This window comes from Rhineura floridana, chromosome 2 (genome assembly GCF_030035675.1).
Source record: "Rhineura floridana isolate rRhiFlo1 chromosome 2, rRhiFlo1.hap2, whole genome shotgun sequence".
In the NCBI taxonomy this organism is placed as follows: domain Eukaryota; kingdom Metazoa; phylum Chordata; class Lepidosauria; order Squamata; family Rhineuridae; genus Rhineura; species Rhineura floridana.
In genome coordinates this window covers 35844623-35988801 of record NC_084481.1, presented here as the reverse complement: position 1 = coordinate 35988801, position 144179 = coordinate 35844623, and the positions used below count along the sequence as shown (strand labels likewise).

The 144179-nt window shown below is 41.1% G+C and overlaps 2 protein-coding genes across 7 annotated transcripts in view; both read right to left on the bottom strand.

Moving 5' to 3' along the window:
- The window catches only part of FRZB (frizzled related protein), a 62698-nt gene extending 20173 nt beyond the window's left edge, over nucleotides 1–42525 (bottom strand). Inside the window, exons 1-3 of one of the 2 annotated variants that reach the window (XM_061608278.1) lie at nucleotides 41662–42524; nucleotides 16130–16177; nucleotides 77–142 (exon numbers count right to left, since the gene is read on the bottom strand). In XM_061608278.1, coding sequence (XP_061464262.1) covers nucleotides 77–142; nucleotides 16130–16177; nucleotides 41662–42142 — 595 coding nt within the window. In that variant the 5' untranslated portion in view covers nucleotides 42143–42524. Of the gene's footprint in view, nucleotides 1–76; nucleotides 143–16129; nucleotides 16178–41661 lie in introns of both variants that reach the window. The other variant, XM_061608279.1, reaches the window with a different exon arrangement.
- A 13846-nt stretch (nucleotides 42526–56371) lies between these two features.
- On the bottom strand, nucleotides 56372–125529 carry NCKAP1 (NCK associated protein 1). 5 transcript variants are annotated; one of them, XM_061608272.1, is made up of 32 exons: nucleotides 125065–125529; nucleotides 108500–108610; nucleotides 97340–97432; nucleotides 96460–96516; nucleotides 95690–95719; nucleotides 94448–94590; nucleotides 94267–94357; nucleotides 90642–90779; nucleotides 85545–85593; nucleotides 83464–83620; nucleotides 82291–82347; nucleotides 80951–81047; nucleotides 80685–80791; nucleotides 79258–79390; nucleotides 77638–77719; nucleotides 76903–76961; nucleotides 73466–73611; nucleotides 72575–72707; nucleotides 70320–70439; nucleotides 69673–69812; nucleotides 68919–69050; nucleotides 66609–66827; nucleotides 66026–66156; nucleotides 65091–65188; nucleotides 62869–62962; nucleotides 61151–61233; nucleotides 60505–60585; nucleotides 59685–59778; nucleotides 58957–59073; nucleotides 58082–58191; nucleotides 57564–57653; nucleotides 56372–57291 (listed from the first exon to the last, which is right to left on the bottom strand). In XM_061608272.1, the coding sequence occupies exons 1-32, from the start codon at nucleotides 125170–125172 to the stop codon at nucleotides 57175–57177; spliced, it is 3417 nt and encodes a 1138-aa protein (XP_061464256.1). In that variant the 5' UTR covers nucleotides 125173–125529; the 3' UTR covers nucleotides 56372–57174. The 5 variants fall into 5 exon arrangements, with proteins under 5 accessions (XP_061464256.1, XP_061464257.1, XP_061464261.1 ...); XM_061608273.1 differs by having other exon boundaries at nucleotides 97340–97426; XM_061608277.1 differs by lacking the exon at nucleotides 125065–125529 and adding an exon at nucleotides 124519–124606.
- Between the last annotated feature and the right edge of the window lie 18650 nt (nucleotides 125530–144179).

The following is a 144179-nucleotide window of genomic DNA, read 5'->3' as shown; positions in this document are numbered from 1 at the left end:
GTCAGCTGTTTCCTGCCTCCACTTAACCTTCGGCTCTCCTTCAAAGGCAGTTACTTTCCCGAGAAGCCGTGCTTACCGTAATTGTAATTGTTCCGAAGATAAGTCTTCTGGGTTGCTTTTATTGGCTTGCATTTGCAGCGCTCTGGAAAAGAAACCAGACATTCCTTGCATCAGAGGAAAGAAACAATCAGGGATTGCATGCCAAACTGAAAGCCTAGGGTCTGTTTGGTTGTGTGACTGCAAGCAACAACTGTTGAAATTCCCTCTTCAACACAACTATTAAAGGTGCAGAATCCCTGACCTGCTTTGCACCTGGCTTCCCTAAGTGCCTTCCACAAAAGAACAAACAAAAACCCAATTTATTACTGAGGTTCTGAAGTTAACTAAAAGTGTCAGGCATCTATCTAATGTTCCAGATGTTTTATATCAGTCTACCTTTTCTTTCTGGAGCACTTTACCAGTGCAGGTGAGAGAGGTGTCTTCAGACAGCTGGCAGATTAGGAAAGGGACAGGGAATGTCAGGCATAGGGCCAAAGGTGGCTCTCCAGGGTTTTCTATCTGGCCCTCAGGACTCCCCTCAGGCCACGTGCCTCAGTGGCCCTTCTATACACACACTCACCCTTGAATGTTTTAGCCTGGGTGGAATGTGTCCTTGAACTCTGATAATGCTTCTTGCTTGCCTGGATGGAGGATAGAGGGGCTGACAGCCTTCTGTACAAAGGTAGAATTTTCATTCATTCCTGTGCTTCGTTTTGCCTCAGGCCCTGCTCGCATGTCCTCCGAAAGGTTGTCCAGAAGATATTATGGTCTTCAGGCTGAAAAACGTTCCCCAACCCTAGGCTATGCTAAGGAAACAGGCTTTTGAGGGATGGGGACTTGAATTGCTCACCAAATACACCTCCTCCTCACAAATATCTACAGTGGGGGGGGGAAATCACAGCAAAGGTTTGACTATGACTGCAACTTCAGCAGCCAGCAGAGCAATTACCTCTCTCTAGCAGCACCTATCTGCACGATTAGAAACCTTCACAAGTGGATGCTGTGCTGGTATTTCACAAGACCGCCTAGAGGCAAATCTCTCTACCTCAGCCAACTGGTGGCTGTATGTACAGCCTAGACCAGGAGGAAAGGAGGCAGGAGTCTGAGGAAGGAGAGAATGGACGGAGGCAAGGAAGTCAAGGGAAGGAGGAGGTCTAGCAGGAAAGAAAGGATGGACTGTGGAGTAAGCAGAGACAGCAACCATTGGATTGCTGAGTGGGGGGAGGAAGATGCAAGAGGCAGGGGAAGGTGGTTTAGGTGGGAGAGCAGTACATGGAGTCAAGAGGTCAAAGGATGGGTTGGAGGAAACTGTGGTCCTCAGAAAAACGAACTGGAGGCAGCATGGGATGAAGGAGGGTTGACCCTCCAGATGTTGTTGAACTCCAATTCCCCATCAGCCCAAGCCAGCATGGCCAGTAGTCAGGGATGATGCGGGTTGAGGTTCAGCCACATCTTAAAGGGCCACAGGTTTGCCATCCTTGGGATAAGGGGAAGGAAATCAGAGCACAATTGCCTGCAAACAGCAAAATTGAGGCAAATCTTCTCCCACCCAGACAACTATAGCCAATTTTTATAGCCTTGTCTCTACAAAAGTCCCCACCATATGGTGGGCATCTTGCTAGTATTATCTTAATAAGGGAAAAACTTTCCACAAAACACACATTTTCAAACAAGGGCTCCTTCTGTTTTGCTAAAAAAGGCACAACTTTATTATGGGTTTCTGGGCTTTGTCACTTTCTGTAGCTTGAATTTCTGCTCATTTCTGAGTACACCCTAGTGGTAGAAAAGGTAGGACAGAAATAATTCTTTTCTTGGTATCAGGAGTAATAAACCAGTCACCTCCATCTGCTCTCGCCTCATTGCATGATTTGAATACTGCTCACTCAAGAAGTTGCCTAGCAACCAAACGACATCCCACCTCAAGTCTGATCTGCTTGGGCCTCAAGTCTGAGTCTTGTGGGCCTTATACATCAGTTCTTTAATGGTCAGTAAACTCCTTGCCCCTCCCTTTATTTGTAAGGGAAAGTACACCCCGAAAACATGCAGGAAACACATGATTAAGCAAATTGTAAGCACTGACACTTGGGTTTATGAGAGTGAACAAAAAGCAAATGCGAGGTATGTGGCGGATGCTGTGAGGGACCTGAAAAGGCGTATGTGTGGTGTGGTGTATGTGGCTGCTTTCCACCCTTTAGGGCTGCCCTTGCCTTTGACCAGTTAAGGGCAGTATTCTACTAGCTCATCCTGTCAGTGCTAGTGCAATGGGAATTCCCCCCCTTCTCCTGTGTGCGCCCGCATCCTCTCTAAATCTGCTCCAGACGGTTGTGGGTACCCTTAGAACTGGTTTAGGAGGGTGCGAGGGAGGAGGAGAGAAGTCCCATTGTGCTAGAGGTAATCCTTGTGCTGGTGGGACCCTGACATATCGCTCCACTGGATACAACCCCAAGCCTAAACTTCACCGAAAATATGGGTGTTGTGTTTAAATTGAAACCCCAGTGTTAATAAAACTATAATTCACTGGTCTTACCTAAACCAGCTTAGGCTTCATGAGAAATAGAACCAAAGTGGCATTTATCTGACTTTCGGTATAAAACGTAGATTTATTTCCTTGTGACCTGACCCTTACCGACGTTCCAGTGGCTCATATAATAAAAGCCGGATTACGCTGGAGACTCCCCTACTATGCATTTCATATCGTATATATGCTTATGGCTTTGCTTATTGCTGTCAAAATGTTTCACACAGAAATGTCTGTGTTTAAAGACTGCTTTATTGTCCCTCATAGCTCTCGAGTTGTATCCCTCCCTTTTGATATGCAAGACATAATGATACCATGTCTGTGTTTGAGTTAGAGGGCGCCCGGTTGCAACTGAACCTCCTCTTCCCATACGCCTTTGTCCGTTCCTGCATAGTGCTTATCTCAAGGACATGTGAAATATGTAGACAAGTTGACAGTGCAATGTTTCCACTTTGTTCTTCTCCTGTACCCCTTTTGTTTCTCACATATGTCCTAAAGCTATGGCAGTTAGCAATTGTTTCTTTATGTTTTATGACGTGAACATGATACTGTAAACTTCGGGGTAAGCCTATATAAACCCCCATCTATCAATAAACGCGGTTCCCATGCTCACCTGCTTTGGCTTGTAAGTATTGGGTCCCCTTTGCAAAGGCTTTGTTTTGTGTTGTTTGATCTCTGATAGTGGGTTCATTTATTACTCAGCTCCGCACTCTCCCGGGGTGTAATAAGTAAGCTGGGGTAACAGGACAGCTTGCGTGTTGGGTTTGGATCTAACAATTGGGGGCTCGTCCGGGATCCCTTGTGCGGACCCCCTTTTTGCCATTGCACCCCTTGAATTGATAACAGGCGCCACGAGGATTTCCTCGGTTATCAACACAAGTGGGCGGCTTTGACATTTTGGGGATAAAGCACAGTTGAGGAAAACCCGCTATCAGACGTCATGGGAAATAAAGGGAGTGTGCCGGTAAAGGACAGCCCTTTGGGAATAATGTGTATGCTGTGGCAAGAGGAGGACTTGCCTGTGCGTAAGAGAGGCCTGAAAAAGAGAAAGATGATTGAGCTCTGTGCGGTAGCAAGACCGCGGGTAACTGCAGTATTGGCACCGGGTGAACGGTAGCCAAAGAGCGGCTCCTTTAAACCCGTTCCTTTAAGAGGAGTAGGGGAGCGGATTGAGGTAAAACATTCAGATTAATTGCATTTCTGGCTCCTATGGCAGATGGGAGTGCAGAGATTGCAGGGTTTTTACAATGCTGAAAGACAGATCTTTGACCGGTGAGGCCCCCCCTCCAAGTTATTTTTCTAAGGATGACTCAGATAGAAGAATGATTTTAAGTCGTTCTATTATGCTTTCCGCGCCAGCGCCGCCTTCCAGCCCTGAAGGCGGGGCTCCTCGGCCGGCGCGGAAACAAGTCTCTTCCGATTCAAGTGCTGAGACGGAAGAGAAGGATCCAGGAGAGGGGCCCTCAGGGGGGAACGGTCACGCGCTTGCGAAAAGGAGAAAAAGAGAAAAAGAGAAACGGTTATTGACTAAGGAAACGCCATTGATTGTGCGAGACCAGCCGTACCTGGACGCCCAGGGACGGGTCAGACTCCTAGGTGTGTAAGGCTTGTGTTTTCCCGGGAAGTAAGAACGTAAGAATGGTAATAGGAAGGATTTGCATAAAAGAAATGTGTATGAGTTGGGTACCCAAGTGAGAGGTTGTATGCGGATAGCCTTTTTTTTTGAGTGTATGTATGAAAGTTTTTCTGTGGGTTTGCTTTCAAGGGAACTTTCCTTCCATTACTGTTGTTCATAAATCATGCTGATTTTACCTTTTCCTCTTTTAACTGCTTGGATCAGCTGCGCTGCCCACCTGTTCTCTTAGTAGTTCTTAGCATTTTTTTTTTATAGAAAGTATAGGATTTGAACTAAGCGATTCCTTTTAGAATGTCTGGGTTTCTTTCTCTTCTGTTCCTGTACTGGGTTAACTCCTTCTTCCCTACCTCCTTATTTGATATGAATTTAGATTATTAAGGGGGTTTTTTTGTGTGTGTGTGTGTGTGTGTTTGTCTGTCTTGCTTGCTACAGATTACTTGTGTGCATCTTCCTTCCTGATGTAATGTTTTATATCTTCCTTATCTCAGTCCTTGCCATTGAGGAACGTTTTATTTCTTTGGAGCTCCCTTCCTTTTCAAGCTTCTTAAAATTGTTTTCTCCAGTCTGCTTAAACAGTGGGATGATAGTTTTCTCTGCAGCAGTTTTATGCTTTAAGTCTAACGTGATCCCTATGGTTTACTATGTTTTATATAAAGACGGATTGGCTGTGTTTTCCTAATTATTGTGCTGTCTGTTATGTGATTGTAACTTATTAAATATAATTTCTTATTTCAGCCCTTGCCGTTTGACATTAATCCCAATAGCAGATGTTCACAGAGGGGGGGATATTTTTGTCTAGAATAAGTTTTGCTTTTCATTATTTGTCAGTTATTTCTTATCTTGTAAATGTTACGTTTCTTTTGATGTGGTTCTTTTTTTGTTTGTTTGTTTGTTTTGTTACTGCATGTTGAGCCAGAATCACAGAAAAGGGAAAGAGATTGGTTTCCCCCCCCTTTGTTAAGATACTAGAGTTCCTTTTGTTTAGATTAGACCTGAACCTTTGGCTGTTGCTTGTAGATAAAAGCCTGGCACAGTTAGTTTTTCTGTCAGTGGCCAAAGGGGCAAAAATAACAAAATTACTTTTGAAACTACTCTACCCATTTACCTGTATATAAAGGGAGGCAATTGTAAGTGCCAACTAAATTTGTATGTAGTGCCTTGTGGGTAGAATTCATCATTGTTGGTAGATTGTGGATTAGAACCTATACCTGTTGAAACTTTTGAACTTGAGTAAAATATATATATATATTTGGAAGTCAACAACAAAACTTCCTGAAGGGTCTTTCTTCCATAAGGAAAATAAAACCTCTTCTTGAGGTACTCGATCCCAGGTAATTGTTTTAAATTTGTCTGTGAAATGTATAATTTGCCCATTTCCTAGATAGGCAAAACTGAGGCCACCTTGCTGTTTAAACCTAATGAGATGCCCTCTTGTGACTAGGTAAATTCATTAGCAAAAGGGGACCAAAATGCAGAGCTTCCAGCCACAGTAATTGTCTACCTCATATTAGAATTCACATTGGGAATCAATATTACTTTGCTTCCAAAACAGAAACTCATCCCCAGTTGCTCTTTGACTGAAGATGGACCAGGACTTTCAACAGGAAAATGCATTGTCATACCTTGTGCATATAAATCACACTATTACTAATGAACTTTTTTCTTTTAAAATGATGTTCGCAATTATAACGCATGTTAGTGCATTTATTCCTTGACGGGCACTTAGAGCAACTGCTCTGCATACAGGATGAGCACCATTGGAACACCCTGCTGATTTGGAACAGAACTTAATCTATTTGTGCCACTAACATCTCTTTGTTTTGTATTCATAGCAAGAGGTATAAATCCTTTTTCTCTGCTTTCCGTGGCTGCTTTTCATGAGCAAGGCTCTACATAGCCAGAGGATGGGGAAACTCAGGAGTTTAGAATATGTTGTACTGTTGTGTGTTTTGTCTGTCTGTTGCAAAGACAATATTTTGGTTTTGTCCACTTTAATCAGAAGTCTCATCTGTGGCCATGGATGTTTTATTTTTATATTTTCCTTCCTGTACTGAAGTGTTTTCTCCCCAAGGAACATTTTCCTTTTGCGTGTGTATCATAGAAGATTTTTTATTTTGAGACATTTTGGACTCGATCTTTGAAGTGCTCCAGGACCATAACACGATATGCAACTGGCATGCTATTTTCCTGTATTGCTGCAATAACAGCATAGAGGCCTGCTTCATTCTACCTAACCACAGAACTATTTTCGGGCCTATATTGGCCAGCAACCTGAAACGGGCACCTTGTGCAAGTTTGCAATCTTTTCATACAGTCACTCGGGGGAAAAAGGGGGGGGGAAATGAAGATTCTTTCATTATTTCAGTTTCTCTGCCTAACATCAGCAAAAGACACACATGTTCAGTGGAAGCTGTAACTGAACATGAACAGGAACAGGATGAACTTTGTGCAAGCCATCCCACAGTGTGTTTATTTGTTTTATTTACTTGCTTTCTTTGTAATATTTCCATTGTAATATTGAATGTAACTGTTTATGCATTGTCCTTTAAGAATGTGTTGTTGTTATTGTTTTCCCTTCATAATTTATATGTTATGGCTGTTTTGTTCTTTAGATGTTTTTACTTTTCAAATCCTTCTGAGTGATTCTGTAATAGGGGTTTTACTGAATTTGGCTACTTCAGATGTAAGGTTCATCAATGTGAAGTTTTGACCCATTTGTTTATTTTCTCACTCTGTCATTACAATGGCTAGGAATAGGTAACAATTAATGTGAATGGATGTCAACACTTAAGAATCTAGGAAGATGATAGTTTGGAATTCCATCAAGATTGCTTTTCTCTCAAAATGATTAATGTATCTTATGGCTTTTTCATGCTAAGAAATGAATTAAGTTCAACTATTGTATATTCTGGACATGGGTGTATGAGCCTTAGAATATTTTGTGATTATGATGTTATTGATAAGTACTATATACAACCTATGCTAACATTTCAATAGATGCCTTTGTGGTATTAAGGTAGGATGTGACTTTCCATTTAAAGTCCATGTATGGATCATCCAGAGAATATTAGTTAATCCAGATTTGTTTCAACACCTCAAACCCATCACATTAGGTTATGACCTAGCTAATCTTCAGACACTACTTTCTCATCCTATGTACAGAAACAATTAGAAGCAGTTAAACAAATGGAGAAGCAAGTACACTCTAGATAGCACATGATTGCCATACAGTCATTTACATTATAGATAAGCACTCACAGATATAGTAACATGGATGTATTTGGAATTCCCTGTTTGGCTGGGATAAGGATGCCAAAGAAGGTTTAACACTTATAATGCACCCCATTGTGGTGATTTGAATTCTGATCTTTGTCTAATTAACCCTTGTAATGTGTATTCATCTCGTATGGCACAGTCACACCCTGGAAGTCAGTATTGGAGCCTATGTGAAAGGTCATCTGTGTACATCTGCCTTTCACATAAAAGGAGGGAGTGGTACGGCTTGGCTAACCCCGTTTTGGTTCAAGTGGAATCTAGGAGGTGCAAAAGCCAAGAGCTATAACTTCCACTCCAACTCACACATACCCCCACGGCTGGTAATGCGTTCCAGAGGTTTTGTGCATAGAAAAACAAGGGCAGAGTTAAACGCTGTCGCATAAATGTTATCTTAATCCTTGGCGGATACACCCCCATCCACAGGGAATCCCATTGCTCGTTAGAAATAGCATTAGTTTTCCTTTTTTCTTGACTAGAAACACACATATCAGAAAATATATACAGACATAGGGGGTCTTCTTATATTGAGACCCCCCCACTGGCCTGGATTTTACAGAAGACAGGGACAACCAAAACAAGGAACACACACTTCACCACATGGATAAGTGGGAGTTCCCTTTGTCACTTAAGGAGTACAGTCTCCTTTGCTTCCTGCTACAGCTTAAAGGAGGCAGAGGAGGGCTGGGTGATAAGCGGTTTAGTAAGAGGTGAGGTCTGTATGACCAATACATGTGATATACCCACTTGAAAATGGCAATTGGACTTTGAAGAATGGGACATAAAACAGTGGGTAAGGTAATATTACTGTTGAGATGGTAGCATTTGTTGCATTTCATTTTCCTCAGGTCACTGACTTGTTCTTTTCCTATGAGGCTTAACGGGTCGCCAAATGCCTGCTGGCCCTTGGTGGCTCTGTGAATTTTGGTCTAGCTGGCAGAAGATATTGTTTTATGTGATTATAGTAATAAGTTTTTTTTTTATTATTATTATTATTACTGGATGTTGTTACTTGCAATGTATTTCTAATGTTATTCAGTTAATCTCTATAGGTCTCTGAGTTTAGTTTTAGGGACCAAAACCAAGCAAACGGGCCATTCTAGTAGTATCAAAAGGCCCAGTCATACTTGACAGTTCCTTGGTCGATGTACTGAAAAGGAAGTTGAGCAGACTGACGCAAGATTGTGTTTTATGTTGTAATAGTTATAGTATTATTAATAGCTGTTTGTTGCTGTATACAATGCATCCCAAATTTAATCCAGCTTGCTTCCGCCTGCCTGCATAGGCTGATTTCTTCATTTTCCCGAAAGCCTCAATCTGCTATTCCAAATTTGATGCAATTGGCCTCAGTCTGTATAAACAAGCTCACACTGTCATTTTCCGAAAACCGCAACCAACTTACATGGAAATGGCTTTAAGGCCGATTTGGCAACCCAAGCAAGGTGATACAGCTACCTGAGAGACTAGCTAGTCTCTCAGGGCTGAAAGGGGGGATTGTTGTGTTTAAATTGAAACCCCAGTGTTAATAAAACTATAATTCACTGGTCTTACCTAAACCAGCTTAGGCTTCATGAGAAATAGAACCAAAGTGGCATTTATCTGACTTTCGGTATAAAACGTAGATTTATTTCCTTGTGACCTGACCCTTACCGACGTTCCAGTGGCTCATATAATAAAAGCCGGATTACGCTGGAGACTCCCCTACTATGCATTTCATATCGTATATATGCTTATGGCTTTGCTTATTGCTGTCAAAATGTTTCACACAGAAATGTCTGTGTTTAAAGACTGCTTTATTGTCCCTCATAGCTCTCGAGTTGTATCCCTCCCTTTTGATATGCAAGACATAATGATACCATGTCTGTGTTTGAGTTAGAGGGCGCCCGGTTGCAACTGAACCTCCTCTTCCCATACGCCTTTGTCCGTTCCTGCATAGTGCTTATCTCAAGGACATGTGAAATATGTAGACAAGTTGACAGTGCAATGTTTCCACTTTGTTCTTCTCCTGTACCCCTTTTGTTTCTCACATATGTCCTAAAGCTATGGCAGTTAGCAATTGTTTCTTTATGTTTTATGACGTGAACATGATACTGTAAACTTCGGGGTAAGCCTATATAAACCCCCATCTATCAATAAACGCGGTTCCCATGCTCACCTGCTTTGGCTTGTAAGTATTGGGTCCCCTTTGCAAAGGCTTTGTTTTGTGTTGTTTGATCTCTGATAGTGGGTTCATTTATTACTCAGCTCCGCACTCTCCCGGGGTGTAATAAGTAAGCTGGGGTAACAGGACAGCTTGCGTGTTGGGTTTGGATCTAACATGGGCTTTGAGCTAGGCACTGCGAGAAAAGAAAGGGGTGGCAAACATGTGGATGTATTGGAGGGGGTCCAGGGAGGAGTCATTTGAGAAAGTAGGGGACTTCTGGGTGCCAGAGTGGGAGGGGAAAAGGTCACTACAAATACATAGCAACCCTCAAGAATATGTGGGCTCTTTGGTTGTCATGCGTCACAAGTATTTACACAAGTAAAAATATAGCAAAAATATTACTTATAGAAAAGAAAGGAATCTGGAGAATCTTTTAAGCAATAACAAAATGCTTATGAAACAGACAAAAATGCAATTTCCTAGCCAAAGGAAGGAAATGGAAATGGACTGCCTTCAAGACAATCCCGACTTATGGCGACCCTATGAATAGGGTTTTCATGGTAAGCGGTATTCAGATTTGGTTTACCATTGCCTTCCTCTGAGGCTGAGAGGCAGTGACTGGCCTAAGGTCACCCAGTGAGCTTCATGGTTGTGTGGGGATTCGAACTCTGGTCTCCCAGGTCGTAGTCCAGCACTCTAACCACTACACCACACTGGCTCTCCCAAAGGAAGAGGGGTCATAATTTATACACAAGGTTTTGCCAGTTTACTTTGCCAGGGATGAGACTTGACTTGATTAGATTTTACACAGAGACATTGTTCACCAGCAAAAATAATACATCAAAGAGAATCTCCAATATTCTTTTGAAATGTTCAGTCTAAGGTCTTTTCTTTGAACAATATCCCATACTCCACATTGGAAAATGATGTTTAAAATGTGTAAATAATAACACTCAGGATTCCTACAGCACTGCCCAGAATATTTTTAAAGTGTTTCACATACATTTTTCTTTTCGTAATTCTTACGGCAAGGATGGGTTAACTGGTGCCCTCCAGATGTTGTTGGATGACAACTCCCATCGTTGCTGACCAGTGGCCATTCTGGCTGGGGCTGAAGGGAGCTGGAGTCCACACAAGATCTGGAGGGCGCTAGGTTCTCTAGCCCTGTCTTATACAACCCTGCAAAGTAGGTGAATGTGGTTATCTCTTTACTATATTGAAGATACAGGGCTGAGGCTGAGAGGCTTTCCAAAGGCTACCTTTTGAGCTCGGGAAAAAACAACATTCAAACCAGGGATTGTGTCAGTCATAGCTCAGTCTCATGCAGATGCCCATGGGAAGTCTGCAAGCAGGACCTGAGCGCAAGAGCCCTCTCCCCTTCCTTGGTTTCCAGCAACTGGTATTCAGAAGCATATTGCTTCCAACTGTGAAGGTAGAGCACAGCCCTCATGGGTTTTAGCCACTGATAGACTAATCCTCTGTGTCTAATCCTCTTTTAAAGCCATCCAAATTGGTGGCCATCACTGCCTCCTGTGGGAGCGAATTCCACAGCCCAGCTATGCTCTGAGTGAAGAAATACTTTCTTTTGTCTGTTTTGACTCTTTCAACATGCGGCTTCACTGAACGTCCATGAGTTCTAGTGTTATGAGAAAGGTAGGAAAACTGTTCTCTATCCACTTTTTCCATGCCATGCATAATTGTATACACTTCTGTCATGTCACCTTACTTGTGTTTAAAAAGCCGTAAATACTGCAACCTTTCCAGTGTGTTTCCTGTTAATTGTATCTTTCTTCAAGGTTTTAATGTGTTTCATGTTATTTGTATCTTATTAATTTGTAAGTCATTTTGGGATACTTTTTGTGTGAAAAGCTAGTGGGTTGAAATTATTTTGGGCAGAGGACCACACATTATATTAGCATAGGGCATCACAATATTTTGGATGGTATTCAAGTAGACTCACTGGAGTTACCAAAGTAGACCATTCATTTCGGTGGGTCTACTCTGAATAGGACTTAGCTGAATACAACCCTATGCTCTTCTTTGCCACACACATTGTTCTCTTGCATCTCTGAGGTATAGCCACACTGGCTCACATGTAACAAAATAAAAAGGGGGGGTGCAGGAAGGGGCTTTGTTCCCGCCAATAGTGTAAGGGCTTCTGACCAAGAACCACTCAGATGCAATGGAACAGGAAAGAGAAGATGAGGATTCGCTAGCAAGAAGTTGAGAGAAAACTCCAGGCGGCATAGGTGTGTCAGAAGGAATAGTTTTTAAAACTTGACACACTGGTGTTTCTGACAGCACGTCAAGAAGTATTTTGCGATAAAGCCAAATTTATTTATTTATTTATTTATTGCACTGGTATACCGCCCCATAGCCAAAGCTCTCTGGGCGGTTTACAGCAATCAAAAACATTAAAACAAATACACAATTTAAAAACATATTTTAAAAACAATTTAAAACACAATTTTAAAATTCAAAACAATATAAAAACAATTTAAAAACACATGCTAAAATGCCTGGGAGAAGAGGAAGACCATCGCTTGCTGACATTTCGATAAAGGGTGGGGTAAGTATCTAAATGCAAAGCAATCCTCCCCTTGCATACAGCAGCCCCAATCCTAATTGAGCAGGACCCAACTTGAATTGGTGCCTGCACCAAGCCTCCACTGTTTCCCTCCCTCCCTCCCTCCTCCAAGTCAAAAAGCATTACCTTAGAATAACAGAGGGGGAGGAAGGGTAATGGGCAGCAAAGGACTCCCTTAGCCATACAAGAGGACTCATAGGAGAGTCATATCATAATTCCTGACAAGGACTGATTCTCTTTGCATCAATTGGCATGCGTCCTCTCCTGTGCCCATTGGAGCCTTCTGCCATTTTTCAGCAACTATCAATGGCTACTAACCCTGATGGCTGTGTTCTATCTCCACTGTTGGAGGCAGCATACTTCTGAATACCAGTTACTGGAAACAGCAAGAGGGGTGAGTATTGTTACACTCAGGTCCTGCTTGCGGATTTCCTACCCAGGTATCTGGTTGGTCACTGCAAGAACAGGAAGTTGGAGTAGATTGTCTATTGGGTTGATGCAGCAGCTCTTCTCATGTTCTTACATTATGTTCTTATCTATTACACTCCATTTCTCCAAGGTAAAGCTTATTTGGCTTGAGTAGCAGAGAAGCTGGCAGGGAAAGGGAAGCAGCAGCAGCTAAAGTGTGCTGTTTAAGTCTTCAGACTGAATATTCAAAAATCCACTCGTCTTTTGGAATCGTGCAGTCTGAAAATTTGAAAAGTCTACTTTATAGGATGTTTGCCTACCTCTCATTTCACTGTCAAGCTATGAATGCAAACGTATTGCTTTTTGCTTAGCTAGCGTCCGCAGACCTGAATGACACCAGCATGATCTCTTCTTCAAACCACACACATATATTCACTGGTGAAGGTTCACTCTGGCCTGGTCTATTTTTGCAATCTAAGAGAAGGAGAAGAGCATAAGAAGAATAGCCTAGGTGCTGGATCAGGCCAATGGCCCATCTAATCCAGCATTCTCTTCCCACAGTGGCAATCAGATGCCTATGGGAAGCCCACAAGCAGAACCTGAGCGCAACAGCACTCTCATAGCCATTGTGGCTAAAAGCCATTGCTAGCCTTATCTTCCATGAATTTGTCCAATCCCCTTTTAAAGCCATCCAAGAAGAAGGAAGAGATTAACTTCAGTGATAACATCAGCAGTGTGTGCCCAAAGGCACGGCGCACTACTAGGCCACTGACCAACAACTGAGCCACCAAGGGGATAGGAACCAAGAAGGAAAGTTCTCTCGGGTATAACAGGCTAGTGACTGCGCCCTGCCCTCCTGCAGCTTGATTTGCTTCATTATTTTCTGCTTTTCCAACCATCACTGCACAAAGCACCAGCTTTCTTCTTGTGGGTAATATGCACTCATATGCATGCAGCCTGATGCGGGGATAGTTTGTTTGTTTAGTTTATTACGGTCAAAGACCCAAAAATGCGGGGATAGTCCTGCATTGTTGGAGGGGACAAAACGAATGGCCTTTTTTATTGTTTTCCCAGCCTCCCACAAATCCATGAACAGCAGTTCATTTAACTCCTATTAATGGTACTTTCCCATTGGGGAAGGATCATAGCTTTGTGGTAGAGAATGAGCGTTGCATGAAGAAGCTCCCAGGTTCAATCTCTGGCATCTCCAGGTAGGACTGGGAGCGACGGTGCCAGTCAGCGTACATATTGATCAAGACGGACCAATGGTCTGCCTCAGTATAAGGCAGCTTCCTATCCCAGCAGGAAAAGGTGATCAGGACGATGAAGAAATCCTGTTTATTTGAATTAAGCTTTAATGGGTATTACAATGTGTTCTACATTTGTATTGTACAATGTATTGGATGTGGAAAGTTTTCTGTATGGTCCAGTGAAAATCAGTTTAACTGTCATGGCTTTAACTGACAGCTGTGAGTCAGAATTCTCAGGATGCAAAAGGATAGAAGGTAAACATATGTTAATTGGTGGATCCAGGTTTAGAATGTTCAGTTAGACAGTGTGATTGGCTGCACCTCGATATAGAAGTCTATATATGGTGAGGCCCTGGACGGCAGAGTAGTTTGTTGGAATTGTTAGTTGTTGGTGTTTGTACAGTCAGAAGAAGAAGAAGAAGAGAGGCTAGGTGGCTGAGGATAGCTGAATCGCTTGGCTTAGGCAGCAGAGAAGAGGGGAGAATCTGTCTGCAGAGCTGAGTGGAAAAATGAGAAGCAGCCTTGAATGTTAGTCTCTGATGACTGGTAGGCGTACCAGAGAGAAAGTTTCCAGAATATTTACCGCAAGACAAACCTGTGCTTCACTAGTCAGTAAAGGGCTGGAAAAAGTGGCTTGCTGCACAATCCTCAGTTATAGTGTTGGTGAGGCTTAAATGAGATGGAGAGAATAAAAGGGCAATTTGGCTACAGGGTTTTAATATGATAACTAACTGCTTCTTTAAAGCTCTCTTAGAAAACATTGATAGTTGAATATAAGCTGTTGGTATTTAAAGTGACAGTAACAAGTTAACAAAGTGTATACTCATTTAAAGATACAGTACAATTTTAAAGTAACCAGACAAGTTTGTGCACTTGATAATCTAATAATAAATAAATAGAATCCCTTTGTTAAATATAATATCTGTATCTGATTAGCTTTATATCACTCCTATACACAGTTACTAGGCTATCGGTAAGTTAAGGGTTCAGAGGAAATAAGTGAGACTGAATACTGGCAGAGGCATGGATTTAGGAGAATCACTGGAGAGGGTGTTGGGTTTTTTTATTATAAAGTAAATAAATAATCCCCCTTCTCTCCACAAGGTCACACATGCCATTACAGGGGACAGGATCATGACACATATTCAGGCTCAGCTTAACAAATAGCCATTATTCGTTGCCACCACCACCTTCTCCTCTCTTTCAATGTCACACCTAGGCTAGTTCTCGCATTACACTAAAAACAGGTATAAGCTGTCTCTACACATGTAAAAGTGTTTGTGTGAAAGAGTATACACCTGCTGATTTGTACATCTCAACTACACAGTGTACACAGACTGTAGACTTTTTGAATGTTACATATGTATAACTGTACAGCTCAGCTATCTGTGTACAGTTAAGGTTCTACACTTGTTAAATGCAACATATGAACACCCCTGCTATGAATACAGGATATCTGCTTAGCTAGTTTCTGTAGGCCTGAATAACACTTTAAACACCATAGAACATTTTCACTGGTTTCACTCTGGCCTGGTCCATTTTTGCACTTCTGAACAGGGAAAGGGTATTTCCTTTGCTTTCGTTTCACCTTTTGCAGAAGATGGGAGTAGTTCCTAGCTGCAAAAGTGCAGTGCATATGAAGAAAAAGCAACCTTTCTGTTGCCCAAATTGCAAAGAACTCAGGAGAAGAAACAGCATGCTACTCTCCCTTCCAGCTGGCTTTTGCAGAAACAGTACTGCTTGGTCCTTCTATGAAAGCTCACCAGAAAAGCAGAGGTGCTGTTTCTTTCATTTTCCACATGCAAATACAGAAAAATAGCCCTCCCCCACCTGGCAGAGAGTGCTCTCCAGCTCATGGGGGAGTGGATCTTTGTGCTTGGGAGTGTGGGAGGGATGCTGATGTTAGCAATCTGGAAAGTGGATTTGGGGAACCCTGATAACACACATACAGGGTGCTCAAGAGCAATTCATAAACCTCCATTCGAAATAGGCTGGTGAGCAACCATATCTCATTGATTTATGAACTCTTTATATACATAAAGGGTAGATTTCATATCCATGCAGCACCTCTGAAGTTTTGCTGCTCTCTTGAACCTCAGGATGTCTTTCTTGTTGCTTATACCATTCTCTGGACAAAAATGATCAAACCACAAACGCACACACAAAACCCACAAAACCATCATGTCACTATAGTGTCACTTCCTGTATTGTTAAGAGCTGGTCAAAAGTCAATGATTAAAAAGAAAGAAAAAGTTATTAGATAAAATGTACTCACCAGTGCCGTTGTCTCTACAGCTGCCATTATTAGAATCCATAGGGAAATCTGGCATGAATTGTTAAATATGTAAAGAAATGTTAGTATTTTTTAATATTAGATTATGTCAACACAGCAACATTAAAATGCTCAAATTTTAATACATGAAATATTAGAGAATAACTAAGACTATATTAATGTGGGGGGGAGGAAGAGGCTGGAGGGGGCTCTCCACTCGTAGACGATGGTTTTAAATCAAGGACCACACCTATGATCCCAGGTCTCTCAAAAGCAAATACTGTTTGCTGCATGCTTGAGGTGCTTTTGGATGCCACTGCTGACAGCCAGAGAGCCCAGTTTGTGTGTATGACTGGACAGCAGCCATTCTTTTTAACACATTCCAGAACTGGGTACAGTGCCCCTTTTGGACAGAAATCACTTCGCCACTGTACTGTATGCTCTTGCAGCTTCCAGTTTGGATTATTGCAGTACACTCTGTGTGGGACTGCGCTTGAAGATGGCTTGGAAACTTCATTGGTCCAAAATGCAGAGGCCAGTTTAATGGCCAGGGTTCCATTTAGATCTCATATATTCCCTGCCTTGGTTTTATATGTAGACACTAATAGGCAAAAAAACCTTGCGATTTAAGAACATACCTATAGCACACAGATATTTCTATCAAACTTTAAAAAGCAGGGAAATTGGGGAGCTATAGTGAATGCACCAGGGAAACATGAGACCTGACCTCCTCTCTGAGATACTGTACTGCCCTACAAATTGGTCAAAATGCAAACACAATTTGGGTTGGTCTTTCACAGTCCAATCAACTTCCTGTGTAAATTAATTAATTAAATTAAATTAATTAAAACTCAGCCAGGCATTTTTTAAACTTTTAAACAGCAGAAGATGAAGGTCAGAATATGGGGCAAGGTCAGTAATAGGATTACAGGTGCTCTGTGAACATGGCTGATTTTTAATGAATTTCAACAGATTATGAGAAGTCTGACAGAAAAAAGTCCAAAAGGGCTCTGGTTTTTTCTTCTTCTCTTTTTAGACTTTGAACTCTCAATTCTCTCTGACTGTTTTGTGTATCGCCATGAAAATTTACAGGATGGTTAAGCAAGCGTTTCTGAGTTCAGGACTATACGTTTTATAAGGTTTTGTTTAGAAATGAGCTTATGGGAAGCATCAGAATGGCATGGTGGGTATTTTCAATTTAACATTGCAGAATGTGAAAAATCCATGCTGGCTACAGTATACAGCCACTCTTGTGGCTGTATAATCTGAAATAACTCCTGCATATAAGCAAGAGTTGCATTGGTCGTCAGTTTCTTTCCAGGCCTAATTCAAGCTTTAAAGTTTTAAACGTCTTAGGCCCCAAATATTTGACAGAATGCTTCCTTCCCTGCAAATCTGCTCAGGTGTTAAGATCAGCAGAAGGAACTCTGCTTTGCTACTGTCAGAAGCATGGAAGCGGTGGCCTGGAAGAGGGCATTCTCTGCAGCAGCACCTGGCAACTTCACTATACAGGTTTCGGCAAATGCTGAAGACACACCTCTTTACCCTGGCCTTCAACACCTGAGGTGTATTTTTTTAGGACCCAACTATTTTTGTGATTGCATGTTGCTTTAAATTTTTTTTAAGGTTGCATTATAGTGACCTATCCTGGGACGTCAGAGTGAAGGGCAGGTAATAAATTAAAATAATGATTATTGAAAATGATAATGACGGTGATATGCTGAAACAAATCTGTTCATTTTTATCACTTATCTACGAGGTGAGCAATCTGCAGCCCTTGGCTTAATTTCAAAAGTCCTCTGCAAACAATCAATTCAGACCTCTGGTGAGAGTGACCTGTCCCTCCTCTGTTAGCCCATGTGTGCGGATGAAGAGCAGGGGTAAGAGGGGGGTGTTCAAGAGGGGAGAAGAGAGTGAGAGAGAACTGTATTGCTCGGTGTGGTGGAGTGCAGATGCCTTGCTAACACTGATGTCACTGCTGCTTACCTGGACAGAGCTGGGGCTGGGTATGGCAGTGGTGAGATCAGGGCTAAGTGGGTGCACTGGCAAGAAAGAGTACTGAATTGGTCCCACTGGTGCGCCTGGGTGGCTCTGACCTCATCACTGCCTTGCCCTATCCAGGACAGCCCTGCCACACATGCCATTACTGAGAGAGAGAGAGAGAAAGAAGCCCTGCCCACTTTTATTCCTACCACCACCCACTGCTAGCTTCAGCCCTGCTCACTACTAGCATGATTACTTCCAGCACAATGTGGCCCTGAAGAGAAAAAAGGTTCTTCGCCACTAATTTATAAAATCCTCTATTCACCTTCACCCCTAGTAGTGGCATACCCTGCTGTGTCACAGCTGGGCAGACCAAGAGCCAAAACATTCCACTGTGTGGGGACTGCACATGCAGCAGAGCAGGAATGAGCATGTGGCTCACCCATTATCCCTCACCCTTAGCGATGTCAGGTCTCCGGCAAACAGCCGGAGACTCCGGCCCCGCCCCTGCTTTTCTCACCTCCGGCCAGAATTGCCCCCATGTTGTTTAATCTCCGGCTATTGTGGACTCCCAGGAGCGAGGAGCCAGTCATGCAGACGCCAATTTTCCCCTTGCTTCTTCTATCTGCTTTGCCTCCTCTCTCTCTCTCTCTCTCTCTCTCTCTCTCTCCTTTGCATGCAGGCGTGCACACCTCAGGGGAAGGACTCCATTTGCCTTCCCAAGCACCACCTCTCATTCTCATTGGCTGCCCCTGAGGCCCAATGAGAGCCGAACCCAGGCTTTGTGGCGTGGAGCAAATTGGAGCAAGTAGAAGGTGAGTTGGCTGGCTGGCAAATGCCCCGGCTTTGAGGGTTTTAGGGAGTTCTAGCTGCTCTAGAGCTGATGAGCAGCTGTGGCCGGGGAGCAGTGGCATTCCAAGTGCAGGCAATAAGAGGATGACACATCGGGCGCTGCCTCTTTTCCAGCTCCAGCTCACCCAGGATAGCGTCCCACCTTCCCCCCCCCTGCATTTAGAGGCATCCTCTCTCCCTGTCCTTGACTTCCCTCCCCTTTCTCCCCTCCCCCTTTGATTTCTTTGTCTGTTTATTTATTTATTTTTATTTTGCGTGAGAAACATTGGTATTTCTCTCCCTCCCCCTTCTCTATCCCCCCTTCCGCTTCTTTCCCTCACTGATCCCAGGGCTCCCTCACCTCTTCTCTTGCATGCTTGGGAGCCTTTTTCTCCCAAGCACCAGCAGCCTGTAGCAGACTCACTCTCTGCTCGGGGTGGAGATACATGGGCTGGTGAAACCAGAAATTGCTCTCCACCCTTTCTTTCTTTCTTTCTTTCTTTCTTTCTTTCTTTCTTTCTTTCTTTCTTTCTTTCTTTCTTTCTTTCTTTCTTTCTTTCTTTCTTTCTTTCTTTCTCTGTAAGTGTTCATTTACTCAGAAAAACTTGCTGCAGCCTTGTGCCCCCTTTGGGAACCTCCTATGATAGTTACTTCCAAGAAAGCATGTTCTTCCTCCAGGATGAAGACTGCAATCCTAAACACGCTTGGGTGGGAGAAAGCCCACTGAATTTCGTGAGGATTGCTTTGGAGTAACTAGGCTTGGGATGGGCTTTAGAGTCTTTTCCTCTAAAATGAATTGGGTCAACCAGAAGAAAGACTTCATCTTATTTTTCTGTTCTAAACATCTCAGGGCAGAGACCCGTCTTTTTTGCTTGCTATAAACTGCATTAATTATTATTTATAATAATCTGCAATCGCTAGGGGCATTATCAGGGGAGGTTGAGCCCTGGGTCTTTTCTGCTAGACCCAGATCTGCTACTCCCCACTTTTTAAAAACACATGTTTATTTTTATTTTGCTCATAGGGCAGCAAACTACAGTGCCAGTGAGATCCCAGGCTGCATACACACCGTACATTTAAAGTGCGGGGCTTCCCACAAAGAATTGTGGAAATGTAGTTTACCCCTCACAGCTAAAATTTCAAGCACCCTTAACAAACAACAGTTCCCAGGATTCTTTGGGGAAGGAGAAACATGCTTTAAATATATTGTGTGTACACACACTATTTTAATTTGCCCAGAAGCACTGTATACATTTATGCAGATTGTTGCCCAGAGTTTTTCAAGAACTTAGCAACAAGGGTGTAGTCGTCCAGGGTCTCGGGGAGTCTTAGATGCCTTACTTTTTTGGGAGCAGGGTCTCAGCAGAATCCCTGTGTTTCCAGCATTCTATGAGCCAATCAACATGACAGGGGAGTGTGTTAGCCACTTAGAAGAGTCTTCTAACATGCATCCTTGTCCTTTCCTGCTGATTGGAGCCAATCAGAGTAAAAGGAGGTAAGTCACTGAGCAGACTCTTCTCAGTAGCTAATACACTTCCCTTTCATGCCTATAGGCTCCTAGGGACCTCTGTTGTGGAAGAATGCATTAGCAAGGATCTCATTCTCAACCCAGCAGCAGAAGAGGGAAAGGTGGGAGGGGTGTGGCTGTGACTTTCATGAAGGGACCCTGCACTCCTGAATTTGCCACTGCATTGCTGCTAGCAACACCTTTGGCCATTATACAGCAGACGCAAGTAACAGTCTCCCAGCCCTTTTGGCTAAAGGGTGGGGTATAAATGCCTTAAATAAATAAACACAAAAAGCAGCTACTCAGAGGAAAATTCAGCAGAGGATTAAGGGTTGTTTTCACCACTGCCATCCAATATAATCATCCCCCACTTCTTACTACAAACTACATGTCTACTCAGAAGTAAGCTCCATTGGGTTCAATGGTACTTACTCCCAGGTAAGTGTGTATTGGATTGTAGCTTAGTTACAAGCTTTGAACTAACTTCAGCTATTTAATTGTTTACACATGATCAGGTGTGTAGGTGTATAAATTCCTTTAAAATGTTGTGGGTTTGGCTCTGGTAAGTTTACCACTGGCAACCTTATGTTCTTTTATTTCAATTTTTTTAAAAAAAGGGGGGGGTTTTGCTTGTTTTTTTTTTTAGGCCTTCTGGATGGCTCTGAATTGCAACTCCCCAGGACCAGTGGCATAACTGGAAGTCCTATGGTTCCCTATGCCTGGTGTATTCCTTCCATGTGTTAATTTTTATTTTTTTGTTTTGGTATTGGGGCCCTACTTGTTAGCTTCTATTTTTTTTTTTACAATAATTTTTATTCAAATTTTCATAAAACATAGAAAACAAAATCATAAAACATTCAAGGACAAAAAACAAAACAAAACAAAAATGATTAAACAACAAAAAAAAATGTTGACTTCCCATTTGTCACATATCAAATCAGTTATAGATCTACAATATATAACAATCCTGTCTCTTAAATCATATTATAAAATCACTTTCCTCCAGTAGTTATCTTAATTAATCATCAAATCTCATAAATATTACTTTATTCTTTCCACAAAAAGTCAAAGAGAGGTTTCAATTCTTTAAGAAATATATCTATCAATTTTTCTCCAAATAAACATGTCAATTAATCCATCTCGTTAATAATTATAATAATCTTATTGTCATAACCATAGTCCAAATAAACATTTCGATTAATCCATCTCATCAGAATCTGTTAGGTCCAATAATTTCAATAGCCATTATTCCATTATCCCTATTAGTTCCATCTTCCATCTTCAATAGTCCTGTTAAGTCCAGTAATTTCAGTGTCCAATCTTCCATTATCAGTATTCCATAATAATCTTGCTGTTGTAGCCATAGTCATATAATAAGAGTCTGATGGGAATTTCCTCTATCCCAAATATTTTCTTGCCATCCATTCTGAATAAGTTGCTGAAATACTGTTGTAAAGTCATATCTGTGTTCTTCTTTTTTACAAAATGCACTGGCTCATCTCTTAAGAGTTTTTCCATTGTCACATGGCTGCAGTTAATTCCATAGATTTTCTCTATATCAAGCTCCATCACATCATTCCAGTCCAGAAGATTATCCAAGCCATTAATAACTTTATCTCTAATATCTTCATTAATTTCTTCAGAGATAACGTTAAATTCCAAACAGTAGATTTTATTTCTAAAATCCATAAACTCCAGATCTTTTTCCAATTCCACATTTGTTCCAATCTCCAGGGCTTGTATCTTCCCTTTATTTTTTCTTTTCTCATCTCTGATCTCATTCTCCTCTCTCACAGGATCCCCTATTTCTTTAAGCTCCTGCGTCATTTTGCTCAGTTCAATTTTCAGCTCCTTACTACCCTGTCGCAGGGTTTGTTTCGTTATCTCAATCTCATCCATTATTTTCTGAAACATAGTTACTTCCAGATTCTCAGCCACTTTCTTGATTGCCATTTTTAAAACCACGAAAACAAAGCAAAACAAAAATAAAGAAGAACCACTTCTTATTTCAGCAACAATTGGGTTAATATTCCAGGCTTGATGACATCACAGTATAAACAGAGCAACCTGCCTTATCTCTCTATGTTCAAGAATGCAAAACAAATTTAGTTCCCAGCATCAAAACAGTTAGTGGCGTTGTGAAGAAGCAGATTCGTCAAAATAAAATAGACCAAAAAGAGAATAGTCCCAGACAATATAATATTCCTCGGAATAGAAATCAGGAATAGAAATCCCTCTTCTGTTTATTATCTTTAGAATGCACTTCCAGGACAGCTTTTTGCGACAGAAACAGAGATAAGCTGTTAATTTCGTGAATAACAGAGAAGAGCTATATCTCACCCAGAAGTTGTCCAAAGCCGATCAATCTGACAAATCTCCTTTTGCTGCAACAATTTAAACCAAGTAAAAAAAATAATACAAAGAAGGGTGCTTGCCTGTTAGTCCGTTCTCTCTTTAAAGAAAAGATAAACGTATCGCTTAAACAGATAGAGCTTGTTAGGAAGTCCGTCCGGCATTGTTGGCTGGACCTTATCTCATAAATTAATGAAATCCAGTCCTCCCAACAAAAACAGGCTTTTGAGGTTGATCTCTACGTTTCTCCCTGCCCGGGAGAAATTTCATCAGTCAAAAAAAAAATGTTCTGACTGATTTATATCTGAATAAGCAGGCACAAGCGAAGTCACCCTTCCCGGAAGTCGCCCTACTTGTTAGCTTCTAGAGGAAACTAAAGCAGCTCACAGCAAGAAATAATGCACATCCAACTCACATTTAAAGTGCATGACTTCCCCCAAAGAATCCTTGGAAGTGTAGTTTCCCCCTCGCAGTTAGAGTTCCCGCCACCCATGACAAACTACAGCATCCATCTGTGCTCCCATCTAACATCTCTGCAACACTAAGCTCCTTTCTTCCTATAATGGCCTGGCCTGAGGGCACGTAAACACTTCTTGCCAGAAGCAAGTAAGCTAGATTAAATGTTCCCTAAAAGTGTTGAACTATGACTTGACAGACCAGGGTTTGAATCCTCAGACAGCCATGAAGCTGACTGGGTGACCTTGGACCAGTCACTGCCTCTCAGCCTCAGAGGAAGGCAATAGTAAACCACCTCTGAATACCGCTTACCATGAAAACCCTATTCGGGACCGACGAAGGCAGTCCATTTCCATTTTGCATCCATGCTCCCTAAGCTTGTGAGAAGGAATGACCTTGTCACTTCAGCTGGACTTGGGAACACCCTCTTTTAGGTAAGATTTCTATTTTAATTTCCAATCAGAGAATTTTTTTTTTAATTGTATGCTCCAAGCAACTGTGGTTGATACTTAATGTATCATGCTTAATGACATAATTAGGGCCCACCCATGACATCACTAGGGCCCACCCCGTGATGTCACTAGAGCCCACCCCATGACATCACCAGGGCCCGCCCTGTGATGTCACTAGGGCCCACCCCGTGACATTACTAGGGCCCGCCCCCGTTTTCTCAGGTTTTTGGATGGTTCCGACCTGGCAACCCTACTCACCATACATAGGCATAAATGCCTACATAGGATAAAATCAATTCCAGGAGTCTGTCTACTCCTTTTTGGAAGCAGATGACCAGGGCCTGTTGATTTCAGAAATGACAGAGGTGAGCTTTTGCTCTCAACAGCAACAACAATTATTCATGAAACAGTACCAAATAAAAATAAAAAAATAGGGCTGTCAGCCCTAAAATGAATTAACCAAATGAAATTAATTAAAAATGAATTGATTGATCAACTTCCATTTAACTGATGAATTACCCAATCAATCAAATATAAATGAATTTGCGTATCACAAAAAACCAACACAAGTGCCTGTTTTCGTATACTGAAATGTAAGATGTCATTGGCTGCCCAATAAACAAAAGCTACCTCTCATTGTTAGAAGAAATTTTTTAATATTTTCGGTTTCCTTCCCTATGATAGGAGTACACCAGAACAAAAACACTCTTTAAAAAACCCTCTTAACTCACTGCCCTATTAATTAAAATTTGCCACAATTTTAAAATTAAAATTGTCCACCAATTAATCAAGTAAAGCTTTTTTTTATATCTATCTACTGGGAAACCAATTAAATCTTACATCTCAACCCAATAAAATCTTTAATATATTGTGGGTTTTCTTTCTTAACCAAGGATGATAAAAGGGCAGAAGACCAAAAGCCATATTTCAAATTTCTCCCAAAATATTTCCAGAAGTATTCTGTGCAGGATTAATATGCTTAATTAATGTATTCCACATTTCCAATAGAGCCATGACTGACAGTGTTTCAGGATGATAATATGATAAGGACACATGTCCTCATCTGGGCTACCACGGAGTTTTGCTTCCCTTTCCCACTCACTCTGATGCTATTACTCCTTTTCTTCCTGGCCATGAGAAAGATTCTGGAGGGGAATAGGAGTCTCCTAACAATTCTCAGCACCCATAACAAACTACAGGTTCCAAGATTTTTTGCAAAAAGACATGGCTGTTTAAGGTGGTATGGTACTGCTTTAAATGTACAGTGCAGATGGGGCCCAACAAAGTATAAAAAGTGGTAACTGACCATTTACTCAGTTGACAAGAACTCTAGCTATGAAGTGCTTTGAGTCCTTGGGGAAAGCACCACATAAGTACTACATATTTATTTATTTACTATTTATTTATAACATTTCTATCCAGCCTTTTCTCCAAGCAGCTCAAGTAGGCACTTTCCCTTCTCTCTCTCAATTTTAGGTAGGGCTAGGTGAAAAACAAAACCAGACTAGTCCAAGGTCACCCAATGAGCTTGATGGTCACTCATCTCCCCAGTCTAATAGTCCTGTACTCAAACCACTACACCACATGGCCAGTATCAATATTCTCACTCCCGCATGACAAGTTTCACCTGCAAAAATTCTGTCTGCTACTCTCTTTTAAAGGCACAAAGGCCCTCCCCTCTGAGTCCGCTGAGCCTCTATGAGGATATGACGTGAGGGACATTGACTGGCATCAGAGATTATATTGTATGCCTCTATGTAAAGCCGAGACCTGCAGATTTACCAAAATATTGTACTTTGTATAAAACTTGAAAAGAAATCAGCAGTTGGGGCAATAACTACAACATTAACTAATGCTGAGCATGCAAAAAGAAAAAAACAGACAGAAGAGCCACAGTTCCACCAAATTCAAAGTTCTCTAATCCCATTTGAGGAGATTCCTGGAGGGGATATGAGGTCACCAGCCAGGACCTGAAGCCAAAGGGAAACTGGAACGACCAGGAATATGTAGAATGGGCTGGCACATGGTTGTAGTAAAACTGTGGATTGTACTAAGTTCAAACTGCAAGTGGGTGTTTTTTTTTTTAATGTTTCCTTGCATATTACATACAACTCCCTGCATTCCCCAGAAGGTGCAGAACACAAAGAAGACTACATTAAACTTTAAATCTCTCTCTGATTTGTTGGTTTAATACATTCAGGATTTAATTGTTTTTTAACGTGCAATTACCTGCAGCCTGAAGTGGTACAATCCAGAATTCTACTGCTTCAGTCTACCACCTCATTCTGCAAAATGGAAAGAGTGTCAGGCAGGGCAAGCTGTACATAGTGGGGTATCAAGGGGGGAGCCACTTTCTGGCAACCAATAACAGTCCTGCAGAAGGCACACTAAGGACACAAACGAGAAAACCTTTTTTAATATGTGAATGTCTAAGCCTTCCACTTTTGGAATCTAAGGGTGCAATCCTAAGGTATGCCAGGGCACAGGGGTGTAGTCATCCAAGGTCTCAGAGGATCTTAAACCCCTTACTTTTTTAGGATTAGACTCTCAGCAGCCTCCCTATGCCTCCAGCATCCTACAAGCTAACCAGCATGAAAGGGGAGTGTGCCGGCCACTGAGAAGAGTTTTCTAATATGCTTTCTTGTCCTTTCCTGCTTATGTGAGCCAATCAGAGTGAAAGAAGGTGAGTCAGCCACTGAGAAGACTCTCCTCAGTGGCTAACACACTCCCCTTTCATGCTTATTGGCACCTAGAGACATCTGCTGTTGTGGGAGAAGGCATAAACAAAGACCTCATTCTCAACCCAGCAGCAAAAAAAGGGGGGGGAAGAACGGGAGGGTGCGTGACTGTGACTCTCATGAAGGGACCCTAACACTTCCGAATTTGCCACTACACTACTGCCAGGACAGCAAATAGCTAACTAGGAATATCTGCTAAATAGAACAGCAAACCATAAAAACACAGTAGGGACATCATGTAGGCAGTGATGATGGAGCAAATGTCCAGGACCAGTGGTGTGATGGAGGAGGAATGTGGGGGAGCACAACTCTGGTGTTTGCTTGATTGCTTCGCAGCAGGGCCAATGATATCATCTACTCAAGCAGTGTTTGCCAGTGGGGGAAATGGAATACAGGACATGCTGTATTCATTCATTTACCTGGCAAGAGCCATTTATAAGTGTATAAAGTGTGGGATATCTCTATTCTCATAATAGTTCAGTGAAATTGGCTAGGCTCCGATAGTGACTGGCCCAATTACACTCAATGAACTTCATGGCCGATTGGGAAGTTGAACCCTCACTGCCCAGCCCATCCAACGTCCAACATGCTAACTGCTCCACCACCCTTTGCCAGCTCACTATTCTATGACAGTCAGCTGATCCTAATAAATCAGATATTATGCTATATACGGATGCTCATATATATCTGTATCTATAGTCAACATAGCTGCCAGCAAATCAACATAGTAGCAAATCAACATAGTTGCAAATTAACATGAGGCTTGTCACTCAGAATTTATTTTGGCACTTCAAAATTTACCACTGCGCCACTTGTCCAGGACTGAATGCAAAGCAACACAACCCTAAGCATCAACCCTTGCCAACAATGGTAACAAAAAAGAAACCATATGTTTGCACAGATATTGCAACTAAAAATATTTTTGAACTGAGCTACTTTCTACCTTATGAATACCTGCCAGTTTCTTGTTCATGGCTGAGAAAAGGTGATCTGATTCAGCAAAATGCTCTATGGCTCTTTTCCCTGGCTTGCACACTACCTAGCTTTGTGGTTTCAGTAAATCTGTTTCAAGAACTAGCAGCTGCAGGGTTCCTGAGGTAAGTTTGTGAATCATGGGCCTTTAACTCTCTCTGCTCCCTTTCCTAACCCTTGAACCGATGATCAGGGAACAAGGAAGCTATAGCTGTTCCTATATTCTCAATAAGGCCCCAGCCAGACCCTTTCTCTTGAGGTTGTGCCTTCTTTCCAGTGGGCCGAAATTCACCCCTCCTGAGGATGCTTAGGAGTCAAATGAGAACAACATGTTGACTACACACCTACGGATCCACTTCTGGTCTGTCTACAAGTTCCAGCTATCGTACAGAAACATAAAAACATAGGAAGCTGCCTTATACCAAGGCAGGTCATTGGTTCATCTTGCTCACTACTGTCTATATCAGGGATAACCAACCTGGTGCCCTCCAGATGTTGTCAGACTCCAACTTCCATCCGCCAAAGGAAGCATAGCCAATGGTCAAGAATGATGGGGGTTATCATCCAGCAACACATTAGCTACCTGGGGTCTATATCAACTGGCAACAGCTCGCCAGGGTTTCAGGCAGGAGTCTTTTGCAGCCTTACCTGGAGATGCCAGGGACTGAACAAGGAACCATCCACAACCGCCCTCCTTAAAACCCTCTTTAACTAATTCTGTGGTAGTTCTTGCCACAATGTAAGCTGTCTGATGATTTTTTCCTCCACCCCTTTGCCTCATCATGTAGCAGTAGATGCCAACACCAGACAATGAGCCCTGAGGCTACAGCCCAGCTGACATCAGTCACTGCTTCCCCACAAATTCAGCCTGCACTGCATGACGCATCAGATGTACCCATCAGTTTGGCCAAGGCTTGTGGTCCAAAGCTCCAATGCACTGTGACCCTCCCCTCCCTTACTGCAAGTGTATCACCCAGCCCCTCTAGTTAGACTTGGCACACAGACAAAATGGTCAATTCCAGAAACTGTATGCAGTTTGCAAATTAGTAACTAGAATAGAAATGGTTTATTCTACTTTTAGAATGCGAAATGGTATTCCTTGGGGGGAAATGGGAGGGGTGGGGGAGAGAAATGGCTTCTACATAGTGGCTGGAGTGTTTAATTTTTTTATTTAAAAAACCCCCCAGAATTTAGAATGTCATCATGTTCCCATTCAATGAAAGAAAGAAAGTGTTCATGGATTTCATGCTGGAATCATTCAATGAAACTATTGTGCTGCTTGTGGTCCTCGGTAATAGGTAACTTTGGGGCAATCTGACAGAAAGGACTTCTCTTCGGTTTTGAAGGCGACTGCTTTTAAACGGCTACAGGCTTTGCCAAGCTTGGCTTCAGTGCAGATGTTTTTCAGGCACGCTGCAAAGCATCTCCACACGACGGGAGGAAGGACGTTTGCAAACACTTCAATGTGAGACATTCACAAACTCCCTCCTCCTTTGGGCACTTGAAACCACTCGCGCTGAAACCTTCCCAGCAGGTATCAGCCCAACGCAGCTGCAACAACAGTCTGTACTCTGTCTGCAGACAGACCCGGGGAGTTAGGTTTAGAACGGCTGGAGCTTGAACAGCAGATGTCAAAATACAAGGCAAAGAAAGAAGGAGAAGCAGGAATTAGCCCGAGGAGGGAGATGGGGACCAAACCGAGCTGCTCTAATGACCCGAAGGCAGAGAAATGATGACTGTTTCAACAGCGCATCAGTGACTGATGTTTTAAATGGATCAGAATCCAATACTGCAGGATATCATATAAGTGAGAGGAAGCCAATGTGGTAGCCCTCCAGATGTTCGTTTTTTTTAATCTACATCTTTAGGATATTGCATGTATTTTTGCAGAGATTGGGTGGTATTCGTCTAAGACATACTCAGAGGAGACCCCCTGAAATTAATGAGCCTAAGTTAGCCATGTCCATTAACTTTAATAGGTCTACTCTAAATAGGACCAGTATTGAATACCACCTATTTTAAGTATTAAATATTAAGTATTAATATGTAAAGACATAGTTTTCCCCAGGCTTTCCCTATTATTACCAGGAGTTGTATCCCATGAAGTTGTCCCATTAGCACAAGGACTCCCACCTGCGCAACAGGACTTTCTCTCCCTCTCCTTATGCCCCTTCCCCTAAATCTGCTCTGGAGGGTTGTGGGAACCCAAGAGCAGATTGGGGAGGTCATGGGAAGGCACCTGGTGAGGACAGGGAAAGGAAGGTCTGTTGCAGAGGCAGAAATCCTTACATTAACAGGAAAACTCTGTTGGATACAACCCTAGATTTCTGGCTTCATTGGTTTTTACTATAATGTTTAATAGGTTTTGTGTGATTGACTTACCTCATGTGTGCCCACTCGACCACTTCAATCTGCAGAACTGGCACTTTTACAGGTGCCAGATTATACTCATTCTGCACTTTGTAAGAAATTGTTCTGGTAGTGTGGCAGCACCTACTCTTTGGAATTCCCTGCCTATTATTTATTATTATTTATTTATTTATTTTCATTTCTAGACCGCCCATAGCTAATAGCTCTCTGGGCGGTGTACAAAACGAGATTAAAATACAATATAGAATAAAATCAGAAACAAAGGAGCACATTAAACATAAAGCATTAAACATTAAAATGCCTGGGAGTATAGCCAGGTCTTAACCTGGCGCCTGAAAGAAAGAACCGTAGGCGCCAGGCGTATTTCCTCCGGTAAGCTGTTCCATAATTCGGGGGCCACCACAGAAAAGGCTCTAGATCTAGTAACAGTCCTCCGGGCATCCTGGTGAGTTGGTACCCGGAGGAGGGCCTTAGATACTGAACGAAGAGAACGGGTAGGTTCATAGCGGGAGAGGCGTTCCACAAGGTATTGCGGTCCCACACCGTGTAAGGCTTTATAGGTCAACACCAGCACCTTGAATCTCAGGCAGGTGCCTTTGCTGTCTTCTTTTCAGGGGCCTGCTTAAAACATTTTTGTTCAGGCAAGCCTATCCAGACACATAGATATTGATGTGTTTTAGTCTCTTTTTAGTTTGCTGCTGATTTTAATTGTATTTTACATGTTTTAATTACATGTTTTTAAATTGTTTTATTGATAATTTTAAAATTATTGATAATTTTAAACTTTATAATTGTAAACTGCTTAGAGGCTTTGTTGCAATCAAGCTGTATATACATTTTATTAAATAAAGTTTAAAAAATAAAAATTATTTTTATGTTTGTATTCTGGTACACTAGCAGAAAATTTCAAATATGTAAAAATCTTTTTCTGAGTCCCTTTAGTCCTGGCTTTGTATTGGTAACACAGCCATGTTTTCCTTGAAGGTCTGAGACTATTTAAACTAGTTGTTTAAAGATTAAGGTTTCATTCATGTTTATGTATATGGATATTATGTATTTTGCTTTGTAAATTAATTTGATATGTTTTTTATTGTGCCTTGTGTATTCTATTGTAAACTGCTTTGAATTTTTTTAGACAGTAAGCAGTCTATAAATGGAAATAATAATTATGCACTGCTTAGAGATTTTAAATGTTAAATGTGTTAGAAATGCTTTTAAATAAACTAAAGAAACAAAATCATCCCTAACCATAGGCCATGAGTCCAAAAGCATCTGCAGGGCACCAAGTTAGTTATCCCTGATACAAACTATGCATTAACTAGCATGGAGCCAAGATTCATTTACACAGTGAAAGGACAGAGAATGAACTCTGATTATGAAGACATGTGAGGGTAGCTACAGAAGGACAAATGCAAACGTACCCTAACGCCAGTAGTGGCTGGGGGCCATTTGGACTGGTAGGGCAGAATTCAGGGAGGCCAACAGTAGATGGAGCCTACGGTTGTCCCCATGACAAAATTACCACTCTGCAAGTAGATTCCTCAATGGATTATTGTGCCTTCTTTTAACAAAGAATTGCCAAATGGAATTTCCAAAAGCACTGAGCCAGGGTAGCTAGTTCTGTACACTGGCATTTGCCATTCCATGACCATGATAACTTATTTTAAAAAGGCTACCACCAAGGTGGGTTCATATTTAGCTGGTTCCCAACTGCCCTTACAGTCCCCTAAGAGCCAGATCTGAATATCTGAAGTTGACCTCAAACTACCCAACAGCTACCCTTCTCTCCTAGGTATTAAAAAAGACCCCTTGTTCACGCTGTCAGCCCGATACACTGGACTGAACCAAATAGGTATTCATATTGCAACATTCAACAGTTTTATTAAAGCCATATTCACAGCGATGGTCATCATCATAAGTCTATGACCTCATTACAGCTTTGATGATACAAAGGCAATAATCTTTCCCCCACAATGAAACTTGGTCAAAGTAATGTGCATGTTTTCAACCCCATCAGCTTTTATTTGAATCATTTCCCACTTTTGTGATTTGACCGCCATGCTTTTTCTGGTGTCACCCTTCTGCCATCAGGGAGAACCTGCTCACTACAAGGGTCAGTGAAGTCCAAAGACACCATTGCAGCCACCACCAAAGACAAGGAGATCAAGGAAGGATGAAGACTTTCCACACCACTTTGTCATCCCTTGGTTAGAGAAGGGCATCTGCTTGAATTGCAGCTGATGGTTAGCTCTTACGATGCTGCTCTGTTGTGAGAGACCAGAGGCAAGTGAGAACTCTAATCTGTTTCCATCACTACTGTTCCTGCCATAGGAAAATGACCATTACGCCTGCTAAGTTTTTCTCTGATGGCATCAGCATCACAGCCACCAAGTGCAGGAGGTATTCTGACAAATTAGGCTGGATTGCATGAAGGAAGAGTCCCCTTCCTTTCACACAGTCCTGTCTCTGGGCCATAGCAGGGGTGCTTGCAATCCACAGGCCTCTGGTCAGAGCCACATAGCATCAGTAGGGAATAAAGGCATTGTCTTAAGTAACAGTTGTGGGAGGATGGAAATTATAACCTTTCCAGGTGATTTTCTCACCAAATAACTGGGCAGATACACTCTTGAGGTTAGCACTTGTTTTGTTACAGGGAAATTACAGGATTCCCCCAACACTCACGCATCATCAATGGGAAACCATATCCTTTCCCCAAGTTAGCACATCAACCGCAATATCCAAAATTATTTGACTTATGTGTTACAGTTATATCATGCAGTTCCTCCAAGGCACTACACATGTTTCCCTGCCCCTGCATTTTATCCTCACAACAACCCTGTGAGGTAGGTCAAGAGTGACTGGCCCAAGGACACCCTCGCTGAGCAGGGATTTGAACCTGGATCTCGCCAGTCTTAGTCAAACACTCTAACCATTACACCACACTGGGTCTATTATTATTATTATTATTTCAATATCCCCTGCAGTAAGGCTACCTTCCTCTTCCTCTTCCCCCCCCAATATATTACACAGGGATGGGGTTTTATGCTGATGGCAGTAATAAAGAAAAAATCCAGGATTTTTAAACCCTTAGCTCAAGGGCCAAATTAGATGCTACATGAAACTTGTGCAATTCACCTCCAGCCACCTTTTCTTTTTCTTTAAAAGCTGCTCTGGTTGGGGTGATATGAAGCAGGGAAGCAACAAGGGGGAGGGAAGAGTGCTTAGCCATTTGCCTGCATGCCCTCACCACATTTCTGTTTACATAATCCCCTTTCCAAACTGCTTTTTCCCCCTGGGAAGGGTGGAAAATGCCAATGGGGGAGTGTTAAATGCATTTGTATGTAACATCTAGTTCAGCCCGCTAAACAGTAGGTTAATAATTGGTTGTGAAAAGCCACCTTTGGATTCAACATACATTCTGTTTTGAGTCACAAATGCTTTCTAACTGTCTCTGAGCTTAGATCATCATTCACTAATAGGCAAAAAACCTTGCGTTTTAAGAACATACCTATAGCCCACAGCTATTCTATCAAACTTTAAAAAGCAGGGAAATTGGGCAGCTATAGTGAATGCACCAGGGGAGTAGGACACCTGAACTCCTCTCTGAGATATTGTACTGCCCTACAAATTGGTCAAAATGCAAACACCATTTGGGTTGGTCTTTCACAGTCCAATCCACTTCCTGTGTAGCTTGGAAGAATTTGGTAACATGTGCCTCTGAGCATATGGTGAATGGTGGCAACACTTGCCATCTCCAAAGATAGAGAATTATATTTTTGTATGTTTGCTGGTGTTCTTCTTACTTTGCTTCTTTCCTGTGTTATTAATGTTTCTACAGAGAATCTACACTAGAAACATTTATTTCCCTCATTATTCATCCCAGAAATCTGTGTCAAATGTATTTTTATTAATTTCAAAGCCTTTTTATTGGTCAGTGTCATATGATGGTGAAGACAGCCTTTTGTGTTTCAAATTGGAGGTTATGTTCCATTTCTATTTTGGGTGCATTAACAGTGGAATTTGGACCTGCAGTTTGATGAAAAATCAGACTGATTCCAATATGTTGCTACTTCAGCAATGACTAGCTGTTGGAAAAAAGAGGATGCATATTTTCAGCCTGCTATGTTTCAACTACTTCATTTAAGGAAATGTGGGCACAGTCAATTAAAAACATAGAGCACACCTAGCATTTTGCTAGAATATATTTCACCTCCCACTGTTTGATCTTGTGCAAATTGAGACACTCCTCATGTCCATTGGAAACTATTCTACAGAACAGTCAGTGCCATTATTCCACAATTGCTTTTGGAGCTATTTTTTAGTGTTGCAAAGTGTTGCTGTACTTCACATATTCACAGAAACAGAAGCAAAAGAGAATGTTTTACTATAGGAAACTTCACTAAAATTGCAAAGTAAATCAGACATATTTAAAGTGACCATCTGAACTACGGTATATCAACTGTCTTCATAATGTTGCTTCCTCCCTGCTAAAACAAGATCAGCACAGCACATGTCTTCTTTCTATCCCACATTACCAAATTCTTCCAAGCTACACAAGAAGTGGATTGGACTGTGAAAGACCAACCCAAATGGTGTTTGCATTTTGACCAATTTGTAGGGCAGTACAATATCTCAGAGAGGAGTTCAGGTGTCCTGCTCCCCTGGTGCATTCACTATAGCTGCCCAATTTCCCTGCTTTTTAAAGTTTGATAGAATAGCTGTGGGCTATAGGTATGTTCTTAAACCGCAAGGTTTTTTGCCTATTAGTGAATTTCCCTGCTTTTTAATCCGGGAGGTTAGAAATGGGATCCTGTCCAAGTTTGCTGAGAATGGATGGATCATTTGTATGCTTATTGAGTTCAATGGGATTTACTCCCCTGCAATCATGCTTAGGATAGGTGAAACTGACCACAGAGGATGGGGAAGGGAGGAGGAGGAGGAGAGGAAATGCAGAGGGGAGGACTGGGAGGGGAGCAGGCAGGATGGGGAGGGGAGGAGAAGGACAGGTTTGATCATTTGCATGTTTATTAAATTCAGTGCGATTTACTCCCGTGCAATCATGCTTAGGATAGGTAAAACTGACCGGGGGGGGGGGAAGGAGGAAGGGAGAGGAGAGGGGAAAAGCAGGTCTGATCATTTGCATGCTTATTTTCAATGGAATTTACTCCTATGCAATCTTGGTTAGGATAGGAAACACTGACCATGGGGGAGGAGGGTGGGAGTGGGAAGGAGCGTATTGGAGGGGGGCAAAGGAAGGTGGAGGGGAGGGCAGGTTTGATCATTTGCATGCTTATAAGTTCAATGGTATTTACTACCATGCAATCATGTTTAAGATAGGTAAAACTGACCATGGGGAGGAGGAAGGGGAGGAAGGGGAAGGGGAAAGAGGGGATTGGAAGGATTGGAAGGGGATGGGGAGTGAGGGGCAAAGGAAGGGGGAGGGAAGGGGCAAGAGGAGGGGATAGGAGGAAGAAGAAGGGAGGGTGGGTTTGATCATTTGCATATTTTTTTAGTTCAGTGGGATTTATTTCTATGCAATCATGTTTGAAAATGTAAATGGATAGCCTTCAAGTTAATCCCCATCTATTGCGACCCTTTGAATAGGGTTTTCATGGTAAACGGTATTCAGAGGTGATTTCACCATTGCCTCCTCTGAGGCTGAGAGGCAGTGACTGGCCCAAGGTCACCCAGTCAGCTTCATGGCTGTATGGGGATTCGAACCCTGGTCTCCCAGGTCATAGTCCAACACTGACCCAGGGAAGGGGCAGGGAGTGGGAGGGGAGGAGATTGGATGGGTGGGCACTGGGCAGAAGGGAAGCCCCTTTCCTTTCCAAAAGGAAAACATTGTAAACAGAATAATTCTTTTTCAAGCTTTCCCCCACCTTTTTATTCTACAGCAGACACATGTAGCCTCCCACCCAAATTTAAACCAAAGCTTTCCCTGGCCACATCCACACCAGGCCTTTATTTCACTTTGGACAGTCATGGCTTCTCTCAAAGAATCCTGGGAAGTGTAGTTAGTGAAGGGTGCTGAGAGTTGCTAGGAGACGCCCTGTTCCCCTCACAGACCTTCAATCAGAGTGGCTGACTGTTAAACCATTCTCTCAGGGGAATAGGAGCACCCTTCACAAACTGCACTTCCCAGGATTCTTTGAGGGAAGCCATGGCTGTCTCACATGAAATCAAAGTCTGGTGTGGGTGTGGCCCTCTGATTAGGCAAGCCCAGTAGCTGTGAGGCTTTTAGAACTCTGACAGTTGGTTCTTACTGAGCATGCTCCGCGTTATCATTGGGTCCCAGCCAAAATTTCTTAATTAAAAATCAGCCAGGCATTTTTTAAACTTTTAAACTGCAGCAGATGAAGGTCAGAGTATGGGGCAACGTCAGTATTAGGATTACAGGTACTCTGTGACCATGACTGATTTTTAATGAATTTCAACAGATTATGAGAACTCTCAGAGAAGAAGTCCAAAAGGGCTCTGAGGTTTTTCTCTCTCTTTTTACACTTTGAACTGTCTATTCTCTCTGATTGTTTTGTGTATCACCATGAAAATTGACAGGGTTGTTAAGCAAGCGTTTCTGAGTTCAGGACTATAAGTTATGTAAGGTTTTGTTTTGAAATGAGCTTATGGGAAGCATCAGAATGGCATGAGGGGTATTTTCAATTTAACATTCCGGAATGTGAAAAATCCCCGCTGGCTATAGTATACAGCCGCTCTCGTGGCTGTATAACTAGTTTCCTAACTTCCACTGAGTTTACAAAGGGATTTGAGGCTAGAGAAGTGACAGGAAAGTGCTAGCTGGGAACAGAAAATGTTAAATATGGAGGTGGTGTTATTTAGGAACTCATCTACATGTCTTGGACACAACAACTGTCTGCATTTATTTATTTGTTTAAAAACACTATATTAGAAGCTCAACTGGAGTGCATACCGCAGATCAGAAAAGGTACCGCCAGGGCCAAGAAGATGCCAGCATGGTTAACGAGCAAAGTCAAAGAAGCTCTTAGAGGTAAAAAGTCTTCCTTCAGAAAATGGAAGTCTTGTCCGAATGAAGAAAATAAAAAAGAACACAAACTCTGGCAAAAGAAATGCAAGAAGACAATAAGGGATGCTAAAAAAGAATTTGAGGAGCACATTGCTAAGAACATAAAAACCAACAACAAAAAATTCTATAAATACATTCAAAGCAGGAGACCATCTAGGGAGGCGATTGGACCCTTGGATGCTAAGGGAGTCAAAGGTGTACTAAAGAACGATAAGGAGATTGCAGAGAAGCTAAATGAATTCTTTGCATCTATCTTCACAGTGGAAGATATAGGGCAGATCCCTGAACCTGAACTAACATTTGCAGGAAGGGATTCTGAGGAACTGAGACAAATAGTGGTAACGAGAGAGGAAGTTCTAGGCTTAATGGACAATATAAAAACTGACAAATCACCGGGCCCGGATGCCATCCACCCGAGAGTTCTCAAAGAACTCAAAGGTGAAATTGCTGATCTGCTAACTAAAATATGTAACTTGTCCCTCAGGTCCTCCTCCGTGCCTGAGGACTGGAAAGTGGCAAATGTAACGCCAATATTCAAAAAGGGATCCAGAGGGGATCCCGGAAATTACAGGCCAGTTAGCTTAACTTCTGTCCCTGGAAAACTGGTAGAAAGTATTATTAAAGCTAGATTAACTAAGCACATAGAAGAACAAGCCTTGCTGAAGCAGAGCCAGCATGGCTTCTGCAAGGGAAAGGCCTGTCTCAGTAACCTATTAGAATTCTTTGAGAGTGTCAACAAGCATATAGATAGAGGTGATCCAGTGGACATAGTGTACTTAGACTTTCAAAAAGCGTTTGACAAGGTACCTCACCAAAGACTTCTGAGGAAGCTTAGCAGTCATGGAATAAGAGGAGAGGTCCTCTTGTGGATAAGGAATTGGTTAAGAAGCAGAAAGCAGAGAGTAGGAATAAACGGACAGTTCTCCCAATGGAGGGCTGTAGAAAGTGGAGTCCCTCAAGGATCGGTATTGGGACCTGTACTTTTCAACTTGTTCATTAATGACCTAGAATTAGGAGTGAGCAGTGAAGTAGCAAAGTTTGCTGACGACACTAAATTGTTCAGGGTTGTTAAAACAAAAAGGGATTGTGAAGAGCTCCAAAAAGATCTCTCCAAAGTGAGTGAATGGGTGGAAAAATGGCAAATGCAATTCAATATAAACAAGTGTAAAATTATGCATATTGGAGCAAAAAATCTGAATTTCACATATACGCTCATGGGGTCTGAACTGGCGGTGACCGACCAGGAGAGAGACCTCGGGGTTGTAGTGGACAGCACGATGAAAATGTCGACCCAGTGTGCGGCAGCTGTGAAAAAGGCAAATTCCATGCTAGCGATAATTAGGAAAGGTATTGAAAATAAAACAGCCGATATCATAATGCCGTTGTATAAATCTATGGTGCGGCCGCATTTGGAATACTGTGTACAGTTCTGGTCGCCTCATCTCAAAAAGGATATTATAGAGTTGGAAAAGGTTCAGAAGAGGGCAACCAGAATGATCAAGGGGATGGAGCGACTCCCTTACGAGGAAAGGTTGCAGCATTTGAGGCTTTTTAGTTTAGAGAAAAGGCGGGTCAGAGGAGACATGATAGAAGTGTATAAAATTATGCATGGCATTGAGAAAGTAGATAGAGAAAAGTTCTTCTCCCTCTCTCATAATACTAGAACTCGTGGACATTCAAAGAAGCTGAATGTTGGAAGATTCAGGACAGACAAAAGGAAGTACTTCTTTACTCAGCGCATAGTTAAACTATGGAATTTGCTCCCACAAGATGCAGTAATGGCCACCAGCTTGGACGGCTTTAAAAGAAGATTAGACAAATTCATGGAGGACAGGGCTATCAATGGCTACTAGCCATGATGGCTGTGCTCTGCCACCCTAGTCAGAGGCAGCATGCTTCTGAAAACCAGTTGCCGGAAGCCTCAGGAGGGGAGAGTGTTCTTGCACTCGGTTCCTGCTTGCAGGCTTCCCCCAGGCACCTGGTTGGCCACTGTGAGAACAGGATGCTGGACTAGATGGGCCACTGGCCTGATCCAGCAGGCTCTTCTTATGTTCTTATGTTCTTATGAGTAACAAGGGCAGAAATTAAGATACAAAACTAAAGCTACGGTATAAATGTTCTGCATAATTGTTATCTTGTTCTTTGGCAAATTTCCCTCACCCACAGTGAATCCCATTGTTTGTTAGGAGCCTTAGTTTTCAGGGTCAGTTAGAGATACACACACACATACACAACATCACCAGACTTTCATACCCTCCTCGGCAGGAGGGGGGAGAGTGGAAAAAGTATTTTAAAACTGAGGTTTGAAGGTAGAGAGGAGGAAAGAGGAAGGGGGGCTGAGGAACATCAGAGCTCCCACACACGTGTACGACGCTCTCAAGGAACGCATCAAGGACTGCAGGGCCAGAACCGGGGAGACTCTGGGTCTCGGTGCAAAACCTTGAGACCAAGAGATTCCTTCCTGGTTTTGGATCAGAGCTCTTCCACATAGCTTCAGCTGTATTCAACCGCCCACTCCGGGCATAGGATAGGTAATCTCTCCTACCTTTCACCTCTTATAGTAATAGGGTCCTTTGATTTCTTTAGTTTAAAGTTATGAATGGGTTAGGATATTAATGATTAATGCTGCCATGCACCCAAGTAATTCTGTAATGCTTTCCTACTCTTTCTCTCAATAAAATCAAGCTTTGGTTTATTTTGGTTTGGACCTGCATTTCTTGGGTTAAATATATACACCATTTAGGCACATTTCAGGGCAAAGCGCTTGTTTTATCGCTAGCAGAGGATCCCCTCCTCTCAAGGAGGTGTGTTTCATGGGACATGAGGGTGGCAAATTCACACACTCAGGTTCCCAAGAGCACATGTCGTAACAGTGCATACTTCCTTGCACAAGAAATCATTGGTTTATGGGATTTTCTGCAACAAGATTTGATGGTGGCCACAGGGTAGATGTCTTTACAAAGAGATTAGACAAAAATTATGGAAGATAATTTCAATAGAAATTAACCAAAATGGCCAAATGGAACCTCCAGGTTCAGAGGCAGTATTCCTCTGAATGCTGGCTTTTGGAAGCCAAACAGCAAGAGGGCTATTGCCTTCATGTCCTGCTTGGGGCTTCCCAGAAACATCCGGCTGACCACTGTTGGGAAGATGATACTGCTCTAGATGGCCCTGTGGTCAGATCCAGGAGAGCTCTTTCCATTATATATAATGGGAGCCCCCTCCTGAAAAGACTTCTGTCTGCCAGATTGGGCTTTGCAATCTGCTGGGGCGGCCCGCCATTGGTCTCCACAAGAAGGGAAACATGGTGACACATGGCAGGACCTTCTTGGTGATGCCACACCACCTGTGGAGTTCTCTCCCCATGGAGGTTTGGTTGTTACCCTCACTGTTCAGTTTCCAATGGTATCTTAAGGCACATTTCTTCACTCAGACCTTTCGGAGAGACTGGTGTGTTTTGGGAAGAAAGATACCATTCCCTTGTGCTGTAGTGATGTGATGGTTTGAATATTGTTTTTAAACAGCTTTAATGACTATATTGTTTTAACTGTGTTTTATAAGGCAATGGTAAACTACCTCTGAATACCACTTACCATGAAAACCCTATTCATAGGGTCGCCATAAGTCGGGATTGACTTGAAGGCAGTCCATTGGGATCTTAAGTAATGAAGGGTGGTAAAAAAGCTGAACAAATCACTCAATCAATAAAAGCAGCAAACCAACATTAAAAAAAGGTGACACTCATAAATAAGGTTTGTGTCTTGCTTGACAACCTTTGGTGATAAAACAGATTGAACAAACGAGCATGAGGAACTACTGGACGTTGGCAGGCTTCTCAGTGGCTTGGGACCAGAGAGGGCATGGTTATGGAATGGGTAAGAGCTGGGCCATCTCAGGTGATGAAGGCTAGGAGGCTTCAGGCATGTTGGGAGTTGTGGCTAGCCAAAATCAGATAAGGTAAGTGACAACTGCTTTAAGCAGGAGGTGAACATCATGCAACCATCTGCCAAGCCATCTAAGAATGAGAAATTTCACAGAAGCCTTGCGTGGGTCAGAGAAGATGAGGAATATTAGGGAGTGACCGGAGGGAGAGGGTGGGGAAAGATGTCTGATTCCACAGCCCTTATGGTTCCAGTTTGTTGGGATCAAATTGATTACGGGGGGGGGGTGATCAGAGGTGACGTGGCAAGGTTGGCAGGCCTCACAGATATTTTTGTTGTGTTGGGACTGCCTAACAAACAGTAGCTTCCTGTCTACATTTTGGGTGGTTGGTTGTGGAAACTGGAAGGGTTGGCAAGGCTTATTTTGAATTTAGAAAAGCAATTGCCATCTCCTGATCGTCGCTGTGGGGAGCGATAGAACAGGCTTCTTCTTGGACCCAGAGAGGATTCAGATTATTGATTATTTAGCAGAGTATTGCTAAGAGATCATACAGGGTAGGGGTGGGAACCTGTTTGCCCTCCAGATGTTGTTGGAACGCCGACTGCCATCCTCCTTGACGACTGGCCATGCTAGGTGGGGTTGATGGGAGCTGGAGTCCAACCGCTTCTAGAGGGCACCAAGTTCCCCGCCCCTGACGGAGGGGGAGCGTCAGGAGCAGCGCTTGGAAAAGTTACTTTTTTTGAACTACAACTCCCATCAGACCAATCCAGTGGCTATGCTGGCTGGGGATGATGGGAGTTGTAGTTTTAAAAAAGTAACTTTTCCAAGCTCTAGTCAGAAGGCTTAAGGTCAGTGCTCGATGAGTTTAGATGGGGTGGGGGTAGCGATCCTGGGGGTGGACTCAGACCAGTCGTTGGGGGGGGGAATGAAAAGCGACGGCCACTCACCGGATCCTTCGGCGCTGACGATTGCCTCTGGGGAGATGCAGACGCCTCGATCGTAGACGGGCAGCTCGTCGCAGGCCAGGTTCTCGGGCCAGACGCGGCCAAACTTTTGGAGGAGGGGGTCGCAGCCGGCCCGGGCCCTCTCGCAGACGGACTTGCAGGGCTTGATGGGCTCGTGCTGGAAGTCGATGGTGCAGATGGGCGCGTACATGGCGCACAGGAAGAAGAGCAGGTCCGGGCTGCAGTCGATGCGCAGCAGCGGCTCGAACTGCTCAATGGCCAGGATGGCGTTGGCCTGCGTGCTGTGGTGCAGGTGGTTGGGCATCTTGGTCATGTTCCAGGGCAGGGACTTGCAAAGCGGGATGCGCACCGGCTCGCACGCCGCGCCCTGCGCCAGCGGCGCCCAGCTTGCCAGCAGCCCGGCCAGGGCGACCAGGAAGGCGGGCGGCAGCATCGCCGTCGCGGAGCCGCAGCCCAGCGACATCCACGCCCCTTCGGGACAAGCGCTCGCGCCGCGTACGCTTCCTTCCTTGGCCCTTGTAACACGCGGGGACTCCTCAGAGTGCCTCCCCTTTCTTGCCAACTCCCCGCGAATCCTTCCTGCAAAAGTCCACTGTGGGGAGGGGGGGAGAGATAAGTGAAAACTGTCTGAGGGCCCCTGCCCTCTCAGATCCCCTGGTAGGTCAGATCACAACATCGGGCTTGCCGCGGAGGAAAGAAGGCAAACTTTTGTAGCGCCCACAGAGAGGATCGTGATGGCTTCAGCCCCTTTTCACTTCCCCACCTCCTGGCTGCCGAGTCCCGGCTCCTCCTCCTTTGAGTTGCAGCTCCGCTTATTCCACCCCTCTCCCGTTGCCGCCTCCTCCCTTTTCATTTGCGACGGAGGAAAGAAAAGGAGGGGAGGGGAGAGAGAAACTAGATAACCTGAGGCGTGCGTTAGCTCTCATCAGTTAGAAGTCACTATTTGTCCCCACCTACCCCAGGCCCTTCAGTTTATCCCTCGGGAAAGCTGCAGCCTCTCTTTCTTTATGGTTTCCGGATCGGCCGAACCCAAACCAAAAAATCAAATGAGGGTGATCATTGTAAAACAATTGGCACTCCAGCGTGGCGAACGGGACACTCAGGCCGTTAAATGAGTATAAATCTCAACAACAGGAAACAGAGAACCGGGTGAATTTATATTTATTTTTACTTTAAAAAAAGAAAGAAGCAACCTGTTTTCTCCTTTTTTTATAAATACCACTGATGGAAAAACGGGAGCTGATCCTCTCATCCCCATGCCTCTCCTTCTGGTCGCGTAAACAACCCCTTTTGAACTTTTCTTTATTCTTTCTCCAACAACAACAACAACAAAAGTTACCGTGATAGGGACTCTGTCTTAAGTCTGCCGCCGCTGCCCTCTGCAAGAAAAGAGGCTTTTCATTGTCCAGGCTATATTTCTCCCACCCACCCCGAAATATCTCTGGGGAAACTTGCACCACAGTGGCCAAAGGAAGCTCTTTTCACATGGATTAAAGAATCTAGGAGAGAAAATAGAAAACAGATCCTCGCTCACCACCAGCAAGCCACACAGCCCCCCCCCCTTCCCAGCTTCCAGCTAATCTCCTTTTCAGGGCAAGGCAGAGAATGAAGTGACTAATCAGAGGCGAGCGGCAGAACTCTCCGGGAGAGGCAACACAACAGGAAACCACCTTTGCTCTCCACCCTTGAAAAATGCCTTTGTTTTCTCCCAGTTCTTTTTCTCAGCTGATCAGGCCAAGGGAAAACTGATACCCTCTGCGCCTTTCCAAGCATATATAATAATACACAGCACTCATTGATTTGACTTGGAGGCGATAGATAGATAGACAGATAGACAGATAGACAGATAGATAGATAGATAGATAGATAGATAGACAGACAGACAGACAGACAGACAGACAGACAGACAGACAGACAGACAGACAGACAGATAGATAGATAGATAGATAGATAGATAGATAGATAGATAGATAGATGTGCTTCCCTTGAGATTTGCAGAAGAGTTTATAACTGCTGGTGGGAAAGATCAAAAACTGGCACTGGGTACTTTGATGATTTCCCTCCTGTGCTTTATCAGTGGCACTGGTTCAGGACCCATTCTAAACGTGCTGGTCGCAACTATTAAAGCCTTTAAGGCCTTGGGCCCAGGTTACCTGAAAGACTGCCGTCACCCATATCTAGCTACCTGAACCTTAAGATCCTCTGTGGAGGCCCTGCTCTGGGTGTCCCCACCAAATAAAGTGAGACACGCAACCACCGAAGAGAAGGACTTTTTGGTAGTAGAACTGGTGACTGTTCCATTGGTACATCGCTCTGATACTGCAATGACATTTTTTCCCTCTCCCCCCAAGCACCCCCATCTCTCTCTTGGTAGTACTGAGTATTCTCACCAGTTCCCTATGATCATATGTCAAAAGGTTTTATGACCTCATGCTCCTTTTTTAAAAAAAATTGGCCATGCTCACTTTTTCACTTCAGCCCCTGGAGGATTGACTATGGACGGTGGAGGCCGGGCCATTAGGGCAAGTGGGGTGCTGCCCCATCAACCCAGCCAACCTCCACCTATCTGCTTTCCCACTTACAGCCAGCCCAGGGGTGGCCCTGGCTTCCTCCTCCTTAGTCCCAGTTTTGCCCTTGTGGAATTCAGCAGGGAGGAAGTTGCGAACAAAACTAGAATGAGTTGGTGCTCCCTGTCATTGGCTCTGGCTACGCTTACGATGGGTCTCCCTGATTTCTCCCCCCCCCCAGTCCCAATAGGCACCAGCCACCACTGATCATGGATCAAGGTGACCCTTGGCCCCCAAAATAATAGCTACTTCTTTTTAAGACAATGCTGAGCTAGATAAACCATTGGCCTGACTTGCTCCGGCAGCTTCCTGTCTTCATAGGATTACAGCCTAAACACATTCCTTCACTGTGTATAATGTGACCCGGAGCAGACTGTTCCGATCCATAGGAACATAGGAAGCTGCCGTATACTGAGTCAGACCATTGATCCATCTAGTTCAATACTGTCTACACTGACTGGCAGCGGCTCTCCAGGGTTTCAGGCAGGAGTCTGTTCCAGCCCTACCTGGAGATGCTGGGGATTGAACCTGGGACCCTCTGCTCTACCACTGAGCTATGGCCCTTCCCCAAGGGGCTCTTCCAATGTGGAAGGCCCTTCGGTCCTCAGAACAACTTGGTACAATAGGTTAGGCTGAGAAATTAATGCTGTTCAGGCAGTCTGCTGATGCATTCTATCAATGTGTGAGTAGGATTATGCTGGCTAGCCCCACCCACAATGTCACACACTCCAATTAGCCCTCACTCCCTCAGGTCGCACGTACAGCAAAAACATCTGCAGGGCGGGAACCGTCATGCATACAGCTGTACAAAAAGGCTTCCTCCCTGCAGCTATACACATCGATGGTGGGGGGTGGGGTGGGCTAGGTGGAATGTGTGGTATTGAGGGCAGGGCTAGCCTGCACATCACTCACAAATCAATAGCACTGAACCTGGGACCTTTTCCATGTAAACCTGTTGCATGCTGTGCCCACTGAGCTCTGGTCAGTAAAGCCCTCTTGTAGTTTTCAATATAAGGCTATTTCCTCAGTGGCAGATTGTTCCTTGCCATGCCTAGTCTGCAAAAGCATTGTCTTCCGAGCCTGTTTGAATCTCCTTTGAACTTCCTTCAGAGGAGCCCTAGCCAATTTAGAGCAGAAGAGCATTTGTCTTCTGTATCAGTGTTTACTGTATTTTATTTAGTGTATTTATATCCTGTGTATTCTTCCATCATGGAATTCAAGGCAGTCTACATGGGGTCCCCAGGTGGTCTCCTATCCAGATACTGACCAGATCTAAACCTGCATAGCTTCAACAAGACAGCTGCATCATTTGCCCTTAAGCAACTTTTTTCACCCATGGGCACATTTGCAAACCAGAGAAACTGTAGTGGGCACCAACATACACACACACTGGTAGCTGGAATAGGCTGCTTCTTTTGAGCCTGATTACAGCAGGGGAAGGGGACAGGGACGGGACAATGTGGCCCATGTTGGCAACCCCTGCTTTAGACCATGCCCCAAGATCAAACTTTTTGTGTATTACCTTTTCCCCTGCTCCTGTACATATATATCTCTTTGCTTCTCTCTCAAGTTACATCTGGGTCTTTTTACTTTTTCTAGAGTTTCTGAAATAAATTCTGACTTGTGTCATATGAAAGTCTGATTGTTTTATGTTATCACCCCTGCCTCTAGGAACCAAGGAAAATATTCACTGACACTGCACACTGAGTCTAGACAGAAGCTGCCTTCCCGTTAATGGTTTTCCTTTGCATCAACACAACACGTCAACCCTGCTCTCATTTCCTTGTCATTGTGGAATAGTCTCAGATGCCTTAGTAATATATTGAAGTTAACAGACAGACTCAGATTAAAAAAAATATATTTTCAAATTATTTGAAACAAAAACAAAAGTTCTTTGAAACCAATAATACAGGCTTTCCCAACCAGTGTGCCTCCAGATGTCGTTGGACTACAACTCCCATCAGCCTCAGCCAGCATTGCTAATGGTCAGGAAAGATTGGAATTGTGGTCCAACAACATCTGGAGGCACACTGGTTGGGAAAGGCTGCAACAATACATTCCATTTTAATTACATAATTGAGACAGAGACCTTGAAAATAGAGCATATGCAGTTGCAGGTTACAAACTCAGAACAAAGTAACTCAATCCCCCTAACACTTAGCTTTACAACAGAACAGGATAATGTTTTCTTCGAATCCTAGCCCAAGCCTTGTTCCCGAGATGCTTGTTCCATGATAGATATGAAAGTTACAGTGAATAATGTCTGTGTGTATACAAATACACCAGTCTTACCCAACCTGGTACACTCCAATTACCAACAGCCCTAGCCAGAATGGTCAATGGTCAGGCATGATGGGAGTTGTAGTTCAACATGTGGAGAGCCAGAGTTTACCCACCCCTAAATTTATCAGCGGAGAATCTTTGCCATGTTATTGCAAAAGCACTTAGTTATCATCCATACCTTGTCCTTCCCTTCAAGAAGCTGAAGATGGCATACATGGGAGTTTTTTCTGTGAGATAAATTATGCTGAGTGTATGTGATGTCCCCAAGGTCACACAGTGCACGTCATGTCAAAGTGGCAATTTGAAGCCAAGTCTCTCTGGTCCAAATCGAATACTGTAAATGCTAGATCAGGAATGAGCAACCTTTGCCCCACTATATGTTGTTGGATTCCAGCTCCCATCAGCCCCAGTCAACATGGCCAACAGTCAAGGATTGCTCAGGGTTGTAGCCCAGCAACCTCTAGAGCAGCCTTTCCCAACCAGTGTGCCTCCAGATGTTGTTGGACCACAACTCCCATCAGCCTCAGCCAGCATTGCCAATGGTCAGGAAAGATGGGAGTTGTGGTCCAACAACATTTGGAGGCACACTGGTTGGGAAAGGCTGCTCTAGAGGATCACAGATTCCACACCCTAGACCATTCTCACTCTGGTAGCTAAACAGTACGAATCTAACATCTGGATACACAATTATTGTATTCTGCATACATTCAAGTAATAACATATGGAAATAAGGCTTTAATTTTATTTGCCTTTTTTTGGACAAATCCATACAGGCAGCTGCTTTCCATGTTTCACAAACTGAAACGCAGGAAAGATCCATCAATTGCAACACACACCCATTGTTACTAATTTGCAGCTATAGGGACATTGTTAAGCACTGGAAAGAATCTTTCTAGTTATGGTAAGAAATTTTTTGTAATCCCTCGATTTTGTCCTTTAATAACTGTAGTTATGGAAAAACTGACTTATCAAATGTTACTTTTAAGCTACACACACACTTTAATAGGAGTGTCACTGAACAATGCCAACTGATTTGAAATTATATATTTGGATTTGTTTTTTATATTTTGTAAAGTAGCAAGATTAATTTTCATTACTATTTTCTCTTTCCCTGGTTTTACATCTAGCATGTGATTATACTAGGCACGTGCCCTTTCCTTAGAATATGAATTCAAGAATACAAAGAAATGTGTATTAAAAAGTTAAGTTAAACCTAGTTGTGTAGACCTGTAACATAGACAGTATCAAACAAGTCATAAGCTTTCTCTCTTGTGCACATGAGCTGGGGATGGGGAAGAATTTGGTAACATGTGCCTCTGAGCATATGGTGAATGGTGGCAACACATACCATCTCCAGAAATGGAGAATTATATTTTGTATGTTTGTTGGTGTTCTTCTTACTTTGCTTCTTTCCTGTGTTACTAATGTTTCTACACAGAATCTAATCTAGAAAAGTTTATTTCCCTCATTATTCATCTTAGAAATCTGTGTCAAATGTATTTTTATTAATTTCAAAGCCTTTTTATTGGTCAATGTCATATGATGGTGAAGACAGCCTTTTGTGTTTCAAATTGAAGGTTATGTTCTTTTTTATTTTGGGTGCATTAACAGTGGAATCTGAAACTGCAGTTTAATGTAAAATCAGATTGATTCCAATATGTTGCTACTTCAGCAATGACTCTAGCTGTTGGAAAAAAGAGGATGCATATTTTCAGCCTGCTATGTTTCAACTACTTCATTTAAGGAAATGTGGGCACAGTCAATTAAAAACATAGAGCACACCTAGCATTTTGCTAGAATATATTTCACCTCCCACTGTTTGATCTTGTGCAAATTGAGACACTCCTCATGTCCATTGGAAACTATTCTACAGAACAGTCAGTGCCATTATTCCACAATTGCTTTTGGAGCTATTTTTTAGTGTTGCAAAGTGTTGCTGTACTTCACATATTCACAGAAACAGAAGCAAAAGAGAATGTTTTACTATAGGAAACTTCACTAAAATTGCAAAGTAAATCAGACATATTTAAACTGACCATCTGAACTATATCAACTGTCTTCAGAATGTTGCTTCCTCCCTGCTAAAACAAGATCAGCACAGCATATGTCTTCTTTCTATTATTTGGACTGATTGCAGGTGTTGCCACCACTCACCATATGCTCAGAGGCACATGTTACCAAATTCTTCCAAGCTACACAGGAAGTGGATTGGACTGTGAAAGAGGGAAAAGGGAGGTCTGATTATTTGCATGCTTATTCAGTTCAATGGGATTTACTCCTATGTAATCATGGTTAGGATAGGTAAAACTGACCATGGGGGGGGAGGAGGGGGAAGGGGAAAGAGAGGATTGGACAGGGGCAATGGAAGGGGGACGGCAGGTTTGATTATTTGCATGCTTATAGAGTTCAGTGGTATTTACTCCCGTGCAATCATGCTTAAGATAGGTAAAACTGAACATGGGGAGGAGGAAGGGGAGGGGGAGAAGGGGGAGAAGGGGATTGGAAGGGGAAGGGGATGGGGAGGGAGGGGCAAAGGAAGGGGAAGGGGCAAGAGGGAGGGTATAAGAGGGAGGAGAAGGGAGGGAGGGTTTGATCAGTTGCATACTTTTTGAGTTCAATGGTTTTTATTTCTATACATTCATATTTGAAAATGGAAATGGACTGCCTTCAAGTCGATCTCCACCTATCTCGACCCTTTGAATAGGGTTTTCATGGTAAACATTATTCAGAGGTAATAATAATAATAATAATAAAATTTTATTTGTGAGTCGCCTATCTGGCCGAATTAACGGCCACTCTAGGCGACGTACAATTTCACAGTAAAATACAATAAAAGCCAATGAGGACCAAACAATAATTAATAATACCAATATTAAAAGCTAACCCACCCCAGAGGTCCCCTAGGCCTGCCTGAATAGCCAGGTCTTTAAGGCCCGGCGGAAACCTATCAAGGAAGGGGCATGGCGAAGGTCAAAAGGAAGGGAGTTCCAGAGGGTGGGGGCCACAATCGAAAATGCCCTCTCTCTGGTCCGCACCAGCCTCGCTATCTTAACTGGTGGGACCGAGAGAAGGTCTTGTGTGGGTGATCTCGTTAGGCGGCATAATTGGTGATGGTTTCACCATTGCCTTCCTCTGAGGCTGAGAGGCAGTGACTGGCCCAAGGTCCCCCAGTGAGCTTCATGGCTGTGTGGGGATTTGAACCCTGGTCTCCCAGGTCACAGTCCAACACTGACCTGGGGGAGGGGCAGTGAGGGTAGAAGGAGGGAGAGGGGAGGGGAGGAGATTGGGTGGTCAGGTTCTGGGCAGAGGGGAAGCCCCTTTACTTTCCAAAAACACTGTAAACAGTATTGTTTTACAGTGTTTCGCCCAACTTTTTATTCTACAGAAGGCACACGTAGTCTCTCACCCAAAGGTAAACCAAAGCTGTCCCTAGCCACATCCACACCAGGCCTTTATTTTACTTTAGGCAGTCATGGCTTCTCCCAAAGAATCCTGGGAAGTATAGTTAGTGAAGGGTGCTGAGAGTTGTTAGGGGATACCTGTTCCCCTCACAAAGCTTCAGTCAGAGTGGCTGTCTTCTAAACCAGTCTGGCCACTGGACCTCTGTCAGGGGAACAGGAGTCTCCTCTCAGCACCCTTCATAAAATACTCTTCCCAGAATTCTCTGGGGGAAGCCATGACTGTCTCACATGAAATCAAGTCTGGTGTGGGTGTGGCCCCCTGATTAGCCAAGCCCACCAGCTGTGAGGCTTTTAGAACACTGATAGTTGGTTCTTACTGACCATGCCCAACATTATCATTCAGTTCAATGCAGAATTTCTTAATTAAAAATCAGCCAGGCATTTTTTAAACTTTTAAACTGCAGAAGATGAAGGTCAGAGTATGGGGCAAGGTCAGTAATAGGATTACAGGTACTCTGTGAACATGGCTGATTTTTAATGAATTTCAACAAATTATGAGAACTCTGACAGAAAAAAGTCCGAAAGGGCTCTGGGTTTTTCTTTCTTTCTTTTTAGACTTTGAACTCTCAATTCTCTCTGACTGTTTTGTGTATTGCTATGAAAATTTACAGGATTAAGCAAGCGTTTCTGAGTTCAGGACTGTAAGTTTTGTAAGGTTTTATTTTCAAATGATCTTATGGGAAGCGTCAGAATGGCATGGGGGTATTTTCAATTTAACATTGCGGAATGTGAAAAATCCACGCTGGCTATAGCAGCCTTTCCCAACCAGTGTGCCTGCAGATGTTGTTGGACTACAACTCCCATCTTCCTGACCATTGGCAATGCTAGCTGAGGCTGATGGGAGTTGTGGTCCAACAACATCTGGAGGCACACTGGTTGGGAAAGGCTGGGCTATAGTATACAGCCACTCTCCTGGCTGTATAATTTGTATGACATCAATTGGCATGAATACAATAGATGCCAAGGCAGTGATGGTAGATGTACCACATTTCGATGATGCCATACGACCATTTAGTCTGTTTTTTAGTTCTTCATTTTCAGGAAACCATCTGAAACATATTTCTGAGGTTTCAAGATAGGCTTGCATCCCCGTTAAGTGTTTCTTCATAACCATGAGATTTAGAAACTGCTTTTAGGAGGATTCCAGGAGTTAATCAAACATTATTTGGCCACTTAAAGCTACTGTGCTAGCCCACCCATATTTGGCTTAATGGAGACACAGAATATGAGGTATAAGAAACCAAATGCACATTAGGTTGCAACCACTCTCTTCTTGTTCCATCTGCCTAAAAACATTAGAAGAAGGGTTTATGGTACACTCAGTTAGTGAGATAGATATTCTTTTTAAAAAAACATGCATCTCAACAGTGGCTAAAATGTAGCATGTTCAATGAAAGCATAAATCTTAAAAATTTGATGACCCTCTGGGCCTAAATAGTATACAGCCACTCTCCTGGCTGTATAATTTGTATGACATCAATTGGCATGAATACAATAGATGCCAAGGCAGTGATGGTAGATGTACCACATTTCGATGATGCCATACGACCATTTAGTCTGTTTTTTAGTTCTTCATTTTCAGGAAACCATCTGAAACATATTTCTGAGGTTTCAAGATAGGCTTGCATCCCCGTTAAGTGTTTCTTCATAACCATGAGATTTAGAAACTGCTTTTAGGAGGATTCCAGGAGTTAATCAAACATTATTTGGCCACTTAAAGCTACTGTGCTAGCCCACCCATATTTGGCTTAATGGAGACACAGAATATGAGGTATAAGAAACCAAATGCACATTAGGTTGCAACCACTCTCTTCTTGTTCCATCTGCCTAAAAACATTAGAAGAAGGGTTTATGGTACACTCAGTTAGTGAGATAGATATTCTTTTTAAAAAAACATGCATCTCAACAGTGGCTAAAATGTAGCATGTTCAATGAAAGCATAAATCTTAAAAATTTGATGACCCTCTGGGCCTAAATATGACATGTTCTGAACAGATAATCTTTACTGGGTGGGAATATCCTTCGCACTTCTTAAAGTAAACAAATCTGTTACTCCTAGTCTCTATACTCATAAGAGCTTACAAAATACATTAGAACCTCCAATGTAACGTAACTCCTAGTATTCAACATACTACTATTTCAAGGACATTGGCAACATATATGCTGCATGAAATAAAAGGCAGTTTATGTATTGCCTAAATCACCATCAGGCAAAGTCTGAGATGGATGCCACTTGGGAGCACAGTCCTTTTATTTATTACTATAGCCAGAGCCAGTTCTACAGGAGCAGTTCCAATCCCTTTTTTTCATATCCTGCCATTTCACTATTAAGTTCAATTAATAAATATCTCAGCTGACATTACATTAAGTGAGTGGGTCATCCTGACCAGGCAGACATCTAGAAGTATTATTATTATTAGATTTATATCCCACCCTTTCTTCCAATAGGAGCCCAGGGTGACAAACAAAAGCACTAAAAATACTTTATCATAAAAACAGACTTTAAAACATATTAAAACACATTTAAAACATTTTTAAACAGCTTTAAAAACATCTATTTAAAAAAAAAAGGTTTAAAAAACATATTAAAAAGCAATTCCAACACAGACGCAGACTGGGATAAGGGCTCTAGCCTTGCCCTCATCCTCTGTGGTAGTTCACCACCTCCCCAAGCCATACCTCCCTCTACCCATGATTACTGAAATTGGGGTGGCATCACCCATATTCTTTCTTACTTAGACTCCTCCTAAATTATTATTATTATTTCTTAAACTTATATACCGCCCGACTAGCAATAGCTCTCTGGGCGGTTAACATAAAATACAATAAAATTACAGAATCTGATACAACAAGCATATAAAAACTACGCAATCTAAAACCAAGTTACAAACATTTAACTAAGATTAAAATGCCTCAGAGAAGAGAAAGGTTTTAACTTGGCGCCGAAAAGATGATAGTGTCGGCGCCAAGCATACCTCCTCGGGGAGACTGTTCCACAATTCAGGGGCCGCCACTGATATGGATCCAACAAGAGCCCACCAACAAAGACTACTTGAGCCAATTATCCCAGTAGGCCTCTGCAAAAATTGGGAACAGTCAGACCCACTTAATATCGTTTTCACAGGGCACATTTACTCCCCCGTCTCACACCCAGGGAGGGCCAGCCTTCTGCCAGTTACAGACGCTCACTCTGAAGGCATCTGGCAACTTTCTCCTATTGTTCAGGTCAGTGCACAGGCTCTAAACCTGCACAGGAACTACATGTGCCACGCACCCTCCCTGCTACCAATCTCTAGATTGGTTAAAAAAATAGAAGGGGGTAGTGCCCTTGCCCTCAGGACTCCCTAAGAGGCAAGTCCCTTTGCTGTCTTCTCTTCGGTGGCAAGCCCACCGGCAGCAGACTCACTGCCCAAGGGCAGCTGGGCTTTTATGCCCCCTGACCCAGCCAGGAGCTGATGCAAGAGGCTGCAAGACTGACTGCAGTCTCTGTCTGGAGTCAGGGTCAGGCAGGTGGTCCCAGGCCTTGCAGCACTTACCAGGGACTTCAGCTGTCTCGAAAGCAGGGCTGTGGAGTCGGTACGCCAAACCTTCGACTCCGACTCCTCTATTTTTCCACTGTCCGATACCTACTCCTCTATTTTTCTACTGTCCGACTCAGACTCCACCCAAAATTGCTTCTTGTCAATCAAAATTTATTTGGAAGTCAGAGTCGTTACATTTCTACCAACTCCAACTCCACCCAAAATTGCTCCCGACTCCGACTCCACCCAAAATTGCTTCCGACTCCAACTTCACAACCCTGCTCGAAAGGCAGCAACCAAGAGTGAGCAAGCAAGCACCTAGGTGTTCAGATAGTCCTAGGGCAGGTCTTCTCCAGTCCCCCAGTACTACAGCTGTTCCCAAGGACTGAAAAGGCAGCCAGGATTTTATGCCCTCTGACCCAGCCAGGAGCTGGTGCAAGAGGCTGCAAGATTGACTGCAGCCTCTCTCTGGAACAAGGGTCAGGCAGGGGGTCCCAGTCCTTGCAGTACTTACCAGAGACTTCAGCTGGCTCAAGGGACAGCAACCCAGAGGAGCGAACAAGCAAGCACCCAGATGCTGATACTCACTCCCAGGGCAGGTCTTCTCCAGTCCCCCAGTGCTGTAGCTGTACATTAGGGTCCAGCTTCGCTTCCCAGCATTCCACTAATGCGGCGGCTTTCGTTTTCCATTTTAAAGCTAATTTTTGCTCTTTTGCGATGCTTTCGAGTCATTTTCATGCGACGGCCCCATTATAGTCAATGGCATTCCGCTTTATGGCGATTTCCGCTTTACAGCGGGGGCCTGGTCCCTAACCCGCCGTATAAGCAGGGCCCTACTGTACTATAACATGAACTGGGACATGGAATGATATTTTTTGCAAACAGGAAGTTGCTTTCTATTATCTCTGCATTCTTCCCCTGGAAAATCTCAAACTATATCTTTCAGTACAATTTCTATTCTTATGATACTCCATTGCTCTTGACATCTGTACTTCCACATGGTCTAACATTTCCAGCTGCATCGCCAATATTTCTTCTTGGGTAAATCACTAATATAATAAATGCGGCGGCCAGACTGCTAACAAGAACAAAGCGATCTGACCATATAACACCTGTTTTGGCCCGCTTGCACTGGCTTCCAATACGCTTCCGGGCCAAATTCAAAGTGTTGGTATTAACCTATAAAGCCTTATACGGCGTGGGACCTCGATATCTGTCGGAACGCCTCTCCTGTTATGAACCGGCTCGTGCACTACGGTCTGCTACGAAGGCCCTCCTCCGGGTCCCGACCCATAGGGAGGCCTGGAGGGCGGTGACAAGATCAAGGGCCTTCTCAGTGGTGGCCCCCAAACTATGGAATAGTCTCCCCGAGGAGGTCCGCTTGGCACCGACACTATCATCCTTTCGGCGCCAAGTTAAAACCTTTCTCTTCTCCGAGGCATTTTAATTTTTTTAATGATTGTAATGTTTGTAATTTGATCTTAGCTTATGCAGTTTTTAGATTGTGAAATCTGATTTTAGATTGTGATTTTTTTGTACTATATTGTATTTTATTGTATTTATGTTCACCGCCCAGAGAGCTATTGCTAGTCGGGCGGTATATAAGTTTTAAAAATAAATAAATAAATAATATCTCAAATATAATCCAAACCAGAATTCCTGAAAAGAATTCCTTTTCAAAACTTCTTTTTCTTGTCTAAGAATTGGGGTGGTGGCAAATCAGAGGACAGGGTAGGGGAGAAAGAGAGAAGATAGCATGAAGGTGACAACATGAACAGGCAGAAGGCATGGAATTGGTATTATGGGACTTTTCATCTGTTACCACAATCACCATTCAACTAGTTGCTAAGAAATGTGGATTAGATTTTTTTTCCAGTGAGTCATCCACCTTTACAGATTCCATTTATACACTATCAGTTTCTGCAACATAAAATAAAATGAAATAATGCAAGTGGCCTTAGCCACTATCATTACATTCTGCAGGAACCAACAGGTATGTCCTTTCCTTTCATAATACATGCAACCATTCAATAGAAAGGGTTTTCTGTCTTGTGTGTGGCTCAGAAAATGTTTTGTCACCACATTTTCCAACTGGATAGCAGTTAGGGCTACTTCCCAAGGTATTATGTGCATGTCAGAAAGCGGTCTGTACACAGATGCTCATGTATCTGTCACATCATGTGGAAGCTGCAGAGTTTTCCCTATACAGAGCATGTCTCTGTGTTGGAAGTTCTAGAAAGTTACACGGGAAACAGCTCTTGGCTTACAGCAGACTGTACTACCCATAACAGAAAGGGTAGTTTCACTAATTACCTCTCCTGGCTTTGGAGCAATAAGATGAGATGTCCTTAGAGAAACTGTAAACTCCAGAATATTTCTTAGAGATTTGAAACAGAAGTTAAAAAAAATATAAAAGAAAAAGAAACAAAATATCAGAGGGTAAATGTTGTTTCAACAGCTCAACCTGCGCAAGGCCAGCACCCTGCTGAAGCTAAGCAGGATCAGGTCTGGTCAGTGCCTGGATGGGAGACCGCCTGGGAATCATATGTAAGCCACATTGGGTTCCTATCATGAAAAGAAAGGTGGGGTATAAATGTAATAAATAAATAAATAGGATTAGTAAACAGGGTATGGTGGAGTCTGAGAGAAGGTGTTTTTAAGTAAGGAAACAGCAATGTAAATTGATTATTACTTTATTGTCTTCCGTGATTAGTAGAGCCCCTAAACATATCTGAATGAAAAATAGGGTTAAGAGACTGAGTACAATAAAATGAGCACAAAACATACATGTTCCCTGATGCTAGAGCACTGAATTTTCAATAATGGACTTAGCAAAAAAAGCAGAAAAGCCACCAGCACGTAATACAGTGTAGAGTTTATTGTATGTAATGGAAGGTACACTTGAATTTCAAAAATTTAAAACATATAAAAAGTGGTTAAAGGGCTAACATTTTATCAACATTTGATAAATGTATTAAGAATGTTTATTATACAGCGGGGTACAATGTAGTGTTAATGCCAACAGGGCACCATGGAAATTAGTCTTTAAAAATTCCACTATGTAGGCTTTATACAAACAAAACCACTTGCTGCTGTTTAAGATTGTACGGAGAAGATTGTTGTTCAAGAATAAGCAGTCCCACAACAATTTTAGCATCAAAGTCATTAATTTGAGTGAGTTTCAAAAAAGAAAGTAGAAATGTTGTCATTCACAGAAATGCACATCCAAGTCTTGTTTCTGATAAGAACAATAGGTACAGATTGTAACTCTCCCTATATGAAATAATTTACACACAGATGAAAGCTAGGAACACTAAAATAATCACTAAATAGAGTTCTTCTTGGAAATAAACAAGCCGTTATGATTCCTGCATGATCGGATATGAAAAAACATAGTTGAAATAGTGTTTCTTTTTTTAAACATAATTATTCTAAAATAAAATGGGGGGAAATCAGCAAAATGTGCAACCTAAAATCAGCCAAGCTTATATTGAAATACAACCATATTAAGAAAACACTGGTCAGAAATACAACTGCATTGGGGAAAAGTTTATAATCCACAAAACTCTTTGCCAGGCCATAAAGTAAAACAGCTCCATAGCTTACAAGTAAAACTGAGGCAACATAGATGCGTGCTTAGTTTGTCTCCAGTTAAGTAGATATTCAGGCAGAGGATGTGACACTTTGTTTGTACACGGCATGGTATGCATTTCGGAGCAAGACATAAGGAAAGCAAGACTCCAGAAGATCCATGGTCAAGAATGGAGACTCCTGGACAATCTAAGAAGATAGAGGGAATAAAATCAGAAAACTAGTACAGAGTAAAACTCATAATGCTGATAAAATAGCAAACTACTGGCAAGGAGTGGAAAAGGAAAAGTAGATAGGCTCAAAGGAGTAGCACTCAAAAGAGTTTCTTGGGATTTGTTAAAAGTTATTGCTTTACTATGACACTAAATAGTATTTTGATGAATTCCACTCCAGAGTGCCTGTCAAAGCCTCTGCTTGCCTATAATGAGCCTTTTTGGACAATCATTGGGGTGAGAGCTTACCATGTCTAGCAGTAAGTAAACAGATTCTCTATTCCTCGTAGTGGTTTTGTCTGTCTCTTGACCAATTTTCAGTAGACTCGAGGATGCAAGCTAATAAAATAAAATACACAAACAGTAAGTAAATTTTCTACTGACCCACAACATTCATTTTCATTTCACGATGCATGCAATTTCTGATATAACATACCATCTATAATTTAACATATAATCTATGTACCGTTTATAATTTGTGCAGTTAGACAATAAAATGGGGTTATGTATGTGGAACATTCCATAATAATGACGTGAATAGGACAGACTAATAGTACAGTTTGTACTGCAAGACAACAAAGTTCACACATGCTTACAATAAATCCTTTACAATCACCACTGCAATCATTACTATATAGAAAAAACCAAAATAATGTTACTGAAATCAAAAATTAAAGTTGTAAATGTTAATCACAGCACAGCTGAAAGCCTTGACGGAAATGATTGATTTCTGGAGCAGGTTAGTCCAAAATAAAAATTGTACATACAGCCAAGAATTCTTTGAGACGGTCTTCAATGCTTCCCTTGTGAATGGTAAATAAAGCCGCAGCAATCTGGTTGATTGCTTTGGCCAGGCAATGGATATTGTTGCAGTGACCTAAACAAAAACACATTTGTGTTATTACTTTAGCTTCACTCCACTCTCAGCCTTTTAGCTGAATGGAATGCATCTTTTGAACAGCAGCAGGGTTAAGTTTAGCAAGGGATTAACTTTCAAATACGTTATAATCTTGATAATCATCATTTTAACAAAGAGGATGTAAAGATTTTTAACATTTTCATGAGATAACACACATTATATAAACTGGATTTATTACGAAATCTTTTTCAAAGACTAAGTTCTGGTTTTGTTCTTAATTTATCAGTTCTAAAGTTCTATATTAAGGACTCATTCTTGCTGAGTGTAAACAGAATGCTGTTTGTATTCAAGTAAAAAAGAGGGAACGCACAGGAATAAGAGAAGGTTTATGAATGCTTCTAATGCAAATATCTAGAACAAGAACTGGCTTCAATACTACTTGCAGATAGTACTCAGCATTGTTCACCACCACCACCACCACCACTATAAATGCCTCCACTCAAGTTTAACATTTTCTAATCAACAGAACATTTATGTACAACGGCTAGAACACATTCTTGGTAAGGATCCCTAGAACCCAAGTATGACTTGAGGTGAGAGATTTTTATTTCCTGTTTCAAAGCAACCATTGTGAGATATAAAACTGAGTTACTCTTTAACACCAGAAAGGACCAAAACATCAATACCATAAAATGAAAGCAAATAAATATTTCAGATGAACATTTAATAGAAATTTCTCCCCATAACACATCTTCACACCAGTTTAATTTGTTTGAATATTACCTTCAATGGCAGGACTGTATTGAGACATCACATTACTGGCCAAAGTTGGTAAGGAGACAGCCACAAAGACCATCAGAAGGCAGGCAATTTTATATTCTTCCTCTGGACTAATGTTTTCTGAAAATAAATATAAACTTAGGAGATCAATTGTAACAAATATCTCCTGAAATTGCAACAGGGTTTTTTTTTTCTCCTACTGCAGTGGCAGGCAAAGTTATTTCAGGCCTCCTTTTGAAAGCTGCTCAAAATGTTTTTACATATGAAATAGCTTGGTATGGCAGCCATAACATTTGAGAGCTGTTCATTAATGAATGCTACCCCTCTCAAGTAGAGAGTTTCTGTACCGGCACTTCACAATTCTGGGGGCATGTGAGACAGCCAGTCACAGCATCACTTATCAACTACAGAAGCACTTCCAGCCATTTCAATATGACAGTATTACAATCAACCCTGAGTAACTGGATATCAAAAAAATTAAGCTAGGGATCAGAACTATGTCACTCAGCCAAACACAAATTTAATTTATTTGCCATATTTTAGGCTGACAAACCCTCAATTTTTGCATCCTGGTTAAATATGAAATGATTCCAATGTTCTGGAGAATATATGGAACCCAACGTGCAGAAGGAGTTTCTTTCAGCCCATTCAGGCTCCTCCACTTAGAACTAAATCATAGTTTAGCGTTACATGCAAACATAGCCAATATCCACAAAAACTATACAGCTTACCTGATTTTTGAGAAGAAAGAGCTACAACCAGGGCAGGATCTATCTCACATGGCAGTCCTGCAGCTGATGAGAGCTCATATACATTCATTGCAACCTAGGAGACAGAAATTTACTGCTGAGTGAAAAATGCCAACACAATTATAAGAATTTTGTCAAAGCACACATTGTAAAATCTTTTAAGTATTTACATTCAGGAACATTTGAGAATAGGGACATGGAAGAACAGAAGAGCCTTTGGTCACAGCATTACACATAGCCTACAGTGAAACGCTCAATCAGCACGACTTCTACTAGCTGGCTGTCATCTCTCTCTCACACCCCTCTGCCAAAAACGTATAAACTCTCTGAAAGCAAAATTTTAAGTTTCCAACTAGCTCTCAAACTGCACAAACAGAAAACTCAGTTAAGCCAAGGCACGTAATGCATTAAATTAAAACTGTCATATTAGGTCTACCAAGGTTCTAGAGGCCACACAGAAGGGTTTCATAACCAGTTATAATTTTAGAGGATGGACGCTCATCACAATAATTAAATCACTAGAAACATTTTTTGAATTTCTCCCTCTGAAATGCTGTGTATCATTTATTGTATGACTTACAAATCAGTGGTTCCCCACACATTTTGCAAAGCAGGAATACAGGAATCACAACTGCAGAAGCATGAGGCTACATTAATTTTATTGTATTTTAATGAGATTTACAACAATGTACACAAGTCCCACATCTAGCTAAAGTAGGTTGTCTATATATTCCTGCTTTTTAAAAAATAGTATACATTTTTAAATAGAACTTAATAATCCCTTATTCTCACAAGCAATTACCTTCATATCTGTCTCTCTTGGAATGTGATCCTTAAAGTCTTCAATTGAACTTACAAGGAAAGGAATGTGATATGATAAAACCTAAGACAAAGAGACATGCAACAAAATCATTCCTTTAAGTTACTATATCTCCTTAGAGCCTTTTTCAACCAGTGTGCCTCCAGATGTTGTTGGACCACAACTCCCATCAGCCTCAGCCAGCATTGCCAATGGTCAGGAAAGATGGGAGTTGTGGTCCAACAACATCTGGAGGCACATTGGTTGGGAAAGGCTGCCTTAGACAGTACTTTATGACTTTGTTGCATTTACTCCCCTCTCCCTCCTCAGTTTATGCATGTCAACTACGTTAAGAGACCTGGAAGCATCATGCCAGAACTTTGGAACAGGACTGGACAAACACCAGCCAACAACAGTTTAGCATATAGCTTCGTGTCCAAAACCGCTGTTTAAAACCTCCAATTTCCTTTTCTTTTTTAAAATGTGAAATTGTAAAAGGTTTGATTCTTGCAGTAAATGTTTTTAACATTCAGTCTTTCAACTCATTCAATTAAGAGTTGATGTTTAGCATTTAATGATTTAATCACACTTAATCTTTATGTACTTAAAGATTTGACATAGAAGTTATAACGCCGAACACAGTACTTACATCTCTAAGTGCTTCTTGCGCCAATGACCGGAAAGACAAGATAACACCAATAATGGTCATCCTCTTCAAAACACTGTCAACAGCTGGGGGGGGGAAATGAAAATGCCATGAATAAGAACTCCCCCCCCGCCCCGCTGATATCTGACAGAAGTTCGGGAGACATATAGTTGGGCTCTCCACAAGCCTCAGTCTGTGAAGAAGAGTGGTACCAGCTTTTTTTGGCGGGGGGAGAGCTTTGCAGCAGCAGAAGTCCCAGCTTCGCCCAGTTGACACAAGTCTACCACAGATTAATATTATGATGTTTTGAAAACATAGGTTGGTGCTACTACACTAAAAAAACAATTTCTTACAAGTGCAGAACGGATAATATGTGGCCCCTGTAACAGTGCTTGTTCCACAGACTGAAGTGCTCGAGCTGGCACATATGGGGTAAGGCAATCCCACAAGTAAATGGATCCCATTTTGTTAAGGGCTTTATATACCAATACCAGTAGCGAACCTGGCCCGATAGCAAATTGGCAACCAGTGCAGATCCCTAAGCACAGGTGTTATATGCTGACAGGGCCTTATTCCTGTCAGCAATCTGGCTGCAGCGTTCTGCACTAACTGCGGTTTCTGGGTCAGGTGTAAGGGAAGCCCCACATAAGAGTGCATTGCAGTAACCCAGTCTTGAAGTCACCAGTGCTTGAACTATTGTGGTGAAGCTCTCCCAGTCCAGGAATGGTCATAGTTGACTTACCAAGCACAGCTAATAAAAGGCACTTCTAGCCACTGAGACTACCTGGGCCTCTAATGACAGAGATGGATCCAGAAGAAGCACCCCCAGACTGCATACCTGCTCCTTCAGGGGGAATGCAACCTCATCCAGGACAAGCAACTGACCAATTTCTCAGACATGGGAACCACTCACCCACAGTGCCTCCGTCTTGTCAGGATTCATGCTCAGCTTATTTTCCTTTATCCCTCCCACCACTGCATCTAAGCACCAATCGAGGTCCTGATTCAGCTGTTATGGAGAAGTAGAGCTGAGTGTCACCAGCATACTGATGACACCTTGCCCACAAACTCCTAATTATCACTCTCAGCAGCTTCATATATATATTAAATAGCATTGGGGATCAGATGGTGCCCTGCAGCACTCCACAGCACAACTGCCAGGAGGGCAAAAGGCAATCAACCAATGCTATGCCCTGGACTTGGTTCTGTAGGTAGGACTGTGCCCCCAATTCTCATTCCATAGAGCTGGTCCAGGAGAATACCACGGCCAGTGGTATCAAAAGATACAAAGAGATCGAGAAGCAGGAGCAAGGTTGCACTCCCCTTGTCCCACTCTCTATAAAGGTCATCCATCAGGGCAACCTATTTTCTATCTATCAAAACGGATCTCTGTGAATGTATGTACACAGTGCTTTTCAGGTGAAAAAATGAGGTACTGGTACTCGTATTGTGATATAAATGCCATGGCTGCCAATACAAAATGGCTGCTATGATCAGCAAAAAAAGAGGTGCAGATACCGTGTATTGTTGAATACTGTCGCACACACAAAAAAGCCCTGTATGTATGTATGTCAGTTATAGCCTTAAAATGGAAACGTTCACACAAAACACAGAGCCAGGATAGATTCTCCCCCAACCTCACCGATTCCAGTGCTTCAACCTATATGCAAATTCCCAGTTAGGAGCAAAAACTAAAACAGTAGTGGTTGCTGTTTACTTACATGACAATCTTTTGAAGAGAGCTGCCATCTGATCTGGTTTATCAAAACTGGTCCTCATTTGCGTTAGCACTTCAACATTCTCTACCACAAGTTTCTAAGACGAAGCAAGATCTCAGGTCAGGCATAGATCTGAATATAGTAATAAGCGAGTGCTTTAGGACATTTCAGTGTGGCAAGCAGGAAACAGAGCTCATGAAATCCAGATGTACCCATTATCTAACAAGTTATACTAGGTAAGACCCAACTATACCCTAAACAAAAAGCTTACAATGCAATAATAAACACACTCTCTGTTCCACAAAGCATGTATTGCTGTAGTTCTCTCATGAAGGATGAACAGGGCTGCTTTACATCGTGGATTACTACAATCTGAATTTTTTTTTTTCACAATGAAAACATCATGGGGGTGCAACACAGTTTGCATTATATGCTATGATTTGTCATTCTTTGTTCCACTTTAGCACTCCCCTTCCATATTTTTTCATATGGAAGCTTATCTCTCACCCTGCCCCAAAAGGAGGCACGCACTTTCTGTGATTGGTCTTGATTGATCTCCTAATCACTGCCTCGATTCTCTATCATTAGAACCTCCTCCCCACAGCACAAGTGAATTTGTGGCACTTTACTCATACATTTATTCTCCATAAACTAAGGATAGGCAACTGGCAGCCCAAGAATTCAATGCAGCACTTAGGGACTTTACATATACAGTAGGACCCCACTCATACAGTGGGTTATGTTCCACACCCCCGCTGTAAAGCGAAAACCACTGTAAAGCGGAACGCACTGAAGATTATGGTGTGCATTGCGTGAAAATTGCGTGCGACAAGCAAAAACCGCTGTAAAAGCGGAATAAGTGCAGTAGGAGAGGGGCCTTTCTGCAATTGACAACCACTGTATTAGCGGAACGCTGTAAAGCGGGGCCCTACTGTAGCCATAGCAGAGGCCGATTCCAAAGGGATTCCTCTTCCTCTCCCTAGTTTGAACACAGACTTTGGTTGTGCTCTCCCCTTTTGTGCCTCTGACCTGCTCACTGCCATTTGCTTTGTTGTGCATGGGAGTCAGTGGCTGAGGAGCATTAAGAGGGAGTCTGTTGCTGTTCATACCGGGGAGTAGGGCATTAGACTCCTTTGTCTGTATGAGAGTAAGCCATGAGAGGAGCCAATGCTGTTGTGTCTTCAGCTTTCATTCAGTTCAAAATATTGTCCCTGTAAAGCAGTGGTGGTGAACCTTTTTTCTGTTGAGGGCTGCATGTTGGTAATGGGTAGGTTCACCCCTTCTCCCTTTCTGCCATCCCTTTTCATTCTCTCATTCAGCTATCCCCTTCTCTCTGTGCATCTCTCCCTCCTTGCCCAGCAGGGTGTTGGAGGACTGACAGATTGCTTTAAGTGTACCTCTGGGCTAATCGTTTCAGAAGATATTCTCTCCCTGCCCCTGCTCTGTCCTTTCCCCCATTCCCACTCCTTTTCTCTGGACTCCTACAACCATATAATATTAGGGCCAGGATGCATGTTTCCTTCCCCTGCTGTTCTTGTCTTTTTAGTTAGTAGCTGTTTTAATTGTTTTCAATATGTTTTTAATTACTTGTTTTTAACTGTTTTATTGATAATTTTAATGTTTTCTGTAAACCGCTTAAAGGTCTTAACATTAAGTGGTATATAAAATGTGTTAAATACAATAAAAAATTAGTTGCTGACTAAAACTGGAGAAACTTTGCCTATTTCCTGATGCTTTCTGTTAGCAGAAGCTAAACTAGGCTCATTCAGAATGCAACGTTCATCTCTTATGGAGAGGAAGCATATAAAGGCACAAGCAATGAGTGAAAGATTTGCACCAGGACAGGAAGGAGTAGAACATATGCCAGTTAAGATACATATAGAAAAGATGGTCCAATAAATAGGTTGTGTATGAGAAGATCCAAGATCTCCCCAACTGGTTCTATGCACCTAAAGTTGTTTGGACATATATTACATGAAAAGTCTCCCCAACCAATGGCACATCATGACAAAAGACATTTGCATCTGAGGAGAACTGAAAAAGACGTTTGCTGATGTCACACACATTTGCTATTCAAAGTAAAAGTAGTCAAAAACTCTGATGAGTGAGCACAAATGCTTGGGCTTGTCTAAAGTAGTTCTTTGGATTCAAGCCATGTATTCTTGCTATAAAGCAACATATGCTTTTGATTATAAAAGGAATGACCAAAGAGCAATGAACATTACCTTGAGTTCAGCAACCTGTGAGGAAATGTGCCACATAAGGCTTTCACTCAAGAACTTCATGCCATATGGACCAAGGAGTTCTGACAGGGCTCTCATTTCTGAGGTAGAAAAAGAATTTATTCTGATGCAAACGAATTATACTGACTTAATGTAATGAATACAATAAATTTTATTGATCCATTCTATTACGACTATTGTATTTCACCTATTTTAAGTTTCCAACTTACCTTATTTCAAAGGCTAAGGATGGACAGCCGTTGTAATACAACTATGCATTACACTATAAATATTAAACAGGGGAAAATAAATACTAAAACTGCAGCAACCATAACTAGTTTAGTCCCTACCCAAAAAAAGGAGGAACCCCCCCCCCCAAATGCTGTAGGAAATTTATTTCTTAGACAAACTCAGCACATTTCAGCTTCTACTGTATCGGGCCTTGTCAGGGAATGAAATTAAAACTAGTAGCAAAAATGCTTAAGGAGCAAGACACAAACCTCACCCCACCCTATAAGCCTCTGAGCAGCAAAGTCTTAGTTCAAACTAGATGTTAGTGAGGGTCAGAAGACTCATAGTGCTACTTACTTTCTTCAAAGTCAAGTACAGAAGTGAGAGAAAAGACCTGCCCCCACCCCACATCTCCTGCATTTATGCCTAACTACAAAGTTGTCCAGGTTTGTGGACCCCTGGCAACCATCAAAACTAGCCCTAACAGAAAGGATTGACAAAGCTTCCAAAAGAAGACCAAAGTATGGTAAAAAGGTGGAGTGTTTTTCATGAATATCACACTATAGCTTTTACTTCTGATTTTTGAATGCAATTTCTATAACTCTACATGGGGAAAAGTTTTTTAAATTATTTACATGAAAAAGAGTCTTAACAGAAGAACACCTGAGAAAAAGCCAACTTGGTAGTTCAAACTGCAGAAAGCTTACCTGATATGTCTGAATATTCTTCTGCATTAAATGTCAGTTCATTTTCAGTAGGCAAGTTCACAAATGCCTTCATTGCTGGGAAATAGGCTATATGGCCATTACTGACTTGCCTCAGCAAGGTTTCCAGATACCTTAACGAAAGCAACAATTTTCTTCATAGTAGACTACAAACGTTCCTTACTATTAAGTTTCTTTATCAGATTAACTTTGATAAAAACTATATTGTCATTGAATGTCACTGAATATCGCTCTTGAAAGTCAACATAAAGCCACATCCACTCGCATGTATTAAGTGCTGCACCGTCCTCTTAATGTTTCCTCAAAACTAATCCGTAACTTCATTTTACATAAATCTGTGGTTTGCTTTTTCATATGCAACAGACAACTAAACACTATGCTCATTGAAATCCAGTGTTCAAGGAGCACGCAATCCAGTTTTTCTAATACAACTAAGTCACATTACCTGCTGCAGTTTGTTGCTCTCTTTCACCTCGGCACTCTCCTTCCAGCCTTTTTTTTATATGAAAGCTTGTATCTCAGAAAAGAAAGAGGTACAGAATGAAAATGCATCTCAAAGTCTTACCAATTTGTGTAGAGACTGGTAATGGTTGGTTCCCCGTGACTATCTAAGTGCTGGGTTTGCTGAAGGAGGACATTGTTAAACACTCTTGTGATGTCAATCTGTACATAATTTTCTATTGACTGGAGTACTGTCATGTAGGCTCTCACACTTGTTAATAACTCAGAAGGTTTTGCAATCTCTTGTGTTGCTTGATTATACATAGTCATGCCAACAATTGACCTTTGAAAAGAAAGGAAGATATAATCATGATAGCAAAGTGAAGCATTATGCCTATGTCCTGTCTAATAACAAACCTCAGGGCTAGCATCTAGCACTAACTGATCATTTGGGCAGAATTTACACTACCAAGAAGCACCTGCAATTCACATTCATTCTGTACTCTTCTGGCCTTACCCACAGTCTACTCTGACTTTCTTGAATATCACCCAACATAGGATGAAAATGCATTAGAACTGGGTGTTAGAAAGCTGCAAATTAAAGTAGAAGAAAGCTACTCCCCACACCCTAGTGAAGAAAGATGTCTGGAGAGCAATGCAGAAATCTTGTATCAAATTGTGCTATCCATGACTGCAGCATAAAAGACAAATTCGCTGTTTAAAATTAGAACCAATTTAGTCCTAACAGTTACAGCTGTGAGAAGTTTTAAAATTCTTGCCCCATATCTTTTCCTCCTCTTCCTTCAAATACAACAGTCTATTACTTGCTTATTAAATCAGATAATGGCTGGGTCAACTCAAACAGATACTAAAGGCTCCCATGTACTAGCAACATATATACATCTTTTGTCTTCCATCTCCCAGTTACCAACTTTGCATGTACATAATTTGAATTTTACATATACAATTTTTATTTTTATAAAATGGGATTGATTCCTTAAATTGTGAGCTTGTGAAATGAATAGGTGAAAAAAAGTATGTGGGGCAAAGTGGAGCAAAAGAAAAAGGAAATTTCAGCTGAAGATTAATTATCTGGTTATACTGGATGAGAATAAATTTTTAAAAATGAACACTTTTATTAAGTTCTAGTAAATAAGACTCAGTGCTGAAAGAACATTATTAGTTATTTTTAAAAGCTTGCTTCTGACACAAATATGCTTTTAGAGACTTGTGTCAGAAACTGTCACATAACAAAAATAAAAATGGTACAAAAATGGTCAGTACTGCCTGACATGGTCTTGACATTACATGAGCAGTGTGGGAGGCACACTTAAAGCATCTCCCATGCTCCAAAGAAGTGCCAGAACACAGACTTTTTGTGTGGCTGACAACAGTCAGACAATACACAGAGACTGTGAAGGTTTGGTATGGGTGCAATATATAATTTTGCCCAGGCACTGACTGGATGTTCATATTACGAGCTCTGATTTAGAGATACATTGGTCTACTTGTTTCATTATCATTGGAATGGTTGTGTGTTTCAATGGGATTATATGATAAAAGATGGGTTAAAAAATATTCTTAAATGTACTTAATAAACAATACATAATAAATCTAAAAGAACATTGCTCTATAGTAATGGTGATATCTAAGACAAGCTATCAAGATCCAGCTGATATAAATGAGTAGCATTTCAAGGTATTGAACTCAACTTGCTTTAAGTATAATTAAAAGTTAATGCCACTCTCATGGGACAGAAAATACCATAAATAATTCCAAAGCAGATGTACATTTATAATTGATTAGTCATGTGTTAAAATTTTCTATACTATCCAGCAGCTGTTCAAATCAAATCCTAAACAGGAACACATGCTATAGAGACACAGATGTCACAGTCTGCTCTGTGTTATCTGAGCAGATAGTATTATTAAGATATATCTGTATCTTTTGCTTATGAGGGCAATGTGTGGCCAGAAAAACCTTCCAACTGACTTTGATCTCTCTGTGACTCAAGGGATATGAATTAATTTAACTCAAACATACTTGTTTTATAGACAAAAGTTACTGCTAAAAATATTGCAATTGTTTTTAAAACTATTTCACTACATATTCCTTTAAAAAGACATTTTAATGACTATTTTTTATTATTACATTTATATCCCACCTTTCCTCTAAGGAGCTCAAGGTAGTGTACATAGTTCTCTTCGCTCTCCATTCTGTCCACAACAACCCTGTGAGGTAGATTAGGCTGAGAGATTGTGACTGGCCCCAAGGTCACCTAGCAAGCTTAATGGCTGGGTAGGGATTTGAACCCTGGTCTCCCAGGTTCTAGTCCAACACTCTAACCACTATACCACACTGGCACTCATATTTCAGTAAAGAAGCACTGTGTATCATGACAAAATAAAGATCTAAATTTGCAAGTTGGTCTTACTTGGTAAAGCGGATTTCCAGGTGTGATGTTAAGTATTCCCTTGGGGTAAAGGTGTGTTCCCAAACAATCATGTTTGGAACGTAATTGATTGAGAAGCAGAGCTCAGAAAGTGCCGTGTGCAATTTGTCCAGACTTGAAAGACAAAACAAAAAACATGCACACAAACACATGAGTCACAGAAGCAAGGTCAGAACTGTTATAGCTCCATCCCACCCCAATCCCCCCAAAATTAAAGATAAGTGAGGATATATGGGATTTTTAAAAAAACACAGCCATATAGTATTCTTGCCTAAGCTAAAAACAGTGGCACAGGGCATATACAAGGCAGGATCATGTTACCTCATCCATTTTTTAACATGCTGAAGGGAATGTGGAAAAAAGATTATACTTCATGAAGATATGGTTGTTCTGCAGAACAGAAATTTATTAAATCCCTTGTCATATAAACACCTAGGTTGGTATGCAACTCGTGTTGCTCAACTGACAGAAAGTACCAGTGAGTGAAATTGGGAGGAAGACATTTTTTAAGTCCTACTCTGGAGCAGATGTGAAAGAAGCCATTGCCAAAAACTATCCTTCTTCCTCTTCCACTGACTGATTTCAGTAGAGTGGTATCAACTGGATACCACCTCTAGATTTTTTTTTTTAAAAGATCTCTACAAAACACCATTGAATTGACTCAAGACGTTAGAATGCCTGTCAAGCAAAGAAGTATTTACAGACAGGAGAGAAGGTAAGGGTTAAAAAGACTCACTTGGTCACCACTAGCCTGTTTTTTCTCATGCTTTCTACTCCTGGTTTTTCTCTTTCTGGTTCTCCTTTCTTACCCGTCTGCTTTTTTGACTTTTTGTTGACTGCTTGACTGATGGTTTTGGCACAATGCTTTGGAAGCAACTTAAAAAAAAAAATAGCAATTGGTTTCAAAACAGAGTTGCAGTTCACAAAAAACAGCCATCATTAAAGAGAATGATCTTTGCATTTCCATTTTAAAAGCATAGAAAACTTTTCATTTCCAATATCTTGAATACTTACAAACCAGTAATATCGATAAAACTGAACAGCTGGAACTATAATGATTTCAGTGCAGCTACTATTAAAATTAACAACAGAAAAACAGCCTTATGAAAGGCTAATATTATAAACAGATCTTTATTAGAATCTAAGGGAAACCATATAATTACTAAGGAGATTTATTTATTTTCCATGTATGTGGCACTTTTTACAAAGAATGAGAGGACAGACCCTGACACCAAGGGGCTTGCAATCTAAAAATAAACACAAGGAAAAACACAGAAGGGGGGAAAGGAAACAAGGGCAAACAGATGAAGAATGTGATTATTTCAGTGACTTGTACTTGGGCTTTTCTATATTAGGGAAATGAGATGAAAATTAAATTCTCACCTGGTCACTCAAAGTACACTGCTCTGTGCAAATATCTGTGATAAGGTTCCGAGCCTGCTTAGCCATTTCATCCAAAAACATGTTACAAAGAGAAAGGCTACGGTCCCCAATGTGATGTCTCTATCAAGATAAATACCAAACCTTGTTTTCCAAATTGTTACCACACCGTTTAAAAACGTTAAGAAATCATTAGACTTACAACTGAAACAGGCTTGCATTAAGTCCATCTGAACAATGGATCAGCAATAAATCAAATCTCATAACCAGAAAGATCTGGGAGTAAGTCTTATTTGTTCAAGATCCCCAAAATCTTGTTTTTTAAAAAAGTTGTTTGAACTAACTCCTCAGAAAGTGCCTTATCCTTTCACAATTCAGCTACTGAAGAAAAGCGTCCTTCACAAACAGAGTGAATGACAGGACACATTGTATACCACTTACATGGTGTATTCTTAAAATGCCCACTTAATCAAAAAATTCTTAACATGGCTCCTTACGATTTAAGAAAAAAGAATTAAGAAAAAAGTGTTAGTGGCTGTAAATTTCAACTTATTTGTCATGTTTCTCTTCCCCATGCCCCCAAATGGGATTGCTACCTTACTCTCTTCACGTGAAAACCAGTATCAAAGGAAACAATGGGTTCTTTATTTCTTGCTGGCAAGTAAGGAAATAATGAGAAACTGGTAAGTTTTTCTTTTAACAAATTCAGACTTAACCAAACATGTATTTGTTTATGTAAGGCATTTATACCCTCCTATTCCATTAACATATTTCAAGGAGGCCCTGTCCTTAGCATTATCACAAACAAAACCTAAACTTGTTCTTATCTCTACCCCATTTTCCAATCCAGAACTCCAAATCAAACCATCCAAATGATTAAATGTTCAACGGCATACAACAATTCAATGAGAGCACATAATTAAAACAATTACACATTTTCTTCCTTTTTTAAAAAAAAAATGCTCTTCCTTTCCAATGACTTGAAGCAGCTCCGTCTCAATCCATTCTGGATTCTTTTTGCCTTCTCCCCAAACACACACTTTCTGTAATATCTCCTCACCATTGCTTTTTACATTTGCACCCTCCACAACCACATAGATCACCTTTGGAGCAACCTGCATTTGCAACATATTAAAACAAACTATTTGGTCACACACAATCTTCGCACTACCAATAAACACAAAGCTAGAGAACTATATTATACCACTTTGCAAACATCATATTTTGGAAAACCCTCTGTGCTTCATAACAATACTGCATACGTTTAATTTAATGAATAGCATACAACAAAACACATGAAAAAATGTCAGTCTGGGGCTTGGATGCCTTTTTAAAAAATATAATCTACTTTTAAATTGCCAGTTTCCTCAGTAATTGCTTTTGCTGTTTCACACTGGTATTAAATATAAGTAAAATCAAATATGCTAGTAAGGTGCCTTGTGCAACAGAAAAACTGTTCAGCTTTTGTTCAGCTTAGCTAAAGATTATGTTTCGAGTAAGGATGACCAAGTAAAAAGAAAAAATATATACTTATTGTATAGCTCAAAAATTACTGGGTTATATCCAACTAAGTGATTTCGGCTCACACAAACTTACCCTCCCTCCCCTCCCCCAAAACACCCCCTACACCACCACCACCCCTATCCCCAGAGCAAATCTGGTGGTTGGGGAGGCAGGGAAGGAAAGGCAGGGCAAGTTATTCCATTTGCAAATGGCTTAGATGGAAACAATTCATAGTTAGTAGTAGAGAATTTACATTAAATGGAAGCTATGTACTGCTACTGCATCTATGTCACTGAAGATACGGAAACCCATGGACTAATTCAACCCAACAGGAATCATTGCATAGTAAACTATTTTTTTAAAACAAGGTATGCCCAGATTGGAACCAATGAAACAAATCTGCCATGACAATAATTTTTGAAGCCGTATATGGTCCTAGGGATTGTCTCCTTCCACAGCAATCTGCTTATGCCTGAACAGGAAGTGTCTTGATTGTGCCCCACTGTCTGGGTTAGGAAGATGGGTTAGGATATGAGACATGGCCTGTTTGACTGTGGTATGGAGCTGTGATTTACCTTCCCAAGGAGGTCTACATGTGCACCACGCTGCTTGTTTTTGATAAGGAGCCCAAACTTGGCTTTTTAGGAAAGTTTTTGAGTCAAATTAATCATTCTACCACTGTCTTACATATGCACACAGCAAGTCATCTGGTTTTTCTTTCTACCTTTATAACATTATTTAAATTACAACATTACCTCTTCTGGACACAGCTCATGGGTGCAGCTCATAAAGTGAGTGCAAAGCAGGGGGAATGCAATTGAATATCTGGACTGAGAGGGCAGTTCCAAACACTGCTGAAACATCTTCTCGAAAGCACGGCTATAAAAACTGTTCAGAAATACAGGGTAAGTTTTCATTCTACTGAGACAAAACAATTAGAAATAAATGAACACTATAACAGATGTAACTAAACACATGAAAAATGTAAAATGCCAATGATTTTATCTACTATCATAATCACTGAAGCCGAGCAATTTTATGCTCTTTTCCTGGAACCCAACAACAAAAGGCTTGCACTCATGATACTTTACATTACTAAGGGAACTGAAAGCAGAAAAAATGAATATATTATTAAATCCTCCCACTGCATATGCTGTAGCACAGCAAAACCAGTCAAGTGAGCATATATTAATAGGAAAGGTGCAAATAGTTGGATTATACTGCATCCAAGTTACTTTTAGGGGTAGCATAAGCCACTTATACAGTTTTCAGCAGGACTAGTAAAACCCAAAGTAGATTAGGATTACTCACTTCCACCCTCTGTCAGACTACAGTGCACAGAATTTACTAACTATGCATTCCTATACACATCTATTCAAAAGTTAAATTCCACTGAGTTCCAAGAAGCTTACAACAACTGCATTCTAAACATTCATAACACTCCACAATTTGCACCTCATTTTCACAGAAATCCTAGAAATGGGTCACTATAATTTTCTTTTTTACAGAATGTTATTTTGCTGCTGTTGCAGAAGAGGACTCAAAAAATAAAAGACAGTCTCCCAACTGACTATGTTGGCTCTTCTGCAAAACAAAACAAAGATCACAATCATGAGAAAGCTTTAGAATAAAATTAGATGACATACCAAAATATAGAAAGATCAGATGTTTCCACCAACATCTCCACCAAAGAATCTACCATTTTTGTGTGGAAAATTATTGTGTTCATCATCTTTCCAAGTTCTCTGTGGTCTGCAAGACTAAGCGAAGCCTTAGATACACTAGTGTAGGCCTGTGGGCACATAAAAAAGTATTAAGTCACATTACTAGATACAAGATTTAATTCTCATGTGAAAATCTGCCTGCATTTGTACACAAGCATTAGTTTAATAAAAATGAGCAAGAACAAAAAATATGATACCAATGTAGTTTGCTCTAATTTGTTGGGGCAAGTCAACGTTATAAAACAACACATTCTAAATTTCCATACTCCTCCATAACTTCTTTTGGAGTATGATGAGTGTCTGTGTATTCTTGATGTATAGACTTTTAAAAATGTATAGATTAACAAAAGCAAGCCTTATTTTTCTATTGTGTTACTTACATTTGAGAGTCCAATTCATATTTATAAAAAACCTGTTTGCTTAAGAAAATTTAAATATTTTCATAGTGACACCTTACTGAGATCAAAGCAACAGCAGGACAGAGTAATACCATATTATTTTGCTACTGTTGCAGATGTTACTTGAAAAGGGCTGGCAGTTCAAAACTCCCAGTTAGTTTGTAGCCAAAGATTTCCTGGGCCCAATTTCGAAAACAGAGTGTTAAGCACATATTGTCTTATTTTTGCAAGAGAGTAGGGGTGTAAAAAAGTCCAACATTATATAAAAGGAATGTATGTTTTTCCAACTGTTTGCCTTTACAACGTCTTTGAACAACTGAGAAAAACCAGGCCTTTTACATTATCTCAAAAACAACTTCCAAGAAAAATGACTGGCTTAGTGTCTGACAATGTGACCTTTCTATAAAGCTTCTCTTTGAGTATGTGTAATAAAACATTGAAGAACTGGGCACAACCTTCTCAACTCTGATTTGGCTGTACAGCTTTGTTATTACAGATTTTTCTTCTACCCTTATCACTCTATTTCACGCAGCCTGAAACTGTTTGATGTTATTCCTGTGCTCCTGTTCTAAACAATGGATGTGTGTGAATGAATGCTGACATTTACCCTATGAAAGGTTTGCAATTCAAATTAAATTTTCCAAGTACATTGGGGCCTCTCTGATATATGCTATTTCATGTATATCATGTGCCATTTTACTTCAAAAAGTAAAAAAGCAAAAGTTTTAAAAATTCCATCTCCTTATTCACAATGCCTGCCTGTACTGAACAACACATATTTATTTGCATTCATATATCTCTCTTTATAGTTTTGCATCACGTATTTATTAAATTTATATCCTGCCCTATGAATTTATATAATTCATATTGTGGGCAGTAGTAACAGCAGCAGAATTGGGTAGCAGAAGCAGGTAGTTACTGCAGAATTTACAATTGTTCAGCCTATAAATACTTTTTCTCCACAACAATCTTGGCTTTATCCTCCTTTGAGCTGTTTCCTTCATGTATTTGTTTTAAGAAAAACATCCTGGTCTTAGATGAGGGGTGGAGAAACTTCTACCCCATGGGCCAGGTCAGAGCCTTTTAACCAGGCCAGATCATCTCCTTCAAGGTTCCTTCCCCTCTGCCAAGGCCTACCGCCATACCCAATCTCTTTACTACCTGTGCCCCTTCATCTTTCTATTTTATGTGTGTGCATGTATACATGTGCCCACACATTTAGAGCAGTGTTTCCCAAACTTTTTTATTTTTTTGTTGCTGGACTTCAACTCCCATCAGCCCCAGCCAGCATGGCCAATGGTCAGGAATTATGGGAACTGTAGTCCAGCAACAACAACAACAAAAAGTTTGGGAAACACTGATCTAGAGCATTGCAACCCAGTGAGCTCAGGCAGATGGAGAGATCACACTGAGTGAAGGGATTAGTGGAGTACCAGGAGAAAAAGGCAAAATGGAGAGGGCAGGGGAAGTGGAAGCTGGGAGAACCAGGTAAAAGAAAGGGAAATACCAGAAGTTAAAGGCAAAACACATAGAGAGATCTGGCTGAGGAAGGGGGATCAGGAAAAAAAAGGCAAAATGGTTTGAAGCAGTTTGTAGCCAAATCAGAAAGTTAATGCTAACTAAGATCAAACCTTAGAATTTCTCAAAAAGGCAACATGCTAGAGTTTCTTAAAAGAGCAAGAGCATTTAAAGGGCAATGTCTGTGCTGTAGTACAGAGGATCTGAAATGGTCAAAGATTTGGGAGGAGGACTGTGTGAACAGGGGAGAGTGCACAGGTGGGGTGCATGTGGTTTTTGGCACTGTGTACTTTGGGCCCACTGGTGGCACGTAGACCCCAGAAGGTTATCCATGAGGAAATGCAGCCCTTGAGCTGAAAAAAGTTCCCCACTTCTGTCTTACGACAGATCAGTTCTAGCATTTATATCATAATAAAGCATGAAGTAAGACAAACTAATTTCACATTATCTTCTAGAGCCAGTGCTTTTAAGGAAAAAATTAGGTGCTGGTACTGATGCCTTGGTAAAAATGCCATGGGCGTCAGCTCAAAATAGTTGCTATGGGAAGAAAAAAAAGAAGTGCTGGTACCCTGTACCAGTGAAAATTGTCATCAAAAAGCCCTGTCTCCTGAGGAAAGAAGTTCAAGTTTGTTTGGTTTGTTCTTAGAAGGTGCAGCATCAAGACAAGATAAATTATTTTTAAATGCAATTTCATTAAGAGAAAGAAAAAGGAAAACATTTGTCAGCTCACTTTGACATAACATTTAAGCATCTATTCATCCATTTTAGTTTACACCTATAGATCAATATATGCCGTCCAAGTGTCGTACTATGTATGCAAGCTTCTAGTTGAGAATTAACCATGTGAAAGAACAGGCTAACCAGGACAGAACCAGAAGAAAGATAGAAGAAAAATGTTTTGAATGAAGGGCATTTCCAGAGCAAAGCCTTATCTTAACTCAGAGACTGGATCTTAGAAAACACTGAGATAATCCCAATCAGCAATTATACAACTGTACGCTCATTTTCAGTTTGAAACGGAACAGTATTTTTCCCTAAAAAAGGTTTATGAATTAAACTAGCAATAGCCCAATCAGATGAAGCCATGCCTCCTACTAATCAACCAAGCCCTGTCCAGACCAAGTTTTTAAAAGATACAGGGTAAGAGACCTCCATCCTATCGAATTCCAGAGGGTTTTGTTGCTGTTGTTTAAAAGAAAAAAAAATGGAAGTCTCCTCTCCTGTAGTGACAACTAGGACCTCAGGTCCAGTTCCTTAAAGATGGGCAACTGGGGCCATCAACAATCTAAAAATCATTTTAATAGGTCAGAGACATAAGTTTCCCTTCTTGAATGCTTGTTTGGTGAATTTCAATATGTGATCCCCTCGACTTAAAATTGATCTACTCTGTAACAGAAAAAATGAAAAATTGCATCAAGGAGTACACAAAAGGTTAATTCTTACCTGTAATCTAAACCAATCAAGCCTCATTCCTCTGAAGTCAAATACCTCCCCATCTTCAACTGCATCATGGGAGAAAATGAAGTATTAAAATACCATCAGTGCAAATGTTTCAACTAAATAACACACACATTTAGTAAGAAAAATGTGAGGGGAGGACTGGCATGTTTATCTAATTTACAGACCACTATGTTTAATATAAATTATTCCCAAAGTAAGCATGCATAGGATTACAGCCTCAAAAATATAAATGCCTTATAGCCCAGTTCTAAACACAGTCCAATCCAATCTGAGTTCAATGGATTAACTCCCCGGTAAGATTGTATCTGACTGCAGCCTTAGTTTTATACAAGCAAAAGAACAGCAGATGCAGGATACTTGCTACTAGTGTCTCCAAACTAGATCAAAAGTCACCAGAAGGCAGCAGCAATTCACAAGAAAATGTATGTTTCTCTCATAAAAATGGTAGTGCCCTCTAGATGCAGCAATGCATCTTGGATTTGAATCCTATACATATCTATAATATACACAGGAATTACTACACTTTAATGCAGTAGGTTGTACTGGAATACAGTTCCATCTCCCCTACTATTGGCCATGCTGGCTGGGGCTGAGGGGAGCTGGTCTAACAACATCTGCAGGGCCACAGGCTAGCCACTCCTGCTCTAAACCATACCACTTCCAAATTTATTACAGCAGATACAGGCTAAGTTCATGGCTTACATATATATAATTTACCTTGCTTCACACTCAAGGAGGTCATGGTGTTTACAAAAGAGGACATAATGATGGACTCATCTTCAGGGCATACGGAAAGGTTCTAAAAATTAAAAACAAGGAGGCTATCATTTTATAATAGTTGTTTTGCTGACTACAAAGTTATCGCAAAATAAAGTGGAGAACACATCAACGTATGTGTGTTTGACGGGAACCTTCCATGCCAGCCCACCTGTACCTCAGCCTGGTGCTTGCCTGTGTATGAGATTACAGGATATGGTGTGAAGGTACAGTACACGCTGTAGCTAAGCAGGTCTGGAGCTTGCCAGTGCCTGAATGGGTGACTGCCCGGGAATCACTGATATGCCTCCTTGGGTCCCATGATGGAAGAAATGTGGGATATAAATGTAAAATTAAAAAAAACGAGCAGGATGACTAGTGAATGGTGCCAGTGATGTATGTATATATAAGAGCATGATGTTGCGGATAGAGTATTGAGTAAAGTACCTGACAAGGGCAGCTGGACAGAGAGAGCCTGCTTTCCCTCCCCTCAAAAAAAAAATTTTTTTTTGCAGGCTTCTACATGGACAATTAAAATACAGAAATTCCTTTTCCAACGTATGGCTGAGAAGGGGGCTTAGTAATGTTTCACGGATGCCAAACTAGTATCACTTAATCCACCAAGCTTATGTTGCTCATATTTTGTTTCAAGTGCAATAGACAATGCAGCACACTTCTAACATTAGTCAAAAATACTGATAATTATGAATGCTACAGAATAAAAGCCTGAAAAGTTATTTGTGAAGGCAAGAAATGTTGAAGACACTAACATAGATGCTCAAGGACTCTTCCAAGTCAGATGTAATCAAACGCCATAAATATGAAGAAGTAAATTTGGGTGGGAGGGGGAGAAGAGAGAGATTGACTGTTGATATACTCAATCCTCCAGTCTAGCTGAGAGCCAGAGTGGTGTAGTGGTTAAGATGCTGGACTACGACCTGGGAGACCAGGGTTCAAATCCCCACACAGCCATGAAGCTCACTGGGTGACCTTAGGCCAGTCACTGCCTCTCAGCCTCAGAGGAAGGCAATGGTAAACCCCCTCTGAATACTGCTTACCATGAAAGCCCTATTCATAGGGTCGCCGTAAGTCGGAATTGACTTGAACGCAGTCCATATCCAGTCTAGCTGTTTTGTCTACAAACACCCTTCCCTCATTATAAACTACATACTATTAAAATTTAACAAAAAAGATGATTTTTCTCCCAAATGCAAGCAGCTTTATTTCTCCAGAATGATTACTAGGCTACAGTTTAAATTTTAATCTTCCAGATGAATTTTTGGTATAGTACAAAATCTGAGCCCCATCTAGTGGCCAATGAAAAATAGTGCTTAAATGACTGATAGCAACTATGCATTTGTCCTTTGCTGGTGTCTGGACCAAACAAGTAGTTTCCGTGGAACTTATATATCCTGTTTTAGTCTTGGGGTGACCTAATTGAAGGCCACATTCTACAGAATAAATTAAAGTTAAACAGCTTGTTTTAACTACTTAGCATTTCCTCACTAGGCTGAAAATCAATATATCAGCAGTTAATCCAGCATGTAAGCTTTTAAAAATAGCAATATTCTTACTACTCACCTGCACAAGTTCGTTTAAGACAACTGCATCAAAGCCTGATAAGTATTGCACATAATATCTTTGCATAACTGGGCCATATTTTCGTACGTGTGCCCTGAGCTCTTCCATGTAGAAAATCAGCTCTGCTATGTGCCTTAGAAACAAAACAAAAATATTGACTTATGCAAAGAACACTCAGTTTCGTGTGAAAAATGTCAATGGCGTGAACATTTTTAGAATATTTATTGATCTTTAAGTACTTAAATATAAACCAAATTTTCAGTAAGATGGGGAGTATACTAGCAGAGAAATACATATGGAAGGCCATAATTAAGTAAATAAACACAATCACGTCATTACTGAGAAAGCTCTCTAGTTTTGTCTTAGTAAGTCCACATAATGAAAGAAAACAACTATTAAAAGATATATTTGGAAGAAGTGGAGGGGAAGTTAAGAAAAAAAAAGAGGGATGGTTTTGCTGACACCATTCTTGTTTTCAAGCCCAGTGAGAAGCTACTCACATAAAAGGTTAAGGGCTAGGTCACAATGTGCTTTAAAGGTACAACAAAACATCTTCTGAAAACAAAGTCTATGGGACAAATAGACGGTTCCTTCACTGATCCTCTAGAATCAATGATTAATAGAAGTACATGGCACATATCATTTTCCGGTGACTGCACTGATTATAGAAGGACAAGTTGGTTTGGTGATCTGATTTCTAGTACTGAACAACCACAACAGAAGGGTGTTCGGATAGAGGCAACATTCCTCCCAACACTCCTCAAGGGAAATCCTGAAGAACAGTAGACTAACCCTGAAGTTATGATGTCATCTTAGCAGACTATTCAGAGTGTATTTCTGAGGTGCTGTGGGAAGCATGGCTTTCAGATGTCTAGCAACAGGTGAACCTCACCTCCTATGATTATTCCTTCTCCTCAGAACGATACAAGAGGTACTCCCGTATTGATCTAGTTTCCATCTTGGAGCCTTTGATTGCTACTCTCAAAAACTCCCGCATTGGCAGCATTACAGGGTCTGATCATGCTCCAGTGACTGCTGAACTCAGTCTGTTGAATTGAGATGAGCAATCTAGGTCATGGCAGATGAGCTTATGACTGATGGCTCACTCATTCCACACGCACGCGCATGCACACACACACACACACACACACACACACACACACACACACACACACGAGGTCTTAATATTTCATTTTCATATTGAGCAGCAGCAGAATAATGAAGGGAAACCTTTTCATATATCTAAGGATAATGGCTATCAGCAAAGCCAAAGAAAGAGACTATACATATAAATACAAACCAGACCACAACGTGCCTGAAGAAAAAAAATGAGCAGCAGTGCACTGTACCAAGGTGTTTTGGCAGCAGTTAGTTCCACATGATGCAAGAAATCTGAATTTTAAAAATTACACTAGATATGAACGTACTTATCTATGAAATCATCTGCACTCTTCTTTGGCATGTTATCGGCATGTCGTAGAAGCCAAATAATTTCATCACGAGCAAAAGATAAGGCCATAAATACAAAAAGTGCCTGGGGGGAAAAACACATATTAAAATATTTTCTTCATGCAGGTATTTTAAGTGAAAATACAGCAAATGAAACTGAACTCTATAGATTATGGAAACAATCAAAGAAATGTTGAATTTTTGACAATGTAAGAAATTCCCTCTTTTAGTGTAGCATATTTACCTTGGGACCCAACAGTCCTGGCTGATCCGACAAGACGGTAGCTAACTCTTTCAGGGCAGACCGTAAAAACTTGCGTCTTTCTCTGTGCATTGAACCACTGTTTTGAGAATATAAATACTGGGATTAATCCCCAGTACAACATACTTCATAAATTGTGATTAGGTCTATGGCAGTCCGTTCTCAATTAAAAATGGTGCTTAAGAAATCATACTGTAGTTATCTCATATTGCTCCTTAAAATCAAGTCTCAATAGATTAAAGTACACAATAAAGCCATACTATTTTTTGTGAGGTTAAAAAACACTGTAAAATTTGATTTTGCCAATGTCATGTTTGTCAACTTTGTCTCTGAATTCTATGCAATGTCTGTATGATGCCGACATGAGACAAGGCATGGTATCATCTGTCTATGTTTCCAATTAATAAAAAAAGAGTGGGGAGGCTGCAGCTCTCCAGGTATTATTGAGACTCCAGCTCTAATTGGCCTCAGACAAGCATAGGCAACAGTCAGGGATACTGTGAGCTGTGGTCCAGTAACATCAGGAGGACCACAGGCTTCCTGCCCCAGTACTAAATAATAATATGTGAGCCCAGACCAACCATCTATGGCAGAGATAGGGAACTACTTTAATCCCAAGGGCCGCACTCCCTTCTGAGCCCTCTTCTATAGGCCACATGCCAGTACTGGACAGGGCCAGAACAACTAATGTGATTTTTACTTTGGGAAGTAGGTTACTTTCTACACACACTAACACACCTCTCTCTGACCTCTATCCAACCAAGCAAGCAGCATTATCAGACTTCAAGGGCACATTTCAGCCAGACAAAAACACTCATGAAGAATTCAAAGCAGGGGTGTGAGGGATGCAGCCTTGGGAGAGAGGATGGGACTGGGGAGGGTGTGTGACCTGGGGAAGAGTCCTGAGGATCAATGAGACATGGGGGGGGGGGAGAGTGTCACATTTTGGTCCCTGGGCCTGAGGTTCCTCATCCCTGATATAAGGTAACCAAGGGGAATTCAAGGTATAAAACATTCTGCTGGATCTTTCAATCCAAGCCTGTAAGTCAACTCTGTTCACATTTGGAAGGGGGTGCCAATAATCCCTCTTCAAAGCTAGCTTCAGAAAGATGGACCCTATAGAGGAGAGTGTGAAGGAGCAGCAGATGGAGAAAGAAAATGGCAGCCCTTTCCCCAACATGACCAGAAGGGTCTCCCACTTGCTAAGAAGGATCTTGAAGCAAAACTATCCTAAAATTGCTGATACAGTTACACAATGTGGCTAAACACTCAAATGTATAATCAGTAGAATTCTATAAAAAATTTCTCAACAGAACACTTACGCATGTGATACAGCAGCTTCCTTGCATTCTCTTATGTCATTAATACGCTTGTTATAGCTGCAAATGTAAATAAAATGTATAAACATACCGCTGATAAGGACCTTCCATCTCTCTACAACTGCATGAGGAGGAGAAACTTTCCTTTAACAAACCTATTCCCGGAAAAAGGCTTCCCTGCTGGCCAGTTAAGGCCCTTTATTTTGATCAAATGATATCTCAGACGTATAAATAAATGAATGTGGAGCTGGGCTTCCATTTCTGTACAAAGTTGAGACATTTGTGGCTGAAAGCCCAAGTTGCCAAGATTTATATTTCAACAAGCTCCAAGATGTCCCTACTATTATTATGGGACCCTGCTTCCTGCTATACATATTGGGGGGTTTTCCCCCAGCCATCCAGTGTACTGTACCTATCAGTGATCAGCCAATTCCCATCCTAGCTTGCTTAAGACCACATATCTAGGCATGTCATTATATCAGAACAGTATTTTAATTTTTTTCTGTTTCAAAAACACAGGTCAAAAGCCTTCTTGAGCACAGATAACTGGCTGAACCACTGTTTGATTGTGATCAGGAAAAAAGGGATTCACATATCTTGATTGGTAACTGCATTGTAGAAGTGGATAGGTTACTGGTGATACAACACGCAAATTCAAATGCACCAGACACATTAATGTTGAACCAAACTTCTAAGGCCTGGTGCACATGTAATGTTATCTGGAGCTGAGAGACTAGGCCGAGAAACCATTCTGTCCTTCCATCCCACTCATAATTCCTCTTCCATTTGTAAACTTTCTTGCACTGCCCTCGTCCTCATTTCATCTGCCTGACCGGTGGATAATTCTGGTTAAAACAGACATGAAAACACTTCTGAACCCTGGTTAAGCCTAGGTTTTAGAACTGAGTTTAGAAACATCCTTGGTTTCACTTCAACTATGCATAATGAAGAATTTGGGAACAGGAAAGTGGGGTATTTTATGCGATGAAGGAAAAATGAAGGGGGGGGCGTATGTAAAACGCTGCCGCAATCTCTTAACCCTAGATAGCATTGAATTTTACAAGATCTCTCTTGCTCAGTCATCTTTCATTTGTCACATAATATATAGCTTTTTAAAAAGTGGTAGGGGTGCAATAAAATGCCATCTATGTGGTTTTTTAAAAAAAAAAACTGTACCCTCTTATGTTTACAAACAAGTCTTCTGCAGCTTTGTGAATATGGAAAACTTCATCCCGAAACAGAGCCAAGCAAGAACTGCTTTGAAGAGCAAGCTTCCAAAGGGTCAAAGCTGTTGTATCACTATTCAGGATTCCATGGCACAAAATAAATCCAACTTTAAAACGAGAAAGAGAAATCAAAATTATTAATTATTATTTAATTAATTAATTGGTCACTTTTCTTCACAAAAATGAACCTAAAGTGACTTACAATCAATAAACTAAAATAACAATTAAGTAAAGCTGATGAAAAATTCAAAACTGAACATTAACGTTAAAAATATAGTGTATTCTAACCAGATATTAATTTGATTAATCTCAGCATGAACTGTACTGTAGGATCATAGGAAGCTTTTGCAGAGTCAGACCACTGGTATATCTAGTATTGTCTACTCTGACTGGCAGCAGCTCTCCAGGATTACAGGCAAGAGCTTTCCCCACTCCTACCTGGAGAAGCCAGGGAACTTCTGCGTACAAGGCAGATGCTTTATCACTGAATTATGGTCCTTCCAGAGATTTATTTTACTGCAACCAATAAGTGAATCTTCAATCTGTTCACCCTTCAACATACAGTGGGCGATATCCAACTAAACAGTGGTGGCCCCCAAATTATTTTATGATCTCCCTGACGAGGTGCGCCTGGCACCAACACTGTTATCTTTTTGGTGCCAGGTCAAGACTTTCCTCTTCTCCCAGGCATTTTAACATGTGTTTTAAATTTGTATATTTGTTTTAATGTTTTTAGTTACTGTAAACCGCCCAGAGAGCTTCGGCTATGGGGCAGTATATAAGTACAATAAATAAAATAAATAATAAATAAACAAACAGTTTTGCTAGCATAAACACTTCTGCTGCACAACAGAACTTCCCCTCCCTTTCCCCATGTGCCTCCCAAATCTGCACCAGTGGTTTGGGGAAAAAACCACAGAACATATGAAGGGGGCATGTGGAGGGCATTCAGGGAGAGGAAGTTCCACTGCACAGTCCAAAATGCTTGCACTAGTGGAACTGTTTTATTGGATATCGCTCAATTGTCTTAACGTATCTGCACACTTTAAAATAATCAATTTAAGAATAAATGTTTAATACAGCAAATGTATGGTGAAATGAAATGTGAAAAACCCAGTGATCAATTTACAACATCAACATGGGAAGCATTTTTTTTAAGAGAGGTTCAGATCCTTCCCCAATGAAAGTGACAGGAAAACAATGTTTATGCATTTTACCACTAACCAGCATACCTTTTTCTAGTGTACCACTTTCTGCCTTTATTCACTCTTCAAAATTAAATTCTATAGAATGTACAAGTACTTTAGAACTGGCCATTTAACAGAACATCCAGTTGTGTCAACCCACTTGCATAAGGACTTACCCTCACATAAAAGGTTCTTTCCCTTCCTCTCCTTCCCCCTGCAGCCCCCATGCACCTCCAAAATCTGCCAGGGGGGGCTGCAGGGGGAGAAGAAGGAGGAGAAGGGCAAGTCCCATTGCATCTGTTGATCTGATGTTTGATCTTGCCCATAGGACATGATCCAGCCAAAGTTAAGCGGTTCAAAGTCCCACTTCTCACTGATATCCATGAAAATTAGAAGTGCTTAGCTCTGGAACATGCTTATAAAGTTTCAACAGCTCACCACTTAGAAGTTGTGCAGTTGTAACACTGCCTTTTCTTAATTAGGTGACAAGATCAGAATTGCCTCAGCTCTCTCCCTTATAAGAGTTCCCTCCACACTCCCTCTACTAGCTTCAGCGAAGTTAATGGTTATGTTAGTCATGGTTACTGCTAATCAGGTTATTGCTCTTAACCTGGATTTAAACATTGTTAGGACTCCCAATAAAGAGCAAAGCTACTGTTACCATTATGATGATTAACTATGATTTAGGCTATAAGGGGAATTGTACATGAGAACAATGTGCCTTGTTCCCTTAACTATAGCTAAGGGGTGGGCACTTTTATATTTGCACTGACCCTATGGGTCCATTATGCATGAAAACAGCTGTAAACAAACTGGAAGCACTCCAATAGAAAATGAAACTTACATATGATCCACTTCTCCATTGTATCTAGAGACAGGTATTCACATGGCATCTGTTCGTAAAAACAACTGTCATCAGAAAATGGCACACTGTAATCTAATAATAATAATAATAATAATAATAATTTAATTTATGTGTCGCCTATCTGGCCGATGGCCACTCTAGGCGACGTACAAATCAGTTACAGTAAATGCAATACAATAAAATACACATAAAATACAATATAACAAAGAAACTATAAATACGAATGATAACAGTTCAGAGTAATAGGCAATTAGTCCTGAAAATTAACCCTCCCCGGAAGTCCCAAAGGCCTGTCTGAAAAGCCAGGTCTTCAAGGCTTTGCGGAATACATTCAGGGAAGGGGCATGCCGAAGATCGTATGGGAGGGAGTTCCAGAGAGTGGGGGCCGCCACTGAAAATGCCCTCTCTCTAGTCCTCACCAACCTAGCTGTTTTAGTTGGTGGGACTGGGAGAAGGCCCTGAGTGGCTGATCTTGTCGTTAATGTATCTAGTTAATACATGAACTCTACATACAATATTTTAAACAAGTGTGATGAAATAATAATCGCTAACAGCTCTAACATTTATTAGAAACCTAAAGTGAAATTATTTCTTTAGGGCAGGGCAATTTCCAGCTGCTTCACAGGTACAAAAGGGACCACAGTATACTCGCTTGGCTTCTCCACGTCTGCTCTAAATATATCAGCCGTTTCTGATCCTTTGTGTGGGCACATCCTGAAAAGGCATGGTCAGCAGTTCTAACACTAGGAGCCAGAAAACATTTAGCTGTAATCTTGTGGTGCTGCTTTTTGGCTCCATGAAGAAGTGCACAATTTATGCTATCATCTAATAGGCTGATGAGGTACACAGATAAACAAGATCTTAAAATATGTGAGATCTGCTTGTTACCCACTCTGGCTTTGTGGCAGTGGGAAGATAGTTGGAGTACAGATGGAGAAACACACATAAGAATACCATTCAAACACCAGTGAGAGCTATCATTGGGCCTACTCTGTGGCAGTGATAAAAGCAAAGAAAATGTTCTTCACCACTGCATCCTCTGAGTAACATACAGTGGAGACTTCCTAAGTAGTGCACAGCATTTTTAAATTTCAGCCAGGGACAGATGTATTAGAATCCTTGGTGTTATGCTGCGACATGTCTGCAAGACATTTTGAGGATAAAGTTGCCCTTATCCATCACAACTTAAGCCTCCACAATTAATGCAGTGTCAGTGGTGGAGGTGTGTTTGGCATGTTGCCTGGCCTAGTGTTCTTTGATGACTTTCACTTATTGGAGCCTGAGGGCATGGACAAAGTACTTGGCCAAGTCCCGTTGACCACTTGTATGCCCAACTCTTGCCCAAGCAGGGAGGGGATGTCCATCTGGGTTCAACAGATTGTAAATGACTCACTGACGGAGGGAGCCATGTAAAAGAAACCAGTATTTGATTGCCTGTAAAGAAACCTAACCTAAACAACATTAACAACTATAGGCCAATGACTAACATTCTCTTCCTGGGAAGGTGATCAAGAGTGGTGGCTGGGCAACTAGCCGCTATTGAATGAAACTGATTATCTAGATTCATTTCAATTGGGTTTCAGACCTGGTTTTGGGACAGAAACTGTCTCAATTGCCTTGTGGGATGATCTTTCTTGAGAGCAAGTTCAGGGGAGTGCAACCCTGCTGATTCTACTGGACCTCTCAGTGGCTTTCAATACTATCGACCATGGTATCCTTCTGTACAGGTTAAGCGTGGGAGGCAGTGCCTGGCAGTGGTACCACACCTACATGAAACTGTAAGGAGACATCATCCAGAGTTTTAGTCCTGAGATGTCCCCAGTGTACTGATGACACCCAGCTTTCTCTCTTTTTCCTAAGACTCAGATGGGAACGTGTGTAATGGACTGGATGAGGGCAAATAAACCACGCCTCAGTCTACGCAAGGTGGAAATATTGTTGGTCAGCAGTTCATCCACCAAGCTGAAATACTGATCCAGCAGCATTGAGGCTTAAGTTGCCTCTGGCTTGAAGCATCTTTTATAAGCTTTGGTTAACACACCACCTGTAATCCTACCTTCATGGAGATAACTTGGCCAGTTACCTATGCTCTGTTACTGTTGTGAGCCAAGCAGGGAGGGGGCAGATAGACGAGGGTAAATCAGAGGATGAGGACTTGGACTGAGAACCTGGGGAGGGGGCAGATAGTGGGATGGGCTCACAAGGCACCCCAGCCCCCATCTTGGACAGCTTAGCTCCCTCAGCTCAACCCCCCCCCCGTGAAAGTGCCACTGCATCCAAGAATCAACCTTGCAAGTCAGATGTTTCCCAACCGAGCACTGCCCAGCTTCCCCTGCCCAAACTGCCAGCTAGCAGCCCCACTCTATCAGACAGGGAATCTGAGATCAAACCACCTTTGCTCCATACTCAGAGGCATTTGAGGTGGGAAGGTCAACAGTCTGAGTTGAGGAGTAGCCTGTGTGCGCGCGCGAGATCCAAGCCTACTTAAGCGGACTCGGGGGGGGGGGGGACTCAGTTGCTGAGTCAACATCTCAGAGCCACAAGGACAGTGGCTTAGTCAGTGTTAGTTCAGGACAGAAGTTCCTAGAAAGCATAGTTAGGTTAATGAGGTACGCTGCTTTTGATGTATCTATAACTTTAATAAAAAGAGAATAAACTACAGACACACTTGAGACTGAGTCCTTCGACTCCAGGCAGGACAGTTACACTCCCAGTTAGGCTACTGAAATGCACTGTAAATAGGGCTGCCTTTAAAAACAGTCCAGAAACTGCAGTAGGTTCAAACACAGGAATGCAAGTCCATTAACTGAGACTGGGTGGATTGACCATATTATGTGTTTGCTTTGTTAGCTGCACCTGCTTCCAGTCCATTTCAGGACCCAATTTAAACTGACAGTTTTAACCTTTAAAGCATTAAATATCCTGAGACAAAGTTATCTTAAAGACTGCTGCCTCCCATTTGTACCTACTTGAACCTTAAGATCCTCTTTGGAAGCCTTGCTCTGGGTGCCTCTGTCAAATGAAATAAGGTGGGTAACCATGAGGGAGAGAGCCTTTTTGGTAGTGGCACACTGGTTATGAATAGCTGTCCCCAGGAGGCTTGCCTGGCACCATTTTTGCAGTCTCTTAGGTACCAGGTGGAGACTTTTCTGTTTATTCAGGCCTTCTAAACAACTTATGTTGTTTGAGCTGCTTGCTTTTTAAATCCTACCCAACCTACTAAAAAAAGGCCAAAAAACATAACTCAAGACCCTCCCAACTAACATACACAGGTCTAGATAAACAGAAATGTTTTAATCTGGCTCCTAAAAGCAAACACTAAAGGCACCAGGCATGCTTCCCTAGAACACAAAATGGAGAGCCACCCTCCGCACTTCCCTCAGAGGAGGCACATGGAGAATGTGGACAATGCACTTCAAAATTCTGAATGGATCAGTGGTTTCATGTAGATATTAGATAGCATGGGGGATAAAACTGACACCTGCAGGACCCCACATTGGGGCCAAACTCTCCCCTAAGCATCCAAGTAGGACTAGAACTACTGCAAAGCTATACCACCAATCTCCCACCAATCCTGAAGAAAACAATGGCCGATGATATTGAAAGCTGCTGGGAGATCAAGGAGAATCAAGAGACACACACACGCCCTGTCTCTTTTCCAACAAAGGTCATCACTCACAGGACAAAGGCCACTTCCATGCCAAAGCAATGCCTAAATCCTGACTAAAATGGCCATTAGCTATAGGCCTAGCTCTGTCCTGTTTTGATTTAGTGAAGGAGCCCACAGACAGCAAAGGCAGGTCAAACTTGTTCCAACAATAGCTAGAGGGAGACTGAGGCCTTTCAATCCTCTGCCTCCAGTCCATCTCTCCTAGGTTCCACCCACCTCTGTAAAAACTGCAGTCCTTAAAGGGCCAATCCTCTGGCCCTCAGACAAGCACTTCCTCCATACTTCCTGGCCTCCTGTGCTTGCTCTTGGACCAGCAAGGCAGGTTGAGAGGCACTCAGTTCCTCAGGCCCAGGTGAAGGTGCCTGTGAGGGTCCCACTTCTGGCTCTACGGGCCCAGCGTTGTGGGATCTGGTCCAGGGGCTTCTGACCACCAGCTTCAGATTTAGTGACCCCCTGGTTACCAGCACAGGCTTGGAATCAGATACCTACTCTAGCTCCTTAACCAGTGACTCTGCAGCCACTGACTGTGTCTTGATTGCTGCTGGATTCTGGGGTCATGACATCTCCCATAAAGAAATGCTGTCCATCTACAGGTCTAATAATATGCTCATATGAATCATAGAATAGTAGAGTTGGAAGGGGCCTATAAGGCCATCAAGTCCAACCCCCTGCTCAATGCAGGAATCCAAAGCAAAGCATTCCCGACAGGTGGCTGTCCAGCTGCCTCTTGAATGTCTCCAGTGTCGGAGAGCCGACTACCTCTCTAGGTCATTGGTTCCATTGTTGTATGGCTCTAGGCCACCATGTGTATGAACTGGCTTCGAGCTAATATTGAAGCAAAACAATCTTGTTCAAAAATATACTCCCTTGCCTTTAATGTTTTAAAAAGCATGAAGGAAAATCATTTTAGGTAAAACAGAATCTCTCACCACTTCATTAAACAAACTGTACTGGATAAAAAGCTAAGCATAACTTAATAGACATAAAACATTCAGATTTAGAAAGTTATGTTATCAAGAAATACAGAAACTTTTCAAAACAAACTATTATGTACACCCTAATTTGAAGATTTTTATTCTATAAATGAACAGCTTAACACCTATCATAGATAATGACAGTTAACACTGCACTTTAAAATTCCTTATTTAATGGGCTATAATGTGCTTGACTTCAACCAAAGGAACTAGAGACAAAAGCACATATGAGTGTCATCTTATCATGCAGATCACAAATTCCATGGAGTACTCATGAGATACTGACAAAAATGCAACAACAAAATTCTAAACAGTATGAGTTATAAATACACACAAAAACACACACAGAGGGACAATAACCCTGTCTAGGAATTTTAAAAAGCTGACCACACAAACCTCATTACATAATTAAATCAAAGTAAAGTGTCATACTGTGTCCGACTGTGCAGGATTAAGCATTGTGCTGGGAGCACTAATGAGGCTCAAGAGCTGTGCATTTCTCCATTGGTCAGCTGAGAGGTTTCGTCGAGGATATACCATCTGGAGTGAGATTAGGGCATCTGAAAGAGCCTAGAAGATAGTAAATAAAGATATACTGATTTGAAACAATTAGCAATTAAGCAAAATAAATACAATTTAGCAATTTTCTAATCTACAGGCATACCCTGCTTAACGTTGTCGCCTCGCTATAACATACATGCTCCATATGCCTGTATTTCTCCAGAAACGCAGCGCAGCAGCACAGGCTTTAGCACGTGGGGGTGGAAATAGACGCGATTGCGCCATCGCAAATCAGCTGGGAGGCACGAATGCGATCAGCTGGGAGGTGTGGCAGCGCAGCAGCAGAGGCTTTAGAGCACGGGGTGGAAATAGACGCAATCGCGCCATCGCAAATCAGCTGGGGGGCGCCATCGCCATCAACTGAGAGGCGTGGCAGCGCAGCAGCAGAGGCTTTAGTGCAGGGCTTTGAGGCTCCGCATGAAGGAGGGGTAAAAATGTTTTAAAAGGTAGTGCTTCACTTTAAGGACATTTTCGGTTTATGTACTAGCTCTGGTCCCATTGAGTATGTTAATGCGAGGTATTACTGTATTCCGTTATTACAATTCTCTCAAGCATCTAATGGGTATGTACTTCAGAAATTCAAAATAAAACTTTAGTATTTATCCAACTTTGTATGTGACGAACTACAGTGTACTATACCTGAACACACACAATAGCTGAGGCCAGAAACATTTTTGCTTGCCTCATATATGCGAAATAGCATAAGCTACTTTCAGAGTTGCACACTGATGAAGCCTGGCTAAATCCAAGGCTCTACTGCAGCATTAGGCAGATGCTGTTGGACTACAACTCCTATCAGCCCCAGCCAGGTTAGCCAATGGTCAGGGATAATGGGAGCTGTAGTTCAACTACGTCTGGAGGACACCACATTGTCTACTCCTGGTGTACCACAACACAGGTATGAGGTTATGCCTGCAGTAGTAGCCTCACTTACTTTATGCCATCAGATCACACTCCACTCACAAGAAAACAAAACATTTCAAAATAAAATTTCTGCTTCCTGTCTTAGTACCCATGTGGCACACAGAGAGATGACTGAATAACTGACAATATAAATTTTGTTGCATATTGTAGGTTTTTAGGCCTATTTTTGTCAATTCCCTATGCCCCCCAAAGCCCCTTGTAAATTTGCTTCACAGGGTCGGAACACCCTATGATACAGCATGAGGGGCGCACAGGAGCCTGCTCCAATGAGTCAGTAAAAACACTCCTCTCCCCCTACCATGATCAGAAGGGCTACAAGCCATTTTTGTACTGCTAAAATAGCACAATGGGATTTATTTATTTTATTTAAATATTGATAGGCTGCACTTCCATAGACCTACAACAAGGCAGTGTACACCATACTAAAAAGATCAAATAAAAACACCAATACTGGTTGCTTGAAAAAGTCCACATTTCAAAGGCTTGTCTGATCCAATTTTTAAACAAAGAAAAGAAAAAAAGCCAGTGAATGGCGAGACCTCTACCAGATATATTTAGCTAAAGAAGGTTGTTCTACATGAATGAAGCAATTTGATCATTTCCCAAATGATGATCTGATGATACTAAATTGTTCAGGATTATTAAAACAAAAGGGGATTATAAAGAGCTCCAAAAGGACCTTTCCAAAATGAGTGAATGTGCAGTGAAATGGCAGATGCCATTCAATGAAAACAAGTGTAAAGTTATGCATACTGGAACAAAAATTAATTTAACTTAATTTAAAATTAACTGAATTTAAAATATACTCTTATGGGGTGTACACTAGCAGTGGCTGATTAGGAATGAGACCTTGAGGTTGTAGTGGACAGCTCAATGAAGATCTCGACCCAGTGTGCGGTGGTTGTGAAAAAGGCAAATTCCATGCTAGAGATCATTAGGGAAGGTATTGAAAATAAAACTGATGATATCATAATGCCATTATACAGATCTATGGTGCAGCCACATTTGGAATAGTGTGTACAGTTCTGGTCACCTCAACTCAAAAAGGGTATTGTGGAGCTGGAAAAGGTTCAGAAAAGGGCAATCAAAATGATCAACAGGACTCCCCTATGAGGAAAAGTTGCAGCATTTGGGGCTTTTTAGTTTAGAGAAAAGGCAAGTAAGAGGTGACATGATATAAGTTTATAAAATTATGCATGGCATGGAGAGTAGATCTCTGGAACTTGTGGACATCCAATGACAGACAAAAGAAAGCACTTCTTCACACAGTGCATAGTTAAACTATGGAATTCACTCCCACAAGAGGCAGTGATGGCCACCAATTTGGATGGATTTAAAAAAGGATTAGACAAATTCAAGGAGGAAAAGGCTATCAGTTGTTACTAGCCATGAAGGCTATGCTCTGCCTCCATAGGTGGAAAGAGTACACTTCCAAATACCAGATGCTGGAAATCGCAGGAGGGGAGAGTGCTCTTTGCACTCAGGCCCTGCTTGCAGGTTTCCCATGTTGTGCAACTGGTTGGCCACTGTGAGAACAGGATGCTGGAATAGATGGGCCATTGGCCTGATCCAGCAGGCTCTTCTCATGTACAAATATGAGCATGTACACTCTACCTCCCAAACAAATGCATTTCATTTTCACTTGAAAATAAACTAGGTCTTCCCAGTAACTATCAGACCTTGCTTCAATTTGATACAGGCATTGCAAGTTTCTTTCCTACTTTATTAGTGTGAGGGTATGGATGGCTAAGGCAGAAAGGAGTGACACTGGAAAGAAGAAAATATAAGAGTCCTCTTCAGATTTTTGTGGAGAGGTCCCTATCTCAGACCTTCTCACATGAGAGGATATGTCTGAAGGAGGACTCTAAGTGCATTCACTTGAATGAACTTAGAATCCCCCTTTAGATCTCTCTAACTGTGGGAAAGTCTGAAGGGGAGTTGGCATGCAGGGAAACATTGCAGTAAGGCTTGTGTATGTGCACCCCCAAGCCCTCCCCTCTTAAGGCCTATGCATGTATGTCTAAAGAGGGTTCCCAACGTTGTCCAGTGTGGAAGCACCTACATTCCCATACTTAAGCCTGCAATCGTATACCCACGTCCATGGGAATAAGCCCCAATGAATTCAATGGGACTTTCTTCTAAGTAGACATCTTTAGAACTGCACAATTCACCACGGATCCTGGTTGTAAGAAGGACCCTTTATAGGAATATCTTAAAGACCTTCTCTTTATAGGTAAAAAGGAAAGCATGCAAGGAAGTATATAGTGCAACAAAGCAATACAGGGCCTGGTTAATAAAAAAGTGTTAATAATACTGCATTTAATTGTAAATTAACATACTTTAGTGGTCAGATCTGCAGCACTGTTGAGCAAATATAGGTAGTATCATAAATTGTAAACTTGATTTAAATCAGGCTTTTCTCCTGCTGATTTAAATCAATCCATCCTGATACAAATGTGCTAAATGAACTATTTAATTATTGTAATTCCACACAGAAAGGAGAAAATGTAGACAATTTTTAACCTGCACACACATTCCTTTCCACCAAAAAAAGAGAAATGTTTACACATACTTTACTATGCGGTACAAATTCCTCCATCATCTTCTTCAAAGGGTTCTCATAATCCACAATCATCTGGCCAAGACGTGGGTATTCCCTATCACTGCATAAAGCAACAAATGAGATTCAGGAAAAGGCATTCTGTAACATGTCCCCAATTCTAAAAGATGACCAGTGTGCGATGCATTTTTACCTTGCTCCGTGTGTCATCTCATGGGCATAATTATACAATCCTATGATGGCCTTCCGTTCTTCAATCCGAGACAGTAATATCATTAGTGTTGTGTAGGTTATGATTAAATCTAGGTAGTTCTTTGTTAAATCAAAATTTACAGTCTAGAAATAAAATACAAAGTAGGTTTTATTGAGACACAATACATTCTAACAGATCACTCATATCATCTTCAAATTCTAGTCCTGCATACCTTTTATATGCATTTGAAACATCTCACACAACTTAAAAGATCTATTAGCTCATTTTAAATGTATGGAAGCATCTTAAGGGGTCTTTAGTATTTTCTAAACATTAAAATAATAACAGGTTAACACAATCCTATACATGTCAGAAGCACTTTCCATAGAACTCAAATGGGGCTCACGCTAGAGGATTGCAACTCAAATAGTCTTTTCAGAGATTTCCAAGTATTAGAGAGTAGTGCATACGTAAACAGCCAAGCTCCCAATCACAACTAATAAATTAGGAGCGAACTACAATATCATTTGTTCCCTTTCCACATTTACTGCAAATTAGAGGAATAGGTCAGAACCAAAATTTAAAACAGCTATGTTGTCTTCCAGTCTACTTCCAGGCACAATTCATAATCTTTATATTGATTTATAAAGTCCTAAACTATTTAGGACCCAGGTGGGCCACATCCTCCCATGTGAACTTGCCTATTAATGACGATCTACCTTAGAAGCCTTTCTCCAGGTCTTCCTGCCATCAGAAGATCTGTTGTCACCACAGATAGGACCCTTTCTGTAGTTGGTGCTTGGTTTTGGAACTTCTCCTAACACAGAGTCTGTTGCCTTTTAGATAGCACTGAGAAAACCCTTTTAGTCAACCAGGCCTTTTAAATTCTGTCTTTAAAATTAGCTTTTACCTGGTTGTGCTGCTGTTTTATTTTGCTATAATTTGTTACTGTTTTTAATTTTATATCGGAAGTTGCTGCAATACTGAAGAGAAGGATATAAAATATATTTAATAATAAATATTAACTATTGTGGTGTAGTGGTTAAGGTGTTGGACTATGACCTGGGAGACCAGGGTTTGAATCCCCACATAGCTGTGAAGCTCACTGGTTGACATTCGGCCAGTCACTGCCTCTCAGCCTCATGAAAACCCTATTCATAGGGTCACCACAAATCAGAATCGACTTGAAGGCAGTACATTTACATTTTTATTTAAAAAATAAACCAACTATCAAAACATTACCTTATCAGTTTCACACCCTGGGTAGGGATCCTGGTAAAGCAGGACAGAAGATTAACTGTGGCAAGTATCTATCCCAGTGCATCTCTTTAACTGTAATTCAAGCAATCTCCCAATACCTCCTCTACACTCAAATGAATTCCATGTCTCAATTTTAATGTCAGTTTCAAGCCCTTTGATCAGAGAAAATATAGGCAAGTTCCTTGCCATAGCCATCAAAACCATGTCAACATTAAAGGGAAAATGAGTGCCAAGTTAAAACTGTTTATATTTTTAACTATTTCAGTTTATGGACTTTATTGTACTCTTACTTTAAAAGGCACAATCTGTGTGCATATATACATGTATAGCGCCTTTTTTCCTCTTTGCACTGTAGCTGCCTTAACATCAACCACAAATATCAAATGGGACACTTTATTAGATATTTGTGGTCTGTAGTCCAAATAAACAGGACTCGTCTTGATAAAAAAGGAGGGCTAAAGTCACTTCAGGACACGAGCATATGATCTTGTGGCCCATTCTCGGTTCTTTAACAGGGATTAAGAAAGAAATTAGGACTGTTACGTCTATGTTGGACCTAGTACACTGACCAAGCTAAATTTACATCAGTCCATTTTATTGGTCTAATCAGCCATTTTTACCTTAGCTGTGCAATGTAATCTCATGCAAGTTTACTTGCATAATTTCCCACTCTGTTCAGTTGGGCATGCTCTCTAGTAAATGTATGAAGAATTGCAGCTGAATAGACTTTTTAAAAACTTTCATAGACTTACAATATCAAAGAAGACTTGGCAAACATCAATAGTGTTCAGCAATTCACAGACATGGTCCTTAGAAACAAAAAGAGAAAGGAAAAATCTGATTGCTTATTAGAATAATTATTGGACATTTTTTCTGAATTTGAAAAAAAAACCCTAACAGAGCAATCAAAGTTATGGGAAGCTGGCAGGGGGTGGCAGAAGAGAAGTTGGCAGGAAGCTCTGTGGCATCCAATTGCCTTTTGGGAGCCACCGGGCTGGCTGAACGCCAGCTCAGTCGGGAACTGCGCACAGGGACTGGGAGGTAAAAGCCGGCTCTGATACTCCTACCAGGGAGTAAGCCCTCCCCACTGTCAGCCATTGTAATTATTTACCTATGCCCATCTTTTTGCCAGCAGAAATTTTGGGCAGATTGGGACCCATGGGAGGTCTCCAGTGGGATATAGCGCATGTCCTCTCCCCTCAGTTCCACCTCTGCCACGCCCAGTTTTCAGGCCTTCTGCTGGCTTCCACCAGATCTTTGTCTGCTGGGCTAGGCTTTCCTGGTGGACCCCAGCTGAGCCAGCAGGGTCCTGGTGCCACTGTAGCTCAGCCAGGATAAGGGGCTTCTGCCAGCAGAGCCCAGGGACGCCAGGAGCCTGCCAGCTCAGCTGGGGGTCCACCACATCCAACTCCCCCCCCCGCCCAGCACAAATACAAGTTAGACTGCACCCAAAGTCAATAAGATATAGTTTTTTTACAAAAATACAAAGATAGATGTTATCAATTACCTTACAGTAGAAAACACTTAAAAAAAAAGATATAATAAATGGCTTAGTCTGCATTTGATGGTAACTTTCTGTGAAATTCTATCAAGCACTGCAAGAACAGCTGATCTGTACTTCAGGTGCCTTACCTTAAACTCCATAACATCAACAAATGTGAAGTAATATAAAGCCAGATTTTTCAGAATCTCTGATTTCTCTTTCTGCAGCTGAGCAAGCTGTTGCTGTAAATTAAACACACACACATATATACACTATACAATTCTTGAATACAAATGGACAATTTTAAGAAAACCAAGTAATCATATTTGCAAGAAGCAGATGAATCAGGTTTCCACACAAATTTTACCGTGATCAAATATTTACTACAGTTCTCTAATAGCAAGGTCCTTGTGGTTGCATGATTATAAAATAAACAAATCATGGGGCACAATTCTTCCTGCCTTAAGCTCATTGAGATGTCTCTCCCTCCCTGCCGTTAATACAAACACATACCATAGTGCTGGCAACTGTCAAGATGACAGGAAGTTGATACCCTGTTTCCCCTTCCCGATCTCTCTCCAAACCAGGGTCTGGCCTGCAGAGGGAGGGCTATCAGGAGATGTAGGAGGCAAATTAGCTTCCCATTCCAGGTAACAAGCAGCATACTGCCCAAGCATGCATGGCTGTCTGTCCACATGAGCCAAAGGGTAGAAAGTAGAAAAAAGAGGACCTTTTTGGACCCTGTACAATCCCTTCCCAGCCTGGTAGAAAGTGATTGTGCCCACATTTTACACAACTAATTGCTTCTTCTAATAAGCATTGACTACAAGCTAATTAGTAGACATTAGTAACAAAACTGTTATCTAGAAGTATGAGAGTTTAAAGAACGTTTAAAAAGGTTTGGTTATACAAGTAATTAGCCAAAGCAAAACCATTTATGAGCACAAATCAGCATGAAGAAAATGACAGATTTCTTGTGGTGGGAAAAGAGGTGACAGCAGAGTTTACAGGTTTTACTACAGAAAAACAATACACTTTTAAATTCAGAACTTACCAAAAAGAATATCCAGGAAAAGCCACGTTAAGCATGCAAAATAAAATGTAGACACAAACATAAAATACAGTAACGGTTCTTCAACCAGTCCCATATAACGCAATATACATTACAACACAAGCAACAAAAGAAAGAAAGATGAAAAAGAAGCAAGAGGGTAGAGGAAATGGAAGAGAGACTATGAATACAAAAATATTCAGTGGCTGTAAGAGTAGATTTTCACATCATATTTTTCAGCAATGCTTAAACATGTAAAGGGAAAAAAGAAAGTTATACAAAAGACTAGCAGAGAATCAGAACATCTTCCTTCAACTTTCTATATTAATTTTTAAAAATCATTGAATATGCACTTTTTAATGTACAAAAGTTTTTAAGAAAAAAAATTACATGTGTTGAGATAATAAATTACAGAGATAGTATCTTGCTGAAGGCCACAGGGAATTTCATGGACAAACAGCACACTACGAGATTCTATTCAACGATAATCCAGAAAAAAATCACCCCATATTAAGTATCACAAAAATGGATCTTGAAAATGGAAATGTTTGTTTTTCATTAAAAAGCTGTTTTCATTGTTAACAAAACGATACAATTGAAGGTTGGCATTTAATGCCTGCTGGGTAATGTAAAAGAAAAGATCCACCCCACCCCCACGATTTCATGCTTCTGGGTCAGTGCTGTCTACCATTTCAACTTTATATGGACACAAACATCTTACATCAAATCATCAAACAAGAATATTTCCAGTACACAACAGACTGAAAACAGCAGCCAGTTTTAAACAAATTTATATAAAAGAAAATTCAACACAATCTATGCTAAAGTGGCATGTAGAATCAATTCAGTCTGTTTCATACTGGAAGTGTTCTCATCTATATAAAGAAGAAATGCATGACCAGTTCAATTGCTTTGATACTGTGAAATGTTCAAAATATTCTAGATATTAAAAGGAGAAGGTATCAGCAATAGAATGTTGATGAAAATCCAGCTTTTGAGAAAACGAAAGGTAAATGTGAAGGGCAATAATTTAAAGGACACAAATATATGTGAAGGTCTGTATGAATCCCCAACTCATGCACATATAAAGTCCAATAGGAATTAAATAATGCCCTTCCACAGTCAGTAAGTTTCCCTTGACACATTTCTTATGTTTCAATCATACATACACACATACACATTCTGCACCTGGACAACAATATCATTCTGAAGAAACATAAACAAGAATGGGGGGGGGAAATCAAACAGATTCTGAAAGATCAAACAGATTCTGAAAGTTATCACGTATTAATCAATGTGTATTATGCAATTTGAATATGTCATTATATTATATTATAACAATTATATAAAATATATGGTATCAAAAATGAAGCTTCTGAAAGTTGTTCATTATATTTATTTCAGCACAACTATCAAATTGCTCAACCTTTTACAACACTTTTAAGCAATTTGGAGAGCAATCTTAACTTTAGGAAGCCGACATAACTTAATGCCAGTGTAAGTTACCCCTATTTCAAACTCCATTCAGGAGCCCCTGGGAGCGGTTACTGCCAGCTGAGTCAGCAGGTGAGTGAGGGCCCACGTTTTAAGGACTGGACGCTAGGTCACATGACAAAGCTGAACAGGGTGTAAAACAGGTGTAAGTCTCTCCTTGTCCCACCCCCAGAATGCCCCCTTAGGGGACTTACCCCAGTGTAAATTCTGCTGTCTTAAGTTTCACCAGCTAAGACAGCATAGCCCCATCTCACGTGGGCTGAGGGAGTTATGCTAATGTGTCACTGGCTCAGCCAGGACAGTCCAAAACCCCACCTATTTCAAACTCACTCATCCCTTGGGTTTGGACTGGACTCTAAGCTTTCATTTTTGAACAGGCTTTCTAAAAATTATTTCCCTATTTAAAAAGCAGCACTGGAAAACACCATAATTCAAATGTAAACAGGTATTTGCTTATCCTTTTCTAAACTAATGTCACCAATTGATGCCAATCATTTCATGTCCTCAAGCAGAAGGCTGCTGAAAATATTAGACACCATCTCAGACCTTGTAATGCCTTTGGAATTGCAATGTCTGTCATGGCCAGATTCTCCTTTCTCCTTTTTCACAAAATGATCTAATTAGATATATAAACAATGCCAGCCATATTTTTACCTGCAACATATGCCAGGATTCAAAGAACCACAACACCAGTTCTTTCAGCTGAAGAGAGCTTTAGACTTGCTTTTTTCTTGAAACCCTCTCCCCCATATTCATTTATTTATTTAATTTATTTATTAAATTTATTAGTCACCCATCTGGCTGGTTGTCCAGCCACTCTGGGCGACGTACAAGATAAAAAACAATACATTAAAATGTTAAAATTTAAAACCATAACAGTAAAAACCTAACCCACCCCAAAAGCCTGCCTGAAGAGCCGGGTCTTCAAGGCCCGGCGGAAGCTCATCATAGAAGGGGCATGGCGGAGATCATTTGGGAGAGAGTTCCACAGGGTGGGGGCCACTATTGAAAAAGCCCTCTCTCTAGTCCTCACCAGTCTAGCTGTTTTAACCGGTGGGATCGGGAGAAGGTTCACTGCTTTTGAAACTGAGGAGGACTTCAAAAGTGGATTGGAATTTGGCATAGACCCAGCTGTTCAACAAAAATTTTACTCAACACAACATAGATGCTGATGCTCTTTGGCACATATGAGCCCCAGTCTGTTTCCTAATGTTGGGGCTGCAGAGGTGGGTGGGGTTCATCTTGGGAGTTGTATGGTGATGCTACCCCCCCCCAACTCCAAGATCTGAAAAAGCTGCTGAAAGAATTGCACTGGCTGTCCATTTGCTACCGGGCCAAGTTCAAGGTTCTAGTTTTGATGCACAAAGCCCTATACAGCTTGGGACCAGGATACCTGAAAGACCATCTTATTCCTTATATACCGAGTCAATCATTGCGCTCTGCAGGTGAGGGCCTCCTGCAGATACCATCTTATCAGAAGGTCCGTTCTGCACAACGGACCTTTAGTGTGGTGGCACCTACCCTGTGGAATTCCCTCCCCATAAATATTAGACAGGTACCATCTCTGTTATCTTTTCGGTGCCTATTGAAGACCTTTCACTTTCAACAAGCCTTTTAAGTTGAGACCTTATCCCAGTCTGCTTCTGTGTTGGAATTGCTTTGTAATATGTTTTTAAACCTTTTTTTAAAATGATTTTTAACCTTTTAAAAAGTTTTTAGATGTCTTCAATGCTTTTAAAAAGTGTTTTTAAAGTTGTTTTGTTTTAATGTATTTTAAAGTCTGTTTTTATGATGTTTTAAAGTGTTTTTAGTGCTTTTGGTTGCCGCCCTGGGCTCCTGCTGAGAAGAAGGGCAGGATATAAATCAAATAATGAATAAATAAATAAATAAAATAAGATCAGGAAAAAAAGTAGGGCTGGTTGACTGCTGAATTGTCATGGAGCCTGCAGCACCACAAATGGAAAAGTGGCTGATTTGGCCACTGCACAACTCCAAACTTGAGGCAGGGCTGGGATCTGTTCCTGGACTCACACGGAGATGAAGCACAAAGTCAGAGACAAGGGAAATCGCAGGGTCCTGACAGCCATTATTTCTGACTTGGCTATCAAGGCCAGCCAAAACATTTGGACCCTGGATTATGCATACATGGTGGGAGAGGGCATGTGAACTTAAAGTCTGCTCTCATACTCGGCCTACTATATGCATAACCTGTAAGTCAGGACTTTATGTGAAAAGCACAGGTCACAAATGTTCAGACGTAAAGATTAACACCAAGTCCACTGCATTTGCTTGAGGAGGAGGGTGGAAGGAGCTTCTATGAGGGTTCTCAGCAGGATTAAAGGAGACATATATTATTATATTTAGTATATTATCTCTGTTCTTGTTACAGTTCTAATACATTCAAAACATTTAACTAATAGTACATTGCCTCTACTGAGAAACCAGCTGCCTTTGGTTCTCCCTTACCTGTCACTTACTGATGGTCATTCTACCTGGCTACCTGAACTATTTCCATTATAGCTCGTTGTACAGTACAGCTGGTGGTAACTGTTGCCTGAGCTTGCTTTTTTCCTCCTCCCTCCCCATTCCATTTTGTGGGTCATGTCTTTTAAATTGTAAGCCTGAGGGCAGGGGTTCTCTTACTATTAATTTTTCAGTTAAAGAATGGGGCAAAATTGTTTTAAAGAAGCAAACAAGTAAAATGTGGGCAATATCTGATGGGGTGTTTTTTGGTCATTTGTCTACCCTATCTAAAATTCCACTGAGCTAATACAAGCCCCTTGTGATCTCAGCCCTGGGGAGGGTCAAGGAGGATTAATTATTCTACATGTGGAGTTTCAAATAGATTTCTAAACAATTGCCTGAGAAAGCTACTGTATTTGTTCAATATCTAAATAAATATCAGTATTGTTTTGCAAGTTAAGGACCATCCGTGGCGCAGAGAGGTAAGCGGCGGTAATGCAGCCGAAGCTCTGCTCACGGCCGGAGTTCAATTCCAACGGAAGGAGGAAGTCGAATCTCCGGTAAAAGGGGTCGAGGTCCACTCAGCCTTCCATCCATCTGTGGTCGGTAAAATGAGCACCTGGCATATGCTTGGGGGTAAAGAAAGGCTGGGGAAGGAACTAGCAATCCCACCCCATATACGGTCTGCCTAGTAAACGTCGCAAGACATCACCCTAAGAGTTGGAAACGACTCACACTATAAGTGTGGGGACACCTTTACCTTTTGCAAGTTATGCTGCCAGAAAAAAGCTGAAGCTTTTTATTATTCCTTCATGATCCAGTTCACAGGATTTCCGTCTAATATTAAAACCAAGCTTCATAAATAACTTAAATTCAATGTGAAATAAAAGACAGATTGAAATGTCACACAGAGGAAAGCCAGATCTCTTCCTGATCATCCCAGAATGCAGGTCACAGACTAATGGGCCGAAGGTACAGGAAGACAGATTTCTGTTGAACATCAGGAAAACTTCCTGTTAAAGCAGTACAACAATGGAACCAATTACCTAGGGAGGTGGTGGGCTTTCCAACACTAGAGACATTCAAGAGGCAGCTGGGCAGCCATCTGTCGGGTATGCTTTAACTTGGATTCCTGCATTGAGCAGAGGATTGGACTCGAAGGCCTTATAGGCGCACTTTCAACTCTACTATTCTATGATAGCTTGGATCTTTATAGTGGTTCCACCTAGTATTCCAGAATGGCCCATTTGCTTAGCTTGAGGGCTTCCCTTTAAATACAGATATACTTAAACTAGCATCTCAGTTTGTTCTTCATTAAACAGTAATTGCTTGTTTAAAATGAAGTTATCTAATGTCATCTTGCAGAAGAGTGGTTTTGTTCTTTGGAGAGCTGAATTATAGAAAATATCAGACACTCAAGACATTTCAATAAAAGAATTTGAGAAGATCAGAGTTAACCTGGGAAGCGTGGCTCAACTGTTTCTGTCACAACAGGTTTTAGACTTTCAGCTGTCTTATAGGTAAGACTATGGCATACCAGAAAGATACATTTGTTCAATAAGTAAATGTAAATATTTAAATGGCACAGGAGATCCTAGAGCATGATAATTGAACAACTACAACTACAACTACAACTACTACTACTACTACTACTACTACTACTACTACTACTACGGGACCTTGGACAGCTGTCAATTTGACATCTCCTCCCTTCACTTCACCCCCACCTCCCATATTTTTCTTATTTCATTAGGAACAACTGAAACTTTATTTCTCTAGTTTGGACCGTAACTATAAAAACAGTTTTATAGCCCAAAATATTTCTTGCTTTCCTGTGGAAAATTGCCACTTTCCATTAACTTTTTTTTCAAAATGTAAAAACGCTTGATGGATTGCTACATTCAATCCAGAGAGGGAAAACTAGAATGTTTGTGTTTTCAAAGTGCAAGTGTTTTCAAATATATAAAAAGGCAGGAAACACACAGATTTTTATTTTATGATGCCCCTGAACCTTTCTCTAGGCAAGCAAAGCATTTCCAAGAATACCAGACTAATAGCAGCTGCCAGTGTGAGCTGGGTACGTATCCAAAGAAACAACCTTCCGTTCACCTGCAATCAAACTATATTCTAGCTTAGAACCTAAGAATTAGGCTTTATTTACTCTAATAAAATTCAAAACAGGATATAACTTTGGTTCTGTTGATAGCAATAATGTAGTAGATAACCTACTATGCCAAATTTTGTATTAAACAGCAAGTAATGACAGTAGATATTTTTAAAGGGAAGCATTATATGTGAACTTTCTTCTACCACAAATGCAGAACATATGGTGACATGCAAACTAGGCCAATATGTCAAACCATGGCTTAGTGTGAATACATGAGTGTGTGGGCTCTGGGAGATATTGTGGCCAATATTACTAAGGATGCTGTAACAAGCTTTGTCCCACAGTTTACAATCCATGGTTTGTCTGGGAGAGCTAAACCATGAGCCTGGGGTTAGGATGACATGCTAAGGCAAACCACTTAGTGCAGCGCAGCAGCAGAGTGACTGGGGAGGAGCAAAGTAACTACATCATCCTCTCCAACAGTCTGCATGCGCACGCTCAGGCCATAGTTTTGCTTGGCATGATGTGCAAACCAGGCCACTGTTTCCAAAACCATCTCCCTCTTTCAATAGTCAACAGGGGAACAATATGAGAGGTCTGCCATTCTGCTGCCTTCCTCAGCCAAAGGGATAAATACATCCTTGGTTCTAGGCCTCAGCTTCAACATTAGTTTTATTCAGAAACATTCTCATGAGTAAAATGCCTCTGAAACACACAATGCACATATGTGGAAAACAGTACAATCTTTACGGTGGTTCATTATCATCACTATTTTAAACTAAAACAAGATCCCCCCCCACACACACACACAAATACACTGAGCTTTGAGACATGGCCGGCCATTATTTGAATGGCAGTTAATTTTGCCTTGCTAGTAATGATACCTGCAGTGAAAAACTATCAACAGAACTCCTGTACCTTACAACTCCTAGATACCACGTCATCAACCATCTATGCAACTAGTAAAAAATACAAGCTACCCTATCAATCTCGAGAGCATATCAACCAGCCAAATTAAGCATTTTTACATTCCACTGGTTATACTAGAAAAATTAAGCAAGTGTTTAAATCTACCACTTATATCAATAGAACTTCAAGATTATGAGCTTTGGTGCAATTATATGCATAAAAAGATAAACATGTAATATTTATTCAGTTGTCCCTTTGGTAAACATTAAGCATTACTAATGTGTCAGTGACAACTGATTTGTTTATTTAGCGTTATATCCTTTTTGTTACCTCAAACAGAGAATTTTGTCAAGATCCCCTATTTCAGTTTTCCCTTATGCTCAGTTAGTGAAGTATTAAAGGAAGGGGGGGGGAGGACTCAGACATTGATAGATCACATCAGTTAAGGTAAGTTCTATGATCAGAAACTGGGGAATCCTAAAACACTTGTTTACTTTAGATAAAGATTTTTCTTTTCTATTAAGTCACTAATGAGAAAAAGAGAGTCTTTCTCCCAAATCCCAGTTACAAGTAGGATTTCTGAATCTAGGAATAGTCTTTAAAATATAACAACAACAACAACAGAACACAAAATTTTGGATCACCAGTGGCAACTGCAAGATGACTGTTGGTAGAAGAGGTACACACATATGTTTGGGAGCCCTGAAGCTGTCTGAAAAGCCAGTCTGGGATTCAGAATTGCTGCTGGATTGTAGATAGTTCTACACCTTACAAGACACAACTCAGTATTTTAGGAAAATGGGGGGGGGGTTTCCAATGACACAAAAAAGGGGGAATTGATAGCATCTACCAATACTTTTCACACAGGTTTCCAAAGGGAAAGACTCTTATTCGATTTCTCACACTTCATTACACAGTTTTGGGCACTGAGGAAGAGTTGACTCCAAATCTACCGCCTGTTCCAAATGATGACTTTTGATGGCTCTGAGGATTCATGTTAATGCCATAGCATTCATGTCTGATCCACGGCATTAAACAGGTACAACATGTCTAACATAGTCTTAAATAAGCTTTATTAGCTCTCTTCCAGAGGGTGCAACCACTTTCTTTAAAATTTACCTTAGACAAATACTTTCTTTGGAAATCCAATTTTTCATGTTTTCGTTATAAGAAGGTATTTTTTTTGCAAAGAAAAAACAAAGATTGCAAAAAATACCCATCTGCTAAAAATGCAAAGATAAATCTCTGGAAGACAAAATTACTACTCAAATTATTAGAACTTCAACTGTCAAATTTATATTTATACTGGGTGGTATCCAACAAAGTAGTTCTATCAACACAACAGAATTTCTGCTCCCCATGCACTCTCCCCAAATCTGTTGTGAAGGGTTGGGGGAAACCCCAGAACAGATGCAGAGATACATGGGGAGAGGAGTGCAAAGGGCAATTCCATTGTACGGCCAGAAGTCCTTGTGCTAATGGAATTGCATAACACATACTGCATCAGAATGATGCAATGGAAGTCTGTTACTTGGGTCCAAGAACTATCAGCAAAAAGAGAAAAAGGTATTATTGCTATTCAGTGAATAGAAACATGGTGAATGAGGAAGATACAGGCTATAGCATATAACCTCTAGTGTCATAAAAAGTTATTGAAAGAACTTGTGCGAAGTCTTACATAAGAGCTTACACAGAAAGCAAGAGTTTCTCTGGATTTGGGTTCACTTTTTTCACACAATACTCTTCCACTAGGTTAGAACTTGCCTTTCCATGTACACATAATACTTTCTGCTAGCAGGAGGATACTTTTGGATCAAAGCCACTGTGTTTGAAGATATGGTGCCACATATGAAATTGTGGATTTGCAAAACATCTTTGCTTAGTTACAAAGGAAATAGACTATAGTGCTTGACATTTGGCAATCAGTGAGTATCACTGAAATACTAGACGTATTTGAACGTTGCCAAATAAATTACTGTAAAAGAGGGAACACCACTTTATTACAGCTTAGTAACTGTATTAGTAACTAGAATTCTCAAGTACTCATGTAAACTACTGCATGCAGAGATCATGCCAACCCATTACCTGCCTTCCCTGTTCACCTCTGAGAAGAAAAACAAGCATGTAAAAATATCTTCCTTTCAGTTTCCATTATAAAGAAACAAGAGCTAGTTTATCAGATATTTTTGCATTCCCATTAGAATTCAACTAAGGTTATAAACAGGTTTAAAAGGCTTCATGTCCATCATTTTCAAGACATAGAAGGCAATATAAAATGATCGTCCCTGAACCAGTAAAGCCAAATTTACTAGAAACAAGAAAGGAAAGTGCATAAGGCAGGGATGAGAAACTTGTGGCCCTCCAGAAGTTGTTAAACTCCAACTCTCATCAGTGCCAGCCAGCATGGCCAATAGCAAGGACTGATGGGAGTTGGAAGTCCAGCAACACATGGAGGGAGGCAGGTTTCCCATCCTTGATGTAACTGATCAGTTTAGGTCAAGTTATTCCTATGTTCCAATCTTCTTGAGCTATGCGGAGACATCTAGTTTCAACAGTGACACCACAAGAACTGGAACTGCTTCTGTTTGGAGGAACACCTAAACTAGTAGCCACCCAGTAAACTGTTTTTCAATGGTAAGCCATATTCACCTTCTATGAAGATATGCATTACTTTCCACTCTCAAGACAGGCCCAAGAGCTTTAACTCCAGAATGAAACCATCCTAGAAACATATTCACTTCATTAGGCTTTCCAACTAGCTAACTTAGGAACTGCCATTAAGCAGTGGCCATAAAATGTCTACTAATAATGACCAGCCTGAAATACTGATACACACTACATAATGTGTTCTTTACAATAATTTCTCATTATATTAATTTCCACCACCAATTCAACATCTTGCAAATTCTCACACTACAATTCTATTTTGATAAACACTGCTATGTACTGTCTAGTTAGGTTCTCAGTTTGACTATTAATGGCACAACTAGAACATTATATTCCAAAATTCACAAGGCTTTTGCCCCTTTATAAGAATCGTAAACCATAACAACACTGAACCCAGGAAGCTTTTCCCATAATTCACTCAATAGAGAAAGCTGCAGCTATGAATGTCTGCCTTTCATAGAGTCCTGTTCTTTCTGGCATATTATTAACCTAACACCGCAGTGTCAAGACCAACACTGTCTCTCCTCACACCTGCCCCAGACCATACCATTAGCAGAAATGGCAGGGCAACAGTTATTTAGCAGATCAAAATATTTAGAGCATTGTTTCATTACTTACATTGTTGTTGCGTGTTTCAACAGCTGGAAATTTTCTGACAATGAATTTGACAGCCGATTCAAGATTTTTGTCAATAAGATATGATGGTTTTGCTTTTGGGTCTCCACATGCCTATGGAAGAAAATGAAAAAAGAAACTAAAAATATATTCTTTCCGCTAAGCATTATATAATTTTAGCCGATCTGCAATTAGAAACTAGGTAGGCTTCTTTAAGCTTTTTAGTGAGCAGGTGAAAAAATGAGTGGGGATTGTCACAGCTGGACTATGTAATGGGAGACAGTACAGAGATGCTCTTCTACTGGAAAAAAATGCATGGAAATTTAAAAGCAGTTAGTGCAGAATAGCAGTGAAGGGGAAGTTCAGTCTTAAAAAAGAAACAGATAAAGTGTGAGGTAGGTTCACCATGTATTTAACGAAACTAAGCAACTGGTAGAAAACTCTAGATGTCGTCATCTTTACAGGACAGTGCTGGGCTTATTGCATTAGTGTACCTTATCTGAAATAAAGTACCAAGCAATCTGTAGTTAACACTAGTTTATCTGTGATTTCTCTCTAAAAAACAAAACAATCAGTATTTGCCTGCTTCTAAAGGTAAATCAAATGAAGTAAATTTGTAAATTAAGTTTTAACGAGTTTATCATTTAGGCACAACTTTTGAACCCAGAGCCACATTCAGTATATTTAGGCCTACAAATACACAACAACCCCACAAAGATTTATTTCCATCACAGAAATCAAGTGTTTAGATGGATTTGGTGTCCAGCCACCTCCCCTTGCAGTCTGCTGGTATCAGTGAGGTGTGTGGTAGGAAAAAAGTTAGGTTCTCAATTTGACTATTAATGGCACAAATAGCAGCCATAATGAAGGCAAACAGTCCCATTGCCACATGTTATGTTCATATCAGCTTGGTTCCTAGGGCACAGATTTAATTTGTATACAAACTTGCTGCTGGACTACATTTGCTGAAGGACAGTAATTAGACTGTTGGTAACTAATGGGCCTGTGCCCAAAACAGGGACTCCACAAATTTCATATCAGATTGAATGGTGAGCATCTCTGCACTAGCTTGATTATTCTTGTATCTTTCAGTGATCTCAAATGATGAACAGTAATTTTTTTAAGGCATTACTGTCTAAATCAGCTCTTATATGATTCTGTGGCTACACAGCTGGCTAGCTATTGACATGGTAAATTTGTGGTCCCTTCTAAGTAACAGTGAAACTTTTTTTTTTTAAGTGCAATGTTCTAACCTACAGTTAAGACAAGCTGGGGTAGAGAACAGAACAATGGTATAAAGCTGAACTATGTAATTAACACAGCAGTGTTATCAGTTCAGAAAAATGTTGTGCAACAATTCTGTTTCTGTTCCAATATCCCTTACTAGGCTCAAAATTCTCATTTAACAGAGAATATGTGGCTCATGCAAACTATAACATGCTATGCATTTCTACACAACATAGTGCAAAGCCAAGATGGCAACTTATTAACTTTTCTACAGTTGTGTTGTGGATTATAGAGACAGAAGTCATGAAGTATGAAACTGATCTGAAAGCGGGCAGAGGGAAGGTGAAAAAGCTTTGCAAACCTTCCATACTTGTCCTTGCTGGGAAAGCATTGTAATGAAAAGAGAGAAGATTACACATAAACAAAAATTTCTTGAATTCCCACAAGCATTATGTTCAGGAATGCAAACTACTACTATTTAACAAAGTTAAAGCTAAGTGCTAATGTAGTTAAATATTTCTATTCATAGGCAGCACTCTAATAGGTGCTATTTCCATCACATATATGGTGCTCAAAATGTGTGTACAACAATTTTCAATTAAAAACATGTTGTATCACATCAGCTCCCAAAATAATCATTCTGATCAAAAGGGGTACATTGGAAGGAAAGGGAGTTAAAAGCAAACAGCACATGCAACTTTCAGGAGAGCAACTATCAGCGAAATATTACATACCTGAAATAGAAACGGTAGCCAAGAATGAAAAAACAAACAGTCGTTATAGTAGAATCCTAACACTACCTTTATATAAAGTGTGGTACAATTATGAGCTCTGCAAATATATCTTATCTATGCTCAGGCTGGTTTTCGAAGCAGTTAGTCAACATATCTATTTCCTATACAGAACACACACATGGCTACCATTCTTAAGCCAACTTAAAAGTTCTTTTGTAAAAAACAAAAACACCCCCCCTGAAATTATAATAATGCTACATGCATTGGTAAACCATACAGAGAATCATAGATTAAAAACTATAATTTTATATGTAGTTTAATATTTTAGTTTGGCTAATGCTTATTCTAGAATGTCTGAGATAGAAGCTCATTTGCTTGGCTTCTCTAATTTCCAATATTAAAGGATGCCCCCCCCTCTGTCACATTCTCATCAGCACCAAGACAATGAAGCACTTGTTACCCATTTTACCTTTTCAAATCTAAGATAATGTCATAGAAATCATCAATCTTGGGTTCTATGAACTAACACAGAGGTGGCTAACCTGTGGTCCTTCAGATATTCTTAGGCCATCAAGCCTGACCATTGGTCAAGCTGGCTGGAGCTGATGGGAGTTGGAGTCCAACAACAACTGAAGGGCTACCCCTGAATTAATGGTTTCTGTTCTCAGACATTTGTCCCTGTATTCTGGCAAGTATTTAAAGAGAAGGTGTAAGACAGCATAATAGATCTTAAATACTTTCCCAAACCTGTACTCATGTGTGCTGCAATGGTTCTCTGGGTAACAAATATTTTCCACATCCAACAAATCTTACTGACAGCAAGACATAAGTCAGGCCACTTTACCCAAGAGCTAATTCAAAATGTGCTACTAGAAACAAACACCACATAATGAGCATGAATTGGAATGTCAATATCGATCTTGAACTAAAATATTATCTTTTTAGAAAATGCATTAACAATTGCTGATCTTGTGCTTTGCTCAAATATGCCACTTTGTTTCAGGCGGCTTCAGAGATAGCACTGCATTCAAAGAATCTTGCATAACATCTGCACATAAGGTTACATCCAACATCACACATGAAGGCATCCCCTTTCTCTCCCCAGTCTGCTCCAGATGGCTGGAGAAATTATCTGGAGCAATTGGGGGGAGGTGGGAATGCAGGGGGGGTACAGAGAGAAGAGTGGAAGAGGAAGTCCTACTGTGCAGTTAAGCAGACATCACTGGATGTTGTTCACTGTCTTCAATACTGGACAACTGCAACAAGTATCCAGGGAAAGAAGATTGAAATTGCCATTCTACAAAGAAAATGCCTCACTAGAAACTTACCACTACCTTCCTATCAACTTTCAGGCTATTTGTCACCCCAATGAACTCCACTGAACTTGATTCCAGCCTCACAAGTGTCCATGTTGGCGTGTGTGCGTTGTTGCGTGAAACAGCATGCATTACGTTGGAGTTAAGTTGAGCAAGAAACGTCTTCAGAGCATTTAAATCATGTAAGAGTCTTTATTAAGACATTAAGGCTTTTCAGCAGTTTCCCCCCCCCCCTAGCTCTACAGCACATCTCTCTCCAAAAGTAAACACAAAAGACAACCTCTCAGCTCAGAGGCATTAAATCAGAAGAACAGAAGAACCAACAGCAGGCTGTTACAACTTTCCCAGATGTTATCTCCTGTTACCATGACAACCTGTCTGACCTTGAGTCTGCTCTCTCAGGCCAGGCATGGCAGATAAGACTGCTTCTCAAGACACATGCCTGTAACTTTCCAGACCTGATGAAAACATCCTTAGGCAGTACGGCCTAATGCCAACAGTCCCCCTTTTTCATCATGTCTGTAAATCCATTACAACAATAACACATTTCTACAATACATCTTGCAATACATTTCAGTACACTACATCATACATTTTCAATTCAGTTCAGTACAGTTCAAAATTACATCTCAGTACAGTTCAAAACTTTATTCACTCAAACTTTGGTTGAACACATGTCAAATAAAGTGTCTCAGGATCCATGTCTACAACTTTATTCATGCCAGGACTTGTTATTAATCCCACGGTAAATCTTTCAGGCGGTTTGCCTAAATTTGCTCTTGTAGAGCATCTTAAAGGAACCAGGGCTTCGGCTCTCTCTGCCCCCCCCCCATTTGTGCTTGTACTTGGCACTGCGTGCCCAGGATCTTCCATTTCCTCAGCTTTTCATTTCTTCGATCTGCGTTTTGCACAAATGTGCTCATTCAAAGCATCTCTGAGAGGTATTTGTGTACCTTCCACTTTAATGTCAAGATTTGGCTTAAATGTCTGTGATTGTGTTCATGTTTGTGTGCCACCTGTTCCTGTAAGAATAACTGTCTGCCTTTGATCCCAAGGCTTCTCTGAGACTTTAATGCTTCTGCTCAGAAGTAACTGCTGTGTTTCTGGACACCAAACTCTGAAATATGCATTCTGAAATCCCAAAACAAAACCTTGCTGTGCTCTGGGCGCAAGCTTGCCCCTCCTTTTTCCCTGTGGAATGTGGATCCAGCACCTTGCCCCGAATTTTTGAATGTGTTCTATTTTAGGCTTTCTGCCAGTAAGTTTCTCATAAGGAGACATTCCAAGTGCACTGTGTAACACCCTGTTGTGAATATAATTCGCATAAAGAATTGCTTCTGCCCAGAAAGAATTCCCTAAACTGCAATTCAACAGCATGGCTCTCATTGCTTCCTCAAGCACCCTGTTTTTGTTCTCTGCAACCCTGGTAGAAGGTTTAAGTGCTATTTTCTTACTTGCCAGCACTTCATGCAATGCTTTACCCATGAATTCTTCTCCCTGGCCTAAGTGTATAGCCCCCACCGTTACGCCGTGTTGAGTTTCGATTCTCTTAATGAACAGTTTCAGCTTCTGTTCGGCTTCACTTTTATGCTTTAACAGAAAAACATGACAAAATCTTGAAAAATCATCTACCAGTACCATGAAGAATTTCGCACCTCCTCGTGAAGCATTTATTGGCCCTGATAAATCAACATGAACTAGCTGGTAGGGAGCTGTTGTGGTTCTCTCAGCCTCCCGGTTTACTGGTGCAATAAATCATTTTAGCTTGATTACATGCATCACAATCCATTAACTGTCCACAGTCTCTTAAACACATGTTTTCACTGTGCAAAGGGGTTTTCTTTATCGTGTCAAGGTTTGCATGCCCCAGCCTTTGATGCCATTCATGGACGCAGCCCTGATGTACCTGTGCCTCAGCATTTAACACAGCACACCCTGCTTGACTGCTCTTTATTACAAACTGTGAATCATTCAGGCTTCCCTGCAAACACACTTGATCTCCCCTCATTATAAAACATTGGTCTTTGTGAAACAAAATTGAATAATTACAACTCACCAGTTTGCTCACTGACAAAATATTATGAGCCAATTCAGGAACAAATAAACAATCTGACATTATTCCAAGCTTGTCAAACTTCACCAGACCACGGGCTTCCACCCTCTTACGCGATCCATCAGCCAGGTGCACAAAGTCCTGCACTTTTTCTGAAGTATAAAACAAACTTCTGTCTTTGATTAATATATGGCTTGCCCCACTGTCAAGAAGCCAATTAACAGGAGCTAAATCTTGAGACTTCTGTTTACAAACAAAGTTCACACTGCCTTGCTTCAAGCCTCCGTCCCTGGAGTTTCGCTTGACTGGACATTCCCGCTGTAGATGCCGTCGATCTCCGCAAACATAACAAGCCTTCAGCCTTTGCTGCTCTTGCTTGTAATCCTGTTTGCTTTCGGCTGCCTCCTCCGGCACGTTGTTTCTGACAGCTTCCATCAGCTTGGCTCTCTGCACCTTCTGCCTCCGCTGCCATTCCTGGGACAAATCCTGCAACGCATCCCACATCTTTTTAGCCGACGGCTCATCTCTCACACACATCAGTTGAGAATCCGATAGAGCCAAGATTATAAACGCCTGCGCCCTCTGGTCTCGACGCTTCCAGGCCGCGGTCAATACCGCCGGGGGTTTTTCTTTAATCACTTCCCATAAATCCTCTTTTATCAGCAAAGCCCGCATTCTCGGCTTCCAGCTGCCATAATTCTTCTCATTAAGTCGTTCCATCGGCAAGCCTCCCCCAGACAGGTTTACAGCCATGTTGCTCACCTCCGTCTGGTACAATCACGCTGCCCTCTTTGGAACTCCGTCTGCCGTTCAGACCAGCAACTTACTCCCGTGTAATGCGCTGTGGATCTGGGCCCTGAACCCCTGTTGGCGTGTGTGCGTTGTTGCGTGAAACAGCATACATTACGTTGGAGTTAAGTTGAGCAAGAAACGTCTTCAGAGCATTTAAATCATGTAAGAGTCTTTATTAAGACATTAAGGCTTTTCAGCAGTTTCCCCCCCCCTCTAGCTCTACAGCACATCTCTCTCCAAAAGTAAACACAAAAGACAACCTCTCAGCTCAGAGGCATTAAATCAGAAGAACAGAAGAACCAACAGCAGGCTGTTACAACTTTCCCAGCTGTTATCTCCCGTTACCATGACAACCTGTCTGACCTTGAAAGTCTGCTCTCTCAGGCCAGGCATGGCAGATAAGACTGCTTCTCAAGACACATGCTTGTAACTTTCCAGACCTGATGAAAACATCCTTAGGCAGTACGGCCTAATGCCAACAATATTTAACATATAAAGTTGCCTTCTACTGAATACAAGCATCAATCCCATCTAGCACAATACTGTCTACACCAGCCTTTCCCAACTAGTGGGCCACCGGATGTTGTTGGACCACAACTCCCATCAGCCTCAGCCAGCATTGCCAATGGTCAGGAAAGATGGGAATCGTGGTCCAACAACATCTGGTGGCCCACTAGTTGGGAAAGGCTGGTCTACACTGACTGACAGAAACTCTCTAATGTCTCATGTAGGAGTCTTTCCCAGTTCTGATAGCTTTTTAATGGAGCTTCTTGGAAACTGAAGCAAAGATCTTCTACATGCCAACCATGCACTATACTTTTACGCCACAAAATAACCACTCACAAATGTGATATGCGATCACCAAATATAGTGACAGTCTGATTGGTTATAAGAAGCTGCAGCACACAGATTACAAAAGAAAAGAAATCCAAAGGGACCTGTAGAGGAATTGAACGTTACGTAAATCTTGCTGCAAAACTGACAACTGATCTCTGAAATCCAACCCTATCACTATCAGGGCCAGATACCAAGGTTCTCAACTGGCCAAGATCAGAAATATTTTTATATTAAAAAAAGTTGCATATCACAATCTATATTAAACTCTTTTCTGCAGATGCGCACAGATGCTGATGTGCTACAAGATAACTGGAATGTTTCCTCAGCTCGTTTATTATATTATTTGGCTGCATTAAAAGCTAAAGATTGGAATGATTTTTGGATCTAGGAACTAATGGACATAAAAGTTACTATCAGGAATCATCTAATATTCAGAACCCTGAGATTTCCTCAATTTTCTAGACATGCTACCATAACCTATAGGTCAACCAGACAACTAAACTTTGAATACACAAAGAACAAAAGCAAGTGAAAAGAGCCACACAAGGGCAAGGAAAGATTATGCTCATGATTATCATCATGTATGATGAGTAATGTTATTGACTTCAAGGTACCAGCAACAGATTGAAAAGCTACAGTGACATAAGGAACTAATGATTAAAAATAGCCACTGAATTGTGGGCTAAAGAGAAAATTTAAGTATCCACAGTTTTTGCTCTATAGAAATGTCTTGTGTCTCAGTCCAACTCAGCTTCAATTGCATGGGTTAATCTGTGGAGAACTGGAAATGCTTTTGGGCAGATGGCTGGGCTAAATGGTGTTTTGATCCTCTATGACTAACAGAACTGGTGGTACCAGTTCCTAAAGAACAGGCCTACAAATAGCTACTCAAGTAGTTGCCTGTGACCAATAAGAATTGCAACCACATAGATTGAAGTTTATGGTACAACAGCAGCTAGGCAATATTATACTATATACTAGTCTTGTTGCAAATGCAGAAGAAGTATTTAGTCAGCAACTTGTTCCCAATAATCACACAGTCATAAAAAGATCATCTTAGTCATGTGCCTGATGTTTCCACAAGGAGGATGCCTGTCTAATCTCAGGTGGGAGGCAGTTCCACAGGCTTGGGCCCAATACACTGAAAGCACAGCTTCTAGTCCTTAAAAGCCGTCATCTGATCCATGGGGGACCACCAACAGGAACTTCTCCAAACTATATAAGGGATCAGGGGGTCCTTAAGATATCCTGAACCCAAGTTGCTGAAGGATTTGTAAATTAATATAAGAGCCTTGGACCTGACCCGGTAACATATGGGCAGCCAGCGCAGGCTTTTAAGCACTGGAATGTGCTGTCAGTATTCTGTCCCTATAACAGTCTAGCTGCAGAATTTTGCACCAGCTGGAGCTTCCAAATCAGGCGCAAGGTAGCCTCACAAAGTGCACTGCAATAATCAAGTCCTGAGATTACCAATGCATCAATCATTGCAGCCAGGCTACCCCTATCCAAGAATGGCCACAGTTGGCACACCAGCTGTAGCTAGTTAAAAGGCACTTCTAGGCATCAAGGATACCTAAGCCTCAAGTGACAAAGATGGATCCAGGAGCACACCCAAACTATGTACCTGTTCTTTCAGAGGGAGAGTAACCATATCCAGATCAGGTAAACGGACAATCTCCCAGACACTGAAATCATCCACCCACAGTGCCTCCACCATCCCAGGGTTCAAGCTTAGTTTATTAGCCTCATCCATTCCACAACAGCATCCAGACAACATTCAACACCATGCTCAACCTCCCTTGACTCAGATGTTATGGAGAAATAGAACTGGTCCCAAGTTATGGTCTAAAGGCACATAGGGCCAGCACCCTACTGAAGCTAATCAGAGTTAGGTCTGGTCAGTGCCTGGATGGGAGACTGCCTGGGAACCATATGTAAGCCGCCTTGGGTTTGCATCATAAAAAGAAAGGCGGGGTATAAATGTAATAAATAAAATAAACTGTATCATCAGCATACTGATGATATTTGCCCACAAACCCCTAATGATCGCTTCCAGTGGCTTCTTATAGATGTTAAACAACATTGGTGACAGGATTGTGCCTTGTGGCATACATAACACAAAGACCACTGGGCCTAGACACAATCTCCCAGTGGTTTTCTCTGGACATGGCCCTGCAGATAGGAATGGAAACAACATAAAACAATTTCCCCAATACCTATCCCACAGATCTGGTCCAGGAGGATACCATGGTCAATAATATCATGTGCTTCCCTTGTCCCACTCTTGATACAGGTCATCATCAGGGCAACCAAGGTTGATTCAGTCCACAACTAAGTATGAACCCAGATTGACACAGATCTATATAGCCCGTATCTTCCAAGAACTCCTGCAACTACTCCACCACCAGTCTCTCCACCACCTTGCCTGGAAAGGAGGTATTTGCAACTGGGTGGTAATTATTGTAAACGGCTGGGTCCAGGGTGGGCTTTTTGAAGAGTGGACACACTACCGCTTGTTTAAGGAAGCAGGCACCACTCTGTCACATACAGACCAATTCATCACATAGAGACCAATTCACCACATCCTGGACCCACCTGGACAGGCTCTCACCAGCCAGAACGAACAGGGATAAAGAGAGAAAGAAGCTAGTCGCATCATTGCAAAATCGGAGAACATAAACCTGCATAACTCAGAATGTTACTCTGGAAAATAATTATGCTACAAAGGCAAAGTGCCTTCCCTAGCAAACCAAGAATGCCCTGGTATTTCAAAGCAGATATATTTCCTTCTGCAATACTAATTATTATATACCACAGCTCTTTCATTACAGCCAGCTCTATTGGTTGTCTGGAAAGTTTTCTTATGCAAATTAGGGTAATTCACCACAGGAAATTTTTTATTATTATTATTTTTATTATTTATTAAATTTATATACCGCCCGACTAGCGATAGCTCTCTGGGCGGTGAACATAAAATAGTATAAAAATACAATGAATAACAAAATAATATTAAAATACAATCAACAATACAATAAACATTATTAAAATTAGATCAATGTAACTTAAAATGCTTCAGAGAATAGGAAGGTTTTGACCTGGCGCCGGAAGGAAAGCAGAGTCGGCGCCAGGCGTACTTCCTCAGGGAGACTGTTCCATAGTTCGGGGGCCACCACTGAGAAGGCCCTAGATCTTGTCATCACCCTCCGGGCCTCCCTGTGAGTTGGAACCCGGAGGAGGGCCTTCGTAGCAGAACGTAGTGCACGGGCCGGTTCATATCGGAAGAGGCGTTCCGCAAGGTATCGTGGTCCCGCACCGTATAAGGCTTTATAGGTTAATACCAACACTTTGAATCTAGCCCGGAAACATATTGGCAACCAATGCAAGCTGGCCAGAACAGGTGTTATATGCTCGGACCGCTTGGTCCTTGTCAGCAATCTGGCCGCCGCATTTTGCACTAGTTGTAGCTTCCGAACTGTCTTCAAAGGTAGCCCTACGTAAAGCGCATTACAGTAATCCAAACGTGAGGTTACCAGAGCATGTACCACTGATGTAAGGTCCTCTTTACTCAAATAGGGACGTAGCTGGGCTACCAACCGAAGTTGGTAAAACGCATTCCTAACCACCGAGGCTACTTGAGCCTCAAGTGAGAGGGAAGAGTCTAAAAAGACTCCCAGACTACGAACCCGGTCCTTTAGGGGGAGTGTAACCCCGTCCAGGACAGGGTATATATCCACCATCCGATCAGAGAACCCGTCCACCAACAGCATCTCAGTCTTGTCTGGATTGAGCTTCAGTTTGTTAACTCTCATCCAGTCCATTGTCGAGGCCAGGCAACGGTTCAGCAAATCGACAGCCTCACCTGAAGAAGATGAAAAGGAGAAGTAGAGCTGCGTGTCATCAGCATACTGATGACAACGCACTCCAAAACTCCTGATGACCTCTCCCAACGGCTTCATGTAGATATTAAAAAGCAGGGGGGACAAAACTGACCCCTGCGGGACCCCATATTGGAGAGCCCGCGGTGTCGAGCAATGTTCCCCAAGCACTACCTTCTGGAGACGACCCGCCAAGTAGGAGCGGAACCACTGCCAAGCAGTACCTCCAACTCCCAACTCCGCGAGCCTCTCCAGAAGGATACCATGGTCGATGGTATCAAAAGCCGCTGAGAGATCAAGGAGAATCAACAGAGTTACACTCCCTCTGTCTCTTTCCCGACATAGGTCATCGTACAGGGCGACCAAGGCTGTCTCAGTGCCAAAACCGGGCCTAAAACCCGATTGAAATGGATCTAGATAATCAGTTTCATCCAATAGCGCCTGGAGCTGGCCAGCAACCACCCGTTCCAAGACCTTGCCCAGGAATGGAACATTCGCCACTGGCCTGTAGCTGTTAAAATTGTCTGGGTCCAAGGAAGGCTTTTTCAGGAGTGGTCTCACCACTGCCTCTTTCAGACAGCCCGGGACCACTCCCTCTCGTAAAGAGGCATTTATCACTTCCTTGGCCCAGCTACCTGTTCCATTCCTGCTAGTTTTTATCAGCCAGGAGGGGCAAGGATCCAGTACCGAAGTGGTTGCACGTACCTGTCCAAGCACCTTGTCCACGTCCTCGAGTTGAACCAACTGAAGCTCATCCAACAAAACAGGACAAGACTGTGCTCCGAAATTTTCTTATGCCTTAGTTTAGCATATTTATTTTATTTGTATTTTGTAAACAAAGGTAAAATTTTTGAAAACTGTCAAGCTTGCCCAATATATATTTGCCGTTAATGAACTTATGAAACGGAAAATTTTCCACAGAAAAATAAAGCACTGGAAAAAAATCACCACACATCATTGCTTACGACAGAAGTGGAGAACCTTTTTCTGCCAAAGGGCCAAGTTCCTCACTTCTGGGAGGGGGCTGCATGTCAGTGATGGGCAGGACCAGGGTTACATTCCAGCCATACAGGTTTCTACAGACACTCCCCCCTTCACATCTTTCCATCCAGCCACACCTTTTCATCTAGTCAAGCAAGCAATATTGTTGCTGTTCAAGGACACATTATAGCAAGGGAAAAGCACTCAAGGGGGAGAGTCGTGAGGGCTGGAAAAAGGCCTAGAGGCTTGAGGTTGTCCATCCTCGCCTTAGAGGATCAATGGTTTAATATTTTTCCTGATTCATACAATCAGGCCCAAATCCCAGAGTGGCAAAAGGGCTGGTGCCCTGACTAAGCAGCATCAAGTCTTAGTACCAAAAAAGTGACTGACTACCTTCCATATTCAAGACTCCCAATACCTAAGGTACTGGAACACTGTAAAAACATAATGAAAAGTCCATATAAATCTACTTCTGGTAAGAATGAAGCTATCTGATTCACATCTAATTTCATCTAAGCCCTATATTTCAATATAAAGGACATTACTGTATTGGCCATTTCACACTTTTGACTGGCTACAAACATTGCCCAGGATAAAATGATATGTAATTATGTGCTTCCTGTCTGCAATTGTTCCTACTATTCAAAATTCACCATCAGTAGTGAAAATGATGAAATGGGTGTTCTTAAGACCATAGATAGCACTGGGCTGATAGGGTATATCTTGAGGGAAAGCCCTACTGGCTTAAGTTCCACCAGTGTGGGGAAGGGGGAAAGGGCACGTCAAAAGGAATGAATGTTTTGGGGACAGGGAGAAAGTTAAAACAAAGTTACACTGTATCCTAACTCCCTTCATGCAGTGGTCCCACCAACAGAGCTCAGTGGAACTTACACCACCAAAAATACAGGTATAACTAAATTTACCCCATAGAAGTCAAAAAAATGAAGGTTTACACCACCCCCACAACACCCATCCACACACTGGCCAGAAGCAGTTAGGATGCATATGCCCCCTGATTAGGGTTGCCAGGTTCATGGCCTGAGACTGATCCTGTATCTTTAGGAGAAGAGAAAGTCAGCCAAGTGCAGGTTTTCTTGCAACACTGTAATGAGAAAAACCACAAGGTGGAATTCTCCCTTCCCCCTGCACAACTTTTAAAGATGTATCTGCGCTTGGCTGACTTTCTCTTCTCCTAAAGATACAGGGTTAGTCTCAGGTCATGAACCTGGGAACTCTACCCCTGACATATCTACCTGGGTAGAACTACTCTATCCATGCCGGTTAATAAACCAAGATGTGACCCTGGTTTATTTTCCTAGCCATAATATATCTCTCCTTTCAAATACGGCTGATATAAAACCTGTCAAAAGCCTCAATTTCTAGAGAACATATAGCACTAAATTCTGTAACTGTCAGTACATTGAGTGTTTCCATGAGCATTCCTACTGTGTGTTTTTTAATGAATAGTGTTAACATAAAAGAAATGGTGGTTTTATTTTATCAACCCTTTATATTGCAGCTGAAAAACAGTGATGAATTAGCTTTTTTTGGCTAAAAAGATAACATTAGACAGAGGCTGTGGACTTGTGCTATTGCAACTAGCAAATGCCAAAACTATTGTTTAACTAGAATAAAACCAGAAGCTAATTGATGCAGGAAGGGGGAGGGAACTTCCATTTTAGGCCAAGAGAGATAATGATATATACACATAGGTGTGAATTTAAAACATTAATCCACCCAATTTTTACATACAAGCAAAAGGTAAACTCTGAAAATCAATGGGGCTTCAAAGTACTTTACTTTAGCAAGAGCAGGCCACCTCTTAACACTAATCAGCTGCAGTTACTTCCTTTTTTCTAAAAAAAACTTTAACCCAATCATCTAACCACAAAACCACATATTGCCTGGTAATTCTCTCTTGTCAATTTAAAGAACCTACAAAACAAAAAAATACTCAGTAGCACTGAAGATATATACTTTGCTTCTGCAGTAAATTGTGTGACAAGCAAAAAAGATACTGTGAAAACTGCAAACCTCCTCCACATTTGTGTGTCTCAAGGGCTTTGCAACAGCTTGAGAAATAACAAGACTGCACTATTCAAATTTCCATGAATGCCATCCTTTTTGCTCCATCTCCTGCTTAGACCACACCAATGAGATGTCTGAAAAGTCACTGCTATACATACTGGTCCTCCAGATATGATAACAATTTCAAAAACATTCAGATACAAAATTGCAATCCACATTAACTACCAAATGAATTTATGAACTGGTAGAAAGCTGAACTGCTCCAAATACCCGTTTATAATGGCCCTTGTTTTCTACTCAGCACTCATGAACTTTTTACGCTGGGCCTGGGTGACAAACCTACAATTCTGGTAGATGTTCTAATTAAGTTATTATTGGAATATAGTTGGAAGTTGACAGGGGAGATATTCAAAACCATGCTTCAAAAGTGGGGCAGAAGCTTTAAGTCATGTACCCCTTCCCTTTTTTCCAAAAAAGAAAATATTCAGGCTTTGAATCTACACTATGGGAATAAAGCTAAAATAGTACAAAATTCAAACAACACAAACATGATTTAGAATAAAATTTTATGAGCTTGGAATACAAATTATAGAAGCTCTTTTGATGTTAGGCTAATTTTTAAAATGTACACTACCTTTGATACATAAAAGCAGCCTTACAAAAAAGCTTACAAGACTGCAATCCTATAAATCTCTACTCAGAAGTAAAGGTCCAATGGGAGTTACTTTCACTTATATGTGCAGGATTGCAGGACAATCGACCTTACATATTAGAGAGGTTAGCCATTTGATAGGGAGTATACTGATGACATGGAAAAAAAACCTTTTGTGAAGTTTGCATGCTTTGTCTCCTAGATCTTTACTCACCACAGAAGACCTGAAGTTGCCATTTACAAGCCTTCCCAGCAACATTTCCATGCTAATAAACTATCATTAGCACAAACGTTTTCATTAAGGCACCTTCAACTTTTCCTAAAATCAAACATTCTTAATGCCATATAACATTCTTTTGAGCAGGAATGCCCTGACTTCAGTCCATATATCCTGTTTCTTTTCTTTCTATTTTAATCTAGAAACCCTCTGATCCATGGATGTACTTTAAATTTACCAAGCAAAGGTACACGCTCAGAATCTGTTTAACAGTTAAGGAACTATTAATCTGTGTTAAGTGATCCTACTTACTCATGCTTCAGACTCTAAGTGCCTTGCAGAATTAAGTCCAGGATTGCGCATCACAGTTCTAGCAGCTAACAGGCACTAGGTGGTACACCAAAAGTTTTTTGTAGCCAAGCCAAAAAACCAAAACTCTGTCCATTTCTCTTTCTGAAGTCCTGTAATCAAGTCAGTGTACACCTTACATAGCTTTAAAATATAAAGACACTGACCATACATAATTTACAGAAATAACACTATGTAGCATCTAAGAAAGAAATGCTACATTTCTCATATATAAAAAAATCCACCCTGGTTGGAATCCTAAGCACATTCTTATTAAACTCAATAGAATGCAATTTCAGGTAAAAATGCCCAAATTTGACAACCTTAATACTTGAAGAAAACTATGTTTAACTTAAGAAACACATGTATTTTAAAACTATTTTATTATTTCCATAGTACAGTTGCAATATATGAAATTGTTACCACAAAAATAGTCACACGGTTATTTAAAAAAAAATTAAATCTCAACATTTTGCAGCTGAAAACTCTCACAAAATTGCATGGCTGTTATGAACTGTGAGGAGCAAGGGGAGAATAGAACATCACTTTTTGTAAGACATTAACACTGTGGGTTGGTTATCAAGTTTAATGATGTGTCGCCACCATTGGAAGCAAACCCTGTCAAAAAAATCTCTTTTAACTTTCCTTTGTCAAAATGTCTCCTCTTTTTTGGCAAGCAACGATCCAAGCAGTACATAACAACTGTTAGCATTCATGTTCACCAAGTAGCGTTACCTTTCTAAATAACCTTTTACTTCAAATGAGGCAGCACATCATTCAATTATAATACCCACTTTTGTTATTAATTGGACAATTGGAAGAGGTTAATTTTCTCTCTGTGGCTGCATGACTTATAAGTGAGGTGTAGATAAGGAATAGTGCAGACTGACGAGATCCTCCTTATTTTGTGTATGGAACTCATTTTAAATTACATACTACATATGGAAGACAGCTACCCTTACTCTGAACCCATTTTCGAAAACAGAGACTAGTAGAGCTTGACTTGGGAAAAGAAGGTTCTTCCTCACAACAACCACCTTTATCTCCTCCCCTTTCTACGGGGGAAGAGCAGATGGATAAAGCCAGATGGCGCATCCGGCCCATTCCATACTGGCAACCCCCCCCCTTCCATCCCAGTGGGCCTTTGCGTAAAGGAAACGGGAGTTTATATATTGGCCATCGGCGCCTCCGCCCCAGAGCGAAACAGTTCCCACACCCAGCAGGCCTCGCTGACTAAGAGGCAGGAGCCGCTGCTGCTGCCGCCTCCTCCTCCTCCTCCTCTCAGGGCGGTCGGGAAATGCGCGCTGAGGATAAGAGCTAGTTAGGCCGTGTGCGCTGGCAGCCGCCAGCGGCCAGGCCAGACAACGAAAGAGAAGGGAAGAGGCGCTTGGAAAGCGAGTCGCCCATCTTTAACCTAACGGCGGGTGAGGGACATACTCTGAGGGACCCCCCAGACCGCCTCTCACCTCCCCGCTCCCCCACCCCTCCCCGCAGCCGGGCCCGCGCACCTTCTTGATGTTGTAGAGGCGGGTGAGCATGCCGACGCCGCGGTCGTTGAGGATGGTCAGCTTCTCTGCCAGCTTCTGCTGACTGGGCTGCAGCACCGAGCGCGACATCCTGAGGGAGAGACAGAGAGAGGGGCCGCCGAGGCTGCTAAGCTGCTGCTGCTGCTGCTACTACAGGGAAAGGACGGTTCCCCGCTTGCGCACTCTCTCGCGTTCGCCAACCCACCTACCTACTCACCCACCCACCCCTCGTCACTCCCGCTAGGCAGCTCCGACCGCGCTCACAGCGCCTCCATCGCCCGGCTTCCTTGCCTTTCCCCCCCCCTGCGGCTGCTGCTGCTGCCGCCGCCGCCGCCGCCGCCACCACCCTCGTCGTCGTCCCCCTGCCCGCGTTGCAGCTGCCAATCTCAGGCTTCGTTAGGCGTGGCGGCGGCGGCGGCAGCAACAGCAGAGGCTCTCCCACGGCCGCTGCCCACAGAGAGGCCGGGCTCCTGCGCCCCACGTGATGCGTCTCTCTGCTGCCCCTCAAAGGTGGAAACATGGCAGAAGAGCTTCCGTTTCAGGATAAGGAGGGATGAGTAATAGCGCGTTGTGGATGGACGCTAGTGAGGGCCCCTACCTTGACTACCCCGTTTGTTGTCTGTTTCTAAGGTGGCGACGTTTTTTAAAAGAAATCATAACTTCTTTCTGTTTTGTTTTGAGTCCTTGTTTGCTTTACAGTACAAAGCTCCTGTGGATGTTAACAGCCAAAATAGGATAACAACTTTGTGAGGGCCAGCGAGAAGGTCATAACCTTATGCAGGGATTTCTGCTTTGAAGTAAGACCCACCGACTACAGTGGGGCTTATGCCCACATAAGTGTGTCCTGAGACTGCAGTCTTCTGCCTGCTGTCATAAAAAGGCTTTAGCTCAGGGAAGGGAAGACCTGTGGACCTCTCTAGGCAGTAGCAGATGGTGTGGAGGGGTTCTGTTGCTTACCTGATCTCCCTCTGGCAGAGCTGCTGCTGTGTGCCAGGTTAGAGAGAGGTAGGTGCAAATGCACCAGATTAGCTTTGCTATTTGCACCACACCATCCTTGCTGCTGCTTTGCCCCTCCTTGTTCAGGTATGAATCAGCAACTTGGCCAGAGGGAGATCTGGTAAGCAGCACAACCCCTCCAAGACATCTACCACTGCCTCCAGATGTTAAATTCCAGCTCTCTCCACAGATAATGGTCAGGAATTATTGGAGCTGTACTCCAAAATCTGGAGGACCATAGTTTTCCATCCCTGATGCAAGACACACCAGTCAGGAAGCTAGAACAGAACAGACACATGAAACTCCTGACTCCACCCCAATAACAACCAAGTTCAGCACCCCCTAGTGAGGAGACCATATAACGATATTATCCACACATTCCCCTTTTATTTAAAGAAACAACTACTTATTTGGCACTGTTGAAACACCTGGTAGTTCTTGCACTGAATTGTGTTGGTTATAGAAACATTCCTAGTTTCTCTTAGCTTGGGAACTGGAGCACCATTTTTTTTTCAGGTCAGATTCTTCTTTAAGGTTGGAACTGGTGTTCTGATTTGCTGCTGTTAGCAATTCTGCTGGTCTGTATCAAGTAGCTATTAGCAGTGTTTACCTGTAACTTAATATGGCAATCTGTGGGTCTTTCTGTCTCAAGATTCTTTTTTTTTCTTTTGCAATCCCTACTACTTTTTCTGCTTCACAAATTGTTTGAAGGCTAGTGATAGCCTGGCAAAAGTTGTAAGATGTTGGGAAATCTGTTGCATTGACTGTCACAATTTCATTTGGAATGCAAAAATGAAAAAAGATTCACTTTTACGGGAAAATACAGGCTAGAACTTAAGCTTAATAAAGCTATAGTAAGAGAAAATATATACTTCCACCACTAGAGCATCTTCTGAAAGTGATGGGAGCCAAAGTGTTTTCCAGAATAGGTGCTTCAAGCGGTTTCTAGCAAATGCTTTTGACAAAGAAGAATGCTAAATTGACTTCATTTATCACATTCTTTGCGAGGTTCCATTTTGAATGTTTGCCATTTAGAATCACAAGTTCTTCAGATGTTTTTCAAAGAAAGATGTCAGCAGCCTTCCTTATAGCAGCCTTCTTTCACCTGCTACCCTCCAGATGTTGGCTTGGGCTGAAGGGAGTTGTCTTCAAAAACATCTAGAAGGCACTCAGTCAGGAAAGGCTGCCTTAGAGACACAACAGAGTCACTGTTTCATGGAAAGCATCCTAACATGTGGCACATCAATAGAAGACGGTGCTGGCTGGAGCTGACAGAACGAATAGAGAACTATGACAAAATGGTGGCTATGATCTGAACAAATTCCATAAATCTACACTTAAGCTAAAACAAGAAGAAGTGCAAACACACAATATTCAGCCTATTTGGACAAGGCCCTAACAAATGATCCAACAATTTCTGCAGGTTTCTGAGTTCATTGACAGAAGCAGGAGCTCTCATAAACCACTCTCCTCTTCTTGGGGATGAAATGGGCGTCACAGCTGATCAGAACAGTCTCATATAGCCTTCAGCAAAGGCAACATATTTATAAAGGCTGCTGACTTCTTCCTCTGTAGCACAAAGATGTGAACTTACTTGCACTATTGCTTCCTCCTTGTGGAGTTTTGTGGCAAAACAAAAGTCAACCAGGATTAGTCAAGCTGAAGGCTTCTGCTGCAGGGAACAGTGCCTTTTTCTTGACTTGTTGAGAATTTGTGGACTTATAAGTTGACTTTTGACATCATGTGATGGAAAGTTAGAGGACGCACCATTCAAAAGCTAGAAAAGAACTTTATTGTGTCTCTCCAGCAGGGATTGACAAATCTGTCAATTTTGGTTTCCAATTTTAAGTTCAGTTCACATTTTCACCATATATTGTGATTTAAAAAAAAATACTCATGGAAGTTTATTAGCCATTTAGTGTGAATTTTTCCTAGTATACATATTTTTGTAAAGCAATTTTCCATAATACAATGCATCCTTGTATGTTATGTTATATGTGTGTGTGTTTATATATATATATATATATATATACACACACACACACACACACACACACACACATCAGTGTGTGCACCCTTTACCCCTAGTATGTGAATTTTTGTACTTGGTTGAAGAACTGCATTGCAAAATTTGGAGAGGTGTGAATTGTAAAGGATGCCAGTGTTTCCATTTGCGTAGTGTTTCAAAAAAGTGCAAAATCAGTAAGTTTGCCTTTAAATGTGAACTGAATTGATTTTCTCTCCCCTCCCTGCTATCCAACTAAACCATATAAATGATACTATAAACATACTCACTTAGGGTGCTTCCAGACCCTAAGAGGGATCAGTGCTGCACATGTACACAAGTTTCTTAAAGCCCTAAACTACTTAGGCCCCAAATATCTGAAAGACTGCCTCTATCCCTGTAGACCCTCTTGGGTGCTATGATAATCTATGGGGGTTTTCTTGGTAGTGCCACAACCCTGAGAAATCCAGTGAATGGCAGCCTAGAAGAGGGCTTTCTCTGTGGCAGCTCCTAAATTGGGCTCTCTCCCCTCCCTACAGATGTGTGTCCAGTATCTTCATTCTATAGCTTTAAAGATGCCCATCTTCACCTTGGCATTTGACAGTTAAGCTATTCTGTTTGGTAGGACCCACTGCTTTTTGCTGAATTTATATTGTTCTATTCTGGTTGGAACAGTTTTATTTGTTTTTATCATTGTAACTATTTTAACTGTGTGTTATGCTGATGTCACCCACCCTGGCACCTTATGGTAAAAGGCAGAAAAGAAGTCTTATAAACAAAACAAACAAACACTCTCATCATTAGAATGCCTGCCTATACTTTTTTAACGTTTAATATGGATTTCTCTTTGCCATGGAAAACTCAATAGGTAAAACTAATACGTTCTACATCTGCACTCTCTGCTGGTGTCCTGTTCCAGTTGACACTGGGGCAGAGCAGCTGCGAGCTGACAGGGGCCAGTGACAGGATTGCAGTCCAACAACAGTTCAATATCCAGCATAGGGATAGCACTAGAAGCAGAGTACAAAGATATTTTGAAGGTCAAACATGGGGGGGGGGGTCCAGTGAACAAGTAAGAAGACAGGAGTACCCACATCAGGGAACTAGTGCAAAGATATTGTTCCAGCACCCTGTGCCTGGCCTTTGAGCCTGAAGGGCCATAGCTCAGTGGCAGAGCATCTGCTTTCCATGCACAAAGTTCCTGGCATCTCTAGAAAGGGCTGGGAGACTTCTGTCTGAAATCCTGAAGCACTGTTGCCGGTCAGGGTAGACAATACTAAGCTAGATGGACCAATGGTCTGAAATAGTGTAAGATAATATCCCATCCTGGGCACAGCTGCAGGTCATCTGTGTTGCCTGAGAATTAGGTCTACTCATGAGGAGTAGCTTACACCCTTTACTTCCAAGGGGGGTTTTGTTCCTCAGGCGGGCACTTCAGCATTTGGCAGCCAGCTGAGCCTGTACTCCCTAGGACTCTGGCTGCTTGGCATCCACCTCTGGTTCCATGAAGGAACTATCTATTTCTTGTGGGGGACGCTCAATGTCTCCAGAGGGCCCTGGATCCCCTTGATCTAACTCACGGCCCCTTGTTGCAAGCTGCTGCTCAGTGATGTTTGGCTCAGGGAGCTCCATGTTATCCTCTGAAGAGGATTCCTCCAGCGGAGACATGACAGCTGGTGTGGAAGCTTGTTAGCACATTTGGCAGGGGCAGATTGTCAGGTGTACGGTGATATGGTGCAGTTGTGTCCCCCCCCCAAATTTGCTAAGAACGTTATGTGAGATAATATGTTTAACCTATGAAAGTAACCTATGAAAGCCAGATTGGGGAGAATGAGGCAGTCTTAACACTGAAACACTCTTACTAGGATCCTTCTGTTGCCAGGTTTGAAAAGTGTTCCAGAAGACCACAGATGTTTCTCAGTGGCTGTGTGTATGTATTAGGGATGGATGAGAATTTTGATACAGTTCACATTTTAAGCAGATTTTATCATATTCGTACTTTCCAAATCAGCCTGAGAACCAAAACACAGCCATCCTTAGAAATTTGCATTTTTTAGAATTTGGTGATACAGTTTGCTGACTAAACAGCATTTACAGAAATGCATATATGACGGGAAAGTGCACATAAAAATGAATATATGAGTGAAAACATTAAAAATGGAATAGATAATAAGAAATGGCTTGCAAAAAATGTAAACCTTTGTTAAAACTGCCTACAAAAATGTGTTTATCAGGAGAAATTCACACTAAAACATTGGAGAATTTTCATGAGGACTTTTCTTTTTAAAAAATGCAAATTGCTGCAGAAATAGGGAGAACTGAATTTAAGATCTGAAAAATGAGGAACGGAGAGAACAGAAATGGGCAGATCTTTCCATCCCTAGTATATATATAGACAGAGAGATGAAGTATGTATATTATTAATAGCAACCGTCCAAATGTCTTCCCAAAATTCAAATTGCAATATTTTATTACAGAGTAAATGAAAATCCTCTCCCCCCCCAGAAAAATGTTATGGGTTGGAACACCATTTGAATATTTTGTGGGCATGTAGAAACTAGTAACTATAACGAGCAGTCTGTTCGCCACCTCCAGCATGTTGTACATTTTTATTTTTATTTTGGACTTCTTTAATGACTGTGCACTCTTTGCACAGGATCGCTTATGAAGCATTTAAAAATAATGTTAAAAATACTGTTGAAACCAGCAATACATTTGTCATTTCAGGATTCCTTTTTTTACTCTTTACATACAGTTCTAGGCTTTCATTATCTTTCTCCAGTGCTGCAATGCATATCTGTCAACAAGCAATCACTCTGTGTGTGTACATATGAATGCATATATACATATGCATGTGTATAGACACACAATAGCAATACATAGGGATAGCTATTGGAAGGGTTTATACCTATCTCCCTAAAAGCTACTGCTGCCTCACTAGTCACTACCACCTCTTTGCTTATTGGGGTTTGGCCGAGAATAAGGAAATTGACTGAGAAGGATCTGAGAAGCTGCTAGGAATGGTGCTGCCGTCTTTCTTTTCTCCACCTGTAGGTGCAGCTGGGCAATGAAACTGCATAGACAAGTCTAGCAATTTACATAGAAAGAGTAGAAATACAAGACCAGGCAGTATCAAAATAACTTCAAAAGGAGTGGTGAAGTTAAAACACAAAAAACAGAGAACAAAATCCAAGCAGTCTCAGAGGAAGCAATTATTTAAAATCTTGTATGTGCTTCTCCACTCAGGTATCAAAGCAGTTTGCAGTAAATTCATATTTTTTTAAAAAAAACAACAGTTCAGGCAGAAGCAGCAAAAAAGCAGTGTATAAAATCAGGGAAAATAGACCAAGAAAAGCAGTAGCCCTAGATCATCTGTTGTTGTTAAAGATTTATATCCTGCCCTTTCTCCCAGTGGAAGCCCAGGGCGGCAAACAAAAGCACTAAAAACACTTTAACACATCATAAAACAGATCTATTAAAATCTATTAAAAATCTTGGAGAATTAGAAGGTCTTATGTCATTTAAACAAAAGAGCTGGTGCTTGCTGAACCTAACTGGGGAGGGTATTCCATAACTTGGGTACCACCACTGAAAAGCCTGTCACCCTGGTCACCACCCACCTAGGTTTTGTTGGCAGTGGCAGCTACAGGAGGGCTTCCAAAAGAGATCTTAAGATTTGGGGCAGGTTGTGTATCTTTGAAAAGCTGTTGAAGACTTTTTCATTTAGATGTTATCCTGCCTGTGTTTGTAGGCTTAAGCTAGACGTTAGTTATAATCTTTGTTAGATTCTAGTCATATAGTATTAACTGGTCTGGGTCTGTGATGTTTGCAATGTCTTTATTTATCCCAAATGTTACAGATAATCGAGGTTATAGGGCATTTTCTGATCCCAGCATCCCTCTTCCTAATCTTCCGAGGCTGTGATCCTGTGCATGCTTACTTGTTGTGAGTCAATACCATTGAAACCAGAGGAGCTTACTTGTGAGCATGGAACACAGCCGCTAGCCTCTGTTTTATTCCCTTCTCTTCCCAATCTCACCAGGGTTATGTCTCTCATTTCATGAACAATGTATTGCCACAAAACAGCTTTAGTCCTGCATGTCTAGACAGGATCAAAAGGTTTTTCAGCCTCTTTTTTTGTCATAATGGAAGAAATAAATGACCTCACCCACTTTCTCACCCTCACAATGCTACGTCTTCCTAGGTCATAATTCAGCTGATTATTTAAAACCTCACAGTTGCTGAATCAAGCGAAGTTTGCTCTGGGCATTCAAAGAGTAGCATCCTCACAGAGGAAGCCTCCTCAAGATTACTGTTTCCCTACTTACTCAGCTTTCCTTTATGGCTCTTATGGTTCTTTGATGGACCCAGTCCCATGCATGTTTAGAAGTAAGACCCTCTGGGTTGTTGGTCCTTAATCTTAAAGTGAGTATATATTGGACTGATGCCATAATTCTATACTTGGCCCACAATCCTAATTGCATGGGATCAAAATACAAGGAACAAGGCACAGAAATGCAGCCCCACACACAAGAGAAGAAGCCACTTGGTGAGTAGCTCTTGATAACGTAGACCACCTCCTGCTGCTCCCTTTGTGACAGTTCCTTGACATAGGCATTGCTGTTTGGTGATGTCATACACCCATAGTTACTCTTGCTTACCCATTTGACTTACGGCAGGGAGTGGGGAATTTGCCAAGGGTCGCATTCCCTCATAGGCAGCCTTCCGGGGGCCACATGTTAGTTGCAGGTATGGCTAAAGGCAAATGTGAGAAGAGCTGTAGGTGTGGTTCATTTGTACAGTAACAGTTACACATCTGTCCGTCATCCATCCAGGCAAGCAAGAGGCACAATGAAGGACACATTCCAGCCAGGGGATGGGGTATGGCCTGGGAAGTGTCCCAAGGGCCAGTTAAAGAGGCCTGTAGGGCTGCAGTCAGGCCCTGAGCATAAGGTTCCCCACCCCTGCCTTAATGGATGTCTATTCTTTTCAGGTCTATGTCCCATGCTATGTAAAAGAGGACATGTAGAAGCACAGGTAGAGGATTTTTTTCTAGATCTCCAGTTGTGATTAAATGAGGTAAAACTGCTGTAGTTCTGCATCTCATGACATATTTTGAATATGAATATGTGTCACAGAACAGCCATATGCAAGCAAGCTAAATGATGAAATAAGGCAGAGATGGTCACCCTTTTTGGGCCAGTGACTAAATATGGTAAGTTTAGAAAATGCCATGGACACCATTCACAAAATGGTTGCTATGGAGTTGTGGCATACCACAACATGGCTACCACATCTAAGAGAAGAGAAAGGAAGGATCACAACATGGTGCAGGAATACCGTACCTCTCTGCCCTACCCATCAGTGGAAAAAAGGCATTTACTTCAGCCATTGCTGCACTCACTCACAGAGAGCTACTCTATGCATCTCTCCTCTGTTCAGAAGAGGTAGGAGGGTGGGTGTCCAGTCTGGCATCCAATGAAATGTGGGTATATTAAGGAGATGTGTTAAATGTAGAGGCTAAACCAGCGCAAACAGGAACCAAGCAGGAAGAACATTCTCTCATGTTGGAAGTGGGGCAGGAGCAACTCCTGTTTTGTTCTTTTGTTTGTGTTCCAGAAGGCAGATAGAGCTAGGGTCCTCCAGATGGCTAGGCTTTTCTATCTACAATGTATTTCTATAAATAAAGTAGCTTTTCTTATTTAACTAAGTCTCAAGTCTCAGTGATGCTGATGCAGGGTAAAAGCCTGCTTTCTTAGGCAAATGCACGCACACTCGCATTTCAACATCTGCTGTTACTCTGCTGCTGTGGAGTTGCTTTAAACGAAATTAAGCACACAATTACACATAGCGCAACATCTCATGCATTGTGGAATTTCATTTACTGAGACCTTTCATGGATGTCATAAGAGTTACTACCAGACACATTGGCACCCATGGGTGCCACTTTGCTGGTGCCTGGGGCAAGGTTTTCCCCCTACAGTTCCCTTTTTGTCAGTGCTTTAGCAAAGCCACTTTCAATTGGAAATGCCATATACACACAGCCCCTTTTGCCTACCCATTTGAAAAGGGTGTGCTCCATGGAAGGACCAGGCACATGTTGAAGGGGACCCTAGATTGACAGAGGTGGGGAGAGAGAACCCTGGATCTTAGGCTGCAGTGTGCTATTTCGTTTGGCCTCCAATTCAGATTAAATGGAAACAATAATAATGGATGTTGTGCACTGCCTCCTCCCTAGGTATGACAAGAACTACTTTGCATAATTTTCATTGCTATTGTCCTCTGTTGGTATAGCAAAAAATGACAATTATCATGATCTAACAAAATACTTATTCACAGTAGCTTTCAATTCTGCCCCTTCTGACATGGCAAATCTATGGCTGTGAGCACACTAGTCGCCTATAGCAAAGTTTTCCAATGGCCACAGCTGGCAGGGCAACAGGTTGATCACTTGCAAAATCTGTCTGAAGCAAATTTCAAAAATGCCCTCAAGCTGATCCTACCAGGTTTTTACAGTAAAAGGGAGTGGGGTTTGACTAGCGTTGTGTGCCCGTTTTCGGAAAAGAGAGGTGGAGACGCACTGGAACTGGCAGAACAGTAAGTGTGTCTCTACCCAATGTCTCAAAACAGCTTACTGCAGATGAGGGCTCCTGTGCTGGAATGCTCTTCCATACTCTTGAATGGTCTTCTCCGTGTGTGGACATGCAGTCTTCTTTTGTCAGTTTTATTATTCTAGTCTGTACCTTGCGATGTCTGGAGCATGTCTGATTCCCACTTCCTCTGTGCATCTCTCTCCCTCTGGTTCCTTCTCCTTCCACTCTACTTCTAGGCAGGCCATCTCAAATATCTCATTCATCCTCCAATACTCCATGGAGTCAGGATACCTCTATCTGTATAAACCTCCTTTGTTTTGGGTGCTTTCTTATAGGGCATTTTATTATTATTATTATTATTATTATTATTATTATTATTTACATTTGTATACCGCCCCATAGCTGAAGCTCTCTGGGCAGTTTACAACAATTAAAAACATTAAAAACAAATATGCAAATATACTAATTTAAAAACACTTAAAAGAAAACAATTCTCTAATCTTTTTCCTCTCTCTTCAGACCCAAATAAAAGAAAATAGCAAACATTTGGCTGCACTTGTGCTTAGTGATTCACAATTTTTATTCCACTATTTCTAAAATTCCACAAATATATATTCCACACATTAAAATCTCCCCAGTTCTACTCTCACAAATGTCACTCCCGTATATAAATACTCCACGACTTTATATTGCAATACCACTACTAAACTGTTATTCTGCTTCCAGCATTTCATTTCCTATACTTTAACATCTCACATCGTTGGATCCCCACCATACTGCCACCAAATTGTGATACATCCCTCACAAAGGTCAGGCCCTTTAGTTACTCTGAAAGTCCAGGCTTCCCTCAAAATACCTGGTGCTACCATCACCTACTGACTTGTGGAGAGCAGTAGGACTCTCTCTTTACATTTGAAGCCAGACAGACCAGCCTGCTTTCTAGTGAATGCACAGGATTGAGGGTTCTTTCTTCCTCCCCTTTGCCCATTGGCTATTCAGAGTCCATATATATTAGATGCTGTATTACCCAAGCTTACACAGTTTCACAAGAGCAGTCATCTGAACAGGCTGGCTATTGGTTAGAGCAGCCTTTCCCAACCAGTGTGCTTCCAGATGTTGTTGGACCACAACTCCCATCAGCCTCAGCCAGCATTGCCAATGGTCAGGAAAGATGGGAATTGTGGTCCAACAACATCTGGAGGCACACTGGTTGGGAAAGGCGGAGTTAGAGATTCCACCCACGTATCTGTGGGCCTTGGGAGGTACCAGGAAAACAAATGGGAAGCTGACAGCAGAATAATGTTCTATTTATTCATGTCTTACACTACCACTATTAAATGCACTCTAGTCAGCCTTGGCCAACATATCAAAACCAGAAATGCGTATCAGATGTAGGTATATTGCAGGATACAATAAATATATAAAGTATAGAAATCTTAAACGTATAAAACTTTCAAGTTACATAGGTTACATTGTTGCAAAAGTCAGAGTTCAAACTCAAAGTCTTATTAAGACAGAATTGCAAATAGTTGGAAATACAGAAACATACAATAATACTTCTCACCATCAGATGGAATGAATGGGATGCATGCTTCTTGCTTCGACCAGCACATAAAGCAGTGGTCCAGAACACTGAGTGTTTGGTCTTTTTATATTAGTTCTTATCAAAAGATGTGCTTACTAGAGCCTGACCACATGGTCTCTTCTGACAACTTGCTGAGACCTTTCCATAAGGCTTCTAAACAACTAACCTTTTATGGAATTCAGTATCTACAAGTGGACATGTTGGTTCTCAGACTGCTCATAGAATCATGGAATAGTATAGTGGTTGGTGGGGAGACTCTAAGCCATCAAGTCCAACCCCTGCTCAGTACAAAAATCTAACTTAAAGCATACCCGACAGGTGGCTGTCTAGCTGCCTCTTGAATGCCTCCAGTATTGGAGAGTCCACCATCTCCCTAAGTAATTGGTTCCATTGTTGTACTGCTCTAGCAGTTAAGAAGTTTTTCCTGATGTTTGGTCAAAATCTGGCTTCCTATAACATGAGCTCATTATTCCATGCTCTGCACTCTGGGATGATCAAGAAGAGATCCTAGCCCTCCTGTGCGTGACAACCTTTCAAGTACTTGAACACTGTTATATCTCCACTCAGTCTTGTCTTCTCCAAGCTAAACATGCCCAGTTCCTTCAGTCTTTCCTCATACGGCTTTGTTTCCAGTCCTCTGATCATCCTTGTTGCCCTTTTCTGAACCTATTCCAGTTTGTCTGCATTCTTCTTAAAGTGTGGTGTCCAGAACTAGATGCAGTACTCAAGATGAGGCCTAACCAGTGCCAAATAAAGGGGAACTAGTACTTCACGCTATTTGGAAACTATACTTCTGTTAATGCAGCCTAAAATACCATTTGCCTTTTTTGTAGCCACATCGCAATGTTGGATCATATTCAGCTTGTGATCTACAACAATTCAAAAATCCTTCTCGAATATAGTGTTGCTGAGCCAAGTATCCCCTATCTTATAACTGTGCATTTGGTTTCTTTTCCCTAGCTGTAGAACTTTGCACTTATCTCTGTTAAATTTCATTCTGTTGTTTTCAGCCCAATACTCTAGCCTATCAAGATCACTTTGAATTTTGTTTCTGTTCTCCTGGGTATTAGCTGTCCCTCCTAATTTTGTATCATCTGCAACTTTGAAAAGCATTCCCTGCACTTCCTTATCCAAGTAATTAATAAACATGTTGAACAGCACTGGGCCCAAGACTGAGCCCTGTGATACCCTGCTTGTTACCTCCCCCCAGTTTGAGAAGGAACCATTGATAAGCACTCTTTGAGTACGATTCAATAGCCAACTATGAATCTACCTGCTAGTTGTTCCATCCAGCCCACATTTAGCTATCTTGCTAATCAAAATATCATGGGCACTTTGTAAAAAAGTTTGCTCAAGTCGAGATATATTATGTCCACAGCATTTCCACGGTCAAGCAGGGAGGTTACCCTATCAAAAAATGAGATAAGATTAGTCTGCCAGGATTTGTTCTTGACAAATCCATGTTGGCTTCTAATAATCACTGCATTGTTTTCAAGGTGCTTACAGACTGACCACTTTATAATCTGCTCCATTATTTTTCCAGGAATTGATGTCACACTGACTGATCTGTAGTTCCCACGTTTCTTTCTTTTGCTCTTTTTGAAGATAGAGACATTAGCCCTCCTCCAGTCATCTGGCATTTCACCCATCCTCCACGATTTTGCAAAGATAGTAGTAGATAGCTGTTCTGAGAGTTCTTCAGCCAGTTCCTGCAATACTTTAGGATGCAGTTCATTACGTTGTGGAGATTTGAACTTGTTTAAAGTAATTAAGGTATTCCTTGACCGTTTGTCTCTCATTCTCAACCTGCAATCCTGCCCCTTCAACTTCATGTTCTTAGGAGGGTCATTGACCCCCTTTAGGGAGAAGACTGGGCCAAAGCAGGAATTGAGCACTAGTATCTTTTCTTTGTCATCTGTTATTATTTTGCCATCCTCATTGAGTAGCTGTACCACCATTTATTTTCTACTTTTGACTATGCATGTACCTGAAGAAGGCTTTTTTGTTGCTTTTAGCATCCCTTGCTAACCTCAGTTCACTCTCAGCTTTAGCCTTCCTGATGCCATCCCTGAAATTCCGTGCTACCTGTCTGTACTCTTCTTTGTGGCCTGGGCTTCCTTCCACTTCTTATAAGTGTATTTCTTTGTTTTCAGGTCATCACTAAGCATTTCGTGAAGCGACATTGTTATCTCTGTGAGTTTGTTTAGGACTGTGCAGACAGGCTTTAGCCAATAAGCTGTAGCAGTGAGATTTGGGGAGAGGGGACTGTTGTACAACAGGGAGAGAGCTTTACAGGAAAAACAGGCACTAAGTAACAAATGAAAACTATGAAAAAGAGCTGGCCCATAACATGTTATTACTCAAATACATCTTCACCAAACACAGTGGGGTGAGATATACTTTCCTTGGAATTCACCAAGACTAGAACACAATTAAACATAAGCATAGTTAATTAACTAGTCTTAATTAACAAGTATTTATATAGAGACAATTCTTAATAGTTGTTTCCTGAAAGAACACAAGTTTAAGTTTCCTAACAGCTACCTTGGCTCTTTTAAATATTTATTTCAATATCTCCCTCATCTCATTTCCCCCTGTCTTTCCGTTCCTCACAGTCACACTCTCCATTCTAAACAGACACTCGCTCAAACTCTGCCCAGTATTCCATTCTACTCCTGTACTGTCAATCATTCTTCTACCAGCTTTTTGTCTCACCTACAACCCTGCTTTCAAACAGTCACCTGAATTTGATGTCCCATGACAGCAAACAGGACAATTTTGCTGCAATCCTGAAAATGACAATTATGGTATCCATAAATACACTAGCAGGGTAATATGAACAGCATATACTTAAAATACACTTAAAGAATACAGTCGTGTTTGAAATAGTAGTCTAGAGTTCTGCAGGCCCATATTTCATTTGCCAGGGTCATCCCCAACTTGTTGCTAAAATTGATGCACAAACTAACATTAATAGTAATAACACAAGACAAAAATCTCAAGAGACCCAGACAGAAGCAATGGATTTTAAAAAGACTATTATAAATAAGGTGGGCAAAAAACAACAAATCAATCAACAGGCAAGGAAAAGTAAAAATATAAAGAATCTTAAAAAATCAAAGAGGTCACATTTGAACTACGGGAAGTTATTCCAGCATTTAGATCCCCCTCGGCAAGATCCTAAAAAAGAGAGGAGAAAAGAAAAAAGAAAAGAAAAAGAACAAGAGAGCTAAGAAATTTAATGAAAATGAGAAAGATCAAGAACCTGAGAGATTGCAAACACTAGAAACTCCTGAATCAGTCCAACATCCTCTACGGGAGTTTTCCACACAGGAGAGACAGGAAACTAATATCTTCACTATGGATCAAATACAAGCAGGAATTAACTGTAATAAGGAACTAAAAGAAAGCTATAAAGAAAATCCTCATTGGTCACTGATCTTAAATACAAGAAAATTAGCATTCATAAACTTACATAAACCAAAGTTATGGCTTAACCAATATCAAAGAAGACATCATATGTGGGAGGTATTAGAGAGTATTATACCAGGACTAATAGAAATAGTGGCAGTTATTAACGTACAATATCTGTTTTATTCTAAAACTATGACAAGAGCACTTGTTACTTTTCAAGACTCCAAAATTATAAATATGATCTATTCAAATAAGGAAAAATTTTTCCCTCATAATATTTATGTTAAAAGATGCTTTGACAATTCAAATCCACCATGCAATCTGTTAAAGTTAGTATCAACAAAATATGCCCCTTGCTTACTAGAAAATCAACATATAAAAGAAAATGAGACAAAGAGGAAAACCAACCTCCACAGTTCTTTAAAAGAAGAATACTCAAATTTACCAGCTACTTTAAACACAAATAAGACTCAGATATTTTTACCGGAAGAAAGGCTATTACTCGATTCCTATCCTAAATTCAATACTGATGAACAATTGGAGACAATAAATAGACTTAAAAATCTCATTCGGCTCATGGAAAATGCAAAGGATGATACCAACCTAGTGGATATACGCAACTCGATCTGTACGGATAATCTGGAACAAAATATAGAGGGCATGTTAGAACAAAATATAGAAGAACCATCTTGTGCTAATTACACAAATCAATCTCTTCAGGACCGATCTCAACATCAATTAATTAAGGAAGATAAACGTAAAGAGAAGGTAGCGCAACAAGGTTCAATCCCAAGTGACACACGTAACTGACTTAAATCGAACACAAATGGAAAAGTTTTGTGCATGATATAATGGAACATCTCCAGTTGGACCAATAAATCTACAAATTCAGATACCATTGATTTTCTATCTTCATACGATATTTAATTACAAGAAACATGGTCTCTGATTGATCCCATCTTAGACGGATATATTTCATTCCACCTTCAAGCAACACCAAGTGAAAGAGGTGGTAGACCCAAGGGGGGGATGTGTATTCTTATCTCGACTTCTTTAAAAGCTAAATCAACTTTAATAGGCAATCTGAAGGACTTGGCCATTGCTCTTACTTTAGAGTTTAGTCAAATCGCTATAATACTGATTAATACATATCTACCTCCAGCACGGAGTAACAAAATAACGGAAGGAAGAATAAAGTTGCTCGAAAACTTCATAGAAAAATTGATGATTGAAAATCCACACAAAAAATTAATCTTGCATGGAGACTTTAACGCAAGAATCGGTATTTCAGACTTAGCCTTATACCAAAAGTACCATCATTTGACATTATTGCCATCAGAAATTATTAATATATCTCCACGCAATTCTAGAGATAAAGGAGCAAACTACACAGGACTGATATTAATGAAGCTGACTATGGAAGGAAACTTAATTTTATTAAATGGCCGAACACGTGGAGATACTATGGGAGATTTTACCTATTACTCAGCGATGGGAGCATCACTAATAGATTTTATTTTTGTTTCAATAGAACTTTATTTTTTAGTAAATAATTTACAAATAGTCAATCGCCCAGAGAGTGATCATCTACCTGTTACAATAGAAATCGATATGAATTTAGAAGATATACATTTATCTTGTAAAACTTTCTCAAATAAGGAAATAGAAATAAGATCTAAAAGAGTTAAATCATTACCCAAAATTAGTTCTGAGATTACTAATATCTTGAATTCCCTTGAAATAGATAAAATCAAAAAAGAATTAATAACTCCAATTGCCGATACTAAGCCATTACTAATCTGGCAAACACTTATAACAACTCTGGGAATGACTATTCTAAACAGTACATGCCCACATAAAATTTCCCATCGACCTAAATCCAAGACATGGTTCGATGCGGAATGCGTCCAGGTAGAAAAACAAATGATAGACACCTACGAAAGAGCTAATGTCTTGAGATCACGCAATGACCTTCAGACTTACTGTAATACAAAGAAAAAATATAAAGCGTTAATAAAATTTAAAAAACGACAAGAAAATAAAAAGTCTTGGGAAGAATTAATTGAAGCTGCAAAATTAAATAATTCAAATTCATTTTGGCGCCTTGTAACGGCACATTGGCCGAAATCTCAGAGCCAAAATTTTGCAAGTATCCCACCCCACACTTGGGAAGCCCATTTCCATAAATTATACTTGGCCGAAGATGACTGCGGACTAACACCCTATGGGATAAAGGAGAATATGCAGGAGTGGACACCAGTAAACAATAAAGAAATTATCTTCTTAATTAATAAATTAAAAATAAACAAAGCCCCTGGTCCAGATAACATCCCCCCTGAAGTGTTCAAAGAAAATATACAATGGTGGGCTCCGGTCCTTGCCTCACTATTTACCTATATTGATCGATCACTCGAAATACCTAATGACTGGGGTATGGCTACAATAGTCCCTATTTACAAAAAAGGACCTGTCAATGATCCGAACAATTATAGACCAATTAGCTTAATAAACACTATTAGTAAATTATATGCGGCCCACTTAAATATAAAGTTATTAGATTGGATTGACCAAAATAACATAATAACGATAGAACAGGCAGGATTTCGCCCGAGTAGGTCAATTTTCGACCATATACTAGTTTTACATCATCTAGTAGACAAATACGCGAACAGAAAAGGAGGATCTTTTTATACGGCTTTTATAGATCTAAAGGCAGCATTTGATTCGATCTCTCGCACCCGCCTTTGGTCGAAATTAAATCATTTAGGGATGGATAAACGCCTTATAGCCTTGATTCAAGGATTATATAAAAACTCTTCACTACAAATACGATGTAGCAGTAAAGGCCATTTATCTAATCCAGTTAATACATCCAGAGGAGTGAAACAAGGTTGTGTATTATCGCCTGTCTTATTTAACATCTATATTAATGACATTGTAGACAACATACCATCAGTCTCAACACATCCTCCCATTTTGGCTGAGAAACCGCGTAATATTCTGCTATATGCGGATGATATAGCACTATGTGCACGAACACCAATTGATCTAAAAAGACTTTTAGTTAAATTAGCAATCTATTGTTCCAGTGAATTATTAACAATAAATTATCAAAAAACAAAAATAATAGCATTTACTCATAAAAAAATGAAATTTGATTGGCAAATTCATGGACACAAAATAGAACAGGTTAATTCCATAAAATATTTAGGATATATATTCCAATCTTCTGGCAGCCATCAGATGCATAATCAATGTATGATTCAGAATGCAAGACGAACCTTAAAAGTTTTACTAGCTTATTTCTATTCAAGAGGGGGACAAGCCTTTCGTCCAGCTATGAAGATATTTAATGCTAAAATAATATCACAATTAACTTTTGGATCTCAAACAAATAAGAACCTGAATTTTACCGCATTTGAATCAATCCAAACAATATTTTTAAGATCTATTATGTCAATTCCGACATGTGTCTCCAATAATATCATAAGATTAGAGGCAGGTACCCAATTGATTGAAACTAAGATATGGTCATTGAGGATTAACCTATGGTTAAAACTTATTTTTAACCCAATAGGTATAACTCCAGATATTTTGATTGATAATTATCAATCTCCCTGGGCTAAATTAGTCACGGACAAATTGTTACAGATAGGCTTTTCAAAACATCTTATCAAACTTATGGGATATGAAACAGAAATTACAGAGATGAGACAGCGTCTGAGGGATATAGACCATCAACAACAATTGCTTCTAATAAAAAAACAAAGACATAACCCAAAATTCTTTCAACCCATGTCATATTTATTGACTCTAGAACTACCTAAACATCGTAAAGCCTTTTCTAAGATACGATTAGATGTGATGCCCTCAGCTGTTATGGATGGCAGAATACAAAAAATTCCATATAAGGAGAGAATATGTATATGTGGGGAAGACGCTGTGGAGAATAATATACATATACTTCTTCACTGCCCTCTCTACGATAATTTAAGACAACAAATAATAACTCCATTGATAACATCCATAACATACAAATCAGAATCGGATCAGTTAGAATATCTCCTTGGTGATACATCATCTAAAATAACTCAAGTAGCAAAGTTCAGTGTAGCTGCACAAAATTTACGATCCAATTTTGTTAAAAATACCCCTCGATGATAATGAAAATATAAAGGTTATACTGGATAGATAGACATTGAATAGATAAATATGATAAAAATACTGGTATTTAAGATTTAATTGAATTTTAATTAATAAAAGATAACAATTTATAAATTAGAAAGGTTATATAAACTTTATTAATAAACGCTTAATCTTAAACCTATAGAAATTTAAATAATAAATCAAAGTTTTAATGTTTTTATCCAATTTTATTAATCTATGACCAAATTTAAAACTGTGTATTAACTAAAATGCCATATAGCATATTGCTACATGTATATTTTTGTATACCATGTTTTAAGCTGACCAAAAGGTCGAATAAAGAAATTGTATTGTATTG

What these genes read in the sequence shown, in the direction of transcription:
- NCKAP1 (XM_061608272.1), bottom strand. Translation starts at nt 125,172, where the DNA reads ATGTCGCGCTCGGTGCTGCAGCCCAGTCAGCAGAAGCTGGCAGAGAAG. An exon ending in TTGTTTGTAAACATAAGAGG is followed by an intron (nt 82,348 to 83,463) that starts GTACAGTTTTTT and finishes TTACATTTGCAG; the next exon opens with CTATAACAAGCGTATTAATG. An exon ending in TCTCTTCAAAAGATTGTCAT is followed by an intron (nt 61,234 to 62,868) that starts GTAAGTAAACAG and finishes TCCCCCCCCCAG; the next exon opens with CTGTTGACAGTGTTTTGAAG.